The sequence below is a fragment of the Cinclus cinclus genome, chromosome 1 (genome assembly GCF_963662255.1).
Source record: "Cinclus cinclus chromosome 1, bCinCin1.1, whole genome shotgun sequence".
NCBI lineage: Eukaryota > Metazoa > Chordata > Aves > Passeriformes > Cinclidae > Cinclus > Cinclus cinclus.
This window is the reverse complement of record NC_085046.1, coordinates 41,588,967-41,714,070: the sequence shown is the minus strand read 5'-3', so window position 1 is coordinate 41,714,070 and position 125,104 is coordinate 41,588,967. Positions and strand designations below refer to the sequence as shown.

At 37.0% G+C, this 125,104-nt stretch overlaps 1 protein-coding gene across 1 annotated transcript; it reads right to left on the bottom strand.

The window, feature by feature from the left end:
* Positions 1-33,198: 33,198 nt before the first annotated feature.
* Positions 33,199-106,614, bottom strand: ANO10 (anoctamin 10). The gene is given in 13 exon segments (XM_062496609.1): positions 33,199-33,391; positions 33,394-33,489; positions 33,881-33,935; positions 88,645-88,773; positions 90,863-91,054; positions 94,409-94,591; positions 95,531-95,605; positions 97,065-97,120; positions 99,472-100,041; positions 102,013-102,132; positions 103,693-103,827; positions 105,242-105,424; positions 106,455-106,614. Coding segments are annotated over 13 exon segments (2,052 nt in total). The 3' UTR covers positions 33,199-33,293.
* Between the last annotated feature and the right edge of the window lie 18,490 nt (positions 106,615-125,104).

The window sequence follows — 125,104 nt, the reverse complement described above, 5'->3', positions numbered from 1 at the left end:
ACTAATTTAATTCTATCAGACCTCAAGGCTTGGCTTTGGAATGTTTGTTATACATTGCAAAGTGCTTTTACTGGATACCCTGGGTTACCAGTACCACCACACTCCTATTCCTCAACTTTATCACAACAAATATATTATCTAGCATGCAGCACAAATATTTAAAGTAATTTCTCTTCAACATATTAGCTGTAGCACATCAAAACTGCTGATTGCTATAGAAACACTGTACAACATAAACATTTGTGAGAAAACATGTTTTGTTATAAATTTTGTAGTAAAATCTTTATAAAAAAGGTTGTGACATCTGTCAAACCAATCATATTTTAACAAACATAGCACTGAGTGCTGTGAAAAGACTCTAAATAAATGCTGAAAACATCATATGATTTTGCATCAGTAAAGTGAGTCAGTATTATCCAGTGAGTCACCTAGCTAATTCACAGCAAATTTATGTGATGGTATATAAGATGGAAGGTGAACACACATTTCCACAGATCCTTCAGGGCAAATCAAATATGCAAGCTAGGGCAGGACAAATAATTGAAAAATATTACCAAGCTGCAGAAATCCATTCTCTGGACTTTGCACTTGATAATATGCCAGTGCTCATGTGCTCCTCCTTCCTTCTTGGCACTGGAAACAATCAAAAGTAAAGACACACCATTACAGGACCAACAGAACTGCAAGAACCATGGCCATTAGTTACATTCTTTTCTAAAATAGTAATATTTCACAACCACACCAAAAGATTTCTTCAATAAAGCAAGTATCTCTTACCTATTAAAATGACAGCACATTAATTTCCCCTACTAATAGGAAATTACAGTAATTATTAGTGGTGTAAGGAAACACAGCAAAGGCCATGGTTTAGAGTAAGCCAATGTAAGAATGCATCTACCAAGGACCTGAATAGAATCCACACCCCCAGATTCTCATTCTCTCTCTCTCTGTACCTGTATATTGCATCTATTTATCTATCTAAAAAATAAAGAAAATATATTCAATAAAGAAGACTTTAACAGTGTTTGTATTTAAAGGGGCATTATCCACAATATTAATGGGAGGCTGTTAGGTTTTGGTTTTCATGTGTTGGTTCTTGCTACCCTGAAAATTCTCCTCTTGATGCCTTCCTCATTTCTAAGTGTGAAATTTGGTAACTGGCCAATATTGCTACCACAATGTTACAGGGAATTCACATTTCAGTCCAGAAAAGCAATTTTTCAGCAGGCAATACATTCTAAAGACTAATTAGCACTGAGCACTAATCTAAAATGTGTATTTTATATGTTACTCTATATTACTTGGTATGAATCTTATATAAATAACCTTCAAGTAATTATATTAGAATTTTGCCTTTTATTAACATTTGATCAAAGAAACATATCCCACTGAAATTGCCATCTGCTGGACTTGCTTCTTGACTTTTTTTTATCTTTCTGTGACATGGGAATAATCACTAACACTATCAGGAAGAAAGTATATAAATACCACTTTAAATAACTTTTCTCTCTTCTGAAATCTGCAGGGGTTTGACTAAAAAGAAGAAAAGAGGGTTTTGTCCTGTGTTAGTGAATGGCTGAATTTCCTTTCATGATTTCTGCTGTTCAGTGAAAAAACAGAGAAAATAATACATCTCAGAATCACTACAATCCTTATAAATGTTCTTGGTATTACATGCTTATGCAACAAACTGAAAGATTCACAGTGGCATTAAAAATAATCTAATTTGTGAAGCAGATATGAAAATTCTCCCTATTAATGGGATAAACTTAAAACTAATTTATACAGCAAGTAAGCAACTGCTCCAATTAATTGCTGCTACTAAGTTTTAATTGTTTGCTACACTTTCATATACTTCTCATGGAAACAACAGGACAGACCACTCCCAGAAAAGTTACTGGATAAACTAATTAATGGTTTGGTCTGGTAATTTCAACATCACCGTGTTAAGAACAAGTAAGGGAAGTTCTGGGTGTGCTCCACCTGCAGAAGAAAGGCGTCTTCTTGCCACATGTGAGTCTAATTCAGCCAGTTAAGAGTTTCTCAACTGGCAGACCAGTTAAGTTCTGGGTTTATTCAACAGTACTTCCACAACCCAAACCCATCTGTCTTTCATTTCATTAAGAATTTACCTCACAACTGGTTACCAAACGTAAGCTAGAATGTGTTAAGAGCAGACCTTCTCATGTCCCCAGAGAGGAAAAAAGACGGGCTGATTAATTTGATAGAATTTCTCAAGTCAGAAATAGGAAGGACCAAGAGTCACAAGAATCTTATCTACTTAGCAGATTTACTACTCATATATAAAAGTAATCTTACCTTTCAAAAAATCCATCAGCTCAAGAAGATGCTGATAACAACCTCCACCCCTTTCACAGAAACAGACCTCCTTAGTTATTAAATTTATTATAAACTATTCAAACACACAACTTCTTTTCAACAAATACCCAGCAATCCCAGCTGCATTATGGGCAGTTCTGCTCTTTCAACAGCATGTAAAATTGTCCTTAAACATCTAAGTCTGTGTTGCCTAAACTTTTTCAAGTCTTTTTTTTTTTTTTCTTCTTAGGTAACCAAAAGCAATGCACAAGGCAGAATTATACAAAGCTTTTGAAACTTGGATGGGCAAGCAGATGGTGACCCGTATCTACAGCACAGACACCCAAAAACACCTCTGGGGCAGGAAGTTAACGCTTGTGCATTTTTACAGAGAGCTAAGGCAACAGAAGTCTTAAGGTGTTTAAGTCCTCTAAGTGCTGCAACTACACAAACACTGCAATATAAATAGTTCTCTAACACACAGTTCTTCTGTCTCAGAGTCTGACCTGAATATTAAAAACATGGATTTACATTCTGGCAGATATATCATATCCTACATGAAAATTACCAAAATAATTACAAAAAACTTTTAAAACTCTTCCACTTTTCCCTACTTATTTCCTATCAAAAGTTATGGTTGCCATGCCTGCACATGTCTGCTAAACCTGCAAAATATTTTCTCTGCTTTGAAATTTAAACTTTTAACAGGTCTTCGAAGGAACTCTAATTGGTCACATCCCTGAAAGTTTGATCAACCAATCTGGACAACATTAGAATAGTATTGCTCAAAATGGAAGGAGACTTAAAGATCACCTAGTTCCAGGGGAGGGACACCTTTCATTAGACCAGGTTGCTCACTACCCCATCCAACCTGGCCTTTACTTTCAGGGATGGGGCATCCACAGTTTCTCTGGGCAAACTGTTCCAGTGCCTCACCATCCTCACAGTACAGAATTTCTTCCTAATACCTAATTTAAACCTAATCTCTTTCAATGTGAAACTATTACCTCTTGCTCTATCACTACAAGTCCATCTTTGCTGTAGACTCCCTTCAGGTACTGGAAGGCCACAATTAGGTCATCCAGAGCCTTCTTTTTTTCCAGGATGAAAACAGCACTTGTTCTAGCATAAAAAAAAATGGGTTTCATCTTCGAAAAGTCATTGCTTTATCACATTGAACATATTTGTTCCTTTTTCCTGGGGTTTTAGAGTTGTTGGCTTTTTCCTCCTTTTTTTTTTCCCCCCCTAAAAAGAGATAATTACTTTCTTCACCTCTCCATCCTTTCTGCTCAACTGCCCCAGTAATTAATTCCAGAGTTTTATCTGGGAGATGGTCTTTTCTGGCTTGTATTTTTCTTTCATAATAAGCCAATACCCTACTAAACATTGAGTGTCTCACAAGATAACAATGTCTGGCCCAAGAAGACATGTTTTAAATATTGTGTCCTCTGTTCTGAGGAACCAAGGAGAGATAACAAAAAGGAAGCAGACTCTTCAGTTGAGACATGCACTATTGCAGAATATATTGCTCTGGGACAGTTTTGCTCTGAGATAGCAAGGTAGATAGACCAGGCTATGGCTCATTTCTCTACACACATTCCACATTCTTCTGACTTTTGGAAGCTTTGTAATTTATTCCACATGAAATTAAAATTGAGACAGTAGAGAAAAAAAAAACAACAAAAACCCTTGGAATATGAATAATACTATTTTCATCAGAGAAAACAAATAAAAAGAAAAAGAATTACTTTCCGAAGAAAAGAAGATAATCAGACCAAAAAATCATAGATTGGCTACACAGCCTTAACAAAGACTCAAGAACTAAAGCACTCTGAAAAAAAAAAAAAGAGAAAGGTCAGCAGCGTCTGTAAATGAGGAAGAAAAATCAACCAACCAATCCAAAACCAAACAGGGCAACTAAACTAATAAACTTCAGATTCTCCAAATGCTTCTCAGAAAAGCAAATCTTTCTGTTTTTAATCTATTTCAGAGGATATATTGCTATAAGTAGTGCACATTGCCCCTACTATTGGGTGAATAACCTAGCAAATGACAGAGGCACAATTGCTCTGAAATGATAGCTGAAGTTTTACTTGTTGTCAATAGAAAAGAAAGAAAAAAGAAGGAAAAAAAGTATTACAGTACTTTACTTATCGAATGTTCTATTTGATTCAATCATGCATTTCCATTTAATTTTCATTTATTTTACTAAAACTTTAAAGTACAATAAAGCTTTAAAAAGTATCTGTCTGAATTTAGTTCTTTTGGCAGATATTTTCCTCCTGGCTTCTCTAATCCATTTTATATGAGCTGGCATCTTACAAAGCATGCTTTAGTATGCAGAGCCTAATAGTACCATTGAAACCTCCCGACAGCCTGCTTCTCAGAAGCAAAGAAGACATTATCTCCCCAAAAGACCTGCTCTAAACAGTGTTCACTTTTGCACACGAGCTACCTGTGTCACCCCATGCCCTGTTACTTGTTATTCATAGAGCTGCACATCAAAAAGAACCAATCCTGAGAGCACATACAGGAAAACTTGCTCTTTTGGTTAAGCACACAGCTATTTATATAATAGTATATTGCTTTCCATGTACATAAATGAATTTGCTTTTTATGAAAATTCCTTTGGAACATTGGAGACTTCAGTTTCTTATTAAATAAACACAGAGCAACAACGTAATATTGCTTCTATAAAAAAGCAACACTGAGACTGATACACATGCAATGATGTATAGATGCTTGTATAGGAAGCTGCAGCATGTGCCCCACAATTTCAGAAAGTTCTTAGCAGAATGTTATCCTCAGCGAACAAAAATGCAAAATGTCACCTCAGTTTAATACTTATTTCAGGAAGAGAAGGTTAAAGGAACTCCACTGTTGTCCACTTGCTAAATTACCCCAGAATACATTTTAGTACTTTGTAATCTGTTACATACAACATTCAATATTGTACTCTCTGTATGAATAATAAAAAAATCTATTTTCAACTTGTCGAAAGACATATTTTAGTTTTTACAGCATACTGTATGATGAATTAATTACACACTAGGTAATTAGAATCTAAAATATTCACCATGCTAACTTAAAAGGAAGCTGAATACTAATTAAAGACTGACATGCTCTTTGACCCCAACCAGCTTTCTTTGAACACAAAACCTCTCCGATTTCTCAAATGCCAAGCCTTGCTACTTTTCCACAGAAGTGTATGAGCCTTCAAATGCAGCAGAAATCCTGTCTTTATGATGCTCTGCAGAGCAAGTAACAATGAAAGAACAGCCAATGCTTGTATGTTGGCTGTTGCAGACATTCAGGTTAAAAACTCCCTACATCCTTCATAAACACATCAAGCCTTATTTGCTCCATTTAAAATGCTCCCTATTTTGCTTGCATACTGAAAACCCCCTCATATTACTGAGACTTTCTTATATTAATTTTTCTTTGTTTAATCACTTCATAATTCAATCGTTTCATAGTTCAGCTGTTTCAATGGGATGGTCTCTAACAGATTTGTTGGCAGTCCGAACTACACGTAGGTTCTGGCCAGAATGGCATTTTCCACAATCTTGTGTGAGAAACAAATTTGATTCAAGGAGAAAATACAACTGTAATTAATCAATTTTCAGTGCTTTATGACGTACAATCCTACTCAGAGTTTCTCAGTTCTCTAAATATCTGCCTTCCCCTAAAGTTTTGTGCACACACTAAATCTCCTCTCCCAGGAAGACTAACACAAGCCATCCACACACAGTTTTCTACTGTGGGTGCATACTCACAACAAAGTGCAGAATTCATTATCCAAAGAGTTTATGTATGCTCTGTCCCCTTATGCTAAACTATAGGACTTAGGAGTAGGTAAATGGTAGATTTGCACACCAACAAAACACTTCTGACAATTCCAGTTATTAATGGGTAGCTTCCCTTCCTCCCTTCAATGCCTGTCCACATGATCATTCACACTGTCTCTGATTCAAAGCAATACCCTCCCACATATTCACATATTCAGTTGATTAGGAGTTAAGATTTGAGAGTCTTTCAGCTCCACAGCTGACACAGGACTGCCAAGAACAGCTTTGCTTCTGGATGTTTCTGGAAGGGCAGAGTTTGGTAATAGGGTAGCAAACAAGAGGGTTACTTTTCAGATGTCAGGACCACAGAATTTCCTGTGAACTCAGCACTAATTCAAACATTGATAGGTGTAGCTGGGTAAGTAAATGCAGGCAAGTATGTCCTGGCAAACTCTGATTACTTGTTACCCTGTTAGTCTCCTTAGTGACAGGCTTATACTGAATATAATTATCTTAAGTAACCAAAACACCAGAGTTAAATAAAAAAAAAACATTCTGAAGCTGAAATGTTCAAAGCATACGGTCATCCAAATTGTAACAAGCATGTGGACAAGCAAATAACATAACCACATACCTTGAACTGACAGCATGCATTACTACAGAATAATTATTAAATAACCCTAAAATTCAAGCAAGTCTCTGAATTTCAGTGGTGGTCAACAACTGTCTCCTAAAATCTGCAGTTTTCACAGGGACAGTATGTCTTCAAAATCACCTGAATCAGATGTCTAAAGGGCCAAGGCCATGGAACAATGGACCACAAAGTAACTCTCCAGCCACTAGACAATTTCAACAGAAGTCATAACTTTGCAGAGGTCTCAAGGATGCCAAGTGTCTTCTCACCTTATGAAAATCAGTAGCTGTGTATGAAGGGAAATTGAAACCTACAGCCTCTCACTGAAAACAGAACTGAAGCTCAGAGTAGCTGCCACTGGTTTAAAGAGGACATGTACACAGCTGCCTATAGGCTCAGGAAAGACAGGAAATAAATCCTAAGGAAATTGGGCTTCGTTTGTTCTGCTGCCTATAAGCATGTGGCACTGGCAGAACATATAAATGGAAAAGTTTATTGTGTAAGAAATCAGTCCAATCTCCTTCACAGTATCTGTCCCTGTACAGTATTCACAAAATACAGTCTTGATTTTTATTCCCTTCCCTGTTTATAACCCGCATTTATCAGAGTTCTGCCCTATTTTCATTACTCTCTCAGCATACAGGTACCAAATTTTTAAATTTCTTTTTACTTTTATCTAAAAGACTGTAAGACTCTATGTCCAAAACACCTTTTTGCCCTTTTTTGTCTCCAAATGGAAGCTATTGTTCTATTTGAGAGAGCAAGCCAGTAAGAAACTGTGTAAGATTTCTAAAGAATAAAATTAATGCAAGCATATGACAGAAGGAAACTGTCAACCACAACAAAAATCAGAATAACTACAACTTACTGCTTTGATAAATATGAGAACACTCATAGTTTATAGAAATGCAGCTCTCAAAGGAGCCAGGAGAATAATATCTGCCATGGCAACCAAACAGAGCAGTCTTCTGGCACTTTCTGAATGAGCATTTAGGAGGAGATTAATTCAATACCCTGCATGATGAAAGGGCTCTTGAGATCCATAACTGTCTCCCACAAATTACCCTTATTGTACAACTGGATGTTTAGAACAGCTTGCACATTATCTATATTGAACTAGAGCTTTCACAGCAAATTTATACGAAACAGATTAAGCCCACATGATGTGTCACACTATTTTTCACCCACTCATTTCAGGGCATTTATAAAAATGGGCATTTTATTAAATGGATCCTTGCAGTTTTGCAGGATTTATTTTGAAGCTTATTTATATTTAGAAGTACTGTGAAGCCTTTTTACTGTGAAACTTTGAAATTTCTGAAACACGTAAAAGCATAAAAAGATACTACAGAATGTACAGTGTAGTATGTAAACAGACAGCAGAAAGAATGCCATGTAAGTGAGCATTATCATCTTCACCATGCATTTCACACTACTTTGAACTTACAGTAAATTCAAGTGATGACATACCTCAATAAATAATTATGTCTTCCTATTTTTTTATATATTAAACGGTATTTTTCAGCAAATGCAGCACCTGACGAGCACCAGATAGCTCAGTGAAAGCAAGTGTTTTATAGAATTCATTTTAAAAGAGTGTGTTAAACCTCTACCTGTTTCATCAGAATCTAAATTACTATGAAATCTTGCCTCCCAGGACAAATGTGATTTGGCATTTTGTTTACTGATTTACTCATATTGCATCCAATAATGCTGTGCAACATAAAAAGCAGAAGAAATTTGGAGTAAAACAAGACCTACAGTGCAAGCACATTCAAAAATGATTGCAGGATAGAACAGCCAGTCAGTTACTCTTCAGGAAGAGGAAACACATCGTGTCTCTTCTGAGGGTAATGAAAGCTCTGCAGCCCAGCAATGCTCAAGATGAAATATTTCACCTGCTGGATTAAGTGAAGAGCTTTCCAGTTTTTTGCAGTTATGAGTAACACCTGGATTGCACAAACTGTTCTGGAGGATTCACACCCAAAAAGTAGTCTTAGCCAGTTTGATGAGAGTTACTTGAGGCTGAAGATTTATAAGTAGCTTTGATTCGGTTTCATATCTGGCAAATGCAATGAATGAAAGGTGAACTTCTCAAAAAATTTCTAAATGCCACACATAATTTGTAGTGATAGACAGTGGAAATTAGACACTATCCATCAGCATTTCTGAAAAATCTTACTATGGCTTTGATTACATTATCATACATTATTTCTGAAAACCCCTTATCTTATTTGCAAGTAGGAATACATTAGGCAGGCAACAAGAAGAACAAAAAAGTAGTGAATGTAATTACAAATTTGAAGATCCAAGACTTATGTAGAGCTACCATTTATTTGTAAATAAGACAATTCTGAATTTAATTTTTACACTGCTTGAGTATAGATTGTATTCTGTACTGTGTGTGGAGGAGCTGAATATCCTGGATGACAAACACCACGTGAATCAAGAACAGCAGTTAGGTTCTAAGCAGAGAAAAAAGAAGTCTTTACCTTGCCATTAAACAGTGAAAATAAAAACAAATCTAGGTAGAGCAACCTCACTCACTGAACATCCTGTAATTTAGACTGAGCTAAGAATATTGGGTGGTATAAAAATCCAGAGCACAAGGAGCAAAGCTGTGGTCAGCCAAGATCTCTTTAATTTACTATTTCTCACTTCAGTCCCATTTTACAATTATTATATAACTGAAAAACCTCCAGTCCTCAGTTTGGCACTGATAATTAGTGCTGCTATAAGTTTTAAAAGGTCTTTTAAAACATTAGGCATTTTAAGCATTCAAACATCACCAAAATAAAATCCCTCTGGGCCTGAGAGTGAGAGGCTCTCAAACCTAATGGAGTTGGGCTGATTATTCCAGGTAAAGACTTTCATGTTTCTTGACTCCTTTAAAAAGCAATGAAGTGAAACAGATTTGTACATTTCACCATTTAAACTCTACAGGAAAGCTACACAGGTTTTAGTACCTGTATTTTAGAAAACAGCTGTGGCTTTGCAAACCAGCATAATGATACCTCTCCCAGAAGTACATATATATATATGTTGATTGACAAACCTCCAGAACAAATCTTTCCTGTATAGAATTCAATGTGTTAAAATTTCAAGTCAATGCATTTCCAAGGAATGAGAAACAGTAATTTGAAAATTATCTCAAAGGATTTTCAGTAGTGCTTACATGATGAAGTAAATTACTTCTCCCCAATACTACTGCCTTAAGATCATTATTTTCCAAAGCTCCTCTTCACAAACAAGCTAGACAAATCTACAAAAAGTGGTAAGAATTTGAATCTGCAATTCATGAAAGAAAACATGTAACCAGAGAGCAAAGAAGCATTCACAGATATGAAACCTATCCCAACACCAAATTCCTTTGTCTCCATGTCAGCTGAATCTGAGGCTTTATGCCTGCACTCTTCCCTCCCTCTCTTTCATAAAAAACCCCAGCCACAAATGTCACAGTTAAAATTATCCTTCTGATCTGCACCTTTAAATTTTCACCATTCTCTTCAGCCTACTGTTCCTTCACATGAAACTAAATTCTTCCAACTTTTGGAAGTTTTGTAATCTATTCTGCATCTATTTGCTCCATTCTGACACAGAGAACTTAAATCTTCTCATGGCTTTGCCAAAAAGTTAATTCCTTGTTAGCATGCTTCTCCCTCAAAATCATTGTTGGTCCATGTTGCCACATAGGCATGGAAAAGCTCTCCATAAGCATTCAGAAAAAGCATCTTGAAAAAACTTTTAATGCATAAAGAACAGTTCATAACACTCTGATCAGGCATTTATTAGTCATTTATCATGAATATGTTTTCCTGGGGAGGCTAAGAGCTGTTCGTTAGATCTTATCAGGTCTGCCAAAATACCTGACTGGGATTTTTTACCATGTCTTCCAGAACCTTTTTTTTTGCTTTAGTTCTAATATTGTAGTTTAACATAATAGTATTATCTAATATCAGCTACAGACATCATTACTTGTCTCCCATAATAGTTGCAGTGAGAAACTGGAAATGCAGCATGACCTGTAACATATTTAGAGTATAGTACTGGGAAGGGAAGGTATTTTGTAGGAGTGAGCTCTTTTAATGATTGAGTAAAGACATAATGAGAGCTGTACTTCACATTAGAAAAGTTTTATAGTTCCAGATATTCTGAATGAATGTAAAATTTAAATTTAGTAAGATGTGTTCTGAAGGAAACCTTGTCATTGAAACACCTTTAAGTCCTTAGGAACAGGGCTGATTGTTGCCTTGGAAACAAAGACTGCTCTAAGTGTGTTCCTTTCAAGGGATTCAGTCAATCTGAAGTCAAATTTCCAACCGCTAATTTTATAGACAGTGCAGGTGCAAAAGTTTTTAACACCAGAACAGAAATGGTTTGAAATGCTGTTTCCTAACAAGTGTGCATTTATTTATTTATTTATTTATTTTGTACTGCCCTTGGGAAGTGATTATGCTCTTGCGCAACACTCTCCAGGAAACTCAATTGTATACTGTCCCTCTGCATAAGAGGGTAATTATGATAATGGAGGAAATAAACCTGAAAGTGAGAATGCAAAAACCTTCAGGCATAAACAAACTACGAATAATTTGGTCCTAGCATCTTTAAACTGATCTAGGATATTTATAAAAAAATAAACAGGATAACAAGCAAAGAACCACCCAATGCTCTACTTCTATGGATACATTCTTCTTTTCTATGTATCTATGTTTAGATAAAGTATTTGTAATAATGAGGACTAACATTTAAAAAGACGTTCCATTCATCATTTCAGTGAAGCCACTTTGTTTAAATGAAGTGCAAAAAAGGACAGGAAGAGACACTACCAAGCAGGACCTTTGATAGAGGATTACACTCATATTTTCTGAAGCTCAAATTCAGTCTTGTATTAATGAGCCCCATTATTTACTCTCAAGTAAATCATGACATATCTAATTTTGTCCCTTACTTGGTCAATGTATAAACATTTCCATTTTCAAACAGGATTTAAATTATGGGCCAAGTTCTTAGCTGGTTTCTACCCATGAAAATATTGACATTTCACCCAGAAGGAGACTTGTCCCAAGATGCTCCATGTACAGTTTACAGAGAGGGGTAGGTTCCTTCATAATTGCTCATAACTCAGAGTGAGAGTCCTGTTCTGAGGAACCTCTTTCTCGGCCTTTCTTCAAGGAATGGAGAAGACTGGCATATCTAAATCAAGTTTCCCCTGTATGTCTATATAATATTCAGTGCAGGTAATTTAACAGTCCTAGCTATGATAGCAAAATTGCAGTACTACATAAATACTTCCAATCAGCTATAGGAGTTTTATGCTGTTAGAAGTATTTTTTCTTCCTCACATATACAGAGCTCCTTAACTAACTTTTATTATCTCCCATTGTCAGAAAGTTACAAAGCACATCCCCAGAGCATTCATTCATCAATAGTTGCAGAAACTATTATTTCTACTCAGCTGTAAAACAATCACTCAGTTGCCCATCTTAAATCTGCCTTCTCCATTCCTGCTGGTGAAATTCAACCAGACTCTTCCTTCAGTCTGGATTTGATATACCTAAAAATTTCTCATGACTAGCCTTGCCTTTCTAATCAAACTGCAGAACTCCTATCTCAGAAGACTGATGAAAATGGAAGTTGTTTTACAAGAGAAGGAACAGTTCATACAGGAAAAAAATTATTTTCACACAAGCACATGCAGTATAGGGGCCACAGGCAGCACATATACCCCAAAATAGGGAAAAAGTCCCCAAACCTCTAAAAAACCCTTGAAATAATAAATAAAATTTAAATGAAGCAGCTACTGAATGATTCAGCATTTAAAAGTTGCAATGGACAAGTTGATTCAGTTTTATCAAAAATAGTTATAAGGATATATGGTTATGTATGTGTATATATGCACAGGAGTTAGTGTATTAGAAAAATAAAAATGTGCTCCAAACAGAATAAGAGAACTCACAGTTAACATACATTTCACCATGATAATGAAGGCAGGAATTGCTCATAATTTTTTCTTCTGTGAAGACAACAAAATTGTTTGATTTTGGTATCAATGCAAAGCTAAAAGGCAAATGAATGAACAAGATCCTCTAAATGTGCCATGTGCAACTACCTTTCCTGTAACTCCTCCACCTTCCTCAACTTTTAATTTCGGGTATCAGTTTTCAGTTGTTTTTGCACCAAGCTTTCTTTGGAAACCATCACATTCTGTTATCACTGAAATGAAGGCCTTCAAGAACTGAGCTTTTTGAGTGTTATAACAAAAATGTGTGCATAATGAGAATAAATTAAATGCAATTTAATCTATTCAAGAGGCTGGGAGATATTGTTCAAATACTGAATATTGTGATGAGTGAACTGAACATTTGAGAACAGATTCTTTTCCTCTGTAGTTCTTTGTTTGTGTCCTTATAAAATCAATGTAAACAAACTGCCTAGCAGAGCAAGACTGCCATGGGTACTTAAATTACTTTTTTCAGCTCGTTTCTTTTCCTGGATTAATTCCATTGTCACTTTGTGTAGAGCTGTGGAACATGTACAGTGGCAAATAAATGATGTTTACAAAATACTCACTGTACAGGGACTTTAAAATGCATAACAGCTGATTAGAGTCCAGGGTGAACTGCAATGAGGCAAGGAGTATAGTTATGAAATCAGGTTCAGGAAACTCACTGCATGACAACCTAACAACATCTCTCCCACAGAGACAAGAAATACTAAGATAAGTAAAACAGAGAAATGCTAAACTGGGAAGATTAGAAGAGTCTACACACCAAAATGAATAAAGACAAAAACCCTTCAGAACAAAACACAATGAACAGAATACAAAAAGCAGGTACAAAATTTAGGAGAATCAATTTGAGAGAGGAAGGGGAAGAGACTGTTTTTATACCATCAATTGTGTAAACCACATTTACTTCAAACTCAGGGAAACTTTGTCAGTAAAGGGTAACCATCTGGCCACAGACTGACATACAGAACTAACTCGTAAGAGCAATGAGCTAACTTGGTTGCCCCTTGTTTACCTCAAGGCCCAATGCTAAAGAAACACTATTTTACCATAACTGGTTCTTTAAGTTATATTGCATGGGTTTCCTGATGATACACTTAGCATTCATGACTGTTGTGGACTGCTGGTCCTGAAATCCCTACTAGAGAAGACACAACCAGCTCCTCATTTCTTTACAGAAAAGGAACCAGTAAGATATAACCTCTATTGAGGCAAAAAAAATTAGAGTGCAGCATGATGAACACAGGCTACACATACTTTATATACATATTTACCTCAACATGTAAACAATTGTATTATATAATTTTATTACATAAAAACTGCTTACAGAGACCTTGCTCCCAGTGATTAGTGAGAGACATGTGGACAGGATGTTTGTGTGAAATGTTCTACTTAAAAAGAACAGGAACTGCAGGATGGCTTCATGGGGCAAACTTCCTAGACATGGGAAATAAGGACAGAGATCTTCCTCAAGGAAAACACATGAAACTCAGTTTGCACTAAAAAAAGCAAAAATCATTTGCTCACAAACTAGACACTGAGATCCCAGCAACTGCGAGGTGACAAAACGTGTTTCATGGCACTGAAGAAGGAAAACAGGCTGCAGTAACTTCTGCCAAATGTCTCTTTGTAGAGCTCACAGAAAGCTGAGATTACTGTAGGACCAGCCAACAGACTGAAATAGTAGAAAGCTTTCTGCAGGAGGCTGGGGGCTAGGTCTGACAGACGGGCGAACTGCCCCTCACTCGGGCAGTGAATTGCATCAACAGCACTGTAACACACAATGAAGCAGTGAATTGCAATGAGGCAGTGAATTGCATCAACACACTGTAACACAAGGAAGCAATGCTGGGTATGAACACAGATGCCAACTGCAGTTCTGAGAAGCACCATCAGGCAGAAACCTAACTGGGCTATAGGCTGCACTCACGTATTAGCAGTCTCTAACAAAAAATGCGTTCAGCGTAGTTCAATGTTGGTCAGGTACAGAGGCTTCAGATTAACGGTGACTATCCCACAACCAAAGCAAACTGTTTCTGGACAGAGTGAAACTCCTGTTTTGTTAGAACAGTGACCATTATAGCACTCTGTTGGCATTTGGCCTCTGGACACGTGATCCATGTTCCACAACATCTGGACGAGAAGAAGCTCCTTGCAAACACTCCATGACATGTGCATGAAGGCATTGTGCTGCCTTTCTCACCTCCACGCTAGTTTTTTGAGACGAGACTGAGGGATGAAAAAGAATACTCCTGTGCAAAGCTGAATTCAATTTCTCAATAACTTAAGAAGAGAACGCCTTACAGAGCTCTCATCTGTTATCTGTTACAGTTACTACAGTGATTTCAACCATTTAACCTGTAATATAAATTAAAATCTGGCTCGCTGTCAGGAAGGAGCTGTAGCTATCTGACCGAAGCATGAAGAATTGAGCTCTTACTGCTACCATCAAAACGTGCTGAAGAGGGTGGAGAAGGTTCATCATCAAGCACCTTTTGATCTTGATCTTAAAGTGAAATGGATTAAAGAAGCCTCAGCAGATATTCCCCCATTAAAAATATCCATGCTTCTATTTGCAGGACAGCTGAAGTTAAATCTGTAGAAGATTTTACTAGCAAAAACAAAATAACCAGCAAAAGAATTGCTGAGCAGCAATTCTTTTCTGCAAATGCAAAGAAATGCTTATTCAGACTGTATATAAACAACAGGGCCTTCCTGCAGGGCCTACAAACTCCTCACCATTTCATAATATTGAAATACATTCCACTGCAACACAAGCTGCTGTATGTGATTAGCTCTTTTACACCGAATCTGTTTAAAAAAAAAATAATTTCTCATGGACACTTGATTCTGTTCTTCTTACAAATCATTGTATTACTTTTGAATATCTTAATATGTGTGTCTCATGCAATCATGCTGCCACTGCTGCAGAAATAACAGAGATGCCCATTTTCCAAGAGTGCTGTATGTGTTTCCAGGCTGGTTTCAGGCGGGTGGTGGTGAGTTTTGGAAGAGCAGCCGGTGACCTGGAGCATGGGGGAGCTCTTATGTAATATACTTATACACCTTACATAACTCTCATATACTGTGACAGCCAAACCATCTCCCAGATATTTGACTATCTGACAGCTCTCCTTCTCTAACTCTCTCACTATCCGGCTTTCAAGGAGATATTTTACAAAATTCCTAACAATCCTCCCTCACTTCCCCTGCCCGCTGAGCTCCCCAGATTACAGACACTAATGGCATCATGCTAGCTACCAGCAGGAACAGATGAGGTCTCTGCTTTTTGGACATTTTTACATACATCCCCTGCCAGTAAACCTAACTTTAGAAAAATCACATTTTGCACACTACAGCCATGATTTCACAGCAGGAGAAACCTGCATTTTTACAAGCGCTTTTTCTTCTCAGTCCCCAGTAATTTAATCTCTAGCTGAGTGGATGGCAAATATTAACCAAGGGCATTCACTGAGGAGGAAAGGAAAGAAAATTTGTTGTGCAGTAGTCAAGTATTCAACAAAGCTATAACTTTTGAACATATCCCGTGGAAAAGCCATTCTTACCAACTGATATCTGAGATCAAAAACCAAGACATTTTAAGAAAATTAACTCTATTCGGCTTTTCTAGGATAGTTACACAATACATGATGCTTTTTTTTTTACATGTTTGTTTACAATAATTTATAGCTTGCAGAAAATATTATTTGTAAAATAAATTCTTTCCAGAAACTCTAGGTATAAATAAAGAACTTATACATTCTTGGTCAACAAAAAACACAAACTTGATCAACAAACTCCTAGAACATTGCTGTAGCCTAACAGCCTCACCTTGGACCAGTATTATAATGACACTGGCAGAACAAAAGGCAGAGATACTATTGCAAGTATGAAACAACCAGCATAATTCTTAAGTGCCAGCTCTATGGAAGTAGAACTGCCCTGCTTTCTTTGCCATTGAAGCTGGGACCTTAATTGTGAGATAGCCTCTCTTGAACCTTGTCAACCAAAATGGAACATAGAATCTGAATTTTAAAAGTAGCATTTAGCAGTAGCATTCTTAGAAACACAGTCAGAGGATACAAGATAATTTGACCTAAAAAAACTAAGAGGCTTTGTGCATTTAAGCAGACTATCAAATGTTTATCTTAGTGCAACAGTTTAGCCCTCAAAGCTACCCAGCAGGATTAATGTTTGCTGGAAAACATTGTACACACACAATACCTAAGTAGAAAGACAGTAACTTTTAAATGTGTATCCTCCAGGAAAAGCAGCTGCCTATTGTCAGCTGAACTTTTCAAAACCTGCTTATTGTGACTATAAAGATGCCTTTAAAACTATAAATAAAGTAAATCAATAGTTACAAAGGAAAGAGTTAACTCAAGCAGCAGGCAGAAAGCAGGGGCTGCTGGAATTTGGCTACACACTACAGAGGTGCTGGCCAGAACTCTCTGAGTAAAATGTCTCCCTAGAACTACAGGAGATCACAAACAGCAGAAAGATTCAACCTCTTTGTATTTTTAAATACTCCTGGTATGAAACTAGAAATTCTAGACCCTTCTGCACATAAGTGCCTCTTATAAGAACGCTAATTACTAATGGAATGTTGGATTTATAAGTAAGCAAAAATTTCAGATGCACAATACAATTTTATGTAAGTCTCACACATACAAATAACCCAATATATTAATGAATAAATACCTCTTCCTCACCAGTGCAATATTTTCTTCTTCTTCCATAAAATTGACAAAGTTTGAAAGACTGGACTTTTAAGTGTCCCAGTTCAAATTGACAGAATGACCTTAGCTATTTTAAGAAAATAAACACCATCATGGCACTGTTATGTTGTGGTGTAACTGCCCAGCATACTTCAGGAAATACAACAGGCCATGAGATCAACCACCATGAAGCCATGGTCCCTTGTCTAACGTCAACTACCAATCTGGCAGTGTTCCAGACTTTTTGTGTTTTGGCAGATTAAGCAATTTTCTACGAAAAAAGAACAGGAAAGTACCCTTAGCACCTAATATCCCCATTATGGTGGCAAGAAACAGGTTAGGTAAATTAATTCAGGTACTGTAGTGGGGTGGAAGGAAAGAAACTAGAGGAATCTCGCCAACTTGAATTTTCCCAAATTTGGTAATTGGTCTGGCTTTCACTGTGTTAGCAAAATGTTAACCTGGCCTCCAAGAGAGAGGACTATTTGCAACAATGCACATTATTTGGCCATCTATACACAAACAGAGGAAAAAAGGAGTCAGCTAAAGCCCTGAAGCATGTGATTTGATTATACTAATTGTCTTTAACCAAATTTGCAAGCATCATTAACAAGCTAAATCAGACCATCATGTTTTCCACAAAGCCCATAAAATAAAGTTACAGAAACTCAGATTCATATATCACAGAAGCCAAAAGGACCTCCATGACAATTTAGTGAATTACCCCTTCTCATATGTAAAGGCTAAAGACTTTTTCCCACCAAAACAAATTAAAATACATTAAAGCATCTGCAAATAATCAACCTATATCCTTGGAACCAAGAATAATGAGCTGTTGAATAGTGGCACTTCTTGCTGAAGGATACTGTGGACCCTAAAGCCAAAAAATGGCTTAAAAGGCAACAAAACACTACCATGGAAGACAGAATAACTGCAGATTACTAAATACAAAGATACTGCATCTGTCTTAGAAAAATCAAGAGCAAAAAATTACTGGAAATTGAGAGTTTTAGGAGGAGGCACACCACCTAGTTGCCACACTTCCCCGCTCTTTTCTAGACACTTGTTTGTGGATGCTGGTAGAAATGACATACTATCTTTGATAAAAGTTACTTTTTGTCCCTTTTCTAGTCCAGACCAATATTCACCTATTTTCACAGATACAAAATCATGCCTCCTTTTTTTAATGTCTGATTTTAGACACTGGGCCACATGACATTTTTATGAAGAAGTCAAAAAAGTTCTCCCACTACACATTCCATGCACTGGAAATAAATACATAACTATACAACTTTAAAGAACAAGATCTCTCCCCCTTTTCTTGACAAGCTAAATAAATTGTCCCCAAATAATCTCCCCTGTATTATGGTAGCAAATGATACAAACTGCTGGTTCAGGCTGTCACAATTTATGAGAATCACTTGTACATGTATTAAAAAGAACTGCTGATTCTGGAACAAAAGGTTTATGAATGTCCCTGTGGTAAACAGAGACTTCTCACACATGCATCTTAAATGTGCATTAGTTGGAAAAAAGTATCAGAGCTCAATCTCTGCAGACTTTCTTATCATCATCTCCTCCATTCCTGTACAACATCATAGCTCCTTTCTGATTCCCTAATCATATAGGCCCATTAAGAAATGCCAAAACCAAGTTCCTTTGATAATACAAGTGCTACCAGTCTCCTCGTAAGGAAGCTAGCCGGTTGCAGGAAATGAAGAAAAAAGAAACTCAGAATTTCTTTCTGGATGATACCTCGCCTGCTTCTAGCGAAGTGACTCAACACATGGTCCTGGTTTTGTTAGCTGAGCTGGCACAGGGGGAAAAAGGGACTCTCAATCTCCCTCCCCCTTCACACACAGTCTCTGCATTTTCCTCAAACACTGAACATCCTGTCACACCCTGTTAAGGGATCAAACTTTCTGCAGTTCCTCATCATTTACCAGTTTTATTTCAATCAAGCAGTGTCCACCACTGAAAAGTGTATCTCCACCACAGTTACACAATCATTAGTGAAAATATTTCCTTACCATATCTGTGAATTTTGCTGGTGCTGTCCTGCCATGCATACGTACTCAACTTAGAGTTCTTACATCTCTAGTGAGATGTAAGCACTCTATTAAGATTACTAGTAACAGAGGTTGGGCTTTTTGTTTTGACACATGCCTGGCACGTTTTTCACAAAGCAAATCTCTCATACAGTTCAAAGTGTTCCAGGGAAAAAAAAAGATGGATTTTGTTTTAATTCCAAAGCAACTAGGAGAAAACTTCAAAAACCTCTCTGACAAAATGTCACTCTGCAGAAAGTATTGATTTTAAAAGTATGACCCTTCCTAGTCCACAAGGAGCTTCACTTATACCAACTACCTCAACATGGGGATGTGGCCTGGATGACTTCTAGCATCCCTTAAAAACTACACCAGTCTGTAATTCTGTGAAATCATAAACTCTTACAGAACATGTTTGAATATAGTCTAGGTGACAGTCTGGATACTGAAAAAAAGGGAAAAAATACTTAAGACATTATAGCAAAATTCCTTATATCATGTATACAACAAGTCAGAAAACAGATACTGACACAGAGCACATACTTGCTAATTATCTATGAGCAAGTGGGTGGTGTCTATTCTGATACAACAGAGATATAATTACAGATATAACTATATCAGACATGATTATTTTTCAGCTGATATGGATGACCATATGTAGACTTTACAGAAGCTTTCTAATACAATGGAGTTAAAACAAATAAAACCACCTTTGTTGGACCAAGCTTCTTCATATCCATCTGTTCACTTGGAAGGTTTTCCTCAGCACAAATTTGACTACATTCAAATTATTGAATTACCACAAATTTTGAGGAGCAGCAAAAAGGACAAGTACACAAAACTGGGTTGCCAAATAATATGCATAAATTACAAGACTATAAATGAAATATGAATTGATAATTTGTTCTAGAAAATTAAGAGTGGCAGAAAAACCCCAAGACAAAATTCAAATGTTGCCATATGTTGTCCAGCTTGTGGGAACTCAGTGCCCACTCAGGAATGGTAATTTGACTAAGAGTCAATCACTTGCACTGCCTGCCAGGCAGGTCTCCCCAGACAGACACCTCAAGAGACAGAAGCATTCAAAGACTGAAACCTCCTGCAATGCAGTCTTTGCCTAGTTTTGGAGAAAGAAGAGCAACTATTCCATCCATCCTGAACTCCAGCTGGATGAGAGGGTGAGGGAGAGGAAAGTTAATGCTTTAACAGAGGTTTGTAAGAAAAAAAAAATCATCTCATTACTGCTACAGAGAAGTAGTTGGGAGAGCTACTGCACAAATTGCCACTGCTTGTGTGACAGGAATCCAAGCCTTGTAGGATAGGGTTCTGTGACAGTCAAAAGAATGGCTTTGCACTAAGAGATCCCTGATGAGATTAAAGCTTAAGCTATAGTTGTAGAGAAACTATAAGGAAAGACGGTGCTGAGCATGGATTCAGGAATGGACAGATCAAAATGTCAGTGGTGTCTCCTTGCTTACTTTGCAACACAGTCCTTGACTGTACTAAGGGATTTTCCTGTTTCTTGTGAATTAAGTGAAAATGTTCTGTACTTATACACACTGGTGACACTGTTTATACCTGGTTTGCCTGTACATACCTCTGATTATAAAATAACCTGTGGCCTGTCCATTAAAATAATGCCTCTAACTTCCAGGTTCAGGTCAACGTCATAGATTGAAAAATAGAAAAAATACTACACAACAGAGACAAGTACCAATTTTTACGTTTTTTAAATCATCCTCTCAATATATTTTCAACTGTATCAGCTCTTTAGATGCTGGAAGAAGGTACAGAATTAGATATTTGAAAGTGCCAGAAGCAGCGGTCCATGAAACCACCTTTACAAAGTTCTCTGTGATCAAAGTGTGAAAAATATTTGCACAAGGACTATTTTAACCCACCAAAAACATGTGCTACAGTTATGTATTTGTAACACAATTAAGCAGTAATACACATTATTGAATTTAAATAAAATGTACACACATTAACTACGTATTTTTCTTTTTATGCTATCCAGACAAGCAATTAACATCTCATTTTGAAATAAAAATTAATCAACATGGAAAGAACCTGACTATTTGCCACGAGTTTTACTGAAATGGCAGATATATATCAGAGCGCTATTTCTCACACCACAGAAAGTGTAAGTATTCAAGGCTGCACCAGGAGGCGTAGAGATTTTTTTCAAAATAAAAAATTACCAAAAGCCAAGTGGCTGTGTAGGCAACACATCACACTGAAGACTTGTTCTTAGAATCACCATTATCAGGCTGTGCAGCATGGGCAAAGAGTCAGTCGTGGTACAAGTGTCATCACTAGCAACATGCAGACATGAACCTACTTTTAAATTTTTCCTCTTTTTCAGGAATTCTGTGGGTTCCTGCCCTTTGGTCTCCAGTTACATCCCAAAAAGAGCTCTTCCTGTAGACAGGATGGCAAGAGATCTCCTTGGGAGGAGGAGTGGTAGTAGTATAATCAGTAATAGTTAAACATCTAAAATTTGGCTGAAATCATCATCTCTGAAAAGTTGAGATGTATCCTACTTATTGCCTTCCTGCTCACAGAGAAAGCTTTCCAGAGTCAAGCTTAATTATTTCAAATAAACTAGCATTTCCTCTTAACCAGCATTGTTCCCACTGGGATCTTCTGAGGTGGCATAGGGAAAAGAATATTTAAAATGCAAGAGGTGTGTAGGACTCCACAGATGCTTGCAACAAATACTGTACTTTTTATCATCAAATTCTATTCAGTTCAATAAAGACAATCCCATTATCAAAGCATGGTAAGTGTAACCCCGCAGGATCCTTTTCTTTTGAAGGAATTTTAACATGAGAAGAGATTTAATTTGAACTTCTCACTCTAGTCCTTCACCTTCTCAGTAACAGGTACAACACACTTAGAGGTCTGTAGCTACAGACACATGAATGCCCTGTAAAAAGCTGTTACCAGAGCTCTTGAGATCAAATATCATGGTGCACTTTACCCTCACTTGTATGGGAAGTGGAATAGCCTCTTGTCTTGCATTCAAACTAGTACACACGTAATTGGGGTCCCCTCTGGGTTCTGAAACTATGAAAGCCTCATGTAGCTACAGCAATCTTACAGTAGGAACAATTTTAACCTAGTTTTTATCCTGTCCCCTTACTCCAGGTTTCCTTGTTGAGATCATATCTTGTCAGTGACCTGGGACATCAGGCAAAAAGAGACTACTGAACTGACTGATGTTCATTCCACCACCAGGCTCTAGGTCAAGATTTGAAAATAGGTAAAATGGATTATCTTTCCAGGGAGACTCAGCTGTTCTGGAAACATAACGTGATGCACAATTTTACCCCTAGCAACAGCCACAGAGAACAAATGTGTTGTTGAAAAAGAAAGCTACACCTGCTGGAAAGCTGATGCATTATTTGTTCCTGTTCCCATTAATGGCATGAAAAACTAGCATCTACCATCTCATTATACCTATTTAAAAGATCATATTTATACTATTAGCTCTCAAGGGTCCCACAGGTAAATGTTTATCTTATTCCCAACCAGACAGACTTGTCATCTCACCTTTAGCTGAAAAGCAGAAAATGGGGAGACACAAATCTCCTTCCCAAACTTCATTTTACTTATCTTAAAGGACCTGAATCTATTTTTGTTTTGCTAACATTTTTTCTACTGAAAGAAATTTTCATTAACATACTCTCAATCAAGCTCCAGGATTAAAGGAATTCATGTTTAAAATACCCTGTCAAAACTATGTTTGAGCACAGTCTGTTCTATGACTCGGTGCAAGTCTTTCTATGCTTAAAAAACTGTTATGAAAATTTAATGAATCTTAGTTGCTTTATATCCTGCTGCTACCAAACATATGCAAATGTTTTATTGACGTGTCTGAATGTGTTCTGCTTGTTCACCATGAAAAAAATTGCATTTGTGAAGTTGAAGTAACAAGTCTGCCCTCTTACAAAAACCTACAGCAACCAACAATGATTAGCAACGGTTAACATCAGCTGTGAGTTATACTTCATTACACAAAACTGTAGAGCCTATGAAAGAAAGCACAGCCATGTATTTCTTCAGGAAAAAAAAATGAGGCTTTGTTATTTTTTTTTCTTTAGAAACAATGCTATTTTTAAGAATTTTTTTGGGGGGAGGGTGGTGTCAAAACATAAAGCAAGTGGTTTATTTGCTCACATTCTGTTTTAACCTAAATTCAATGTCTGAGCTCAAGTTTCAGCTTTTCCTACAGGCTGCTTTGCAAATCTTAGATTATTTGAATGAAATCTTTTAATGTCAGCTACTTGCTGCTCCTCCTCTCTGTCTGCAGCCTTGTATTTGTTCAGCACTGCCAGCAAGCATGGAACAAGCTTCAGTGGTGTTTGAGAGCAGTCCTGAAACTACAGGTCCCTCTAAGTTCTGGTAAATATAGCATCAAATAAGGCAGAAATCTGAGCTTGCTTCAGACTCACAAAAAAACTGTCTTCAGTTCCCATTTTCCATGATAAATAAACAGGATATTAAGAACTAATAACTTATGCTATTCCAGTGTTAGTTAAAATCAAAGATCCTCTTCTCTTCCTTCCCCACCAAAAAAAAAAAAAAAAAAAAAAAAGGAAGGGTCATTTCTGAGGCTCACTGATAAGTCAAGAAGCTCTTGTCCTATCACATCCACAGTCATATTTTGAGACATGTGATATGCTAGTACCCAGAAAATCTCTGCAACAAAAACAGCTTGAAGAGGTGCAAGGAGAATGCACAAATGTCACACAGTACAGAATACCCTTAAGTTAGCAATACTGTTTTGATCTGAGCTAAAGAAAGCTGTTCTCAGAGAGGCTACACACTAACAGGCCAGCACAGTGTACTCCTCTGGAAAGGATGTGATTAGTGCTAGTGGGTACTATTCCCAGGGGAAATGGCAAGGTTCAGCAATTGCAGTCAGAAACCAGAAAGCTTTGCCATTATTAAAGCTGCAGTGTAGTGAATTGCAATGATAAGGCACTGAAATTACTTGAATCAGAAGGTTTTCACTGAGAGAACAGAAACTTTCACATACTAAAATACCTGCAGAAGGAGGGAGGAAAGCTTTAAACTTCCCATATGACTGCAGCTAGGTGAACAGACACCTGTCTCTTTCTGTCGCTGCCTCACTATCCTTTTCAAAAAGAAGCTTGTTAACACACTGTCATGTTTTGAAGAAGCCTGTGGTCAGTGATGATGACGATACAGAGATCAGTCACAATATTCCTGATTTCCTGCATTTCCTTGAGAAGGAGCTGAGACACAAGACCCAGGAAATGGCTGACATTTCTGGAGAAATCCCAGTGAATGTGGCACCTGCTGTTGCTTAAAAAAACTTTGTTATTCTGCTGGAAATCATTAGGAAGGAACAGTACTGACTTACAAACACCTGGACTTCACTCTAAAGCAACTGAAGCAATTGTTTATGGATATCTAGACTATACCACTGCCATTAAGCAACTGTATATGGATGGTACAGCTGCCAAGGGAGATACTGTATGAAAGAGCAAAAGGTCTTAACTGCATTGCTTTATCACTCTCTGAGCAGAAAAACACCAGGGAGGATAAAGGAAGCATTTTTTCATGGCTGGTGTTCACTAAGGCTGACCCTTTTCATTACTGCCAGTTGAGGAAGGGTGACAGCTGTCAATCAGCTGACTGGGCCCTTTACTCATGACCTTGTAATCTGTCTGAAGTGGCTTCCTGGTGGCATATTTACAGATGGACACCAGATACCAAACAGATGAACTCGCTACTTCAGAGGAAGCACTGAAAGGCTTCACATATCAGAAGAAAAAGGCATTCCTAGTAAAAGATACTGCCCACTGATGGCTAGAAGACTGAGGAAGGAATCGAGAGCACTGGGATGATAGGATATTTATAGATTAGGTCCCCTTGGAGGTAAGGGACAGGGATGAAACTGGGAAAGGATACACAGAGCAAAAAATCCTCCATATCTGCATTTCTGCTCCAGCTTAAGGACAGTTTTTGCCCTCTATAATTACTCTGAAAAAGCCACTTCATGCAAAAAAATGTATTTCTCTATTGTTGCCATCAGGGCTTTGTTTATCTTGCTCAGAGACTGGGGCAGGAGATGCCATTGAGGAAAAATATCTTTACCCAATTTATGTAATTCAGATGCTTTAAGTACCACAAAAAAACAACAAGCATTTTCGTATCAATGAGATTGTGTTTTCAGACCTAGTATTGATGCTGTAAAAGTAATTACTTGCACTTTGTGGATAGGCCATTCCCCATCATTTAGCACTCTCTCCTTCCTTGAAAAATATCTGTGAGTTATACATCATCTTGGAGTTGATACTACCTGTACTTCATGATCAGAAAATATTTACATGAATAATTATTTTTCCCCAATTTGGCTATCTTTTGCCTGGATCTAGTTTCAGTGCAGAAAAAGGGTATGTAATTAATGTTTGCCTCAGCAGGAAGAAGGTAATACTGGGGAGATCTCCTAACACCTGAAAACATGACTGTAATCTAGTCCATAAAATGAAAATTATGCTGTTTCATCTGTGGTTGTCCTGTGTTTCTGGAACTTAGACCTTTTATAAGGACATATGGCTGACCCAACTCCAACCATGAGGGCTTTTAGTCTATTAATAAGCTTTGATCTGTCCAGAAGCCAGGGTTTTCATTAGTGAAGCTTTTACTGTCACTGCCCTGAAAATGCTAGATAGTGACCTCACAAGTTTTACATCATTATTTCCATGTACAATGTCTGCAGTGGTAGTTCCTGAACTACTGGAGAATTGACTGTTCCCATGCTGCCTGCAGGCACATCTATACTTAGTCTTCCCTAAAATAGGAACTAGACCAAAGAACATGGCATGCTTCTGCACTTGTAGCATGTACATGGAATAGAGCAGAGTACTGCAAAAGATGCAAGGAGAATCTCAGGCACCTCACTCCACTTTAACAAGTGCCTCCTTCCCCAGGAAGGATCCTGATGCTCAGGAGAAAAGGGCCCAACACTCTGCCAGCAGACAATACCCACTTCTAGCTGCCCATTATCCAGGCTTCCTTCCAGGCAACAAAGAACCTGACAACACTTTAGGGAGTGTGAAAGGAGTCACTCCTGCTCTTCTTCCAAGAATGTATCCATAATCTCTTTAGTCCTCTATAATAAAGGTCACATTAATGTATTCTCTGCCCCAGTTCCCCCCCACCCCCCAAATAGTCTAACCAGCCTCCTCTATCATTCTTTACATTGAAGGATACTAGGGAAATCTGAAGCAAAATCTACAGCTGTAGCACATCCCCCAATTTGGATTCTGAAAGATTAACACACAGTCTTGAGTTACATTAAAAAACTTTGATACTAGGACTTTGATACTACAGTCCTTTGATACTAGAACAGTATCATAACAAAGTATTTTTCAAAATTAATCACATTATTCAACCTATTCAATAGTCTACCCCTGTTCAACACTCTTAACACAAATTGTGTAAAGAAATGTTTCAAAGGAACATTTCAGCAGCTCCTAAAAACCTTTTCTAAAATTTGAGAACTTCAAAACAAGACTGACATTCCAATATAGAATTACTTTTTCTTTTTTTTTTTTTTGTGGCATCTTTCACCATATAGAAGGGTTTTTTTAACAAGCTCTAATGATGACTATTCATGCCTATTAGAGAGCTGAGACACTCTATCCCCCAAAATCCCTTTCAAACAGACTCAAGCCTTCAGATTGATTTGAACACAGAATAGTTACAGTCCCACTGCACCACGTTAAAGAGCAATTAGCTTAGCATTAATGAAAATGTAAAGGTACTCCCACTGCATAAAGTTAAGGATCCCAAGCATAATCAATACAACTGTATAAAGCAGCTGTATTAGGAGATCTTCTCTTCATGCACTGTATACAAAGCCTAATAATCTGTTTTGGCATCTCAGAGGCTTACAGTGTGGCATTGTTAATGCCCTTCTAACAGTTACATCCCAACACAGCAGTACTCTAAAAAATTATATGGTAAAACACAATGGAATGCATGTCTGGAGAGCATCAAGAAAGGAATGTGATGCATACTGGCACAGAAGTATACAAACCAGTTTCTCCATAACATTTGATCCCACAACATATTTACCCCAGATATTAATGCCTGTTGTTTTAAATACATGTTTTGGGGGATTTTGGTTTTCTTATTTTTTGCTTGTAAGTAAGATATATAGCAAAAATTGACATGCTGACTCTGAGTAAGAAGAGGAAGAAACAGAAAATGTGCTTCTAAAAATAAATGTTTTGGTATCTTTTCGTAGTGCCAATGTACTACTTTTAGAAGCAGATATTTTTCACTCAGAAAAACACTAAAGAACAAGAAAAAAAACCCCAACATCTACATGTCTGTGGCATACATAGCACAATATCAATCAGAGGAAATCTAAAAAGGTGATGGCATATACTTGCATTTAAACTACTTATCAAGACACTTGAAACTAAGCCAATACTCTTCCTAGACCCTTTAGGAAGTCTGAAAGTGTAGGTGAGAACTAGGCCAGGCTTATGGGTTTTGCTGAAATTCAGACTAACTTTTTGCTACTGGATTAATGAAGCAACCCTGAAAAAACTGGGAATCAAGTATATAATACTGTAAGAATGCACAGATGCTAGGATAGGAGATGAAGACCTAACTGCTGACATGCACACTCATGCTGAAAGAGACTCTGTATGTATTCCACCTGGAACACTGTGACCAAAGGTGACTATGTTCACCTGACCTTAACGTTCTAGTGGGTGACCTGGTTTTGCCTGTCTACAAAATGCAAACAGAGAAAGAACAGCTGAAATAGAAAGGCAGTCCTGTTCCTTTTAATATTATCCAAAAACCCCATGAGATCCCTGGCCAGCTCCTGGTAACTTCACGTCGACTTACTAGAGAAAAGCAAAACAAAACTATTAGGCATTAGATATGACTGTAATTGGGATTTTGTTTGCTATGGATGATTAAGAAAGACAGCACTGACCTCAATTGTGATGTTCTAGTATCACACAGAACTGTGGGATTTTAGCTACAAAAGGCCATGCGTTGTTTACAGACTCAGTATTTTCAGAATCAAGAGATCATTTTGTCACAAGCAGCTACAGTAGATGCTCTAAAAAGTAATCTTCCATTTTACACACACAATAGTTAGTATAGAGGAGTTTACACATGTGCACAAGAACATGTTCATGTAAACCCACACTCTGCAGTGTGAAAATATCTGAAATAACAATAAATAGGGAAACCAGTCTCTGCAGCTCAATGTTGGAGTTTTTCTTCTTAGTTTAACTGTTTTCTAATATGTAAGATATCTTAGAAATCCCATCTAGTATTGTACAGTCAGAAACTCCTAAAAAATGCCACCACTGCAAAACCAGTTCTGTAGAATCTCTGTATCCTACTGAAGCTAATCCCATGTAACTCTTCATGCCTTGTGATCTCCATCACTGACTCTACAGAATCATTGGTTAGAATAGAAATTTTCAGTAAAACAATCCAGTTCCTTATTTTGCTAAATTACTTTGGAGTGTTTATTAAGTATATTGTAGAATATACCTTTTTACACAATAAAATGAGAATATGGTATGGACAGTAAAATAAGGCAACATTACTATTTCCCCACATGTATATACTTCTCAACACAATTATTTCAAACATGTTCAGACTGTTTACAGTTTCTGATTAATACTAGAGCCAAGTTAACTCTTTACATGTGATGGTATTTCAGAAACGAAAGAAATTCTGGTGTTGCGATAACAAACACCTCCAGGGAATGAAATGAGGTTTCATACAGCCCAATGTCCTTTAAAAGTGACAATATAAAGAAAGTATGTGTGCACATACAAGTACAGCAGACATTATAAGGTGCTACATTACCAGTCACACCAGGGATTTCAGGCTGTCTGAAAGGGCTGATAATTTTTCTGGTGTGGATTTGCATGCATTGGTGGGTTGAAAGGACAGACAAATAGGTTAAAACTCTCTGCTCCACTTCTTAAGCAATCATGGATTAAGAGAAAATGAAGCTGCATCTGAAATGCTCTTACCTGTTGTTTGAGAGCCTCTAAAGATTCAAATTCTAGTTTGGCGAGTTTCGTCTGGATATCTTTTGGTTTATCAGGAATTACAAATGCCATGATAAACTTTATTGCTAGTAGCAAGTGCTGTGAAAAAAAAAGGATAAAGAAAAATGTTGTTTTATAGAGTCTGAAGCATGGAGAGAACAGCATAATATTTCTAAATTTTAGTAATCGAGGTATAAACAATGATTTCTTGTGACATGTACAACAAAACTTGCTATAACCACATTAGGTCTCAGCTACTCCACATTTTTTTCTGTCTGCAGTCATTCCTAATTTGAATCTAAACACAGATAGTCTCCCTTATTTTCATAGTAATCCTATTCACTGTATACTGTAACATTCTAACTGAATTTTGTATTTGTGATTCCAGATAAAATAATAATAAATAAATTTAAAATAGCTTTTAACATGAATTATTGGTGTATAGGAATTAAATATACTATACACTGCACCCAGTATACACAATTTAAGAGTGAATTTTTTACATATACATAAATATATACATACACAAAAACACATCAGATGAAATTACAACATACATATGTACATGCACACATATATGTATGTTATGATACAAATTAAACAAGCTATTTGTAAAAGATATGAACAAACACAGAATTTCTGCATTAGAGAAGTTACTAAAATGCAAAAACATTCCTGAGAGCATCAGAAGAAAACAAAACTAAGGAAAATATAATCCCTGAGGAAGTGGCACATTCATGAACAGAAATATTTCAGGAAATGGAGAAACATTCCATGTGTTAAGATGTCAAATTAGTCATAATTTACTGCAAAACTTCATAATCTTATTTAAGAGAAAACAGTCTGTTGAACTGAAGATCTGTTGAATCTAGTCACTGAGCAGTCTTTGAATTTCACTTAAGTATGCACTATCTCATGAAAGTCAAATGCCAAACTGTCAAGTCAGTAGTTTTGTGTCTTCATTTATGTCAACTACAATCTAAATAATAAATCTTCTTCTATCAAGGCCTGAGCTGACAGTATGCTGCATATTTGTAAGCAGGAACTTGCTCCTAGCTGAGAAAACCCTGACCAAGATAAGGCAATACTCAAACTATGTGTGCTTAATTTCAATCACATGCTTACCCTGCCATGATGATACACACGGAGATGCTTAAATTTAGACAGCACATCCAAGCTACTTTCCAAATTCCCCTGATTTTTTTTTAATATAAAATGAAGCAGAGCAGTGCTCCTCTCTAAAATACCATTTTGCTGAACTGTATGATCTTGATGGACTTGGGCACACAAATAACAACATAACAGACCAAAAACTCATTAGATTCTGGTATTACACAAGCAAGAGGCTAACAAAAACACTACAGGAGCTGTGGTGAAATTCTAAACAAGCTAATATATAACAGTTGAAGTAAAAAGTCAGATTACAGTAACAAGAGAACAATGACGAAGAGCCATATGTTAAAGCATTTCTTAAAATGCATTGCAGAAACATAATAGGTCTATGAAACATTACAAGGAATAATACTTTCTTTAAAGAGGTGAAAGGACAGCTGAAAACTGATACAATGAAAACACAAATACTAAAAGGTTAATCAACTGGCATTGATTGCTGTGCAATGCAATGGTTAATACCACATTATTTAAAAAAAAAATTATGTCAACAGTACAACATTCTCTCACTCATTTAGATTTTCTTTTCCCCCTCTAGTTAATAGTGTCTGCCACTAAGAAACTTTTCTTCCAAAAAGAAAATTATAGCAAATAATGTTGGTTTATGCTAGAAACACACAGCAATAAAATGTGTATCAGAGTCAGCTTTGGAGGAATCTCTTAGATGGAAAAAGGTAAAATGTTGAAGACAATAATTGAACAAGAAAAACAATATTCCTATGCAGAATAGAAGACTGAAGGGGAGTAACTAATTCACAGATAGAATTTTGGTATGTAAATGTAAAAATAAAGAGATCAGATTGGGAATTCCTCACAATTAAATAATAGAATTGGGTTAAAATCTTATGCTTAAGACAGAATTAATGAAAAAATTGAGGCATTTGGGGGAGAAGGGTATTTATTTGAAAAGTTACAATGGACAGCTATAAAAAGACTCAGCATCACACAACATCACTTCTAGACGCCTAAAGTCCTTTGCACATGGGTTCATCTCACATTGCTCAACAAAAAAAAAATGTATTTTTAAAATTGTATTAAGGAGTGAAAATTAAAGTTTGCAACTGTAGTTATTCAAGCACTGCCTCTTGAGGAGTTTTAAAAACATAAGGCAAGTAAGTAACTTTACACAGAGACTTCAAAGTAGTTCCAAATTCAAACAGCTTTTAAGAATATGCAAGGAGTAATTTCAAGGAAATGTAAATAATATTATGGAGGATAGAGATTGCCTGAGTTTCTCCCATTTTTGATACAAGTGAGGAAGGAACAGAAGAGATATCTAGGGAAACCAGAACAAAATACAACAAAATAGTGCAGTTAATCCTGGAAAACATTGTTTCTTTTCAAACAAATTTAGAAGGGCAATGTGTTTTAATTGCTTCACTATTTGATGAGTTTTATTGCAGCATTAACTAACTAGCTGCTTGTCAGAAACTAGTTTTCATACTAGCACAACTCAGCCAACAAACACAAGGATAAACACAAAGGCACAATCTCTGACTGTCTTCAAGCCAGAGAGGGATCAAAAGTTGGAGTACAGATGTGGGCAGTCACTACTTTTGCCTGCCCCACTGTCAGTGTCTTTCCTAGGCATCCACTAAGGGCCATTGTTAAAAAAAAAAAATAAACAACGAAAGATTAAAAAATCACAGTGTTAGGTAGATCTTTGGTATACTCCCCTGCATGGTTTTTTAATGCTCTTTTCCCTTCAATGAAAACAAAGCTTTACTAGTCATAAAGTGTCCAGACTGTGGGGGATGTCCCTGTTTGCAAGACCTGTGACTTCAGAAAAGACATTGGGCATAACATAACAGACTCAAGCCCACCTCATAACTCCCATGAACCTGAAAAAAACAGCCTTCCTTGGATAACTTTTCCAGCCATTCTTATTTCCAAATTTGGAACAGTATTAATACAACTGTCAAGGCAAAAATTATGAATCTGGGTCATGTGATCCATGAAACCTCTTGAAATTAAATGGATATATTTTATTAACAGTTTATATTTCATTTTGAAAATGTTAACTTGACAAAGGAAATATAAGTAGTTATCTGAGAGAATCCGAAGGAAAAAGTAGGGAGTTGAATAGTTCATCGTATCAGTCACATTGCCATACTGGTTTTTTAAAAGAAAGAAATTTGAAAAAAGAAATGTAGTATAGTATATATCTTTAAGGAGTGTAGTATAAATCACCAGAAGACAACAAGATTTGCTTTCATTACATTAATGTTAATATGAGTGTGTTATAAAATTAAAATACTAAAGTTTATGCAAATTTTCTACACTAGTGTAAATGCATTTGCTCAATGCTAAAAATTTCTTCATAGAGCTGGTTTTTGGTTTGTTTTTTTGTTTAGATTTTTTTTTTTAATCAGGTTACAAACCCAACCATTATATCTAGCTGCAGCAATTAAAAAGCAGTGTTGTTTCCAAGAGCATGCCCTTCATTATTACAGTAGGACTATTCCACTGCAAGCAAAACCCAGGGTAACATTCCCACAAGCTGTAAGGTCTCCAGTGCCAACAGCAAAGTCCCCTCTTATTTTGCAATGTGCCAAGTGAGCACATAAGCAGCACTGAATCTCTCCCTCCTGATAAATGCAGTGCCATCAAACCCTTGTGGTCCCATGCCAGCTGTTGGCGAGCCAGAAGAACTATTCTGTTCTGCAAAGCCACCGACAAGAGCAGAAGCACCAGCTGTGTTTTGCAGCAGTGAGTCCCCAGCTTCACCTCTTCTAAAACAGAAATTGCAAATTAGGGTTAAATTCCTTAAATTACGAGCAGCTAATTTGATTTCTATAGTGGTTTTACCACAGCAATTCCTGACAAAATCTACTCAACTGAAGGAAAAAAAGAAAGCAAAAACAGAACACAGCAGTAGCTGTGTTGCTGGTTAGCTGATCAAGTGCATGCTGAACATCAGCATGGGGAGATATTAATAAAATTTTTCATCAAAAGCCTATTTTATAATCTACTATTTATAGAAACTTTCAATTAAAATCAGAAGTCTGGACCTAGTCCAGCCTAGAACCTAGTCCATACTCTGAAGCAAGCTGGTCTCTGCTTCTTAACTCTGCACAAGTGAGGAACCCTCACAAAAGTCAACACCTGAGAATGATACTTCACTTGGAACCTCCATCATCTGCTTTGCCAAGGAGATCATTACTGCAGAATCGTGTTGATGTCAGAGCAGAAGGCAGGGAGATCATTAGCTTCCTTGCTAGGACTCCAGATCACAGTATTCTGACATTAAAATAAGCTAAGTTCAAACACTAAGAACAGGGGGGGGAAAAAAACTAACAAAAAAAAAAAGAAAAAAAAACCACAAAAAAACCAAAAAAAAACCCCCAAAACATACAAATCAAATGCTTTCTTTTAGTAGCCATTGTTTTTAGCTTTCTGGGTTTTGTATCTTTCTCAGAGAAAGGAAAAAAGGCACAAGGAAAGTGAAAAATAATTCTGTCAAGGGACCAACACAGGCAAAGAATAATTTTCATAAAGCTCAGGATGTTCAATTAAATTAAACTGCCTTTAATAGACATCAACAGATTTATAAGCAAACATTTCTGCAATATACATAAGAGGAAAGCATAACCAAACCTTCCCTCCCTCCTGCAGACTGAACTGCTTCAATAGAGTCTTGCTAATGGGACAGAATTATCACAGGTGACTACTTTAAAAAGGGCCTTTCTTCTGCTACTTCAATAAATGCTGCTTTTAAAATCCCATATATTTTTATGGAATTCCAAAATCCTGAATGGGGGGGTGGAGGGGAAATGACAAAAAAGTTATTACATATTGGGTCTATTTCAGGGCTTCTTCCCCTCTCCCATTAATCTTCTCTTCCACAAATATCCACATGCACATACTCACAATCCTAACACCTGCCACAATATGTAAACCCCATCTACCCTATTTATTTATTCCCAGAGCAGCATAGCCCATTTCTCTCCCATTTCAGCCTCCTCCCTGCTGAAACTCCAGGGAAACAAACACTAGGACTCAAGTGCAGACTTCCTGCCTCAGATCCAATGCCACTTGCCACTCCAGCACAGTGAAATGTGTCTTAGTACTCAAATGGAGTATGCTCATTACAGGTGAAAAGCTCATGCTCTTACACCTGATGTGCTTCTTGAAGACACTACAAAGCACATAAACCAGAGACATTTCAACTTTTTAACAAGTTGGGACAGTTTTCTAAAAGGAGCATCCTAAAGCACATTCTTTAGATGAGAGTGAAACTTCTGTTATCCTGCGCACTGCTTCCTCAGAGCACAGATACAATGCCTCAACATAACAATAATCTAATTTTTATATATTTATAAATAGCCCATATTTATTTCTTTACTTATAGACCTTCAACTGTCACAAAAGGTGGAAGGCATTTATTTTAAATACAAAACCTCAAAACTCCAAACTTCAAAGAACCTGTCCAGCAGGGAGAGCTTCAGCCTGTCCCATTAAAATGTGGCTGAGGTAGATGCAAGTGAGCAGAAGCTTAGTACAAAACGTGTCGGGGAGCGTGAGCAGACGGCATTATCCAGTCCCTTTATCATCTGGAACAGAACATCCGCTTCCTCCTCTCAGATCCTGAGCACACACACACATATACACACACACACACACACATACACACACACACACACACACACACACATACACACACACACACACACACACACACACACACATACACACACACACATACACACACACACATACACACACACACACATACACACACACACACACACACATACACACACACACAAAGGCTGCCCAAGGAAACCTGGCAGCTCCATTTCTGCCAGAAACACACTGGCAGAAGGGCAGCAGCAGATCACCCATCTTCTATTGACCATGCCAGCACATTTGAGACCTAGACCTGCTCAACAAAGTACTTAAGCTTATGTTTAGTTTTAAGCATATTTATTAATGTATTTAGGTTCAGAAAAACATTTGAGCCTGAAAATGCCCAAGTCATTTGCTGAATCTGGATCTTAAAATTGAATGCCTGAATCACAATGCTTTCTTTTTTTCCTAGAGGTAGCTGAATGCAACATGTACTAAATTCATGAGTTTCAGAGGAAGACTGCCAGCTTGCACGGCATCTCCTTGCATTTACAATTCAGAAACTGTTTTAGGTAATGGAGAAATTGCAGTCTATATTTTTACAACCAATCTACTGTAAAATGTCACAAGTAGAAATCTATGCTGAAAAAGATACCAGGCTTTAATATACAGTTCTGAGGTATATTTCAACTGTAAGTATTAAGCTTCATCATGAGAATCTGGGTTCATTTTAAGCAGCTCTGGCGTCTGGAAGCACTGAAGTTCACCTCTTTCCAGGTAAGTCTTTGTCTTCTGCCTCTAGATTATTGAATTGGTTTCTCTTAGAAGAAGTAAATTTATTCTGAATACTACAGTTGCTTCATATACGATCAAAATGAAAACAAACAAACAAAAAAAGACATTTCCAGACCAGGACTCCTGACCAAGAGACTAACATGTAAGACAACAAGAAAGAATTTTTTTTTAAGTAAACAAAAAAAGAAAAAGTTAAGATAATCTCTAAAGAAACAGATTCTGTGCTCATGTTTCCAGGAAGCAACTAAAGAAGCAATGAGCTAAGCGAAGCAAAAAATAAAATACTGCAAACATCATCTTCTAGTGAGGAAGCTGGTCTCTTCTGCCCTTACATATTTTTGTACTCTCCTTCTGTTTTCAAAAAGATGGCTACAAGAGTGGCTGGAAAGCAAGCACAGGAAGACAGTCCTATTTCTGAAACTTAGTCCTGCTCTTGAAAAGCCCTAGAAAGTATTTAAACCAGATACAAATTTAAACATAAGTCACTCAAATAAACAAATATTTATTAAATCAGGAGAAGTCAATTTAATAAATAATAAATATTCCACCAGAAGATATACTAATAAACTCAGAAGCACAAGTAATCTGATCAGTTACATAATTGTGACCATTTTTCTGTCCTATGGAACCATTATGCTTTCTAGTAATTTAATATTCTTTTATATTTTTTTTCAAATTATTTATAACTTATTTTTACTACTGTTTAAATCACAGCTGTTACATATCATATTCAGCCAGTAATGAACTGAAGCATTATCTGATTTTATTAGACTTTTAAAAAAGATTTAGAAGCCAAACTGCTCTCTGTAATTTTCTCCAATAATAACAATCAAGATGTGAGGCAGCCCAAAATCTATAGAAATTTTGTCACCAACTTACCTGGAACTGAAAAAAAGCCACTAGTTCATTACTTCTCACCATTTATGTATCTATTCAAAGCTTTTTATAGTTTTTTTTTACACTGGAGTTTTAAGCCTACCTTCAGATTACTTCTTTGAGACTGAAATATGAAAAAGAGAGCCAAGTGCCAGTACAGAGGGTGTTTTACTTACATACCCAAGCAGCATTTCCCCCTCTCCAGGGAAATTGCAATTTTTGTATCTATCACTACAAATTAAGGATTCAGCATGTTCTAGAAACACCTGCTGAAAGAAAAAAATTCTGAATAAAACATCTTCTGGTATCAGTCTTCTACACACACTCTTAATTGACTGCAGCTTGGGAAAAAACAGTTGCCCAAATAATCTTGTTGCATAAACACAGCATATTCTGTGACCCAAAATATTTCATGATACAGCACACTTGCAGAACTGTCTGTATAAAAGCCTCTATAAAACGACAACATACACAACTGACTGTTTTAGGCATGTTACAGGAACAAGATTTTTCTCACATTTGTTTAATTCTGTAGTCAATTCAGGAGATATGAAAAAAATCACTGTAGGTGTAAATTTGTCTTGGAGGTTGTAAGTATCTGCTAATGGTTAATTCTGCAGTAACCCAACAGTCTTCCAACTAGCATGATAATACACCCATCTCTATGTTATCATTAAGTAATCCTGAAATGTTTTGGCACAATGCTTATCTCAATTTATGGCCAGTGTTTAATAGAAACTGAGATGAGAGTTGCCAAAAGCCAAATTAGCTAATGCTGAATGTAATGAACAGCAGAGCTTTGATCATGCTCTGAAATAAACTCTAAGTGAAAAGTGGAAAGAAGGATACCCATGGAATTAAAATTGACAGTATGATTAATACAAGCCACATGGAGGTGCCTCTTAGCTGATTGCTAACGTTGCATATTGGCTCCCATACGAAGAGGTAGAGTTCATTATCAAAATGTCCTAATGTTCCACATCAAAGAAGGGGGGGAGGGAGGGGAAATTGCCATTTTCTACTAATCTGCAAAATTTACACTTCTTTTCACATTTAAGTCATACATTTTTCTCTGTGAAAAAAGATACAAGGAAATTATGGCATGAGTCATTGTACTTATGCATTGTAAGGAGTTCTGTTTACCAGGATTCAGAAATTCCTCCTTGGTAACCCGACTAGATGACCTGTGTTTAATAAGGAAATATGAAGCAATATTTTCGCCAGGGTTTTAAAACCACTAGTAGTTCAGTGACAAACAGAATTTGTCACCCACTGCAAACATCACAGATTTTAGGAACTTTTTGTTCCTGCCTCACCCAAACCTCATTTGTCCTGCTCCAAGCCAAAGTGAACAGATACAAAACGTCCAACTGAGCTATGGACAGACTCAGCAAAGATACCAAAATGTACACATATGAAAGCAAGTCCACTATACTTCAACAAGCCTTACAGAACCCCTAAACTGTGGGGTGGTTCTGGAGACTGAAAGACAATTAGACTCATCCGACCTTTTTTTCCCCCAGCTTATGAACTGGTCATGGAAGAGGTGATGCTGCATCCACATTAGAATTCAAACTACTTTAAACATTTAAACTGATGTTCTGTCACCTTGACAGCAACAAAAAAAAGGTAATTAGTGTTTAGCTTTAAGAGCGAAGTCTCAGCCAGCCATTCTTCAAGATCATACACACTTTATCTTTTAACTTTAACTGTGAATAACAAGTTCTCCAACTAGATGCATTGTATTTACAGCTATTTGCTTATTTCTCTCACAACTCCCCAGCTTTACATGCAACAGTCTTGGGATGCTTTCAAAGATGACTCACAAGAACATTCATCCTAGTGAAAAATCTCTTTGCCTCACAACACCAAGATAAATAAAGAACCATAACAGAATAAACACGTTTTAAACAAAGCACAGTGCTTCACCACACTGCCAATGCATCTTCACTGAATGAGTCAAGATTTTAGTGTAATGAACAGCTTTCTTCCTGTTGCATTGCATTCAGCCTGTTCTAAGTGGTTTGCTTTGCTCTGCTTCTGTTTGAAGTTGTAAGTAAATACTGTAGGACAAGGCACATTTTTTTAAACTGGAGCAAAAGGTGAATCATGTAATGTTAAATAATAAACAAAATGTCACAGGCATGACTCATCAGAGAATAAACAAACGGTACTGCAATATATCACACTCTAAGCTTCAGATTAATTGTCATCTCTATTCCTGTGCAACTTTAATCAAAATTAATTAATTAAAATGGGTCCAATAAAACTAGCTAATCTGAAACAATTGTGGAGGAAAAAAATCACAACTGACTATTTTTCATATTGGGAACTCATCACCTGCATTTGTTCCTGTAAAAACTAAGGATTTTTTTTTTTGTCAAAACCATGTGAACTCAAATAATCCTTTGCTTTTCTATAAAGGTCAGGAGGAAAGCTTTCCATTCAGCTGGAGTATTTTAATTAAACATTGCAGCAGGTGTTCATATATGCTGCCAACTCCTAAAAAGCTTTCATTAAAACTGTATCTTAAAAAAAAATAAAGACCTATACATCCTCCTCAAGCCCTCTTTATCTGTCTTTTCTCCGGATGGGTATTCACAAAATTACATGCCATTTTCTCTGTTTTGGAACACCATTACCTGCCCTAGCTATAAAAAGAGTTCTTCATTAAAGCTGCTGGAAACTAGCCATGCAATTCTCACATCAGCTTTTATGGCCACGGCAGATCCCTGCAACAGAGCACAGCCCAGAGTTTAGCCTTAGCTGCTGACCTGCCTCAGCTTCTTGGGAACACAATCAGTTTGTTCAAGCTGAAAAAAAGAGAATCTTTAACTGTGAGCCAAATGCACTTTGGAGACAAAATCCTGCAAGTAATGCTGAACTCTTTGTGTCATATGCAAGTAATTGAGTTTGCAGCAGTAACACACCTCCTGACTTTATGCACTCATATAAAAGCAGCCTGAGAAACACTTCCAGAACTGCTTATGTCTTTAAGGAATGAAAAGCCTTTGGAAAGGTCTATTCTTCACAAGAGAGGAAGAAAAAGCCATGCTCTACACAGTGGCAGCACTCAGTGATTCTATCGAGTCCTTCTGTCAGCTAAGAATGCGAGTCAGAATGTGAATCCCAGCATGAAGATTACAAAGAAGTTAATTCCTATACACTGGGATACACATAGCTCCATCAGTGCAGTACTGTTCTCCAAAATTATCAGCATAACCCAATGCTTACAGCTTGGCGTATTCAGTGGGTATTTGTGACACTTCAAAAAAATCACACTTGAAACAGAAGAGTTTGTCAATTGAACTCTGATGTATAAGGAGAAAAGAACACCAGCAAGAATGATAATACATCAACAAATACCTTTACTTACCTACTCATTTAAGAGGTTTTTATCAGAGGCCTGGTAGTTTGGCCTTTAGAACTACAGTCAGAACAGAAAACCAACAGTTTAATCTCAGTTGTGTAATAGCTTTGACAACAGGTAGTGAGCACAACTTCTCATCTCCCTATAAATAGCAAGGCTGAGAGGAAAAAAAAGGCAAAAAAAAGAGCTCTATTTACAGATTAAACTAGAATTTTAAGACCATGTGAAGCAAGATTAACTTGCAGCAAGGGCTCAGCATCACTTTGTTGCTATGAAACATTATCACATAGGAATAATCAGCCATAAAAACCTGCAGCTGACTTGTTTCATGGCAGAAATGATCTCAGCTGAAAAGGACACTTTCAATTTAAAAGTCACAATTTTGAACATGGCTCTGAAATACACCTCAAGAATCTCAAACAGGTAACACTGAGATGTCAGACAAAATCCTGGACCTCAGTAACTAAATCGGAGCAGGTCCTTATGCAACATGCATACAAGCAGAGACAGGTGGAAAACTGAGACACTTCACACATGAATCTCAACAGAACTGACCCATGGTGCCTTGAGACTGTGAACAGTCCAGTAACTGATGGAAGAAATCACCTCTACCTGTGACTTTAGAAGGCCTGCTACTAAAAATTGAAAGAGGTAATGCAACACCAAAAAGAACATTATCTCAGCTTCAAAACTCATTCTGGGAATGAGAGAAACCTGTGAAGAGGCATTACCTCACCACAGCAGTAACTTCCAGCAGGGGTGACTTGGATTTGCTGTGAACCAGGATAATGATATTACAGAAGTATGTATGCCACAGACCAAGTTTTGAACCAGTACTGGATCTGCATACAGAGACTGATGAAAAGCAGATATTAATTTCCTGAATCTGGGGACCATTTGTCCTTACTGATTTGCCTTATGACAGACTGAAAAGTAATTCTCTTTCTTTTCTGAGTTAAGAAAATGCTCAAAGTGAAAGTATTCTACAGTGCCTTTCCTTCTGTTTGTAGATGAAGCAAGTTACTGCTTCTTTTCTGTGCTAAGTGTGGGTAAGGACAGTTCTTCAGGACAAATGAGAGAAGCATACAGAGAAAGGCAAAAGGATGTGAATGTACAGGACTGAGCAAAGCTGGTGCATAAGGGCAAGACTTGCTGCAAACAGAGCATGCCTTGGAATGGACTGTGCCCAGCATTCTGCCAGCTTCACTGCCCCCAGACAGCAATGTAAGCCAGTTTACTATCTCCACACCCTGCCGGCTCCAAAAGAGACAAGATGACTCCTGGGGTGCAGAGACAGGTGCTCACCTATAAAAACAGGCAGTCCTGGTAAATTAATGCAATTAATGTCTACAAAAGAAACACATTTATAAAAGCGAAAACACTGAAGGATCACATTTCAAATCTTTCATCCAAAGACTCCCTCAATAGTCACATGAATCTGAACTACAAACAAAACAACACCACTGTGAACAGGCAAAACACGAACAAAATTTTCTTTTGTTGAAAGCCCTGCCTGAGCTGTTACTTGAGAGTACAAATCTCTAAAACCCCCTGACCTATATTACATCCTTCTTACCCCCATTTTGTATATCCTTGACCAAGTGCTTGTTAATCTAAACACACACATCCTTGTGTACAAAAGAAGTTTTCCCCATATTCTCAAAAAGGTTAAAAAAATACAATGGGAGAACTTGTCCAGGAATGCTTGAGTGATCTGTCAGTACTTGATATATGGGGTTTTGTGGAACAACAGTTAAGGAGTTATGTTCTAACTTAGTAAACTGTTACATAAAGCAAAAGGTTAAAGTCATGTCAGACAACAAACAGCCTCATAAATCAGTTTTGCTATTTACATTTTTTTCTAATGTCTCATCCAGCATTTTTACTCAGAGAAGAAATATGTCTCAAATACAGGAAAATTTTTTCTAGTCAAGCAGTATTCAAAAGTAATACCTTTCAGCATGACAAAAAGCATTATGATAATAAAATTGAGTAATATTTCCATCAAACTGGGGGAACATTACCATTCTTTGATAATACTGAATGGTTTTAGGTTAGATAAAACAATTTTGCTGTATACAGCAATTTAAAATCCATTTTTATGATGAAGCATTTTAGCATCACAGATACCAACTCTCAAGCCAGAAATAGTATCTTTACTAGTCAGCAGACTAGTTCACTAGACCTTGTTTACTTTCAATGGGAGCAAGCATATTACCCTCAAATCTGAAAAGTATCTAGATTGTTTCCAGAATTCACAGGGATGTCAGATGTAAACTAGAAAAGTTCTAAACACTGTACTGCTTCTGCCTTTACTTTACATGATCACAAAAGCAATGTTTTTTGTTTGTTTGTTTGTTTTTACAGCATACCTGATCTTTTAAAATCAGTTAATATATTTCAAACACTGTATCTCTGAACATATGGCACATTTACAGCACCCTATTTTATCCTGACTCCAATTTTTAGAAATTTGAGTTTTCTATTGTTGTTTGGTGGGGAAGGGATTTTTTTGTTTTAAATTATTTTTGCATCTTCCACATTTCATTTACTAATTTTTGCCTAACTTCTCTCCCACAGACAAAAAGCATTAGGTAATAGAATACAAAACAAAAGCATTTGAGGATCATTAATGTCCAGGATGCTTCTGAAGATATAAGCCATTCTTCAGAATCATTACTCTTCCAAGATGAATACTTAGACTTTGAAACCATGTAAATAGCAAGAGCAGTTTTGTCAAATGGCGTTGCCTGAAGTGAATATAAAACATGCTTCAGAATTCTAAAATATAATTTCTAAAGGAAAGAATGCCATTACAGAAAAGGTTTACTTAATTATCCAATAACATTGAAAGAGAGACAACAAGATACAGTTGTATTGATTGGAGAGGTGCTTTGTTACCCTGTCAGAGGTTGAGTCCTTGATCTCATTAAGGACATGCTTGGTTGTTAGTAAGGGTAATTTTTCTGACAATACTTTGCATTTGAGGGACACAGATTGAATTTATTTTGGTTGGGTTAGAAGTTCACCTCTCCATTTCTTTTCCTTCTTTTTATTCCCCACCATGCCAGCAATCTTATCTTCACATGGCCATTTCATTTTTTTTGTCCTTTGATTATTTTTTTTAAAGCTTAAATATATACGGCTGACCTTTATTTTAATTTAAATTCTCCTTCATACTTTTAGAATGCTGTCGAACTTGTTATTTCCAAGTGAACTTGCTGCTGCACAGTAAAGGTAGTCTTTTTATGCCCCATCAGCAGCAGGATATGTTTAATAGGATGAATTTTTGGGCTTCTCTGCTCAATCTGTAATTCACACTGCCAGTTCTCAACACATTTCCTTTAGAAATGCACTCTAATAACTCTTCTTGTGGCAAAGCTCCTGAGGTTCTATGCCACAGGAGCCCACAGTTCTGTAACTGGTATTAACAGTGAGGAGATAGCCATTCACACAATTAAAATGCCACTCCTGTGTAATCTAAAAGACTGAAGCACAAGACCCATCGTTTGCATCCAACACAGCAATCCTGGCCCATTCCAAACAGGGTATGGTAACAGTTTAGCATCTAGGTTTACTGCAAGAATGGTAGAGATTCAAACATTAAGGAAGTGCTATAAATAGAAAACCTAGGGAGATGGCTCACATGCTGTTTTCAAGTGTTATGTATTTTCCCCTTCTAGATATTTGTATAGCATTTTTAAAAGCAATTAATTTAAAACCATACAGTTTTCTGAATATATATAGTGCTGCTTGTAACATTACACCTAGAGCTGTTTTTCAGAATGTACTTGTCTCTGTTAAATGCAGAGAAGCAACAGAGACAGACATTATTTGCTTCAAATATATTATTTGAATATATATTTTCTTGACATACAACATTTATATACAGTTTTTGAAAGTAAGTTTGGTTAGACTGTGTCACTGGGAAAAAAACCAGTATTAAGATCAGGGATCCCTTGCATTTTTCCAGAAGTCAATAAGGAGCTGCAAAATCCAATTCTGTCAATAAAAACAACTGAATATAAATGATTAAAAAGCACAGTGCTAATCAAAGATTTGGGCATATTTTAATGTTCTTTCTTTTCCCTTGCTATAAGACTTATGTTCAATAGCTCACAACTAACATGTTAGAAATGTCAACCAGGTCTGCTATCTAAAATGCACGTGCTATAACTCTCAGTCAATAATAGGTCTAGGAGAGATGACAGAACAGACGTGCACTCACTCTCTACTGCATCATATTTCTTCCTTGTATGCACTTAGATGCTTCCCAGTGGACAATCTATTCTTCAATAACCTGTATGAACTTCTGTTACAATCTTCTGAATAATAGATCTACTTTACACAAAGTAAAGTTACTTTATGACTTTTGCTTTTATATATTCACCTGCAAAGCAAAGCCTTGTATCTGAAAGTGCTTACCACTGAGCAACGCTCCATCATGAAAACAAGGTTTTTAAATTGACTAAAAGCATTTTCAAGAATACTAGCTTTGTTTTTATCTTGAATGATTGCCAGCACAGCTTCCAATCACGAGGGAGTAGACTTTCCCTTACTCACTTACTCTGCTTAAGCTTAAATAGTGCAAATAGCCTGTGCTATTTGTAGTCCACCAGCAAAGCATTCCCTCAGGGCAGAAGAAAGCCAGCTGGGAGCAGCAGCTTTCTCCCTAAGCACACACAGCAGGCAGGGGTGGGCCGTGCACTGCATGAATGTGGGTGGGACCATAAAGGCAGCATGACTGACATAAAATTCCTAATCAGGTTCTGGACAAGACCATTTTAATTGAGTCCAGCTAGATACCTGCATATTCCTCAGTCCCACACACTCCATGTACACTGATGATTCAGTCTGAGCTCCTGCTCGAAACACCACAGTTTTGATCAATGACAAGACAGGCAAGAAGGCACAGAGTTATGATTAAAAATGAAAGATGAGTGCTGAATGGTGAAGCACAAGCTCATCTCACCGGCTCTTTCTTAAAACTTTAACACTAATAGTAATTCCTCCTTTTTCCTGCAAAACTCATTTAACTATGAAGCTCGCATGACAAAATGCCCTGTATGCCTCATAGCAGAGAGGCAGAGCCAGACTAGAAGTGGAACAAATACGTCTTCCTCCACAGATTAGAGTAACAAATATTATCAAGCCAGACAATACTTCTGGAAATGGAAAATGAAAATCAATCCCCTATCACCACATACCTCACAGCACGAGTTTGGAGATCATATGCTGAAAACCAGTTTCTGAGAAAGTGTCAGCATGCTCTATTTTTGTTGGCACAACCAGCAGTGCTCTAGTTCTGAAAATCAGGTCAATGCTACTTTTGTACCTACATGCAGATGCTTGAAATCAGACACCTGTATTTTATAAGTTCTCACTATAGTCTTATTATAAGACTTAATATAAGACTTACTATAAGTCTTACTATACAATATTTATGCTTTGTCCAAGTACTTGAGCGACTGAAACAGACAAGCACTAATAATAATTACCCTGAAATTAAAGACTAGATGCAAAGTTAGATCAAGACTTTTCTGTTGAGAAAGAGTAAATTAAACTCATGTATGAGATACTCTTTCATCTAAGTTTAATTATCTAATAAATCAAGCGAAGCCAAAGCTAGCAGGTTCCACATCCCCAGATGGCATATTGTTCCATTCCAAATGAAGGCAGCAATGGCTCTCTGCAGGTGTCTATACATTCCCCTTGCCCAGACAGTAGTCAAGGCAACTGGCTTCAGACAGATACTAGCTTTCACATTGTTAAAGGTTAGGGGAGACTTTCCAATTTGTATGAGTTTAAGAGTAAATGCCGTAAAAACCTCACCAGTTGAACTCAGAGGGGAATAAGCAGAAGAGCGCTTGAATAGAAGAAATACTCCAAAACCTTTTTATGCAGAAAAGTCACTTTGAAACATTAAAAACAGTGTAACTTATGAAATATGAGGTACAGTTCCTAGTCTGTTGTGATTACTGAAGCTAACTACTGAAATAGTTATCTTGCTTAGGTTGTGAAGTGTGTACTTAATAGGTTCATTTACATGAATGAACCTGGCAGAGGTCTCACATTTTACAACGGCTGATCTCTGCAGGGCTTCCATACAGTGTTAATGGTAATAAGTTCAGTATTTTAATAAGAAAAAGAAAGACTTCAGAAAACCCTTAACCTGTATAAGAAATACAGAATATTAGAGAAAATTTTGTGAACTATTTTTTGCATAGGTAAAGGATGCTGAGACTACAATACCAGAGAATATTTTAGAAAATGTCTCTGATGTGTTCAGTCTCAACTATTTTAAAATTACTGTATTGTGCTTACATTGCATTATCATGAGATGAACATTCTTCTTAACTTCTGACTTCTGATGGGAAAAAAAAACCCAAACACACAAAGCAGCATCTTCACTAACTCATTATCTGGGACATCCCAAACACTTGTACATGCACATCAAAAGAAAATCAGAAAAGATGCATTGGTATCAAACTTCTGGAATGAAATTATAATACACTTCATGTACAACAAAATTACTGAATTAATTTCCTTTCCCAAAACGTGAAGATCACTTTGGCTTTCTGGGTCTCTCGCGTCATCATCTACCTGTGCAGCTTTCTCTAGTGCTGAGGAAATACACATAGAATTGTTTAGGTTGGAGAAGACCTCAAGATCATCAAGTCCAACTGTTACCCCAGCACAGCAAAGTTTGTCATTAAATTATGCCCCTACACATCACATCTACAGGTCTTTTAAATACCTCTGAGGATGGTGATTCAACCACTTCCCTGGGCAGCCTTTTCCAATGATTAGCAACCCTTTCAGTGAAGAAATGTTTCCTCATATCCAATCTAAACCTCCCCTGGAGCAAATTGAGGCCATTTCCTCTTGTTTTATTGCTTGTTACTGTGGAGAAGACACTCACTTCCATCTTGCTATGACCTCCTTTTAGGCAGCTGTAGAGAGCAAGAACGTTCCCTCTGAGCCTCCTTTTCTCCAGGCTAAACAATCCCAGCTCCACAGACACTTCTCACACAGTCTTCACTGAACTTGTGCTCCAGCATGAGCATTCACCAGCATTGTCACCCTTCCCTGTACTCACTCCAGCACCTCAATGATCCTTCTGTCCCAAAACTGAACACAGGATTTGAGGTCCAGCCTCACCAGTGCTGAGTACAGAGGAACAATCCCTGCCCTGGTCCTGCTGGCCACGCAATTACTGATACAGGCCAAGATGTCACTGGCCTTCTTGGCCACCTGGGCACACTGCAGGTTAATGTTCAGCTGCTGTTGACCACACCCCCAATAGTTTCTTTTCTTGCTGAAAAGTGAACTTTCATCACACCAGTGTGCCTCCCATCAGAAAACATTAGACCTTGGTTTTACTCATCCAGCAGCCCCTCATTTATATGGCTGAAGAAAATTCACTCAAATTACAGAGAAACGAACACAAAAAGAAAAGCCCACCTTCCAGGAACAAAACCCAGATAAGAAATTAATTCTAACTGGAAACAAAGAAGAAACAAAGGCAAATGGGGTAAATGCAGCATTCTGAAATTCCTAAGTAGGTGTTCAGAGATAATTTTATCAGATGTAGTCGAAGAATTCCACATCAAAATATGTAACTTGTAGTATACCCACACACTTCCAACTATTCTCCCTACTCCATGAATTCCCAGTGCAGATTAGTGCAGCCAAATGTGCTTTTACATGACACATTAAATTAAGAGTCTCATACCTTTTCATAAAACTTAGGTCAATTTACTGGTAAAGCCCTCTGGCCATCAGTATTTCCATTTCAGTATTTCCCATCAACAAGTCAAATGCAAACATTTTAAGCTTCATTAGATTTCTGCAATCCCAAATGCCAGTTTCTTGATTACCTACTGGGTTGTTGCATACTACTCCATCTCTTAAGCTGGAAGAGGGATTACAGTATTATAAAATCAATTAGAACTTGCATCATAAACTGAACTATTGGTACCATCTGTTACAAAAGAGAGAATTGTTCTCCCTGCTGAAGAAAAGATTGAGGTTAATCCGCTTCTCCAGTGCTGTGCAGCGAACTGGAAGAGCATGGTACACTAAAATGCTGAAATCTATAGTTGCCCATTTCATGACAATTCTTTATTATCTTTTCAACAACCTGGATGCACAGCTACCCCAGCACACCAGTCTCAGATCCTAAAAGTTCTAGGACTATTCTAGTTCTTGAGGCTGCAAATTAGTTTTTTCTTTTTTAACATTTGTATATTATTAGCTATAATATTATTACTTCATGGCCAGACAGTTCAGCTGGAGAATCCAGCCTCTGCATGAGATGTTTAAGACAGTTATTTCAAGTGCTTCAGGTCAATAAGCCAATAGTACTGCACTCCTGTAAATGAGGCCAGGATTTCTCATGAGGTTTTGCCAATAACTTCAGAAATATCAAATTATTCCTTTAATCCTTTGTCTTACCTAACACCACAGATCTCATTAAAAAAAGAAAAGTTCTTTGTGTTCTAGGAGACTTCATGCAGATAAAACTCTGAACACAGATTCAGCTGGAAAATGAAACTCCTACCTACACTGCCATCTTATTGTTTGCAGAATGGAACAATTACAATTTAGAAATAAATTCATTTTCACGGCAAAATTAAAACCAGAAAGCTCATTATACAAAGAGTAAAACAGCTTCAAATAGCTGTATTTTATTTTCTCATTTAATTATTTTCTTATGCAAGCATCTTGACTGTGTGTTTAGGCCAAATTTCACTCCCATCACAGCTCAGTTTCTGATAATGATGGCTGAGGTCATGAATGCTGGATTAGAAAGCAACAGCAGGACCATTCCTGCAAAAAAGTGTCCTATTTTAGCTCAAACAAAGTATCTAAAAATACAGTAAGAAATACAGGAGAACAGAATGAAAATAACAGGTGAAAATGTGTCCTACATTCAAGTGCAAGGCAGAGAAGAAATTCCTTTTGAGTAGTTCCAGACAGGTGCTCTGATGGCATATACTACGATGAAAGAGGAAAAGAGGCATCTTACAGACAACAGAGAAATAGTCTGGGCTCAGGCCCACTTACCCATTTCCACCAGATTTGGAATTACTACACATACTTGGCTTCCATAACAAGAACACTTAAGCTAGTTTGTATGATATGACAAAGTTATCTATCATTTGCAGTGTAAGATTCATTGGTGAAGAAAATTTGTAAATAAGAGGAAAAAATATAAAGATTTCATTGGTCAGAAGAGTTAAAGGAAAAAAATCTGCAATTCTGTATGAAATTATAAGAGAAAAAAAAGCTTCACAGTTTTTAACAAATTAAGAAATAAATTCTATTTAAGTTATTTTAAGATTTCAGTATGCATTTTTGGTATGATGGGGAAAAAAGAGCTAATGAAAAGATTTCATTTTTAATTACAGGCACAGGGGGGAAAATAATAAAGTAAAGCTTAGTGAAGTAAACCTCTCATTTTCTCATGTGTGCACTGTCCCCAACAGATACATTATTTAAAATCTGCATGCCCTACCATATGAAAACCAGATGTAACCTTACCCATGTCACAGACTCATACAAACAACTCCAAGACTCCAGTGCAAGCTTCAAGGATAGTACTATCCAGAAGGCATCACTTCTGAAAAAGTACAAAGCCACTTTAAAATCTTGCTCTTTACTGTGGCTACATATTCAGTTTGTCTCTCAGAGCACAAACCATCAGGTGATGATAAAATCTAGAGCTGTAATGCTGTTTACAGTGACTATACATGAATCGAACCATGGCTTTATCCAAGTGTGACAGAATTCCTATGAGACAGAAGGAGCTCAGTGAACCATCACACTCTTCTAACAAGTAAACACCTTTCTGTCTCTCCTAATCTCTACAATAAATAGCAATCAGTAATTCTAGGCTCTCCTCTTCACTCAGCATGACACCTAATTCTGAAAAGATAAATGTGATTATTTTGACAGAAAAACAGATGATGCAAAACAAATTACTAACATCAGCCTTCCTATAGAATCAAGCCAGAATGCTCCCATAAACAAAAGGTTTTTTTCCAGTCTAAACTCACAACTAGTTACATATCAAGTTTCTAACATATAAACCTTGAAAAATAATTTTGTTTTTATCCACCACACTGACCTAATTTTGAACAAACACTACTGAAAGCTAAAAAAAAAGTAAATCTGGGTATACACAAATACAGACTGAAACTGTGGAGATTGAAGACTCCTTCTGGTTTACCAGAATTATAGTAATGTGCAACATTCTGCCTTATTCACTGTGCTGCTTATGAAGTATTATAATATTGTGGTTTCATGAAGTTTTAAAAAACCAACAGAAAGTATTTTACTTTTACATTCAATGATGCTCACAAGATTTCAATACTGAACTGTTTGCTCTAAAAGGTCCTTTACTTATTAAACTTCTAAGATAATGTTGATGAGCAGATGAAGAACGTGTCTGTAACAAAATTTATCAGGTTTTTGCAATAATACACCAATCACATTATGACCATTTAAAAAAAAAAGTTTTCCCAGATTAAATTTACTGTAAAATTTGATAGAAACCAACTCTCTCCTAACTGCAGCAGTATAGCAAAAGTTTTGGAAAAAAAAAAAATCACACATGCCCAGAATACAGAAGTAGGCACTAACATTTCATTTCTTTGATTAACTCTTTTAAGCTCTCATTCACAAAACTTTGAAGCATTAACTTCACATTTGCATTCAGCTATAAAACTTAATTACATCCAAATTATTGAGATCTTGTCAGTGTTTGATGGTAAACTAGAAACTGGAAGATTTTGTTATGTGGCACCTCCCCTTAAATGATAAACATGTTCCCTCGGTAGTGACAATTGTTAATTAAAAAAAAAAAATCGGAGAATGAAACAACGTCTTAACCCAGCAATACAAGTCACTGTAACATGGTTACCACAGCACTTTTAAAACCTAAACTTTTTTTTCCCTTCCTTGGAAAAAAAAAAAAAAGAAAGATGTCCAGGGGTGGAAGAGTATATTTTACTCACGTTATTTGACTGTATATTACAGAATGAGTAATTTTGTCTATTGCTAATTTAAATGTTGAGTTATTCCTCCAGTGAAGTTGATACTTTTTGGTTAAAGGACTTTCCCTATTTAAATTCTGCCTATCTGTAGGGAATTCAGGAAGACTTTTCATCCTTCTCTAGGGGACCTGAGAACAGAGGTATTTTTCTTCCTACTTGTTTTAAAAATTGCAGGTGTTTATGATCTGATTTAGAAAAAAAAAAAAAACAAACTCTTTTAAAGAATGTTACACAAGTTAGAACTATATAACATAGCTGGAAGCTACTTCAATCCCTTTGACCTTGTGTTCACTGGAGTAAATAAAAACAAATAAAAATCCCTATGTGCTCAAGCAACTCAATCCAAGGTAACATCACATGGAAAACAAAGTAGCTTTTGATCATTTAGGATAAAATGAATGGGCTCATCTGAATTAAGTGAAGACCAGAGCTTCATCTTTACACCTTTTCAGGAGTTAGTTAGAAGCTATTACAGCACAAGCTCACAATGTACCAGTGGGGTACCTCCCCTCCACAGGTACTGATTCAACTGGTTTGCAACCATTATCTGTGCCTTTCAGTCCAAAGAATTGGGGCGGTGAGTGAATTCATACCAGTGACACTTTCCAGGAAATGGACAATCAGCAAGAAAGATGGCAATCCTGGACTCCAAAGGTTGTCTAATATGGCAAATCCACACAGGGCGTCTTCTGAACCAATGCTAGCACTTTTTCCTTCCTTGTGTTAGGTAATATGCCTTACCAACTTTGCCTCCTTTTCCTCTCAAAAAGTCACTGTTTTCCCTGGTCTGAAAGTTCACAAATGAATCACTGCTTGTCTCAGGCTATTTAAACTGTCAGTATTTCACTTCAGCAGAAACTGAAAGTATAATCTATACTAGGCACGATATGCATTATCATAATTTATTTGTTCTATCAAAAATCACAGGTTAGCAAAGCCAAACAAAAATTAATATTCCATCAATGGGGGGAATGAGGATTTAATGCTTTAAAATTTAACAACACTTATATTTTATGTTTTGGGTTTTTTTAAATCTTTAAAGAAGGGAAGCACTGATGAATCTGAAGTCAGGGACCAGGGACTCATTGCCAGCACTCAGGAGATCAGATGCTCTGGTTAAGTGTGCACTAGACGGGAAATGCTTAATTCATAGTCCAAACACCACTTACTGCTCATCAACCCTCTCAGGTAAAATACTGCCCTGCAGGACACATCCACTTTACAGTTCATTAACTAAGAAGTTCTGTATTTCGAAGATAGGAAAGAAGGTTAAAAAAACCCCAAAGAGACAGTTTTTCCAAGATATCTTTCCTAACCATAAAAATACCTCATGTTAATATACATATACTCATCCTTCCATTGTACTGTGTTTCAGATGTAGTCCCAAACTAAATCTGAAGCCTTTGCTTCACACTTGATCTTTGAAATTAGTAATATCTGCATGTATGCAGCAGTCCCCTGATATTTTTTGGTAGCAGAATGAAAACCTTTATCTTAAATGAAATCAATTTTGAATTCATAGATTTACACAGAAGTGAAACCATACAAATTAATTACTTGGGCCATAAGAGTATTACACTCTCTTTATAAAATATACTATTATTTCAAACCAGTTCAAAAGCTAATGTCACAATCTGCTGGAACAGCACTGGGTGAAAAGAGGGGCTGCGCTTTGTTCAGAGAAGACACAGGAATAGGAGCTTTTATTCCACTGGAGAATTACATTAGAATCATTACCATGTGCTTACCAGAAAACCAAAACACTCCTCACAAGAATTTGCATCTACAGTCACCTTTTACTTTATTTTGTTGTGGTGGAGAGGTAAATAAGTATACTAGGACTTTCTGAAAATAAATCCTTGACATGCTTTTAACAAAAAATACTCTTTATTAATTATGAGATGAAGTGTTATATACTAAGAGTTGCAGATGCTTCATGACACACATTTCAAAACATTAAAGAGGGAGGAACAAACCACTAGAGACATGCATGTATGGGATATAATCTAATGAGTTCTTTTGGAATTTATTTGGGCAAACAGGTGTCAGTCACCTGCAACTATTTCAATTTTAGAAGTTCATATTTCAAAACACTGTTTCAGTTTTAACTCCCCTCCCATGAACAGTATTAATGCTATGGGGACTTTTTTTTTCCCAAGGTGCTTTAGGCTGGCATCAGAAACTATTTTAAATTTTAAGAGTGCCTCCTGTGCATCCCTGTCTAGCATGTCTAAGAGGAAATATTGTCAATCAAGTCTGACTAGCAGCTGTACTGGTCATGAAAGCAGTTGCATAACCAAACAGTGGGGACAGCCTTTGTATTCAAAAGATAATGCAGTGCCACAGGTTTGAAAACAACAAAGCAAGGGAGGTGTGTTCAAAATCACAGCTGAAGGAGAACAGACACACCTACATACTTTAATCTTGGAAAAACATTTAGGATGCTGAATATCCCTCTCTACCTTCATAAAGACAAAAGAAGTCTGGTACAACTGGGAATGACTGCCTGTTTTGTTTTGCTGCTCTGGTAGTTATAAATGCCACATCTCAGGCACCGCTGCTGCTGCTTTGTTGCTGTGTAGTGACAGCTGAGAAAAATTATGATGCTAGAGATATGTGTTATGAATATACAAATAGGTGAGAGACAACTGATTCCTGCAGACAGGAGTCTAGACATTTCATTTAGTAAGTGCTTCTCCCTTTTCCCTTTCCTTAAATCCAGCAACCCACCAAATATACAGCCTTACCAAACACCACATGCAATGTGCTTCTGGAACTCTACTGGTAAATAATGGTGCAGACATTATTACAGCCTGAACACACTCAAAAGCTGCAGCAGCAGCATTGATCTCACTGTCATAAAAGATACTAGTCCAAGGTTCCTGAGCCTACTGGGATGCTGAATAGTGACCTCCAGACAGTCCTGCTTTGTGTGCACAGAATAAATCGAAGTATTGACAATGCGATATTTGTAATCTTTGTAACAAAAAATCTTAGTGAAAAAATGTAGTGAAAGAGAAAACATATAACTACCATACAATATATAAAGAGTAACTTTCTCAAGCAGTTGCACATTAGCTCTAAAATACTGTGTAAGAGCTTCTGAACAATGCTGAAATGTAACAGGCATTTGGACTTTGGTTATGTTGACATATACCTGCTATCCTGTCATGCAACAAAAGAAAAGGGTTTAAGCTATTTAAGAGAGAAAAAAGACTCTTTTTTTTTACTTTTTTTCTTATTTTAAACACAATTCAAAGCCAATCTCCAACTAAACCTATGTATTACCAACTCACTTACTTAATTCACCCCCAAAGGACATGGCTTCATATCGATAAAGAACATATTCTATTGTGTGGACTCTGAACTAAACTGAAAAAAATAAGCATGCAACTGAAATAGAAATAAGAGTATCAAAAGTATGTTTCCAGCATCAATGCACCATTCTAGCAGTTTGGTCTTTTTGATTCCTTTCTGGGGCCTCAGGATAAGTTCTCCCTGCCACACATCCCAGTACAATTGTTTCAATTGCTCTTAAGAAAATAAAAGCATTCCAGTGATGGATAAATTTAAGCTTACAATTTCCAGTCATTTCCATTTTTGTTGTATTTCTATAGACTTTCTAATAATCCGCTTCAATACCAATGTAGTATTCTTTTTAGCATCTTTCCAAATTAATAAAAAGAACAAAATTACAAAACTAAAAATGCAATAGCTTATACAATGGCATATTAGAGGAGGCTGAAGCATTTGAAGTTAAATCAAGGACTTGTCAACAGCACACCACATTCAGTAATGATACCAAGAGTTCTTAAGAGTCCTACATCCATTGGGGAGCACAGTTATATTATAATAGTAAACTTGGCATGGCTATCTCAATAATAAGTACCTCCAGAACAAAGAATCCCACCCAGTCTCAAAGCCCCCTCGCCTGCAAGCTCATGAATGCCAAAAGGAACAAGAAGACGACTGTTTATATTATGGTGTTCTCTATTATTAGGTCAGGTCTTGTTTCTGCAACAGAAACCTTCTTTTTAATGTATTTATAACCACAACTAAGTTTCCTGAATGTCTTCATTCCTGAGTAGCGTGATTGTTTTCATGACACACTGTGCTAACTAGGAAAGATCAGAAAGAATGCGTATACAGACGTACCCCAAGAATTTGATATACGGACAAAGAGCACAACACAGAAGATTTACACCATCACCACCTGATCCCTCAGTCAAAAGCTTTAGTCACCACGAACAACCAACAATTAATGCCAATCAACTTGCATCAGCATAAAGTTTTCTTGAGAACACTATAGAACTTGGTTGATAAACAATTTTGATGTAGAATACTTAGAGTATCTGAAAACACATGACTTGAATTTAACAGAAAGTTTTGATTAAACATCATATAAATTAAAAAGGCTTAAAATTGAGACATGATAGAGCTCAAGGATCCGTCTTAGTATGGTTGTACCTTTTCTGCAGCAGCACATGAAACATCTCCAAACACAGTACTTGCTGATCAGAATATTCAGATCTTGATGATTTGGAAGAAAAATAAAATCATTTCAGACAAAAAACCTGTGGTGCTTAAGGAACAATAAATTCTCAAGAAACCAAAGTGCTGATGCAGAGGTACCACATCTCTTCACTGACCACATACAAGCAAGACAAACTTTCAGAACAACCAAGTAAAAGGCTGTACCTACAAATGGTTACAAAGGATAAGTGACAGAATGGGGGAATCACTGTCCTCAGAAGCAGTAACTCAAAATCAGAGATCTGGAGACTGACTAATATTAATTTGGATATTATTCCTTGGACAGCATGGAAGTATTGTACTAAATGTGGTAAACAAAGAAACCTGGAGAAGACAGAAAACAAAATTACTTTGGCTCCGATGAGACTAGTAGTAGAAAAGCAAAGGAAATGTAGGATTCCCCACCTCAACAGCAATGCTGTAAAAATAGAAAATGCTCAAAGAAAAAACCCCAACGTATTGGGGTTTTTTTGACTGAAGAATCACAGTGACAGAGTAAAGTAGCCTTTATTCACCAAGAAGAAAATGGAAGTGTAATTTGATTGAAGTATACAAGCAAGACATCAAAGGGAATAGAAGGATCCTAAATTTAGGGAGGCAATGAAGGACAAGAAACTTAAGATGGTGAAATGTAAAATACATGCTTTTCCTTTTTTAAATGGCATGATTTACCCTTCAAAGAAGATACTAAAGGTCACCATTTTTGCAACTTATGTACATGAAAGCAAAACTTTCATTAATTGCTTTAAGGGTTTTGGGTTTGTTTTATTTTAAAGAGAATATACTACCAGCTTGAACTTTTAAGAACTGAAAACAATGGAATTCATGTCAGTGTTAAGAAAACTTGAGGGGTTTTCTGGCTTTAAAACCTGGCATGTTTAGAAACGTTCAATACAAATAAAGAACTACTACCTGAACAGTTGTTTTTTTTCTGTGCATAAAGTGTTCCATGCAAAATACCCATTTTCAAAACTTATGTGTAGTACTTTCACAAGTGCAAGTATCATTTGGCAATCTTTGTAGCTTTACTGTAATAGCAAAAGAACGTTCTTTCATTTGATGAGCTCAAAGTGCCTCAACAGATCAGCACATTGGTACTAACTAAAGAATTACCAAATGTATAAAGTCTGTGTTCTCTTTACTTCAGAGTGAAGAGCAAAAAAAAAGGCAAGATATAAGAATAATAACATAATAAACTCTTAGAAATCAGACTGCTTGTGTTTCAAAAGACATAAATCACCTAATTAACACTGAAATAAATTGTCTTTTCTATGACATGAGCAGTGAGAACAGACTGAAAATTATGGCAGCAGAAATGAACCACTAGGATAAGAGCAGAATGAACAATCAGGCCAAGAACTCAAAGGCTCTCCTTGTAAATTACTCCAAAATAAGTTTAGCATTTCACTTATGTTTTATATCAATTTTTCAGTAAGATACAGGATCTAGAAATCCTGTTGTCACAAAAGAAGCCTGAGGACACAGAATTTTATTTGTTGTTTAGAGAAGAAAAACAGCTGACCCTGTGCTGCATCAATTTGTGAAAAGTCAGTTCTTCACAAGAAGAGCATTTTCAGTCAAATCTCTGGAATTTTGTAGGGCCAAAACATTTATTTTGAAATAGGTCACTCCTGATTAATGGAAGTGGTGGGATTTTTTTTTTGTTGTTGTTGTCCATTCTTGCTTCTTCTTATCATCTTCTAAAAGGAACCAAGTTTTTCAATGTATTTGAAAGGAGAACTTCAAAGAAAGGACATCAAATCTGCAGAGAGCACTCAAACAGAAGATAAAACACTTCCTATAATGATCTGTGAACTGGAGTACAGGTATCCCACCTTCACTTCAAGGGCTCAATACAAAGACAAAGCAACAAAGGAAGACAAATTGATCAAACCATTCAAGATGATGTCAATCTCCAGCAGATATCATATAGCCCTTGTAAAATGCAGTTACCTTGGAGGGGCTTAGAAAACGGCCTAAATTAAAATTCTACTAGCTCAAATAACATTAATAAACATTTTAAAAAATCAACAGATGAAGGATTGCTTACATGGGATTTAACAAGAATCTAATTAATTTAACATATAGCTTTATGCTGTTAATAGGCTGCTGTATAATAAATATTTAGTTGTACCCTGAAGTAATTTTAACAAGCCAAGGGATTCAACACTTCTTAAAAGTCTTCTGAACTTCAGTTATGGAATAAAGGAACCTTGCATGGAAAAGGTAAATGTGAGTGGATAAGTACCTCTAATGTGGATATGCACCTGCGATGCTCTAAAAGACATGAGATTAACACAACATCCTTTCTTTTGTCAGTTTCTAAATTATGAGATATTTTATACTCTCATTCAAGGATTCACTGGAAAGCAGATCAAGCTAGCTGCCTAGGAAACCTGAGAAGCAATATAATTGAAATTTAACTACTTCCCTACTTTGGAATGAGAACAACTCATGAGACACACACAAACGCAATCAGAACAGAGAAAAACAAAAGTGGTATTCCAGCAGCTATGATTTGTGAAGATACTTTATTTTTAATTCTAGTAACCTAAATCTGTTTTCATAGTTGAGGGGAAGATTCTGATGGCAATCAAAAACAGGAAATAAAGCATATATGAATGAAAATGGTAATCTGCTGCTTCCATGAACAACTTATTTTGTAGAGAGAAATTTTTTATGAAAGACTTGGAATTTGCATAAAGCCATCAAGGAGCCTCCTTAAAATGCCTATGAGAAATTGAGGTATCTTTTCCTTTTGAAAGTGGGGGATAACTTTGAATAATTTATTCAGGTCTATATTGAAAATGGCATTTCACAACTCTAAAAGGATTGCCATATCTACTTTGAAAACAAGAAAGTAACTAGCAACAACCTTCATGTGAGTAAATAATTAACAAAAGAACAGTTTTAACTTTTCCTTTCCATTCTTCTTTTGCTTAGTGGAAGAAGAATAATTCAAACAGCATAGAAGTATTTGATACATGAAGTGTCACAGTATCCCTATGAGGTAAGTAAAGATAATTGCCCAGAGAATTAAACCACAGAGGTAAGTCTCTCACCCTGGGCACCACAGCCTGCTCCATCTTCAAGTTCATGGCACTCTCTGCTAGTCCTCATCCATACTTTCACTCAGAACTCAAGAATAGGAGTTCTTGAGTAAAAGGAAACACACACTAGATGATCTATGCATTAATATACTTAATTTATACATTAATATAATTAATAATTTCTAGATTTAACATCTGTAACTGTACAATCCTGGAAGACACTTTTATTACACAATTCCAGAGGCTGGCCCATGTAATCATCAGGCACTGTTTAAACAGACTGACAGCATTCCCTTTCCATATGGATTATAACTCAGTCTTCATTTTCTTATACAGCTATAAAAAGTTGCAGACACTCTAATTTTTTTCTTCCAAGTGTTTTCCATTAATTAATTAATTATATCCTTGAACAATTTTAGGCTGTATTATTACCATTTCATAAAATATAACTATTAGCAATGCAGGAAATTAATCTAATGCATGCATAAATTACTTGTTGCAGGTCTCAAACAGTTTACACAGGACTATCTGGATCATAAAGATGCACTGATGTCACAGAACCTAAACACTCTGGTATTTTCTGTTTTATTTCCTTTCAAGGAACCAGCAATCTGAAAATGTGGATATGGAATTGCTCTTGTTCAGATAAAAAATAACTTTTTATTAATTATTTTCTCTGGGCTAATTCAGCTTCTGTCTGCACTCTAGTGCATCTGTGGGCCATATAAAAATCTTGGTCTGGACCTGGGCTTTCTAGTAACCATTTATCCTTTCTTTTCAGCCACGAATTTATGTATGGGCTTCCTAAGATTTGACTTTAAGAAAAACAAAAAAGAATTAAGGAATTGAAGGAATTGTAGGAATTGTTGCCTTTCAGCTTCCCCTGCAACCAACATAACCTATTATATTCTACTACCTACCAAAGTCTAGGACAAAGGAGAGTACATGCAAGGGTATTTAATTTAGCTATTCACCCATACTTTAAATGCCACTTAGCACTGCAGAGTTGTACAGAAATTAAAACGCATACATCTCAACAGTCTAATCTGTATCTGTGAAATCAAACCAGGCTCTTTTTCTGTTGAAGGACCCTGTCTGTATGTAACCCATACATCTGTCCACACTCCCTATTCCTTTGTTAAAATTTCCCATAAAACTTTAGCTAAACCTTCCTAGAGATAACTTCCTTAAATTCATAGGTAACAATAAATAAATAGTAACACAATCAGAAGCCTGACGTAGATGATTCCGTATATAACCTTGATTTACGTATTTTCCTCTTCCAAACTTCTTACCTATTATCTACCTTTAAACATCCTGTTTAATGATAGCACAAACTTTTTTTAGATTGAAATACGTATGAACTCACTATAAGCAGCGCCACACAGAAATGCTGAGGATATGTAATTCTTACTGCACTGCTGGGTGATACAATGATTATCATCTCACAGACACAAGCCCTAGGTACAGTAACACATGAACAGGGATATCCATGCATGTTCACTCAGTACACTCATTTTATTCCCAGAAGTTGAAAAATGTAGAATGGGAAAAGCTACTCAAAAATTAATTTTTCAGCTGCCAAGGATAATAATCTATTTTAAAACTGCACTTGTGCGTGCATGGGACAGAGATACTTGGATCTTTGCAAAGACTGACAGGCTCAAGGCTGATCTACTTTTGCAAGCAGAGCACAATCCACTAAAAAAAACCCATTAAGCCCTTGTCACATCCATTAGTCACTTTTTCCTACCAAAATAAGACCCGTTTGTAAATTACCAATTTGGTAAAGGACTAATATTAAAGTAGGTAAATGCACTTGATTCTATTGACTTTTTATTAAAATCAACTAAATTTCTACTAAGCTCTCATGCAGCCTTACTACGTATAATCAGAAATTTAAATTGCCCTCCTTCTATCTTTAGCCATAAGAGGTGATAGAGTTTTAAAAACAAAAAGAAGATAATCTTCTTAAACAGGATGAAGCAATCATACTTAACTATAAAATAACCATCAGCTGTTAATAAGGAGCAAGTTAGCTCTTATGCCAAATTACTTTCTGTTTTAATAAGTACTGTAGCATATTTAGATAAGAACATTGAATTGTTTGACCTAAAGCTACAGATACACATCTCACAATATTTTTTTTTAATTAATGCATAGGCAGTTAAAGCAAACAGTGAAGACAAAACTCAGATGAAGTCCATCAAATCAGCATTCCAACACACAAAATGAAGTTTAAACTGCATTTGTTATACTGAGACTCAAGTTTTACTGCTGTTTCGGTAAAAAAGTTAAACTAAAAATTTCTCATCTGTCAGGTCAGCAGTTTCCTAGTAGTTTAAATCAACCAAATACATAATAAAGGTAGCAAAGTTCCAGCCTGACAGTGCAGGCTGTGTTACATAAAAAGCATATAAACACTTCTACAACTTAAAATAATCAAATATTTTTAGTATCATTCAACTTCCTCTCTGGTTAGTTCCTTTTTCAAAACAAAATCCCAAATACGGAAATGAAAATGTTACTGTTCTATTTAGAAAGGAAAGAAACAGCGAACTAATAAATTTACAGTTTTTCACTTCTGAAAACTACTACTATTTGACAGGTAACCTGCAGAGTAAGGGATTTAAAGGCCCCTCTGTTGTTCACAAAATAGACTTCAAACAATTAATTCTGTCCTCTCTTCCTCTAAATATCACATAAGAGTCTTGCCTGACTTCCTGCCCTTGTTTACTTCAGCAACAAATGTCATGAATGCATCATTCAGATCTTAATCTTTAGCTTCCAAAGGAAAAAGACAGTACAGATATGAAGAAAAAAAATTTAAAAAAAAAATTAAAATTCATCCAATAAAGCTCTGGACCAAAAATCATCTGAAAAAGTAATGCATATATAAAGTTGAGTTTTTAAGTACATACAAGTAGTCTGAATTATGTCATGCTTGTAAATATATCAGGTGGAAAGTTTGTACAATAGTGTATTTGCCAAAAAAATTAATTAATGCACTCTAAAGAATAGGTGATGCTGCACTGTAAGGCCTTACTTCTTTTCACTATTTGCCATGAACAGCATAAGCTACCTCTCCAAAAACACATTCTCCTTTCTTTTTCACTAGACACTCAGCCACATAACTGCCAGATCCCTCGTTGTAACACTCTTATGCAGAGTAGAGCAAGTGTAACCAGAAGAATCAAACACTAAGAAAATAGTATATAAAATCTGTCTCTATGGATTTAATGAAGGCAAGGGACTTTGGCCTTCCTGGACACTCAGAAGGAGCAGAAAAGCATGAAGCATTTATTCCAACAGCCTGGGAAAACACTGTTTAATCTGAAGGAGAGAGTTTTGTCTCTTTGAATAAATTCAGATAAGGTCTGAGGGCTAAGACATATAACCACTGTATAGAGAAACAGCCACAAAAACAAAGGCAGCAGTCACTTGGACAACCAGGTAGGAAGGGAAGTAACATAGGATTTGAAGTCCGACTCCACCATGAAAGGAAGAACAGAACAGAGAACTTCAGCAAAAATCATGAAACAACATTAGAGGAAGTAACTATTGTAAATAGAGTTTTGGTAAGAACAGAAGCATGAAATTAATTTAGTCTGTCTGCAAGGTAGGAAGCAATTTTTCAGTTTGAAATTTTCAGTTTATATATGAAAGCACTATTAATTAATATATGACATTTTTATCTACCCTAAAATAAAACGTACTTTAGGCAGCTAAAAAGAGGTTAAAGATTTCTTTTTGGAATTAATGTCTGTGTGTTCATATGAGTGCAAGTTTTAGCGGTATCAGTCAACTTTCCAGGCTTTGCAGAAGGTCATCATGTTTCTGGCTAAAGAATACTTTATAGCCTCTTCAGCCCGAGGACAAGCTCAGCATCACACCTCTCTCTTCACTGCATGCCCAAGAAAGCCATGTGTATTTACCAACCTGCACTATGCACTACAGGGACTGCAGGATCAGGCACAGGAGAAATGACCAAGCATTCTGAAAGGAAGTTCATTGTTTCTATTTACATGTGGATTTTTTCTCTCAAAACCAAATCAAGACACCTCATTAACTCATAAGTTGATGCTGCTACAAGTAGCAAGAGAAAATCACAGAAACATCATTTATTACAGAGTAATACCTGAAGAGGAGTAACTCCACTGTAGTATTTTTTAATCTCCTTTCATATCCTTTCAGACATAACTACCAAACATGGCCACAGTAATCACCTGTCCACTCTGTTTAGGTTAGGTTTTCTTAATCACTATCTACTATTTTTGGAAGTTTCGCCTTCCCCAAGATCATTGTCAAACCACAGGAAAAATATACACTGTGAGGTAGACATCTGACACTGTTCAGCATAATTTAATGCTTTCAAACATTTAGTTTGAAACACAAATACTAGTCACCTCTTTTTAAATAAAAACTTCAAGATATACAGGGAGTTATGTTACCACATATAACCATAAATTGTTTTTTCTGTTACTGAATATTCCTTCAGATAGACAAGTTGAGAGACCACCAGATGTTTTCCAAACAGCAATTTGTAATGTTCAAATCACTATTTGAATAATAATAAAAAAAAAAAGAAGTTAGCATCCATTCCCTTATGCACATAAACATACTAAAAGAAACAGTCAAAGCAAATAAAGTCCTATCCACATAATGATTTGAGCAACTGCTCTAAACATTTTGTGCAGCTTTTGTGACAACCTATTCTTGAATCAGCCCCTTTGACTTCATGAACATGATGGACAACAGCTGCCAAGTTTGTCAATGAGCCATGCCAACAAAGTCAAGAAGACACCAGAGACTGAGAAAATGGCTTGAAAGTGTGTTCTTTGAGATCTCACAAGGAACCTCACACATTTTGAGCAATTTAGAGCTAAATATAAGAAAATGCAAACTCCACAACTTCTCAAAGATTTCTTACCCAATGCTTCTGCACAGCATCCTACTCAGATCCTACCATCTCCAAGCAACCCCAGCATATCCCCAGAGAGCATAAATTCTCTTCTGTCCTCAGATGCATCTCACTGTGCACATTATGCTTCTTTCCTTGTCATCAGGTACTTTGCACCAGTGCTTAGGCTTTCTCAAACCCACAGTGCTCAGTTTGTGCTCAATGCAACTGTCTGGGGAAAGGCAGTTGCTCCTGCAGAAGCACAATGGTGATCCCCCTGGCTTCTTGTCCTTCCCTCCAAGTTTGTTCCTCTTTTGACTGTTTCTGCTCACTGAAACAGATGCGATTTTTTTGTTCTGTCTGCGTAACTCTCCATTAAAAAACCCCACCTGGCCCTGGCTAGGACAATACACACTGAAGAAGTCAGTGCTGACATCAGCATCAGACTGCAGATCATCCAAAAAATCTTGTTGTGGAGAAACTGTATCTTTGCCCTCATCTTCTGTGTCTCCTCAGACTAGCCCTTCTTCTCTTGCTCTACCCCTTTGATAGTGGTTTCAAAATTGAAAAATATGAAAACTGCTTTTAGAAGGTTATGAACATGAATGCTACTGCGTTACTGAAAACGGAGCTTAGAAACATCTGTCTCTGGAATGAGGTGCTGAAGAAAAAATGTGGATAATGATAATTTCCCATGGCATACCTCTAAGCAAACTGCTTCTTCAGCACCATTCATACCAGAGGTTGTACCTGTATCTTAGGCCTAGTCTTTCCATTCATTAAACATTTTGAAAAACATAATTGAAAACACATCAATTATTCCTTGCACCTGATCACTGTTCATCACTGCTAGAAGGAAACTGACCAAATAAACTGTTTACATCAAAATGGTTTTTTTACTCCACTATTTGCTCTACACATGAAGTGCATCACTGACTGTTGTATTCATCCTAACAGCATCTTAAAAACCCCCAAAACAGTAACAACTATTAACAACTATTTCAAAAGAGCTTTGACAGCACTGATTCAACCTAGCAACTCTCATTTCATCATTAGGTTCCTTTAAAAATAGATGGACTTGCATAATCATGATTTTGTTCTGAAAGTATCTTCTAGATGTTAAGAGAAAACCGTGCTTTAATAAATAAATACATTAAATCTGAACTGCAGAGGAAGCTAAATTAACCCCACTGGGGTTCCCATCCCTGTTTTGCCAGTTTTGTTTTTGTTTGCTTGGATGTGATATAAATATTGAAATATTTGGCTCAAAGTACTCCTGAGTATACACAGGAGACTTGCAGAGCCAGTTCAGAGTCAAGCAGAGGAAAAGGAGAGCAAATGACATCCTGTCTGCTTATGTAATTTTTTTCCAAAGTTTGCTTCTCACAGTTGGGATTTAAAATAGTATCTTAGCTGCATTATAAAAGCAGAGTGTTGTAAGTTTACAAGAACTCTATTGTTTGCCACAAGATGAGTATGTAATAGCTAATTAGAAGAAATAAATTAATTGCCCTGTACCAAATTCTAAACCCATCATTACACATTTTCCCATATACCTTAACTCAAAAGGAGAAAACATGCCTGCAAATGGAAAATGAAACAGAACACTGGTCCTTGTCAGACCATTTATTTGGGCTTAGGCAATCCCCCCAACTACTGACATAATACCGCAATGTGTGCAGGATCACTACATACTTCAACCCAAATTTAAAACATTTTTGTTTACTTAAAATGCACTACTGGTTCACAGGATCAGCAGCTTAGTTTTATTGTACTGCAAGCCAGTGTGCCTGTGTAACAGTGAAACGGGTCTTTTTCTGTGTGCAGTATTTAAAAAGTTGACAAAAAAAAAAACCTGTTTACTGAGTAAAAAACTGCTTAAGTTCTCAGATTACTCTTATTTAAAGTCATTACAGACTCATTCTTCTCCATCGAGAAAAATCATTATTTTGCTTATTCTGGCATCACACCTATGTTATCACTGATCATAAAGAGCTACTTGTTAAAGCTATTTTAAGTCAACTTTCATTGAGTTTATTTCCCACAGTCCAAACATCCTGTCACTGGGGAAACATCTGTGGGGAGGAATGCAAATTATCAATTATATCTAAGGAGGCACAAAAGAAAAAAGTGTAATAATCTGCCTTTGCGTATTTCAAAAATTCTATAAATAAAATATTTCTGAAAACTGATTTCACAGTTCTGATAGACTGAAACAGTTTGGGGTTGTTGTTTCATGCCATTATTTCCTCCTTTTAGTGTGGTCCAAAAGTTACCAGAATTCAAATACATTTAACAACTGAATGCTGATCTGGACTAAAATCCCCATCTCCCAAACAATATGAAGGAAATTCTAAAGCCTGTCAAGCTCCTGAATACTTTTAAAATGCTAATACAGACAGAATTTAAAGCTCTATGATAAACAAGCAGAAACTGTCTTGAGTTCTGAGTACCTTGGTAAATCAACAGGGAGAAAGGGCAACTTCCAAAATAATGGAATGCATATTATAAATGTTTAGAGCTTGCCTAATCCAGAAGTGACACCAATATGAGATAACATGTACATTCATTTTACTAGGGTTATTTCAGTATAATTCCTAGCCAATATTTTTATCTCTAGTACAAGAACAGATCAGGTTGCTTTGAAGGCCTGCTAGAACTTTAGTTCATGCAGCATTATGGTATAATTAGTGAAAAACAAAATGTACCATTTTAACTTCCTTTAGGCTGAAATTCAAACACACGCATACATATACACATAAAATCCTAAACAAAAACAAATAAACAACTAAAAAATAACCAACAACGCACCCAGAAACCCTCAGACCTCAAACAAAAGAACTCCCTCACAAAAAAACAAAAAAATTCCTGGGCAGGTCATCCAAACTAAAAATGAGACACTTATCTCAAGTTCTGAGGTAGCAGCAGCTCTCTAGTAAAACTTTCTCTCTCTCTCATTTCAGTATTCTTCTCTGAGGTACAGACACATGTAACATTTCAATTTATTCAAGCTATTTAAAAAGAAGCATTGCAACAAACTTAATCTTACAAGCTGCTTTCACTTAACTATATATTCTTACACATCCTACATTTCCAGGTTTTTTTGGAGAAAGAGCTATAAGATAGCCCTACCTGCAAGAAAAAATAACTCTCTACTGACCGAAGATTATGAACCATCCTGTGTAGTGCAACACCATAAGCAAAAATAATTATGTCGTATTCCTGGATGTACAAACTGTGTAACAATAAACCCAAGTCACTACCTTGTTGATACATATCCTAGCTATCTGATGTGGACCACAGTTACAAGTATAAACAGTTAATTAGGAATGTCCAAAAGTATTCCAGGAAGAAGTCAGAAATACTCATGCAAGAGAAACAGTTAAAGAACAACTGGTACAACAAATTAACATACATGAAAATACATTAAATAAAACAAGACTTTTTTTCATATTAGAACACATCAGAGATTAGTATATGAAATAACAGACAAAAGCTTTAAAAGCTTGCTAATTTCTTTTGAATTATCCTCTTTAGTAACCTCAAAAAGAACATGGTTCTATGACAATGCACTAACTTTTTCTTTCAACTCTATTGTTGAGAAGATGTTCTGTGTTTGTGGAGGCAACCACCACTCATAACAAGTGCAGTAATGGATGTGTATTGTACACTTGGAAAATTTTAAACACAAAAAAATATATTGAGTAAACATTCATAAAATTTTAAAAAATGAAAAATATAATTTTAAAAATGCTTCCAGTTAATATTTTAGGGAGGTATCTCACATATGGACTATAAAATTATCTTTCCCATTATAAACTCAATTTTCATAATTAGCTCTGTTCCATAAAGTGTCTCTTTAATCCCACTTGCTATATTTTCACTTTGCTAACAAGCTGTAAATGGACTTCCTTCTCCTTTTTATTAACCTGGCTAATTAACCATCAGCTTGGAAATATACATATCTGTCTTGAAGATTTTTTTTCCATTTTATTTAAACTAACATTAGTATGCTACTTGGGAATAATATCATAGTTATGCAGCCAAATTAATAGTTTTAGCATAACGCTTACAATTCTAAATGGGAAATGAATATCAGTTTGGGAAAAACAAGTTGAAAAACCATTCTTACACAGAACTGTACAAACTTTTTTTCCACCACAAACATGACCTATCTGCGTAAGACCTTACACTAACAGATTTCTACAGATCAATATCATCCTGATACTGAAAGTGGAACTGCAGAATGCTTTAGTGACTCTGTATTCATTTGACCCAATATTTCACGTATTTGCATTGAACACAAGGAAGTTTCAATTCAAAGCTATGATCAAACTGCATCTGTAATAAATACATTGTCAAAATGCCACATATGAAGATCTGAGTCAAAGTTACAAAATAACAGTATATACGAAAAGGCATTGTAATAAATTATTTCCATGTGACAGCAAACTTCAGCTCTGAGGATTAATCTAGAAGATGCATCAAATTCACTGTCCTGCTTATGTCCCACTACTTCCAGTCATTAATATAATGCAAATTACTTGGACCATGCACTGCATATACCCCACTTGATGGTAATTATACATTTTCTATACATTTAAGCGTTCTAGCTTTCTCCAACTTTTTCTTATAGCAACTTTCTAAGAATATATGGAAATATTTTTCAGTGAGTTATTCCAAGACAGCCTTTACAGAATTTGACAGTCACGGACTCCTCCCTGATCCATTTCATACTACATATGCAAGTATACATGATTTACAATGACTCCTTTTGACTGATATGGATATAGGAGTACTCTCACAACAGATAAGCAGGGATGTTGCCTCTGACAGAGGAGTGGAAAAACATGAGAGCAAATATGCAGCAAGATGCAGAAAAAGAGAAATCTGCCTACAGACTTACTGCTGGGGAAGTGAGCCAGAGCTTCAAGTCAATAGTGTCGATCACACTGGGCAGGGGTTCTGTACTACAGAAGAAGACAACTTTTAGGTGAAGAAAACTGACCACATCCCAAATAAGACATTTATACTTGTTCCATTATCTAACCTAGATAAATAAGGAATTTTCCTCATTTTCCTTCCACCAAGACATGGACTATTGCTTAGGTCTGGTAAAAACAACCCCATCCCTCAATGTCTGTTATCTAATTTGCAAATACTGAAATTTAATTTTTGTTTAAACTAATTTTAAGAATACATTATGATGTATCAATTGACTATTTTTGTGTAAAACACAGATGCCCTTACAGTGAACATTCTGCTCTGCATGCACACAAGGAAGAGTATTAAACTTTGTGATTATCCTATCACAAATGTTTATTTTTTTTCTCTTTCAGATACACTCTAGTAGATTTGAGGTATTTGCAGCTAATATTCTAAAATAAACCAGTTTCATCAAGCAACAGGGCAATTCACGAGGAAATAAAAACTTCATGCAGGGACCAGGCAAAACAGTACCTTCATTTACAATGTGTGAATCCTTCAAGCAGGAAAACCAATTATCAGGTAAAATAGATCTGCACACAGCCAGGATGGCTTCAAGCTCACTGGGGGCTTGAATGTGCATTGACCAAAAAAACCTCCAAAAAGCACACACGCACATAGAATGGCAGAAAAGTTTATATAAAGTTAGGAAAGCACACATTTAGAAATGGCTGCCAATGCTCTTTGGTAGGCAGCAGGAGGCAACACCACTGGGATGAAAAAGCACAAATACAAAAAAACCAACACTTTAAACAAAGGAACATCCCCCTCATATCTCAGACACAAGTGAAACTTTCAAAGAATGCCCAGCATTCACGGTACCCAATGGTAAAAAGACCTCTCCTGTGCAAAACAAAGGCAGTGTTCTGCTACATGTCTTCATAGACAGAGCTGAAGCCTAGATTCACATATACACCAACACAGAGATTCAAAACCTGAAACCACATTCAAAGATTTCCAGAAGGTAGAAGACGAAGTCTTAGGCTATTAAGGGAGCACCTCAGAACAGGAGGTATGTCTGGACAGAATTTTAATTTGTGAATGTATACTTATTTGGCTAACAGAAAGAAAACTGTCAGTGTGTTAAGTTTTAACACTCAAGGTCTTGCAGAACTTTATACTCATTAAGAGACACAAAACACTACCACTAAGTCAGCTCCAAATTACACTTAGAAAAAAATCTTGGCATTCACATTTACAATATTGAATTGATTCTAATTTTTTGTTACTTATGTTTACACTATAAGTACTAAAATATTAAAAACTACCTACAGCATGGAATTAATTTAGTTGTGCAAATTATAGTGTATATTTCTGGAGATATTTAGCAAGTTAATATATATTTTTGTAACCTCCATTTGTATTTGTCTCCTGCTCTGAAATACAACTGCAGGCATTGAGATAACCTCTCCATATGTTTATCTAGTTACAGAAGCTTTTCTTCAAACTCTGCACACCCTCTGCCAACATGCAATCATGTAATCCTCACTGAAGGGTTTATTTTGGTCCTACTTTTTAGTTTTTCTGAAGATATGGATAGCACTTCACCTCCCTTGTCAATGGTCATTTACTCATATTTTCTTACCCTAAGATGGACTTCAATGATACTAAATATAGGTAGTTTATTTGGGCATGAAGACTTCACTTTTTGCTGAGATTAAAAAAAAAAAGTTTCCTTTTCATAAATTCCAGTTTTCTAAAACAAGGTTTAGACATACCACCTGGCCCTGCACCCTGTACTGACACATTTGCTTCTCCTCTTCCCTCTAATAATCTTCCAATCCAGATTAGACACTCTTCATGCATAACCACTGATACTGAATCCAGGAATAGGTAACACACATTCAATATATTCTGGTCTTCAAATTATAAGAACATTCCTTTTAAGACATTTTAAACATGTCTCAGACAAACTTGCTCTTTACAAAGTCACTGAAATATTTCATACAATGAAAATACTGTCATTCTTTTATCCAGAAAGCTAGTGCCAACAAAAACACGGAGGGATGGAGGATTACTGTTCTTTATGCTTTGTACTAATATTCAGACTGTTCTTCCTTGTAAGAAAAGCAGAACTAAACTTTCTATTTACCATCAGAAAATTTTAAAAGTCAGCATTTGTAATCACAGTAATTTGAGGATTTTAAAAATTCTTGCTCTTGGAATATATTAAAAACGTAAACATAATTCTCCCTGAGCTAAGCCTAAGAGAAGTGGCATCAACAGCAATAAATCACATCTAAATGAGCCAGCCTTGCATCGATCGGCTCCAGAGACGATTCTGCAGCTGCCCCAGCAACAAGCAGAGGAGCGAGCCAGAAGACCAGAAAAGAAGCCCGAAAGCAGGTCAAGGCTTGCGAGCCAGAACTTGGCATCTGGGTCTTACAGCTGTCAGGGATACTTATGAGAGAAGTCACTGTTGTCTACAGATTTTGAAAACAGTTGGGAAACAGGAAGAGGAAAAAGCAAAAACAAATCTATCTACAACTCTTATGAGCCAAGCTAGAGCGGAAACGTCGTACATGCCACCGCTCATTCTGTCACAGCACTGTGATCCCAAACCACTACACCAATGAGAAAAGTATTATCTTCACAGAAATACAGTTTTGTAGTGATGTGGAATATTAGACTTCCAGAGATTTTTTTTTCTGGAAAAAGAAACATCAGTGAACAAGATGGACATAAAAACTAAACAACTACTCCTTTTTGTGTATCTGTTTCAAAATAAAAAATTTTGCCTTAATTTTTTTTTAAGGGGGATAACCTGTCAAATTTTCCTTTAAACTCTCCATTGCAAAACTATTTCCAGCACCAGCAAGAGCTCCAATATATCATCAACTTTTCTGTTGCAAAGTTGCATGTACTTTTTATTAAAAAAAAAACAAACAAAAAACCCCCAAACCACAGTTTATCTAGGGATTACTGAGAAAATATGAAGCTGCACTTTATTAGGGATTCCATGCTATCTAATGACAGACATAAAACCTAGAATGACAACTGCACGTTTCAAGAATCATTAAATACAATTTGCAGTATCTAAACAAAAGAAGAGACTCAGACCAAGAACTCCAGTTTTGCAAAAATTAATTTAAGTGCATATGCAGGCAAAAATCCAAAGCTAGTGGCAGTTTTTGGGAAAGCTGTCTCCACAGATTCTGTACTGACAAGCCAAGCAACTGCCAAGCAATGTTTCAAAACAAAAGAGAGACTCTTGGAAAGTGCCAAAAGAGATGTTATATTCTGCCATTACAACTCACGCTTTATGAAAAGGAAAGAGAGGACACTTGTACTTGGATTCTCATTGGCACTGTAAATCAGGCACATTCCGTACTAAGCAGATTTCCCAAGGAAATACACACACTAGCGTGGACTGCAAAATAAAGAAATGTTCAGCTGTGATGAAAATCAAAAGAAAAGTAGAAACAAAGACAATGTAACTGATGTCCAAAAAATGCATAGTTCTTTCAAAAAGGTGCTTTAAGCAGAAGTCAAATGAACAGCAAAATTCTTAAAAACACACAGTTTGGTAGAATATTGAATTTACTTTCTCAGATCTATTCTTCCTTCTAATCAGTCTCTATGTTTAGTTGTAGACTGAGATATCATCTCTTATTTCATTTTCTGAGTTTAGAAGAACTAGCTAGTTCATTATATTCTTGACTTTGTAGTCTGATATCCATTCCCTGAACGTCACACTTCCATCTGTTTTTCTTGGACTGTATGAAACATCAGAAAAGCTGTCTCAAGGCATCCTTCTCCAGCACACTCTTCACTGTTATACAAATAAGCCCTCTAGTGGTAAAACGTCTGTGAGACCCACCATATTCCAAGTTTCTGTGCACCCTCTCTACCGGATAAAAATCTTACTCTCATAATACCTCCTAACTAAAGGTGAGAGACCAATAGCCTATGACCTCTTTTGAAAGCTACTCACTGAAGGTGACAAACTTTATCTTGAGCATGAGTGGTGGCTTTGTTACTGAATCCAGAGATAGAAACATAATTATTAACACAGAATAGAACTGTCAAAGGTACAGAACAAATTTAGCATAAAGTCACAGAACTCTCCAGATTTTATGATTGTTTAAGAAGTATGCCAATACAGAGATAATGAGCTCCACCACACACTAGCACTTAATTAAGCCCTTTGATTACCAAAATCATGAGTGAACGCTTGTATTCTTTTCATTTTAAGATACTGCATTTCCTTTCCCTTCCCTAAGAATATTTATTCTCTAGTTCTAAATACTAGTCAGTGACCTGACAGAAATTGCCACCAACACTGACCTATGTTTGTGGCAGTGATTTGCATTATAACTGGCCAAGTATTGCCAATGCATCAGATACTTTATCCGAAGCAACTTAGCTTCACACACTGCCAGACTTAACTCTGTCAAAAATTCCTAAATATCATGCTAACATTTCATAATAGAAGACTAACATGCTATCTAGTTTAAAAATAAAACAGTTATATTTTATATTAGCAAGCATGAGCAAAGCCCTCCCATCCACACACTTCTCTAACACAGCAATGCAACAAATTTTTATTACATGAAAAGGGGTTCAAAGGGACGATTCTGCATTGGCACATATATATTTCCACATATTCAGCTGTACTAATGAACCAGAATTATCCGTTTGGCCAAATCAGAGCTTTCCTATGTTTTTAATGACTCAAGAGCTCAGTGACAGTATCATGGTGTGTTTGCAACCTCACTGCAGGGATAATGAAGGAGACTCTGCTGGGAGAGGTCACTAATCACCTTCCACAAAACACTGCCTGCTTAAGAACACCTCAGACTCCCTTTCTGTTCTGAGCAGAGGCGAGCTCAGGGAATCATGGTGCACCATCAGTTCACAGAACAGACATCTATCTTCTCTCACTTGACAAGCCTGCAGCCTACCAGGTAGAATTCAAATGGAATACTTCTTTGAAAGTTGAAGTGCCAACAACACTCTATTAAAACAACAACAAATTAATTTTGTGGGCCCCATTTAAGCCTTTCTTGTATGATTTCTGCCAATCATGCCCTGATATAACAGTAAATGGTGATAATTCAGAGAACGGTGGCAGAGGATGAATCACATGTTCTGTTGCAGTTTGACAGCTAGCAACTCAGTATTACTATATATTTCTGAAATTCCTTGCAAAAACATTTACAAATGAAACTATAGTGCAAAAACTTATAAACTTGAAATGCAGGCTCAGAAGCAACAATAAAAGTAAATGTAACTACTCTGACAAGTTTGATAGTAGTTCCATCACTTTCCAAACACTCTAAATCAAAAAACTGAATGGAAAGCACCCAGATGACTGGAAGAAAAAGCCCTCCAATAGTAACTGTTGGCAACTATCAGGCTGGAATGCCTATGCAGGGGCCTACAAAGACCTGCCATGGATGAGATTCCAGTTCAAGAGTTTCACTGACAAATTTAGCAACTGAAGAGGAAAATTTGCTTAAGAACTGCATATATGATATCAAGCAAAGAGAAATCCAAGTGCTCTGATGAGCATGATTACAATTCAGCAATCCTGAAAAACTGAAAAGACAGTCCCACTGAACAGAAAAACTGAAGAAATACTACCAGTGAACAAGACCACATAGCTACACATTAGAAGATGTGTAGTACTAATCCAGAAAAGAAGAAATATTCAGTACAAAGCCACTGCAAAAAGACAAAACATGCTAAAACATGCTAAAAAGTGCATCACATACAACATAGGATGTACCTGAAACTTTTTTATATACAGAAATATGTGCACCTGTAGCTTGTTTCAGGTATCATCATTTTAAAAGTAGAGACAACCCTGGTGAGAACAAAATGAACTATTTTGAAATAACGGACCTGTGAGCAAAAGTTTAAAGATATATGTTCATATGATTCAGAAAACAGCAGTTGGAAAGTGATCATTAAAGGAACAGTGACTAAATAATTTTCTACGCTAAAAGTATTGACCAGCCTAACTTGTAATTGGGAGACTTTAGTTAAAAGTTCATGAATCACAAGAAGAGAAAGCTCATAAATAGGTTACTCTGCAAGGCTCAGTGCCCTCATGTCCACAATATCACGCATTGAGGGTCCGGTCAAGATTGCATGATCTTGGTTCAGAGCAGCTGAAGAGAAGTTAGATAAACTGAACTTAAGGCAGGGCCATAAGAACACTTTGAATCTTCATTCCCCAATCAGCCAGACTGGCAGAGCTGTTACATGGTACTACAGCTCCTCTACCTTCAAACAGCCACCCTTGACTTCTCCTGATGAAAAATGGGGTAAACAGGAGCAGAGGGAGAATGATGCACACCTGAGCCCTGTCCTGCCAAAAGTGAAGCTTTTGCTGAGTTACACACCAAAATGCTAGGTAGCTCTCTTGGGCCCTGAATGGTTTTCATACTGGTTTTCCAAATATAGCTAAATTCTGTAATATAAAGCACATTAGAAATGCACCGATGGCAAAAGGGCAGTTTATAGTTACAGATGGCAGTAGGTCTAAGGAATCTAACATGAATGTATCTCTAAGTCTTGACTTTTTGACAAAATATTGAAGCTACTACTATTGTGTGTTACACAATGTATACACATTCATAAGGACACTTTTGTACCAGCAGAATCCATCAGTATAATTGTACAAGGGCAATGTCTTGAGGCAATGCAATAAGAGAAAAGATAGGAATCTTTTGTTTGAAACAGAGGAAACAAAGTTTTTAAGTCTTCCCCCAAACTTTAAAAAAAATCCATAATACAGCCCTTTCTTATTTTTTTTTTTACATATTAGCCACAATTAGTCTGTGGGATAAAAATAAGCATCTCTCTCTTTCTATGGCTTCTAAGACTGTATCCTATCACTTACTAGATCTCTGCAGCTCAGATGTCTTTAGAGGGAAGCTGAGCAAAGGAATATACAGAGGTCATTATTAATGCAAGGTGACATTGCAAAGGAAACTTGATTCCCTCCTCCTTTTTGCTCAGTTTCTGGTAGAAAGACAATTCTTACATTTAGCTTCCCTAGCTAAAATTTGAAAAATGTATCATACAGCTGTATATACTCCTACACTTCAGCTTCAGAACACATTTTACAACATCCACCTGTTGATCCCTTGCTGCAGAAATTATTTTGTATTTAAACTACATAACTACAGATACTATTGATCTCAAAGCTTAACCTACATAGAGGGTGGGAAGGAAGAGCAAGTTGCCAGCACTGTTATTCACCCCACCTTCAGGAACAGCTAGGAAGGGAGGGGAGGAGACATGAAAAACAGGCTTAAAACTCAGTGCATTTGGAACACCTCATTTTCAAGATTTATACGAGAATAAAATTTTTAAAATACTGTAGCAGAGCATCCATATGAAGAGGTGCACTCCTTATGTTTCTTCTTCAGCATTACTGTTAACTTTTCTGGCTAGTTGAGGTCCTAGTGTAACGATCACAGCACCCAAGGTTGCTTGGAAAGCCTGATCAATTTGCAAGACTCATAAAAACAGAACAACAAAATTATACAAGGCTCTACCCATACTCAGCAAATTCAGAACTTGCAATTCCAGCTACACCAATACAATATCCATGCAGTTGGCAAAAAACTGCAGTCTCACTACAACTGAGGAAATTACCAGTATATTTTGTGTTACTCGTAGCTGCCAGGATAAGCACCAAAATAACCAGAAATCCTGAAGAGGCAGATCCACTCATTCCTACTGACACAGCCAGAGTAAGTTTTATTTGGCTGTGACAGGACCTTCCAAGTTTATAGAAGACCAGTTCATGAAGCTATTAGCATAGTGGTACCTGTATCCCTTTTCCATCTGCTGTCTGCTTGGGGAGGAATATGGCTCCATCCCATTCTCACTACCATCTGTGCTCTTGACTCTTAAAGGACAGGTTGCAGTCAAAATTTAGAAGTCATTACAGTCCACTCTAATTACAGGGAGTGAAACAAAAAGAAGAGTCTATAATCTGTTTTGTGGGCTCCTTATTCACATGTAAGGAGTTAATCCTCAAATCATGCCTATATACATATTTTATGTTTTTTTAAAATAATGTAATGTACTTTCTACAGAATTATTTTGTAAAACTGACATCAAGACCACTGGACAGATGTCACACTAATGCCCATCACGATTCTCCTGCTTTGTCCTGCAATTCCTAAAATTACACAGGAAGTGAAGCTGGACTGCCAAATGGAACAAACATTAGTGTGGACTGATACTTCCAAGTGTTTTCAACATATTATAATTCAAGATGAATTAATAATTTTTCTGTTACAAACCACTCTTGGTATATCATCTTTTTTCTTAAACAAAGCCTTTTAGAAGCTAGAAGAACAAAAGAAGTATATTATTTGCTAAGATGTAGAGGTAAAAATCTACACATTTCCTGTAACAACCTGCTTATTTCCATTTCACTGCATTCCAAACCAAGTTTGTCTCAGACTTTTCAGTGGTTATGAACTTCTGAAAAAAATCCATAATACACTGAGATGCAGATTAACTGCAGTATTATAAACTATGATGCAGATTAACTGCAGTATCACAAACTATATTGCAAGTTTAATAAAAGATAGCCTAATATTTGACATTGGTTTATCTATAATCCCTATACTAGGCATATATACACACACTTTTCATCATACGACAAATCCTCTGACTAAAACTAACCTTGATCAAATATATTATGGTTTATGAATTCTCAGCAGCATCTATCTGTATATCCTTCATGTATTTCACTGTAGAGATTTAGCTGATTATAGGCAAGCATGAGGAATCTCCCTTGACTTCAAAAGAACTGTTCGAGGCATGAAGAAAGCAGGACACACCTCACAGCTTGCACAAGGCCATGATAAATGAAAAATCCTTTTGCAAATTACCTATCATTCCACTAATTTCTTCTGATTAGGAGAGTGAAAATCTAGATTGACACTTCCTTCCACTGTAAGATAAAAATTCAGTGCACAAATCAAGTAATTAAGCCCCAGTTCTTTTGACATTTACTTTCCAGCATGACTCATGATCATCTTCAGCCTGCATTTAATAAAATGCTTTCAGAAAGAACACGAAAAACTCACTGCTACAGACTTTCAATCCAGTACTGCATTTTCTTGCAGAATTCGAGTTCTAAAATAAGTTTTTATTTAAGTATGCCAGGTGGCATTTAAAAAACAAAACAAAGCAAATTTAAAAAAAAAAATCCGAAATCCAGATTTTACAAAAGATTTTACAGATTTTACAAAACACAGAGCTTTCACAAAGCTCTGCTTCAGAGCTTTTTTAAAAAAAGGTTTGGAAGGGTAACAACTACAGCAAAAAATTTCACTCATTTTTAAATAAAAGACTATAGAACTCATGCTGCAAGCTGGCAATAAATGACTACTAATTATGTTTACAACAATGAGCAGGTATATAAAAAAGTCAACAACATGAGTACCGAAGTTGATCCATAAGGTTTAATACTCCGAACCAGAATGTTAGAAGTTATTGCAAAGGATTCTAGTACAAGAAAGGTAAATTCTTCTGCAATTTTCTAACTAGGAAACATGAGCAACAATACTGCATTATTAAGATTTTTTTTTCTGTAAAGAGGTGTTTAATCTACAATACAGAGGCTCCAACATGTTTGAATGGCTTTCTCCTGCTTTTTATAGTCAGCTTTACTGATTTCCTGTTCTCCAACTCTTTTCCAGCTGCAGCTGCAAACCTCCTATTTTCTACCCTACCTGCTCAGAGCCACTCATTTTCACTCTTAATCACTGGAACATACAAATGACAAAGTGCATTTATTGTCCAATGCTGCACACATTTTAAAAACCAAACAAACCAACCAAAACATACCATGTTAGACAAAGAAATAATAAAAAAACTTTTCTTGGAAACAGGAAAAATATTACAGTCCCTAAAAAAGGAACACTCCTAATAAGAACAATACAAAGTAACACTGCTGCAAATTGCATCAGAGATAAATGGATATACAATGGAGCCCTAGAGCTCTACCTATTCACAGATTCCTTGGAAAAGACATTATTCAGGCTTGTGCTGGCAGCTACGGGTAGCGTATTTGCAGAGAATTATTTAAATAATTTAAGAGAATAAACTAATACATTATTTACAAAATAAAACAATTCAGCTTCATGAAATGCTAAGCCAGTCTTGAAATGGTTGTAAAGCAAGGTGGCTTTGAATGTTCATACTCTGTCTTGTCATTAAACAATTACTAATCTCAATCAAGTGGAAAGTAAACAATTAATATTAATAGGTATTAACTTGGCTTTTGTCTGGACGTTAAAGTTCCAACTGCCAGCAGGGAAGTGTATTCAGCATATTCAGGCTTGAGCTGGAAATATTTACACATTAAAGGAAACTTCTTTGAAGGAAATATTAAACTAAGTGGGTTTTAAAGAGATCTGAAAGTGTGATTCTTATAGAGTTCTTTAAAATGTCTTGTAATTGTCCACAAAGATCTGTTCTCTACTCACCCTCCCTTTTAAAGCTTTGTCATTCTGGCATCCTTGCACAATCCCAGAATAAACAGGAAAAAATTTCCTTACTCTGTCTTCTGCTGCTGTTCTTCCAGGCTGACACTTCTGAAGCATTTATTAGCACAGTTAAGAAATATGCTCTATTCCTAAAGTATCTCCCCCATCCAACCTTCCTAATAAGAATACAGCAGTATCTACCAGATAATTGTGATTCAAGAGGAATGGCACCATCTCAGACACATCCATTTCTGATTCCTACTGAAGGAACACAACCCTTCCAGAAAGTTCAGATCTTTTAGTTAACTAGAAGCTGATACCTTTGTGGCTCCCTGTTTCTACCACCAACCAGCTGAAAGCAAGAAGAGTATTCTCTTTTTGCTATCATTGTTTCTACTAAGACACCTCCAAGGTTTTCTCACAGTGAGAAGGCTTCCTCTGCTCTTACCCTTCACTTTAATGTCACAACCACACTGGCAGAATCCAACTTAAGAATTAAAAATGCTTCTCAGACAGAAAAGACAATTGAAAAAAAAGCACAGAGAAAACCTATGAAAATCCAGGGTAGAGATAATACATATGGTAATTACAAGAGTATATCAACATTAGTTGCTTAAGTAGCATTTTTCTAGAGCATAATACAAACTCTTTTGAAAAAGTAGATACACCATAGCATAAAAGCATTGCACACTTTCCCACGCAGCTCTGGCCAGATCATTTTCAGTTATTAGACAGGTTACACTGTAAATCTCCAGATTCTGGGAATTAATATTGAAAGAGTGTGACTACATAGTTGCCTATACCAATTTACTCTTCTCTTGGCCTCTGCTGCAGAAAGGATCCTGGCCTATAAAGACCTCGATCTGATCTAGCTCAGCCATCCTTTGCACACTGTCTTCTTTAAAGATAAAAATCAGATTGTGAATCGTGTCAGCAAGGAATGAACATCACTGCCAAAATGCTCCAGTTGGGGCAGATACGGCAGTAAAATACATCAACGCATTTCAGCTATCAGGGTTGAAAAAACTGATGCAGTACATCAGTTTCTTGCTGTCCTACACATTACAATATGTGCCGATATATTTAACACATTTCAGTGTTTGTACACAGTTAGACAATCTCAATTCATTCATCTGTGTGATTATTTTTCAATTTCTAACACAGCAAATTGAGAACCTGAAAATGGAAGGGTTTGAATAAAGAACAAATGAAAATTACTCACAAAAAGGAAAATGGGAAAATACTGTTTTAAGCTGAGACTTTCAAAAATCCATTAGACTATTCAAGCATAGATGGTAACATGCATTTTCATTTCTATACTAGCAGAAAGCTATGGAACACAACTTATTTAGATATTTGAATTTTTTTTAGCGTTTGTTCTCATTCTGACACACTTTTGGCATTAAGCTTTATTATACAAAGTGACCAAAAAAATCAACACTAAATCACAATTAATATCTCAAAAGAAACAGTAGATGGCAATAGAAAGACCTGTGATAAACTCTGATTTTGCAAATAAATATAGTCTGTAGTAATGTACAACCAGCAAAACTGGCATTCTTTTTAACCTCATTGATATAGCTCCAGGAGTTTTCTTGAAGCAGTTAACATTTGTAAAATTTTATACAGACAAATCCATGAACCTTTCCCCACATCTGAAAGGTGAGAAAAAAAACCCCTGAGAACAATCTGTTCCTGTAACTCAGAAGAATAACTTATCTAAAATATGTCTTCACTTTACATTAAAACTAAACATACGATTTCAAGAATCTTCTGCAAAGTAATATGAACATAAAATGCACTAATATTTGAGCTCATTTTTACTCTTAAGATGTTGCCAAACAGTAAAATAAAGAAGCAGTAGAATTTGTTAAGTCTTTAGACACAGACTTTATAGCTTTAGAAGTTTCCATTAAGTCGCACACCAATTCAATTCAGCAACTACTGGAAATTTTTGCCAGGGTTTCATCTTGAAGTTAAAATATCAACCTATTTTTATGGCTCACAATTTCAATTCTAGGAATAAAACAAACTTCAGTGTCTTACATGTCTAGCAGAGAATAAAAAAAAATCAAATTACTACTTTGTATTTAATTAAAAATAAAAGTATACATATTAGATTTTTAAAGGAGAACTTTTAGATATGATTTCTTATGTATATATGCATTAAGTAAATGTTCACAGCTGAAAGCAGAGGTATTCTAGAACAGAACAATATGCTAATTAAAATCACTAGTGCTCTGTATTAACCTTTTTAAATATTCAGCATCAGTAATGCTGCAGAATTATTTTATGTATGTATACAACAATGAACCAAATAATTACACAATTTGCAGAAAGTGCATTTTTCCATTTTCCTATGTTTTCCCATTTTTCACCACATGCAAGCATAGATAGGTCTTGGCTAGGATAGCTGTTTCACCAAAATAAAATACTTGATAAATAAAATTGCCAAGTATTTTCCAAAAATGAACCATAAAGCTGTCAGTAAGGTTTGCACCTTATCACAAAACATTTTTGAAAAACAGATTTATATTTAACCTCCTAATAAATATTTGCTCATTATAAGTAAATAATCAAATATTTTTTCATATACTTTTTAACTATTAGGAAGAAACTGAAACCACACATCAAATATTTACCACTAAGTATTCTACCTTATAGCTGAAATTTGACAAACTACTCAGGTTATAAACATAGTATATATGCATGCAAGTCAGTATGGAAGAAACACATTACCACAAAAAAGAATTAACACATGGAAAGAGAGATACCTCAAGACTGTTGCCAAAAAATATTTCAGCAGCTAAGAAAGCTAAGAGTTGCCTAACACTCCCAGAAATTATTTTCCCTGATTAAAAGGCAATACACTGAATACAAAGAAAGAATACACACCGCAATTTGCAGAAAGACATAAGGGGATAAGCATTAATTAAAAGCACTTTTTTAAAATTTTTTTTTACAGTGGGACTGACAACTTGGAAAGCAGAGAATGAAAATCTGGAGGAGCCATGCACAGGGTTTAAAATCCTGACACATGAACACAGGTTGAAGAAACTCAGTTTGTTACACGTAGATGAATGTTTGGGAAGCTGGGTAAGATCTAATCACATTCTTCCAGTGCCTAACAGGTAGTTTTCAAGAAGACAGAGATACACCCTTCACAAAGATGCACAACAGAAGAACAAGACATAAGATACCAAGCTGCACCAGAGCAATTTTTTTCTTCCCATAAAAAAGATATCCTATTATTCAGCACAAGAACAACTGAACAGTGGACCAGGTTGCCCAGAGAAGTGGTCGACTTTCCCTCACTGGTATTCTTCAAGTCTTATCTTATCTTGATAAGGACACTTAGAACTTAATCCAGGGTCCTGCTTTCAGCAGATGGTTTGGGCAAATAATGTCCAGGGGTCCCTTCCACCTACACTGCTCTTTAATTACATATGCTTCAACTTTTGCACTTCTGTAACTTCATCAGTATCAAAGGATTTATATCAGCAATGGAGAGCCAGGGACGTCCGAGTTTGGATCGGACACTGATTTTATTGAGTATACAAGGTTTTTATATAAGGTTTTACTTGTATGGCACTAATATAGAGTTCTATTTTGGTAACAATTTCCCATTGGTTACACATTCTTCGTGGCATCATGTCACCTGGTAATCTTACCACAAAGTTTGACAGCATGTTTCTCGGTCTCTTCTTGCTCAGGGAGCATTTATCTGTGTCTGTCTCTCCCATGGTTTCTGTTCAATCAGGCCTAAGATATCAGGCCCCTTTATCAGTTCCACTGTACTCTCGGTTTCATTCCCTATTTAGATTTATGTGTATGCTGATGCAGCCTATTCTTCTGCATTTTTTCCCAGTTCCTTTTCTACTAAAGTAGAATAAAGTAGTATAAAGGCCCATATATAAATCCATATTTAGCATATCTTCTAAGTCCCAAACTCATGAGCTCTACATGAACAAAGCTATTTGCTCCATACATGCAGCATGCTATACCATGCAGGACCATGCCTCACTTCCACCTGGCCAGAATGGAGTCGTGTACGTTATTGCCAGGAAATAATTCTGCTAGAACTGTTTTGTAAAATACAAAATTACCCAGTTTTATCAGGAGAAAACAGATTGCACTGAATCTATTGCAAAACATTTAAGACATTTTAAAGGGAAAAAAGGGGTAATACTTTAATTTTGACATAACAATCCACCTAAAATTGCTTTTGCTCAGAAAGTAGATTCAAAAGATCTTCAACTGCACACTGCATTCTCCACAAATTTGAAAATTAGTAAAGTATGATGATGCCTAGAACTAGATGATAAACATACCTTGTCATCTGCAAGAATTCAAATTGTTTGAGTCTGGTAGTTTTTCCCAATTTCTCTGGCACACCATTTCAAAAACAACTGTCAAGCTTACTATTGAGCTGACTGAGTCTTGGGACTATTACATCAAGATTGTTCAGCAGAAGCTCAAAGAGCTTCTAATCTATACAAAGAGGCCTTTGATAAAAAATTACCCTTAAAAAATGGAATTCTAAAGAAAAATTGTATATCGGGCAACTCTCAGTCACTTTGATTTTCCATCAGCTTTATTGACACTCTACGATTCCTACTTTCCAGACTTTTATGACTGGACCATCAGCTCCTTCTCACTCAGAAAAAAACAAAGTTTAAGAAAGGATTACTTTGTTTATTCCACTCAATGCTTCTTACAAAACTGACTTTTCAATACAGGTTTTTCTATGATGCTAATGAAGATCTATGTCCTTATGAGGACACCATGAAATTAAATCAACAGAGACCAACTCCTTAAGCCATGTTTACTACAAGTATACCAGCTGTGTCCCTGTGCAAAGGTCCTCATTTTCATCTATAGCAGAGCTGGTTACATTCTTCCCAAAAATCACACTTCATGTCAGATTTTATATTGCCATTATCAAGAAGGACCTTCATTCCTGCTTAGTATTTCCAAGCTAATTTCCAAATCCCTCATGTGATGTAGAACATCCAGACTAAGTGCATTTCTGAAAAAAGCTTTCTATTAGTTTACTACACTTCAGGGCTGGATACATGAGTTGCTTTTGGAGGCTAGGATATACTCATGAGGAGCTGTACTTCACAGCTACTGCTTCAAAACACCACTACTGATGTACTGTTACAAGCATAAATCACTGCTTAAGAGTTGTACATAGAGCTGATTTCTTGAACTCAACTCTTAGAGCAGTCCTGACACTGATTAAATTAGCATTCCTTAATCATTAGAGTCCACATTAAAAAGAAACAGCCATCAGGAACAAAACTCTTTTATCAACAATATTTGCAAGAAAAAGTTTTAAAAGCACTGCAGAACTAAGGTTACACTTGTTTTAACCTATTTCCCTAACTAGGCACCAAGTTTCTTCAGAGTTATTGCCTTTTTTTGTGGTTCAAATCAGCGTAGGCAGCCAGAAGAGATTTGGAACAAGCACAGACTCATGCTTGGAATGTCCTACTTTGCACCTGAATTCACACCAGAATTATGTGTTTATGGTGAAGTCTGAATAACTAAACACAGTGTGATACAACCGTTTTAAAATTATGTTAATAAGGATTTATTGTTTTCTGCTTCAAGGGCATTCAGCTACTTCTTTTTGTTTGAAAACTGCACTGGTTGCACTCAGTTAGCATCCAACCATAAGTAAAAGAGGGGAGTGTTATCATTCTGCTCCTGGTTCAACACATGTTGCCATGGAAGCAGATGTTGAATTGATGAAAATAGGTCAACTGTTTAAAAAAAATCACTGGTTTAATACTTTTAAAATATTATATTTTATTATTTTAATGCTTGCCATTATTTTGAAATTGGTAATATTTTATTCTGTGGTATTCTAATGAATACCTACTTCACTCACAGAATACATACTCCCATCAAAAATGTAGACAGAATCAGAGTTAAGAGCTGTTAATGGGGAAAAAATATTTTGCATAAATCGGTAGGGGCTGGGTACAGAATGCTTACAAGAACATCACACACAGTTCTTTGTTACTTCAGTAGTGGGTGGTGTTAAATGTTGCCTTATAAACTGCTTCCATTTGAATAGTATTATTATTAAAAAGCACTAGCATTTTTTGAAAAAAAAAAAAACCAAAACAAACTGAAAAAAAGTCAGGACATTGCTAATACCTATGCTTTGGAAGCAACAGTGCTTTTTTGTTTAGTTTTGCATCAAACAGATACATAAATATTCAACTGGAGTCTCAGTTACTAAAAACTGATTAAAATACTTAAAGACAGCTAAGATTTAAGTAGGCTACCCCATCAATAGAACATATGAAAATGCACATAGCCAACTCAAAGAAATTTCCAAACTGCCTGCCAAGATGCTGTCAAAATAGCGTAAATACATAGTAAAATGCTCATCTTCACCTGCAGCAAAGATCAGAAAATAAAATAACTCACCTGTATCATATTTTTCTGCATCTCTACTAGGTTATCTAAAACACTTTTCTGTCAGAACCCTGACACGTCTGAATTTTTTTTCTGCCTTGACATTGATGTACTTTAGATGCATCAGGTTTGTCCTAGAAGTTTAATGTAATATATTCTGTTCCTGAGTATTTCTTTACAACTGAAATGCAGAGTTTAATCATGAATAAGTAGAGTAAAGGTGCATGGGAATACTGCCAAGATGTGAGATTTGTGGTCCTTTCATAGTTCAGAGATCTTTCTGTAGATTAAGTTATACTTAAAGCAGAAAGGCTCAGTGGTGCAGAAGTCCTACAAATTTAATCCAGCACAAACCCACCACAGCAGTACTGCGTGTCTCCCACACACTGCTGCTTCTGCCCTGCTCCCTAGTGAACTGGGTCACACAGCTTCTCCCACATCAATTCCCTGACCTGTTTCATCATGCACCAGATAAAAGAAAGTCCCAGTGTAACAGATAAGATGGAAGTAAATACATAGGAAGCAAAAGCAAACGCATCCCCATCTCCTCATGGTGAAATAAATGTGTACTGCTGTTGTGCATAGCCCCACAGCATCCAGTAATCCTCCTCTCTGAACCTTTTGTAATCAGTGTTATAACCTGAAACATGTACAACAGAACCTCTGATAAAAAAAATCTGTAACTAAACACATGTTTAACTGTCAACACAATTAAAACCATTTTCAACAGAAATAAAACTCATGTTTACTGTGTTCATTTCAATATTTTTTAAATTGAAGTTCTGTATAAAATATGTTTCACTTAGGAGAACTCTTTTGGACTCTAGAAAGTTGAAAATTTGTGTTACAAAACCTTTTGCAATATTGCATGACCTGAGGTATTCTCCGTCTCTTTAAAAAACTAAAACAAACCAAAAAAACCCCTAGTCCCACACCTGTGAAGTTGTCAAATACTGTTTAAAATGTAGTGTAGGCTGCCAAAATCTTACATTTCACATTGAGTAGTTTTGGAACTGTTTATAACCAACCAACAACATTCCAAAAAAAAAAAAAAAAAAACAAACACATGGCTTGTTATACTCCAAAAACATACTCTAAGACTCACATGTTGGTTTTGTAGCCCTCTGTTTTCTCAGACAATAAATAGCTGGTAACAACAGAAACAACCACCAAAAAATCAGACTAGCATATTTAAAATCATCATCCATACTGGATACTTTTGATTAAAACCTTTTTTAAATAGACCTTTTCTGAACTAGTGCATTATGGCTTATTGTTTTATTGTTTGGTTGTTTAGGGTTTTTTTAATTAAGCAGAATAATTAGGGAATACTAGACTTTTCTTCAACCAAATAATTACCTTTCATTTCCTCTGGCTCATCCAGCATTAGCCTTCAACAGCCTTTTTGTACTATGTTATTTATAGACTGGTGGTCTTCAAAGTTGCTTCTCTATATAAGACAACATTTTTCCCCTCTCTTCCCCTTGTACTAATTTACCTTTTCCTGCCAAACTTTCTTCCCTTTGTTTTCTGAATTTCCCTTTCCACAGCATTTATAGATAATTTGAGATACAATGTTAAGGAATTCCAAAAGCTACCCTATTGTAATGCTGCAATTCCTGTTCCCTAAAGAGTTACATAAAAACAGAATTTAAATTTAGAGAAAAATGCTGGTATTCTCCTTTGGTCTACCAAGAAACAGAGAGATCAAATAGCCAGCTTCACATTTAAACACATAAAAGGATAACACACAGCAAGCAAAGGCAAAAATAGCCCTATATCTAAGCTGTCAGAAATCCATACTGCTTAAATCCATACTGGATTTACTCATGCGGTTTTCATGGTATCACCTCTCTAGATACATTGTCCAGTAATGAACTAAATCATTACATTTGATTTGCTAAATTAGTTTTATATTAAAAGACCTCACTCAGGTTAATGTAAATGTCCACACATGCATAATAGAAAGTGCATCAGGCTGCCTGTAGACACAAACTTCAGCAAACCAGTCGACATGATTCATTGCGCACAGCTAATTCTGCAAAGTTTAAGGCTTGGAAAATAAAACTCAAAGCAAGCTCATAATTCATTGTGTAACACTTAATACCTGTAAAATGAACAAAAAAGAAATATATGCTCCTGATGCACCTCTGTAATGTGATGCAATTCTCTAACTACACATGCATAATCCAGACCTTTTGCCATGACAGAAGTAATGCAGTTTCTAAAAGCTAAAATAGAACAATGGTGAAAATCAAGGCAATGCAATACAAGAAAGCCCTGAAGGAAAGATTTATAAGGGCAAAGTCCTGCAATATCTGTTCTGCAAAATACCCACAGTCTTCCCTCCATGTCTGAAAAGGAATGACACTGATGTGCTCACTACATGGAATCAGGAGAAGATTAAACCCAAAGGCTGTTACATTCACAAATATTTACAGACATGACACATAGCTATTTCAGATAAGCCCTACAGAATACATCCATAAAGATTATGTAGGAAGTCTTTTTACGATATCCTGGGGTCACAACCCAAGCAGAGAAATAAACAGTTCATAAAAATGTGATTATTTTGCTTCTTGAAATAGAACTACTAAATACTTGAAGTACATGAAGCAACAAATGCACGGCATCTTGGGAATGCTTGGGAAAGTATGGCAACAGCATTCACAGTAAATGAAAACAGAGAGGAGGAAGAAATCAAAAAGAAAGACTTTGAAACACTTCTTTGATAGGGAAATCCTAACGTCCACCTAATATAAGTTGTGAGGTAAAGTCTACCTCCTGCTATAAATTTCACTGGTGTTTGTGTTATATACTACAACATGCATTGTTTGAAGGCAGACTTACCTCTACGAATGCCACAGTCAGAACAAGGTCCATTTTTGAGTCTGGGAAAAGGGCATCTACTTCTGGAGACATTCCAATCAGTATACAATTAGTAACAACTGATATTACACTCATAGTTTCAAAGGCCAACTGAAAAAAAAACACACATATATTTACAGTTATGACCATTATCTCTAACTTACTAGTCCCCAGACTGCTCTGTGAGAACTCTCTCTTCATTAAAGTTGCAGAAGACTCATAAGTTGCACTTATTTTCTGTCATCTTTTGAATTCCATGGCTTAGGATTTGTTTGGCAAGCAGTCCAGACCTCATCAGCTTGACAAGACCAAAACAAGGTTCTAACCTGAATGTATGAAAGAGTAAGCACTTCTCTACAGTTGTACTCCTAAACAATTTTATTTCAGGATAAAGGAACATTGGCAGAATTTCAAAAGGAACTAATAGTGCTAACACTGTTTTTGGAGGTTCTGTCTGAATGTTAAGATGAAAAGGTAAGAATGGTTCAGAATGCCTTATTTAAATCACAACCACTTGAGATTTGTTGAAAGATTTACATTTAAACACATTCAATAGCACAAGTCTAAGAAGCTCTTGCCTACAGAGCTCCCACAAAGTGTCTGGAAATATTAATACAGCTTAACAATTACACTTGCAATATAATGGTTACTTATTGCAAGGTCCTGTCTGGAATAAGAAAGACTGACACAGAATTGTAGTGACTGTCACAATGAATTACCAGAAATAACTTTCCCTTTGACAAGAAGCTAGTGACTCAGCTCACCTGATAAAAATAATTCTAGTATTCCTTTAACAGAAATCTTTCAGCAAACACTCTTATTTCCCATATGAAATGGATGACTCAAAAATTTAGTTATTATTTTTAATTCACTAAAGCAAATTAATTTCTGCTATTAATTTAAAAATGACACCATAAAACAAAATTACTGTACTGTAGTAATGTTATAATTTTTCAGCCTACTCCCTTGATTGAAACAAACTATTCTAGCAGAAACAAATGCTATTAATACACCTGCAGCTATACTTGTGACTTATGACCACAGTCTGATTATTCTGGTGGTTACACAATTGGTCAATGCAGCTATGCCATCAAGATGTTGGCAGCATAGGTCTGGACTGAGAAAGTACATCCCATGTTAAATACAATTCACACATTTTTATAACACAATATTGAAAGACTTCACCTCTAAGTCCATTTCACCAATATCTATTTATGTGTCTAATGAACATTGGTCAAAATCCTTGGTTTGCATGTTTTTACTGTATGTTTTACTTGAGATTTCAGGATTTCATTCCTCACCTCTCACCTGCTTTATTTGATAACATTGACAACCCTCCAAACTGAATAATCCATTAGGCTCATTGTGCCCTTAATCTCCCTTACATAACATTGGAAAACCTGTTAAATAAAACTAGAATATTAATCATCCCCTAGAAAGGTCCCCCAACCTTATCACACACCCTTGCCAAGCCCTGCTATTATGGAATGCTAAAGTTTCTGGTTGCAATTTAGTCAATTCAGAAAACTCTGGTCAGGATCAGTTCACTGATGCAGCACACTCAACAGGCCCCAAAATAGCTGGTGGCAGCATGATTGCATGAACAAACAAACAACTAAGGACAGAAAATGCTTAACCTGATACTATTGCCATGAAATTGTTTAGATAGACTGCACAGTGTTCAGGCTGTGCAGAAAGTTCCAGCTCCTGTCCACAGATCCAGGTTATTTTCAAATTAGTCAGCTTGAGTACCAGTAACCACAGGTGCATAGGCCACAAGCCCATCTTAGGAATCTGACTACTTACATACTCCTCCATTTTTTCTGAAATCCCTGCTGAGCTCCACACTTCAGAGATTGCATCAGAAGTTATCATTTCTAAAATACACTGGATATAAAGAATACCGGGCAGTATCTGGAAGGTTTGCTTTGTTGAAGTTGCAACAGGAGTACAGTACATACACAAGAACTAAAGAAAAGATCTGCTTTCTTTTCCTAGGCAGCTGAAAGGCATGTGGTCAAAAACTCCACCAAAAATATCACTGGGACATATAGCTGGATAGATGATATTCCAAGGCATCAAAGAGAACAGAGTACCTGCTGAACTTTAAAGTGGGTCAATGGACAAACACAAAGCTTTCATGCTGTTGCTGAAATCTCCTTTAAACAAATTAATATTAAAAAAAAGACACAAAAATTACCTGCCAAACACCAATACTTGCTGTGGGTTCTGCAAATGGACGCTTGTAAACCCTGCACATCTTTAAGGCATCAGAGTATATCTCTGTGATGTTGTTTAACACTGCAAAAACAGCAGCCAGTGGATAAACACATGAGAAAAGACTCACATAGCCAAACTGTAGGAACAGCTCCAGATAATCATCAAAAGTACCCTGGAAAACAGAGGAAATATAAGAACAACTTTAACCTACCAAAAAAAATATGAAGAAACATAGATATAATACTACAGTTGTAAACATGTTTCCTCATCCAAATCAGTTGTTTGGAAATGACTGCTGATAGCAGACAAGAATAATTTTTTAAAATCTAATTAATTTGGAGTTATTCAGTCACTAAAAACTTCTTATAAGGGGAGGCCCACGTTTTTCCTTTTGCCTAATACATTTTCTGCAAGTCACACTTCCTATCCTTATTACATGAAGTAATTACATAAACACATTCAACTGATGCAGGTTCCTGAGCATCTCAGTTAAACAGTAACAGAAAGAACAGTGAGGAACAGAAAAATAGCACCATGCATTTAAACTGGCAGAACATTCTCCTGAGAGCACTGCAGCAATGAAAGTCCTAGCATTTCAGACTGTCCATGAAAGACCTAACCAATATGGCAGGCTGGTAGATAGGCAACTCTTTTCTGGTACTTCTACTTGTTTATTTCAAAAACGGGTAGGACAGAGTTAGTGGCCCACTTGAAGACTGAAATCTATAAAGCAGCACTGACACCGGAAAAGAACAATTAGTGCAAACAAAAAACTCTATTTAACAAATCCCAATAGGTCCATCAACTGATCTTTGAACCAAGAATGTGGGTACTTAAATGCTGATTAAGTATTCACAGGTGGTAATCGATATTTTTTTGCATATTAGTTTTGTAGTATTAGTAATAGTTTGCTATGATTGCAGCAATTTTGTTATGAAAGAACCACACCAACCACTTTTAAAGAAAAAGTGCTCATCAACAAAGGATGGTGAAATACCTAGATCTCATTTCAACTTCTTTGTGGTATCTTGTATTTACACAGACACATGCATTGCCCTTGCTCTCAAAACTGAAATCATGAAGACTTGACAGTAACTGAAATTACTGCAAGAGCCACATGAAAGTGGTTTTGACTCCATGCATCAAACACATGGTTATCTTTTTTTTTTTCGCCCATCACAGCTGTCAAACTGATTGCCCTCTCCAACACCTAATGCTTTTTTCTCCTAGGAAACAGAGAGAGAAGCAGTAGAAGTCTGCGAGCTCACAAATAAGCATGGGGTACTCATTAATTGCATTTCTCACTTGAGCTCATTTTGAAGTTCCACAGTATAGCTCAGTCTCACAAACCAATCTGCAGGACAGGCCATGAACAGGTACCTAACTTCTAAAGCCATTAAGATTTTTTCCTCGGAAACATTTTGTACAAACTCTAAATTTTACTAAGGTCTTCTTAATGGACATTTGCAGGAACACTCACTGGAATGGCAGTCACACATCTGCTACTGCTGTAATTTTCTCAGACAATCACTGCAGGCAGAGAGAGAGCTTTCCTCTGCATTCCTCCTTTTGCTAACTGCACAGTATTCCCACTGATTCCTCACACTTCTCATTTCCTTGCCCAATACCTACTGTCTTATAGAATAGCAGAGTATGAAGTAAATTAGTACTTATTTTTCTCCTACTTAATTTATGAAACTTTGTGTAGGACAACAGGAGTCTGAGACGATGTTAAAGAAATTTTTAACTGCCATCGGCAGTCATGAGATCAGCTACAGCATCAAGGAAACAAAAACAAGGAACAAATTAAGGGGGGAATTTAACTAGAGGAGTAAAGCAGAAATTAGAAAAAATAACAATTAAAAATTATTGCAGGATGTTTTTACATCTCGAACAGGGTTAAGGGCTGGATACTTGAAAAGTAGCGAGAATGAGGACAAAAAGAACAGAGAATTAAATGCTGAAGAGTGTGTGAAAGCAGGAATCAAAACAAAAGAACCTGAAACAGAATTCTGCCAAGACTCCTCAGTTACTAAGCAGTCAAATGCTTCCCCCTTGTGACAGTTTTAATTTTAGAAATATTCTTGCCTGCTGACAGCTCACTGCTTGCAAACAAATCAGAGGTCTAATATAATTTATTCACAAGCACAGCAAAACAATAATGTTTAGATTGAATGTAAAATTGAGGCTTTGAGTACACAGTATTTAGAACCGAAACTGAGGCTAGCAGTGAACACAACTAAGGCAAAGCCCTAACTCTCTCCAATTGACTTCTTGGGTCCCTGTGAAAAAAGCATTCAGGGCACAACAGTACAACAGGTGCAGATTCATTTGATCCAGCTCTGCACAAGAAGCACAGGCAATGTGACTCAGAGACACCACATTGGCTTTGTACATGACAGCTGAGAATCAGGAGTCAGCTCAGGTCTAAGAGGAAGAGCTTATTTGGTCAGGCCTGATGCTGACACACAACTCTGGGAGCTGTGCTGGCCGTTGTGCAGGTGTAGTGCTGGACTGTGCTGATTTACCAACTCAGACACAAACACAGGGACTTCTGCTGTGTTCTGCACTACAAGACAGGCTGTCTAATTCTATCTCCCTCCAACCTTCACACAGGAACCCATTTGTACGCTTTTTAAATAGGTAAAGGTGATAGCTCTTTCTCCTTTTCCCATTTCATAGCACTTCACGCAGAAGAGAGGACTCTGATATGGTGTTAATATCAAATTTCAAACTACTAATGTCAATCTTTTACTTGAAGGTAAAAGAATATACAAGGTATCTACACATACTTCTTATTCTGTAAAAGCAAAAATCATACAGTATTAAGACACCTGTGACTGTGCTTGCAGCATCTGATCAAGCTGTCAGTCTGCCTGTGAGGCCTTAACATATACATTGATGTCCACTGTGTAAATTCCTTTAGAATTTTAAGTAATGAATTGCATGAAATCCGCTAAATACAATTAAAAATTATACTGGGTAAGAGGTGGTCAAGAACAGAACCAGGAAGACAGTGAATACCAAACCTGTGGTTTTAAGAGGCAAGAGCATCCAGGAGGAGTACTGTTTTGAAGAGCTGGTTTCTTCTGTCCTCTGTTTCTGGCCCCATCTAGACTAAGTGCTCTCTCTCAGGCTCTACTTTAACTGACGATTTAAATTAGTACCACTGCAAAATCAAACCAAAACAGAAGTAATTTCCCTCTTCCCTGTGCTAGCCTACTCACCCTGGTATTCTTCGGGCATATTACACAAATAATTCTTTCCAGTGATATGGGGTTAAGGTAGCTCCAGACAGAGCTGTTTATTCCTTTCCCTTCATTCTAGTGTTACTAGGATGCTGCACTGTATCCACTTCCTGATCCAGGATAACCTACAGCTGCATAAACAACTACCAGCAAAGCTGATGAAGCTGGAAATAAGCAGCCACACCCAAAAGCCAAACATATTCTTGTTTATCTTGGCTGATGCCTCTGTCAACTACAGCCCAGAAAAGTTTTAACTCTTTTACAGTACTACAACGTACCAAATAGGTTCCCATTTCTTTCTCCATGTTGACCTGCTCAGATAATGACAGGTCTACATCAGTTTTCTTGGAACACATGGACTTCTTTATCCTCCTGTTGTATCTCTTCTGGAGCCAGTAAGGAAGCAAGGACTCTGCAAATTGGTTGAGGATCTGCGAAGTTATCAGCAAAGTGGCCAAGCTCTTAAGATTAAAAAAAAAAAAGAATACAACTGTGATGAACCTGTGATCATTTGCAATTCTGTGAGCTCCAGTAACACTAACTATCCTATGAAAAAAAGTCCAGCCTAGCAAACCTAGCAATAGCACATGAAAAGTATAGATGATCTAGTTCCCATCCTTTGCTGTGCACTGAAAAGGACTAATTAGGAGTTAGTAGTCTAAGTATTTTGTGTATCTGGTTGTATCTTGAAAACAATGCACCATATACAACAAAGGGTAAGGCATATTTAATATAGCCAATGACAATCACAGAGCTAAAGACTGACATTTTCTCCATGTTTTTCACATCTTGATTTCACCTGAAAGTAGAGGAAATGTCACAAATGTTACGTCTCGTATAGGTACAAGTGTTTTGCTAGAGATCACTTCAGAGTAACAGAGGTTTTGAGCTAAAGTTCTTGTTGTATTGCTCATTATGTTTAAAGCAAAAATATTTTCCTTACACCAAATTTTCATGCATTTGAGTGTCAAAGTTGATTTAAAATACCAACTACAAATTATTTTTGCTTTTATTTATTCTAAGATCTTCACTGTAGTCGAATTTAATCATGACCCTATCCTCAAGAGTCTTTCATTAAGAACACTACAGAGAAGAACATCTCCTAACATAAAAGGAAATAAAGAGGAAATGAAAATTTCCCAGTCTCATCTGTGTGAGAGAATAATCAAATTTATCTGAAAACAGTTCTTCATTTACACACAGAGAAAGAATTACTCTATTCTTATGACTCTGCAATAATGTTAGGGAAACTGAAACATGGAAGCTGGATTTCTAAGAAAACATGGGTGAAATATATTAGTTGCCAAGTTTATGTTTTAGAATAACCACTGAAGTCTGTTTCAATCAATTGTTTATTTCCCTAGATTCATCAACATTCTTTAGATGTTCTTGGAACTCACCTGCCTCAAAAGCTTCATATCAAACAACACAAAGGCAATGTAGAAGAGAGATGCAAAACAATTTAAGAAGTTGAACTGCAAATAAAAATATTTGATTTAGTACTTGAGCAAAAGTTCAGATGCAGAATATCATCTAACAGCTGCCTTGATTAAATAGCTTCCATGAAGATGCAAACTGCCCATCACAGTTTTCTTCACCAATTTTAAACCTTAGGTCAGAAAAAAAACATTTTCAATATTGGTCTTACTCAGTTTTTCACTTAACAAGCTTAAAGCTTTCCTAAAGCAAAGTGTACAAAGAGAGCTACAACTGAATTATGAAATGTGGACATTAAAAATACATCACCTTCTACTTAACTTTCTTTTTTTTTGGCAACTCCTCCAGAAAACATTAGAAAAGGGATACAGTGATCTTTATTTAGAGTAGTGACTTTTTTTAAAGAAACACTTTGTCAAAATATACGCATTGGGTGATATGTCTCTCAATCTCTAAAAATGTCCCTTTATATATGTTTGTTGCAGTTTATGTTTAAACACTTCAGAAGGGTTTATGGCCATGAGAAATATTTCCTGCTTCTACAATGAGACATAATTAAAGTATTTAATCAAACTCTGAAGTTTCCTACTTGCTGTAAGTGCTGCAGCTCCTGTTTTGGACTTTTGGCCAATACAGATTATATTAGGAATGCAGAGAGTCATTCACAGACTGAGAATGAAAACTGGGGGAAACTTACACTTGACAGTTCATAATTTTTTAAAATCATTTTGCATAAATACCCTATGGGGAAAAAGAAATGGTTCTAAATTTTATGAGAAAGGCTACAGGAGGAGACAAAGCTGACATCTACAAAGCTGAGGAGACAAAGTGATATCTACAGGAGTTTTACCTCTAGAGGCTACTAATAACAGATGGGTAAAACAGAAATTTAACACCAAAAAAAAAAAAAAATCCCTACACTAAACAAACCCCAAATAAACACACACACATACAAAAATATGGTGAAAGAAAGAAAGAACTCTAAGGAAATTGAGGAAATAAAAAAGGAAGAAACTGAAATTAGCTTTTCAAAAAGAAAACAAGAAGATTAGATAAATTAAATAGATCCCCATATGCTACTGATCCCCATACTGACAGACAGGTATTTTCAGGTTGTCTGAATGTCAGTATAGGTGGAAATTAATACATGAACTTTTCAAAATATTGTTTACCATAAAATCATGCAAAAATTGAATGGACTAGTTCTCAGCTGAAGACAGGACCACACCAATTAACAGAAACATAAATGCACCATCCTAATGAAAGAACAATTAGACACAAATAAAAAGCCAACTCTCCCCTATAAAAGAAGCATCTAAAATAGTCTAGCAGTTACTGCAACCGTAACAGAAACCTTGTTTACTCTGATATTTGTGCTACTATTTGGCCTTGAGCAAAACTGTAGGTCACTGTGGTAATGCCAGGAAAGCACTAATAAAACACAGCATAAGCTGTCCTTTTAAATAATTTTAAAAGCTGCTTATATTACATACTTACCACTAAAACCTTCAGAATTAAATGATTCTGATATGAAGATTCCAGCCTGTGATTTTCTAAAACAGCAATAAAATAATTAATTAGTAAACAGCAGAAGCTCCTACCATATACTACACATTGCTATCCGAAGACTGAACAGGTACTTTTATTCCACATGAAAACTATTTATCTAATAGTTTATATTAGTCCAACACTTCAGTGATGGAAATAACTTATACTGTATCAATACCTCAATTTATGAAGCTAATCTGATCAACAGTATTATCATACATACTTTTGACTAGTATTTTTCCTGCTGCAAAATTTTCTTCTTTTATATATTTCTTACTCTGAACAGTTATTTTATAAAAGAAAAAACATCCACCGCTATTAAGACTTAATAAAACGTGTCTAGTTATTGACTGCTCTTTGGCTGAAAACCAATGCAAGACTAATGGGAATACATAATGAAAAGTAACAATACCAAATTTGATTCAAAACCAGTGAACGCTCCCAGAAATATTCTCATCTCTCTCCAAGGAATTTAGATAAGGCCCTACACTCTAAAGCAAGACTAGAGAATGTGAAGTTCAACAGATACATTACTCCTTGTAAACTGAGAATTTCAGTTCATTCAAGATAAACTGTCAGAACCTGATATTTCAGGAAGGCTGATTTACCAGAGAGGAGGAAAGGGAAGTAGATGAGAGATTTTCAATTTCTTTCTGCTGTTTTGTTCAATTGTAACTTTAAAGCCCTGGGTAAGCAGTAACTGGGAAGGCAGCACACTAGCACGTGTTGTGTCAACAAAGATGAAAGGAGACACGATCACCTGTGGACCTTGCTCAGGACAAAACAGCGGAGCTCTACTGTGACAGGAGCATCAAGTTAGGCATGACATGTGAAAACGCACTCAAGTGACTGCAATTTTTACTTTTAGCTTTTGATACAAAAACAGCTTTCATGATAAATGGGTGCAAGAGGGGTGCTTAAAATACCCCAGATTGTTTCCCATGTTTTGTCACTTTAGCTGTTCAAGTTAGATATTTTCTGAAACTATGCCAGGTGGGAGAGAAAATAGGACAACCAGATGAGCTTTTCAGCCTATTCAGAGCACGACAGCAGAAACAAACTGGATTCCACAGAAAAGGCACAAGCTGTCAAGTGTAGCAGGTTACATAAACACTGCCTCTGCTTAATATGAAACATCAGCTTAAGTCTGGATTAAAAAAACCCCATTGAGTTGCCTGTTAAAGACATTTTAGTCTATCAGGTCAACATAATTGGGTACTTCACAGAAATGCCTTTTCTTTCAGTATAGTAAAAACAGTTAAAATAGCCAACTGAGTCCTAGATACAAATTTTAAAATTTTTATTTAAATAAAAATCTTTAACAGTCATAAATGATGAAATTGCCTGTTTTTACTATCATGGATGTCAGTTGAATTTGTTGAGCAAATCATTTTGGCAAGCATAACCAACCTCTACTTCAACACCTCTTTTTAGTCTGTCTTCTGCATCAATCTCCCTTTTGCTTTATCTTTCTTCTCTTAATTTTCTGAAACTCCAGCTTTAGTAATCTGGATTCTGTCCTGCAAATCAATGCCATATGGAGCTACACAAAGCAGTTAATTCGCCATTAGTTTAATCTATTAACTTTATCTGAAAGTGACTTCACATGTCTGTAGAAGTGTTAAAATTCAAAATAAACACCAGCATTTCACTGTCCTTATTAGGACACAAAACACAAGGCCCAATCTGTTAAATAAATCACACACACACGAGGGGGGGAAAAAAGGTAATCTATTATAACATTCCTCCTCTTCTGAGAGTGCCCAGAGAAATACATTTTTACTGGGATGTGGAACCCCAGTTTTTATTATGTATGTTGTATACATAAACACTCTCATGTGACATTTAGAATGGGCTTAGATTTGGTTCTATTATCTCAGTGCCTCTGCCCTCTGCACTGATGTACATTAGACTAAAGCATAGTAAGCAAACCCAGGTTGTAAGTGCAACTTGCCAGGACAATCCTTCCTGCCATCCAGGCACCTCTGAGCTCTTATGCTCTCCCCCCACCCCTTTTGTCAGCACTATGCTGAGACAGCCAGACAGAGCTAAATCAGGGCGGGGGAGCTTCTGCACCAAAGGCAGAGAGAGGCTGAGGAGGAAGGCAGGATCACCCCTTCTGATGGCATGTCAGACTCAGACCAAATTAAACCAAATATGAAACTGCAATCTCAAAACACTCAAAATATAAGAAGTTAAAATAGCCATCTGTTTTATCCCTCAGCAAGAACCTACTCTGGGAAACCACTTTAGCATTCTGTTGAACAAGAGCTCACTGTAATATGTTCTACAAAGAAAGAAATTCTAAGTATGTGGGATTCTAACTTGAAAGAAGAAGAAGGAACAACTTTCTTACCCCACGATGTTAAAAATTCAGCAGCATACCGATAGATACGGTTCATAATTTCAATCACAATGGCATAGATGATACTGGGCACGTACAGCATCAAGCTGCTGAAGTTAGACTCGTTCTCTTTGTGATAATCCAGAGCCCACTGCTCCAAGTCAAAGTAAATCATCATCACATACAATGAGAAGTAGAGGCAAAGGCACACAAATGGTAAGGACACCAGGTAAATCCGTAACTGTCTCTTAATACTTGAGTACACTGGCTCCTCCCTCCCTGTGACAGGATTGATCCCCAGCACACCATGGAAGCCTGGTCTTGGTTCTTCAAACTGTCGTTTCATCAGCAGCGTGCCCCAGCGGTACGTCAGGATGGCGCACATCCGCTTCCAAACCTCCAGTATCACAGTGGACCACAGCAGATTGAATGTGGCAAACATCACGTATTTGTCGTAGTCTTCCCACGCAAACATGTAATAAGGAATCCCAATGACAGCCATTGGGATCAAAGCAAATGTGAAGTATTCTAAGAAGCCAAAGTAAAGAGCAATGGTTTCGCCAAAGTAGCAGCGTATGTCATCTGCAGAAAGAAATTAATCAATTAAGACTACACTTAACAGAGATGCCAGTACAGTTCCAAACTTGACCTTACATGAACTTAAAACTTTCCATTGGCCAGAATTTTTTTCTTCTAGATAGCACAATGACTATCATTGCTTTTTCTTTCTTTCTTCACCATTATTACAGAATGTCAGATGGTTATCTGAATTATTTATTTGAATGTTACATATATACCCGCATAAATATAGCATTCAAATGACAAGGAAGTCAAACAGATATCCAGAGAAAGGGGGGAAAAAAAGAAAAAACCCAACCAAAGAGAAAACATTATCTTTCTTGAAAACAGAATTGATCAATGGATGGCATGGAGGACACCTGATGTAATAAAAACTACATTTTAATAGCAAGTGACACCCAGCTTCTGAAAATTCCCACTGGCGTATGTACTCCCAGGAAACAAATTTATTTCAGCTTGTTCGGAGACAAAAAGCCCTAGTTGTGCTTTGAAAACCCTCAAGGAACTGAAGGAATAGATGGACAGGTGCATCAAAATCTTAAACATACCAGATAGAGGAGTCAGGTTGAGATACTCTCTTCATCAGAGAACTGATACATTAAATACATACTTGCTGTACCTACTAGATTTGCCTGCTCTGGTGCTACAGAAACTTAAAAGTACACTAGTAATGGGTATATTTCATAACAGATGTATTAACTCCAAGACATATCACTTCTATTACTAATTTTAAAAATAGGATTATTACTCATATAATCTAGCAGCGATTTGATACAGAAAGGCCTATCAAAAAGTTTAGAATGCTGAAATCTCTTTTTTTTTCCTGCTTGGATGACCAGATTGCTTGTATGCCACTGTTTTGTATTTACCAGCCTAAAGAAACAGCCATAGAAGCAACCTCTCAGTTGACTCTAAATACACTACCATGGTGTATTACCTCTGTAATACATTCCCACAAAAAAAACCTCACATGCAATACCAGAATATTATGGCTTACAAAACACTACAGCAGAAGTTCACAACTGCCAAACAGATAAAAATCTCTGAAAACAAGCAGGAAATGTAAACAGACAGAAGGATCAGCATTCCAACATCCCTGTCAATCAAAAGTTCATTAAGAAATATATTCAAGTGCAGGTCATTAGCATCATTTCACACTCCAACATGAAACACATCCCTAAATTAATAGATACTTAACAGGCTTCTGTGATTTACCTCAAAACTTTGTATGGCTTCAGTGTCAGTCAAAAACAAAAAAAAACCAAAACAAAACAAAAAAAAAAAAAAAAAAAACACACGCCTTTCTCACATAAACAAAAGACCAGCACACAATAAGGCTCCTAACACAATACTCTGGAGGCAGGCATTATTGAGCCAGATCTTTAACTTCCTGCAGCTCAGGAAAGAACCTCAAGCAATTGCAACACCCAGGGATTTATAATCAGGCAAGGTACCAAATGCTTATTTTCTTATTTTTATAAAGTTTACAGGTTTAGAGCTTAGAATTAACTTTCCACAACGTCAGACTAAAAATAAAATTCATTTTAAGATTATTCAGTGTCTACAATATACTCAAGTAGTGCTGGCATGCAACAGCATCCAGTCTTCATTCAGACAACGAATTTAAAACAGTTGTAAATACACTTTTGACACACCTACAACACGAAAAAGCTTTGGGAGTTCCAGACACATGGGAGTTCGTCAAGTCATTTTGAAAAAAACATTATTGGCTTGAACCATTCCTGCTTTACTGATGGCTGGGGAGAACTCATGATGTGCAGACTGCTGTTACATGGAAACTCACAGACACTGAATCTGCAGACTCTGGAACCACCAATTTTGCAAGTCTAGAACCATTTCAGTAGGTCACACAGGAAACATTAAAAGAGGAAAAACTTGCCCAAATGGTAAAAGACCAGTGGTCTAATTTCACTACTCCGGTGCATGACCACAATGCAAAGGCTGTTCACATACCTAAGGGTTGATAACCAACTTTCACTCGGCCATACCAGCTGTGACTAAGCTTTTTCAACTCTTCTCTATCATGCAGAGGGAAAATTTGAACAAGAATACCACTGGTCAATAATCTTCTCACTAGAAGAGAAAAGAAAAAAAGAGATACCTAGCATTCCTTCAAAGGACAGTGAAGTTGACAGAAGTAAACAGGTTATGTTGTGTACTTAGCAAGCCTAAAGTTCCTTTGAAATAGGTCTAGCACTCAAATCCTAAAAACATTGCCTCATGGAAATTAAAAAATTATAGACAGCAGTTATACCTATTCCTGCAAATACTGTGCTGTCCACTGGAAGACAAAGAGCAACCTTTTTACATACAATAACTACTCCACAGCTTGGCAATATAACCAGATGCAGCTTCAATAGCAAAAAATGCTGCAGGTCAGGACTGAAATGCCACGTGTAGCTTTGTGGGGATAGCCACAAAGCCATTGTTGTATTAATTACAGGAAAGATACAGAAAACCCTGAATTACAGAAAACCCTGAACCTCTGAATTATCTGTCCATACTAATTCATACATTACATCACATCTTCATTGCAAACAAACTACATATTCCACAATTTGTATTTAGCTTTGTTATGGAAAGCAATAGTACTTGTGTGGACAAAAAATTAAGAAACTGCTCTGAAGTTACAGCCATAGAAAAAAGAAAATAAATTAAAAAACAGGGAGGCACTGGACATGTGACAGTATCTTACTATTTCCCATCATCTTCTGCTTGATGTAACTAGAAAAATACCTTGGCTATATAAAATAAAATAATGTAAATAACATCTGCATTTATTTACATTTTTTGAACGACTAAGATGCAGAGATCTCCTTCTCTGATGACCAACACTAATGAATAAAGATACTGTTAATAAAAGGACATAAAATTATTAAGGTACCTTTTCCTATGACTCTGCAGCATCTCTGCCAACAAGCTACTTTCAGGTACCATAAAAATAGCACCAGCTCTCATTGCTTCTTTCTCCCATGAAAAGGAAAGGCTCTTGAAGCAAAGGGGAAGATCAGTGAAACCAAATAAATTAACTAAAACTTCCTTTCTATTATGAAATGTTTAGCTCTGGAGCACTGGTACTAATGTCAGTATTTTTGGACAGAGAGAATCCAAGTATATAATCATGTAACTTAAATAATAAATACTTCTGATGCTTATTAAAAATAATGGATAACATCAACATGTGCAAAAACTACCAAGATGAAAAGAACCTAAGGCCAGAGCTTCAGCCTCACAGAATGACTCAGGATGGAAGGCCCTCTGGAAGTAATCTGGTCCACCTTCCTGCTCAAGGTAGGTGTGGCTTAAACTGAGCTGCTCAGGGCCATGTCTAGTGAGGATTTAGAAGGCTCCCAACAGTTAACCAAAAATCTCTTTAAACCCCTGATCAAATGTTTGATTATCCTGTTGAAAAAGATACTTTGTTGATACCTATTCAGAATTTCTCGTGTTATATTGTGCATCCATTGCCTTTTGTCCTATTACTGAAGCAGTGAAAAAACAAAGTTGGTTAAAATAGTAGGACTTGAACATCTGAAGGATTTCTCTTCATTACAGGAAATTATTATTTTTTTTCACCATGAACACCATCCTACATCAACACAGTGAGTTAAAGCAACAAACTTCATTACTTACCAATTGATTTTCCTGGGTACAGCTTTGCCTGAGGATATCCAGGGATAATTTTCTCATTTTTGGCTCTCAAATTTTCAAGTTCATGTTTGATGATGTACTGACATTCTGCCATTGTAAGGAAATTATGATTGTCATCTAAATAAAAAGGAAGGTTGTATGAAATGGTGCAGCACAAGAATATAATCCTGGAAGCAAACAACTACAAAAAATTACCAGAATCAGGGAAAAAAAAATAATTGCAGCAACAAACCTGTGTCAACCCCATCAATTTACCATCATGGAAACAAGAGTCAGATTTCCTTGAGATAAAACCAATTTTTTCCCCCTTATGAATAAGAAACTATAGGAATTTCTCTAAACACACTAAGTAAGAAGCGAAAATATCAACAAGACTCTAACGTAAAGAATAAGTATAGTATTAGTTTAAGTGGGAAACCAGGAATGCTGTCAAGACAATATAGACAGCCAGGTTTCTTTTCTGGGGGACTATTTCTCTGATTGCACCTGGACAAAACTAAAATTACATTTGTGTTTTTAAAAAGAAAAAATACCAGGAAATATAGCCAAAAATAAAAATATTTGCAGCAGTTGGAAATCCAGCTAATCCTAGAGATTCTGTTAGCAGTGGAATTTGTGTCAGATTTGCATTACGAATGTAAAGGCATGAAAGAAACAGAAGTGGCACTTCTGCAACTGACAGCTCTTCCGAAGCCTTCCTAATTTCAGGAAAGCAAGGTCACAAAACTAAAGACACTGCAAGAGTTATTGCACAGCAGTGGTGTTGAGCAAAACCTCCACTGAACAACAAAACTCAAAAATTGTTTCAGATGGACCCAAGAACCTTTATATTGAAAATGTGGTGAAAGGCATCACTCAAACATGCACGTTAGAAGTATTAGCAAAACTAAACTGTGACTCTAATATTTACCTAAAGAGCAAAAGAACTGGTTCTTCCACTGCAGGGGTGTTAAATACTACTAAAAACAAGCAGCACACTTAAAAGGAAATGTTCCTTGCTTGGCGCCCCCACAAAATAAGAGGAAAAGGAACGATTCCACTAATCATGCCCAAATCCCACTGAATGAATCTGTAGTGTTAATTATTGTTTGTTTGATGTGCACATGCTACAGAGAAAAATGTTTCCATTTTTTTCAGCTAATTTTAAAATAATAAGCCTCAAAACTGGCTCACAGAAATTAAATGGCTACATTAATTCATAACACGGATTGTTAATCATAAAATCATGTTTATCAACTCTTTTTCTTGTCTTATTTTCCAAGAAAATCTTTCACACAAGAGACTACTTGTAGCATAGAAAAGCATGAAAGAAAAGACAAGTAAACAAAGCCATGTGAAAGAAACCAAAATTCATTATATGACCTGGATTTCCATAGTAAAAAAAAAGTATTGTTTTCATGGCTTGGTCTTCCACTTGCTGTTCATTGCTAGCACTCCAAGGAATAGAAAGACCACAAAAGATTTTGCAGCATAATTGCTTATAATCCTTAATCACCACTTTGCAATGACAAAGATTCCTACAATTGCTTACCTGCAAAATGTTTGAAAGTCTTTCTACTGCTGTATGTAAAAGTTCTCATGGAGTTATCACTGCATTCCTTCACCAAACCTACAGTTTCAGCTCCCAGCAACAGCCTTAAGTGGGAAGCTCCAACTAGATAAGTATTTTCAACTCCGCTTTCCGTAACCAGTGGTTTAATCAGTAGTTGTGCACCTTTAAAGTAAAGGGGGGTAAAATAAGCAAGAAAATACATTAAAATTACATCTAAAACCCCTAGCATTTTAGTGTCCAATATACTGGCCCTAGCTAACAGGAGTGCGGAAAATATCTCTTTTTAAGAGCACAAAGAGTTAAGGTTTCAACAGCACTTGACATAGGGTGTTCAGCATCTTGCAGGGTCACCTCTGATTTAGCCCTGTTTCTGTTCAAGCACTCTCAACAATGAAATGGAACAATGGGGACTGTTTGGATCTATACCCCTAAGGTTCACACCATAAAAGCAAGAAGTGCTTCTGCAAACAGTCCCACTGGTTTTAAGGAGACCAGATTTTTGAAGCTGAAACATCCCTAACTTACCTAACAGAGGCCTGAAAGCAAGTTTGTAGTCATAAATCCATCAGCAGAGAAATATTACTGACCATAAGCTATAAGCTACAACAGCCACAAATAATGATTTTTTTAAAAAAGTTTTTTTAAAAGTCCAAGGAATTTCAAATCAATTAGCCTAACTTCAATTCCCAGAAGCATACCAAAATGAGTAATGAAATACTGTCTTTGTAAGACCCTACATACTACCAAAAATATAAATAAAATCCAACATGAAGTTGTCAAGATTAAATTGCTTTCTGCTAACTTAATTTTGTTCTACAACATGGTATGAAGGCTTGGACAGGATGTGAAGTGCCTTGATTTAGGCAAGGCTTACCATGTTTCTATAAGCAACAGGAGAAACATGTCCAGACAACTGCTATCAAAACTGACATCAAAATCACATTGAAGCAAAGATTATCAGGGCTTCAGTGCAAAAAATTGAAGAATTCTAGAGTTCAACTGGCATTTGACCTTAAGCCAATGTTTTCATTAATAACAGGGTTAAGTGGGTTTAAGAAATGAAAAATGAAATTAGATTGGCAAACAATCATTATACCACAAATTCCCTGAAAACTAATTTTCTGTATGTCTTCATATTATGGTGACAGTCAATCAGATTTCAAAGTGTTACAGAAAATCATACTGTACTCACCTCCATCTGCCTTTTTGTCCACAATTCGTTTAGTGAACCATTCTATGGTTTCTTCTTTGGTGCCTTTTGCAAGTTCAATTACTACCAGGGGCCTGAAGTTGGACTCAGCAGTATCCAAAAAAGACCAGCTTTCCACCATCTCTTTCGTTTTTTCTGCCATCTCTTGAGATCTTGCTAAGCACAAAACCCAAATAAAATGCAATTCCCAAAAAACATCTGGTACAAATTTAAAAAACCACAAAACTTTACTGTAGTGAGTTACACAAATCTGTGCTTACTAAAGGCATAGGTGTGCACTTTTATGCACTTAATACTACCAGGTTGAGCAACCTCTGCAGTTGTCAAAATGCTACTGATCTCCCATGGCATTTAAGTCCTACTCTCTAGGTAGGAAAACTGTTGTAGCTATGTATAGCAAAGCAGTAATGAGAGGAAAGCAAATAAATAAAAACAAATCAATAAGGTGAAACCATCCTCAAAAACAACAGCTTGCAACTTCCACCAGTGTATCTGTCAGCAAATGAAAACATTAACAGAAACTTAGTCAAACAGGTATTTAAAAATCAATAAGCTTCTCATGGTATGAGTATGCAAACACATAATAAGGAAGAACCTTCTCAGTTAATCTTGTGAAGCTTTAACCATACCAAGGAAATTTATACCATCTTGGGTAGATGAGTAAGGCACCTGATAGGCAAATTAAACTCAAAGAACTTAAATGACTTTTTGGAACCTATAAACCAAATGTTCTGTGACAAAGTCCAGCTCTAAAGCACTGACAGCACAACTTGATGTGTAAATAATCCAAATTATTTAAGCAGGCCTTTATAGACTCGCAGACACATTTAGGCTGGAAAATGCCTTCAAGATTGATTCCAGTGCAGAACTTCCAAGTCCACCACTAAACAATGTCCCCAAGAGTCACATCTACAGAGCTTCTAAATATATTCAAGGATGGTGACTCAACTCTGGACAGCTTGTTTCAATGCCTGGCAACTCTTTCCATGATGAAATTTTTTACAGAATTTTAAATGCACAACTTGAAGCCATTTTCTCTTTGTTTCTTGGCAGACCACCCACCTTGCAACAACCTCTTTTGAGGTAGCTGCAGAGAGTGATTAGGACTCCTCTAAATGTTCTTTTCTTCAGGTTGAACAACCCTAAGCAATATTCTTTTATCTGGTTTACAAATTTTATATTAATTATTCTACAGAGATCACTGTACCATGCTTCATAAAGCAACTTAAAAATGCTGATATAAAACAATAAATCTGGTAACTAACCCACTCCATTAAAAAGAAAGTAAAGAAACCCCAACAAAATAACCTATGACAGATTTAATTTACTAAATTTGTAAGTGAGGGGAAGGTTTGGTGATTTTGGTTTGGGGGTTTTGGTATTTGGTGGGGTTTTTTTGCTATTAACTTGACTGAAGAAAGGAATTTACCCACTGCCCTTACGCAGATTCCCCACTCCTGCTAAAATACTTTATTCTAAGGAAGTTGCTCTAAGGATGCAGCTTTTATGACCATTATACTTCTGTGATTCAAGGACAAATCAGTCACCAGTATTTTATATAAATTATCCTACAAAACACAGTGATACTGTAAACATATGCATATCACAATAAGTCTATTCAATTTGTCAATTTCAACTTGCAGAAAAAAGCTTTCAAGACAAATTTCAATGGGGTTTTTGGTTCGTTTCACTTGCCTTTTCACACACACACAATTCTGCAACATACAGATTTACAGCTGTGAACCCAACTATTCACCTCTTTAAAAAATGCACTGCATTAATAAAGTATTTTTTTAAATTTCAGATGTTTATCTGCACAAACAGAATGCACCAGACAGAGAAAACCACAATCAGGGATGAGGCACTGTAACTGAGCTTGTCATCAACTAACTACACTGTCTTGACAAGTCACTGCACCCTAATGAATCAATATCCATAAATCAGGGGGTTGCTAAAATTATGCCTGGCACATTGCGTATATTGCCATTTCTAAAGAAGCCAAAGAATGAAAAGCACTAGATAACTATTAAATATTACCTACTGGATAAGAATATTGCTTTGCAGAACAGTTATCTCTCGAAAACAGCCTTTTTTAATAAACAGTGTGCTAGCTACACAGCGAACTTGGCTGGTATCATTTATTCAAAATCATTGACCTTGGCATGGTGACTGTGTAAGAATCACAGAATCATCACAGAATGAAAGAATGGTTTGGTCTGGAGGTACTTTAAAGATCAGCGAGGTCCAATTCCCCTGCCACGGGTAGGAAAACCTTTCACTAGACCAGGTTGCTCAGAGCCACATCCAACCTGGCCTTGAACACTGCCAGGGATGGGGCATCCACAACTTCTCTGGACATCCTGTTCCAGTGCCTCACCAACCTCACAGTAAAAGAATTTCTTCCCAGTATCTAATCCAAAACTACTCTCTTTCAGTTTGTTATTTTCAGCCTTATCACTACTGAAAACTACAAGAGTTGGGGCAATATTCCAAATCGTGCCTGCTTGATTTCCAAATGTATTTTCCTAACAGGTTGTCCAATGCCCAGCACAGACCCTTTGCGAGGTAACTTGGCCTCTTCTTTCATCCTACACTCCGTATGATTAGTGACAGAAGCAGAAGCACGGGGAACAACTCAAAAAGGCCCTCAAACCCCGGAGCTCCTGATCTCACGGAGAGGCTGGGTGTCGGTCACAATTAATTAGGTTGGAAAAGACCTCTGGGACCATCGACTCCAACCCATGACCAAGAACCAGCGCGTCAGCTCAGGGCAGAGGTAGCTGCAGCCCTTTTCCAGGCGTGTCGGCGCAGAGCGGGTCGGGGCCAGGCTCACCGCCCGGCCTCCACCCCTCGCCGGCCCCGGGAGCCGCCACGTCCGGGCCGTGCCCGCTCTGAGGCCCATCGCGGCTCCTTCCCACTGCCAGGCTGCGCCTCGCTCTCCTTTTTTAGGAACTCAAACACGGGGGAGGAGAGCAGCCCGGCCGGTCCCGCCGCCAGCACGGCCGGCGACTCGCTCCCTGCTCCCGGCCCGACCGCGCTCCCGGCGGCCGCCGCCCCGCGCCGCTCCGCCCGCCGCGGGCACCGCTCCGAACGCTACCGGGGCGGCGGGAGAACCGCTGCGGCTATCGCGGCCGCCCAGGCTCGGCACCGGCTCCGCGCCGAGGCGGGGTGGGCGGGAAGGGCGGACGCTCCTCCCCCGGCGGCGGCGCAGGCAGCGAGAGCCCCTCACCGCTGCGTGCCGACCGCCCACTCCCCACTCACCGCCGGTGCCGGCTCCACATCCGCAGGGCAGGGCGGGCCGGAGGCGGGCGGCGGCCGCAGGGACCGGGAGCTGCCAGGGCGGGCGGCGGGCCGGCCCGGCCCAGCGTGGCACCGCCTGCCGCTGGTCACGCCCCTCGCCGTGGCCCGGCCCGGCCCGGCCCGGCCCGGCCCGGCCCGTGTGTGCCCACCCGCCGCTTCTGCGGCCTTTCAAAATGCTCCCGTGGTTTAGAAATGCTCCCGAGTAAGTGTTTCAGCAGCGGTCGTGTGGACCGCGAGCTCTCGTTTAATCCTCTTGTTTATTTCCACCTTTTGCTGCCTGTGCTGCCTCCTGTTACAGAATCACAGAATCAACTGGGTTGGAAAAGACCATGGAGTCCAACCTATGTGTCAACCAGACCATGGCACTGAGTGCCACCTTCAGTCTATCCTTAAACACCTTCAGGGATGGGACCCCACCACCTCCATGGACAGTCCATTCCCATATTTATTCATGCATTCCATGAAGAAATTCCTCCCGGTGTCCAACCTAAACATCCCCTGTCGCAGCTTGAGACTACCTCCTCTTGTCCTGCGTTGGTTTCCTGGGACAAGAAACCAGCCCTCCCCTGGCTGCCCCCTCCTTTCAGGTGGTTATAGAGAGTGATAAGGTCACCCCTGAGCCTCCTCTTGTCCAGGCTAAACACCCCTAGCTCCCTCAGCTGCTCCTCATAGGACTTATGCTTAGATCCTTCGCCAACTCCATTGTTCTTCTCTGGACTCACTCCAGCACCTCAATGTCCTTTCTGAATTGAGGGGTCCAGAACTGGGCACAGCACTCGAGGTGTGGCCTCGCTTGTGTTAACTATAGGGGGACAATCAGTTCCCCAGTCCTGCTGGCCACACTATTCCTGATAGATGTCAGGATGCCATTGGCCTTCCTCGCCACCTGGGCACACTGCTGGCTCGTGTCCTTCTCTGGACATGGCCCAAACCTCCTCCTCGAACTTGAGTTATAAAAATTCTGCACTTCAGTTGGATCAGTCACTTTTCCAAACATTGTTTTGTACAACAAAAGAGAACATTTTTGTATTTTGATAACAAACTTTTTATAGAGAATATAGTTCCAAGAATCCATTTGTAGCTAGGAAGTGAGAAGTATGATTGTAAAGGAGTGGTGGCAGGCAAAGGATGTGGTCAGCAAAGTGTACTCCCCTGCAGGGCTTGGGGAAGACTTTTAAACATATTTTGAAATAAAATTTTGTGATTAAATTTTGATTTGTGTTTGGTAGCGAGTATAAAAAACTAGCTTTTCTATTATTTATAGCCAGTGAAGCAGTGAGAGTCTAGGGCACCATGGAAAATGGGGATATGTGAATACTTGACATTTGGATACTAGAGACTGCAGTGGAGACTAGAAGACAGACACCATCTGTATCAGATAGTTTGGGCAGAATGTCAGACTTCTTAAACTGTGTTTCAGTCTTGTCCAGCTTCCAGTGGCTTCACCATATATTATTCACCTCTGAGCATCACCTGCTGTGAAAACTCTCACTTCCTGGAGTAGCATGGCAGTAACAGAGAAGGGGGTTTAACAAAAAGGTGGGTTTAGACCTTATTTCTTGTGTTTTGCGTGTTGGATGTCTCCAGTTATGATGCATCTTACAAATATCCATAATGTCTTCATGGGCTTTGGGCCTCTGGCCTTCATGGCCTGACATCTTCAGTCTTCTAGCAGTTTACAAACAATTCTTTTAGAACTACCTTTGGCACTTCCTACATTTATGAGTTTTCAGTGGGGACTTGACATTATCTAATTACTTTAGCCCATGCAAATAGTCATTCAAAATCAATTATTTTTTGCTATCAAAATAATTTTTCTATTGGACAGGATCATCTTATGGGAATAGTGCTTGATCAGACTGTCACATTTCCTTAATGTTGTGTATCCACTAGGTGTCATATTCTTGCTATGCAATGAATGCAATGAATTATTTACTGTTAGACTCTCAGTTTCTCTCTAGAAAGTTCACATTTAGCTAGCCATGCAGTTGACACACAATGCTGTATTCACAGAAGAAAAATAGGATTGATAAGTAGATGGTGGATGTGTCTAGAAAGTAATCTACACACACATACATTGCTGGCACAGCGGAAACACTCTCACCATGATGGCAAAAAGTAAATTACTTTGAGCCAATCACAGTGTTGTACAGGCTAGAAATTTGCTCTTAAGAGGATTAGCTAATTTAAAGATGAATCAGGTATGCCCATCGTAAATTTCAAACTTCACTAGCAGTATAGCTAAATATAAGTCCCAAGCTTGTATCTGTTAGTGATTGTAGTCCAGCCTTGTGATTTTGCTAGCTGATTTAGCATTTTCTTGGTCTGACTCTGACAGGCACCATGCAGACTGCAGACATAGTAGAATGGATGAGCTGTGGTAAGGCAGGAAGAGAAAGGGGAGAAAAAGAGAGACAAAAGAAGAATCCATTAAAATTTCAAGAGTAGAGGATTTATTTCATTCTGTGGTTAACTCTCTTCTCCCTGGATTAATGACTACCACAGTACTTAACTAAATTAAGAAACCATTAACTTACTGTGAAGTGAAACTGGCTTTTACACTTGGTTGAAACTTCGACCATATTTTGTGTATAGTTCAATGGCTGGCTGAGCCCATCCAGCATCTCACTGCCACTAAAAGGATGAGATCTCATTCCCAGTCCACCATTATAATTTCCTTCTCCCCGTACCCGCATTGTCAGATCTAAGGCTCTGCCCCACACTTAAGCCAACTCCAACATTCACCAGATCCATCTCTGAGTCCATTCAGTTTACCAGCTCCATAGAAAAGCACCCACTTTTGGTTTGTTTTGTTTTGTTCCCTTTCAGTGATTTAAATAAACTCAGATAAAGGTTAAACAGCTGGCTGGCACAAGGAAAGTATCTATCCATACAGCAATGCTCATTCATTCAAATGCATAAGAGATGTATGTACAGTATGACAACCATACTTCACCAAGTCACATAATGAGATTAATATTGAATCTTATCTGAAGTAATATATCATAGCAGTCATTCTCATAAGATTTACCTTTGCCTATGTTTTGAACCATGCTGAAACACTGTGTTATCATAAAAGTAAGGAGCAACTAACAACAAAGTATCCTTTTAATTCACAAGCTAATGACATATTAGTTTGAGTGCAAAATGGATTATGAGATACCTAAAATTTAATGCTAACATTAAATTACCTTATGTTCTTAATAACAATTACATTAAAATTTTAGCAATTTAATTTTAATCAATGTGTTTCTCAGAGTAAGATACAGTGACATTTTCCCAATTTTCAGTCACATTTTTTGTCAGATTATGAAAGATCTTTCCAAAAGTGCAGTAAACATTGTGAAACTGCACTCCTGCAAATGGACAGTAAGTTATTTTTTGAGTCACACTTGGCACAATTTTTACGTTCTGACAGGAATTTTCACCTAAGTGTGTTCAGGCAGTATAAGTAGTGTTTGTGTCTAAGTATGAAAGCTTTGATTCATAAACACTGAGCAACAAAGCTGATTGATTGTAATCTGTAAGGTACAAGGGAGACACATCTCTTCCATTTCACATTGTGTCCATCTTATTAGAAACATTTAGTTTTAACTTAGGTTTCTATTTCCAAATAAGATCACTGGGGAACAAAAAGCCCTGTCCTGTCAAACAAAATGGAAACAACTTAAAAAAAGGAGGATCAGCCTGCCTAAGACAGGAAGAAGTGAGAGAAACCATTCTTAAATTATTACCCAGGAGGAGCAAGTAAAAGATAAAACATGCATAAGATGTTATTCATCATTTATATGTGAAGAAAAAAATCTAAAGTTATCGAGGCAAACAGCATCCTAGGCTGTATCAGAAATACTGCAGGATATACAGCAGTGATCTCCCCCTGAACTTTGCACTTGTCAGGCTGCACCTCAAGTCCTGTGTCCAGTTCTAAAGCCCTCATTCCAAGGAAGACATTGAGATGCTGGAGCAAGTCCAGAGAATGGCAATGAAGCTGGTGCAAGGAAGAGATCACAAGTCCTATGAGGAGCAGCTGAGGGATCAGGGATTGTTTAGCCTGGAGAAAAGGAGACTCAGAGGAGACCTTATCACTCTGCAACCACATGAAAGTAGTGTATAGCAAGGTGGCCTTTTCTCCCAGGCAACCAGTAGGACAAGAGGAAATGGCCTCAAGTTGCACCAGGGAATGTTTAGATTGGGTATGAGAAAAAATCTCTTCACTGAAAGGATTGTCAAGGCTTGGAACAGAGTGCCCAGGGAAGTGGTTGAGTCACCATGCCCAGAGGTATTTAAAAGCTGTGTAGATGTAGCACTTGGAGACATGGCTTAGTGATGGACTTTGCATTTCTGGGTAACAGTTGGACTCAATAATCTTAGAGGTCCTTTCCAACCTAAATGATTCTATATTTATTTCCTCAGTATTAGAGTAGCCTGCACAGCTGGACAATGATGAGGAAGATACATCAAGCCAAGTCATATTTATGTTTTGGGAAAGTGAACAGTCAGAAATTTTACTGTACATGAAGAAGTGTTTCAAAATTTTATCTCAGAACTTTGAAAACAGTGCATCTCTTCTGATTTTCTTTTGAGATGCATGTGTCAATGTTTAGGATGCCCCAAATGGTGAGCTAGAATCTTGGCTTACAGAACCTCCCTGATTTTGTGAAAATAACATGAATACATGTAAAAACTTCTCAGTTAGCCACTGGGGCCCAGTTAACATCATCACGATAGTGCCAGGAGCAAAAAGGCTGAATCTTACTGCATTTAGACAAAGGGAGCTATGAGGTTACTGAGGTTAAAGTGCTTCTGATTAATCTATATGTCCTTCTGTTTCTATTAGCTATCCCTTCATTGCTAAAATAATATAGTTTACTGGACTTCATCATCCACCTGCTGTGGAACAGCACCCTATATCCTATGATCACTGGTCTATTCAGAAGTAACTCATCACTAAAATTTTCAGTACATTCAGATGGACTGCCTCCATTCAGTGACTGGCATACACCACATTCTTCTCTCTCATATGGAGACTTCATCAATTATAAAGGCTGCATTTAGCATGTCCTGCAAAAACAGCAACAAACAAACAAACAAACAAAAACCCAAAAATCTGTACATTTTGTATATTTCAATTTTTAGGCAATTTTCTTTCTTTGCATATTTTCTATTATAGAGAACAGTGCCTGTAATTCCACCTACACAGAGCATACTTGGTTTATCTTTTAGTCCATGGCTAGAAAAAAATACTGCACAGTTAGTTGGTTAATTACTATGATTTACTGGATAACATATTTAACACATTCCAATAAAATGTGCAGTCTGGATTCATCAGTAGCCACGATGCCATAACTGAGGCTGTGCCTCACAGAGGCAGTCCCTGACTATACTATGTGATGCAGCCTTTCAGCCTTTTGTGTTTCTCAAACACCTGTTTTAATAATATCTCTGCCTGGATTTAGGAACTGAATGGAAATTATTCCAAAAAGCTGAAAGAGCTTGAACAAGGTTTGGGCACGTCAAGTTCAGGGATTTGTTATTCAGTAAAAGTCCTTCCAGCCACTACCTTCAAAGTGACACTCACTGAAGATAACGACACAATAAATCCCCTTACAGTCCTATGCTAAGGACTCTGAATTATGAATGGGAATTGCTGCAGGAGGGCTGAAGAAGTCAATGATTCCAGTTGTCTTTCACCTTTTGTGCCTGCATTCAGCTGTTGGACAACCACAGAATGAGGCTTTAAGGCAAACCAAAATCAGAGAGAAGGAACACTACAAGCCATTCCAAATTACATCAGATATGTACATAGTGGTTTTTATCATGATTTGTGAACTATATAATGTGTTCTTAAAGACAACTTCACAAGGGTATCTATATTTATTGTAAGTGCCACACCTCTATACAATCCTTTTTACTCTAATTTTTAAGTAACTTGAAGCATAGCTTGGGAACTGGTCTCTTATGGAGCTCTTGATTATGAAAAGTTGAGTTCTGTAGTTTTTCTAGTTGATTCTTCTCAGTGTCATAAACTGATTTCTCTAGAGAAATACATTCACTTACATAGTTAGGCAAGGGCTGTAGCACTGGCATACTGCTGGCAAAGCGATCATAGATTTGTCAGCTGTCCAACAGTTTTAAGTCTAAAGATACTGAGATCTGTTTTCCTTTCATGCAATATGCATGTTGTACTGTAAGATACATTTCCAAGTCTGCATATAATTTCTTTGTTTAACTGCTATCCCCTAGGATGAATTGTATACCTGTTTCTTTGACTGTTCTCACCATTGTTTGGAAAATGACAAAACTATAAAACTACAAAACTACAGATATTCTACTGCTATTAATTGCTATTTCTAAGGGCCCAAACTTGTCATTATTACTTATGTCAGTCTAGTTCTACATGCTACATCTAAATATTCAGATTAATATCTTCACCTTCATTTTCAGATGGCCCCAATTTCATGTAAACAGATGTTCACTCATCAGAGACTTCAAAACAGAAACAAAATTGCAGACCTTGAATAAATAACTCTTAATTTTTTATCAAAATATAAATGTGATCATTGGACTTCATAAAATTATGGCACTTGCCCCCTTAAAAACCAACAACACCAAGAAAAGAAATTAATAAACTAATGAAAATACCACCATTTGAAATATTCAGTGAAATATTTCAGCAGTCACTGAAGTAAGACTAGCTATTAAACAAAAATGGGATGAGTCAAGAGAGAAAGCCTTTTGCTGTGATCTCTTCTACAGCATACTGATGAGAAAAGTACTGACAGAACTAGGAGGTGAGCATATGCTATTGTTAAAAGACTGCATGTGCTGATCTAGTTCAGCATGTACTTTTGGAATCCAGCTAGTTCCTTGAATGCAAAGTCAGGTACAGTTTTTCAACATCTGAGTTCACGTGGGTCCCAATGCTGTCATCAAATGTTCAGAGCACAGGGTAATAAAGAGATACGATATCTTCTGGCAGTTCAGGGGAACACAAGGCACTCAAAGTGAATCTGAAAAAAATGTTTAACCTGACTTGTCTGCTATAGTCATACATTCAAAAACACCAGATACAAAATATTTGTAAAAGATATTTTATAAAATTCCAACTAATTAGAGGCTAGTGTACTATCTTTCTTAGTATCAAGTGTTTCACTTAAAACCTAGTCCTATGATTCTGTACAGAAAAACCTTGATTTTATCAAGGTCTTTGAATTTCTTTTTTATTTCTGTAGTCTATAATTCTGTAATCTGATTTGAAGCACACTCAGATATAGCAAACCTAATTTTAGGAAGAATTTATTTTAGTAAAAATCATCTCCAATCAGCAATTGGAAATGCAATGTGGTAGAAAACATAAATTCTATTTCTGTTCTCAGTTCCTTCTGAAGCAGATGTCTAGTGTTTGTCAAGAGGGAATGGCAGAGGAGTGTAGTATTTGCCCTGTTTTAAGTTGCAGAAGGGAGTGCTCCCCTGTGCTGGTACTACAGTGAAATAATCGAAGCAAAACATTAAAGAATTCTCCATTAATAATGTCAAATGTCAAGCACGAGTCAAAAAGAGATTAACAATTAATGTTGCCCTTAAAAATCTTTTGCCTGGGGAATCTGAAGTCATGTACTAAAAACAGAGAATGAAATGCAAGTTCCATTTGGAGTTTCTTCCCTTTTCAGGAAAAATGATGTTTTATTAGGCAATACATTATGTAACCAGGAGTCTGTGTTCACTTCAGATTTAATGAGGGTGTCAGGTGTCTGGGTACAGACAATCTCAGTCAGTCCAGCCTAGGTGTGAGTGGGTGTATTTAAAGCTGTATGTGAGCCACAGTGAGTCTCACTAGTACTGCATGTAAGGCTCTAGAACTCATGAGAGCATAAAGCTTTACATGTTACTGCAGTACCGGAGTGCATGGAGGCTCCAACAAAGTCAGCAGGTGAAGGCTTCTCTCTTCTGTGCAGAGCCATGCACTGCCAGCCTGGCTCTACTGAGCTGTGTGGCAAGAACACACTGCCCTGGAGGCACATAAGGTAGGCAGGCCCCAGGGGCAGGCACACACAACAGCATGAACGTGCAGTGCAGGCACAGATGTACTTTTCTTAGAGACAGCCACAGCTTCTTCTCAGGTGCCTGGGACTGGTGGCTCTGAGAGAAGCTGCAGTGCTACACTAATAGCACCAGTTCCCTGGACTACAGCAGGGAATGACCTGGTGAAGGCCAGTGTGGAGGTGTGGGAGTATTCATCCTTTGCTTTATAAAAACCACACCTGCAACAGCATGATTCTTTCTCACTTAACTGTAAGAGAACTTGACTGCTCTTCCAGACACTCTGGAAATACTGGGAAATACTGAGCGACTGTCAGCACCCATTTATGCTGTCACTCTGAAGCTGACATCTCGCTAAGAGGAGTTAGAAGTAGGGCTGGTTCTGTCCCCCAGCTGAACCAGCTTGTCTGAACTGAAATACCACCTCCAGACTAAGTGAGGTGGTTTCAGGTGTCCACAAGCAGTCCCCATGCCAGTGTAAGTGCACAGTAATGCATGCAATCGCTCAGACACCCCCCCCATGCACTTGTAAAGGACTGGTGGTGAGGGTTGAAAAGCTGCCCTTAGTGGTATTGAACAATATGTTCAGAGAGATGGTTTTCCACATGTCAGATAGGCAGGACCTGCAGAATTGAGGATCTCTGTATGTCTGGAAATATGGATCTGTGCAACAACTGGTAGAACAGGCTGTTCGGGGCCAGTTCCAACTTAATATGGTTGTGTACTCTGAAATGGCTGAGAATGTGTACTGCTGCAGAGCTTTACCAATTCAGAGAAGCTGGAAACACACTAACCTAGGTTTGAAACACCCTAAAATATGTGACCTAAAACATTCTGGGCATTAAACATTCTTAGAAGCAGGGAGATTGGTAGATGGCAGAATTAAGATGGGTACTGGCAATATTAGATGGTGTCAGTAACAGTATCCCATGCTGAAGGTGATGATCCACTTGGCAGCACTGAACTAGTATGCTGGGATACTACAGATATCAGCATCAACTAGCCAGAAGAAAGACATGTTGGGCATATATTTGGATTTTGCCTATCCTTTGTATAGGCACCTGTTAATAAGCAATACTGAGTTACCAGATACATTGGATTTTTTCCTTGATCATTAGCAAAGAAATCAAATATACATCCCTCTCTGACTTTTTAAAGGAGGACCTTAAATTCAAAGGTGAAAGGTGTTTTCCCTTCAGTGGATAGTATTTGTGCTCCATTTAGTTACATGGTCTTTCAGGAGACCTCAAAATACTCATAAGACATTGTAGTATGACCAAAGTAATGCTGTATGATAAATATGAAGAAAAACTGTATGCTTAAGTTTCCCAAAAATGTTAACATTGATTTAAAAATACAGAGCTCTTACAGTAAGATGTAATATTATTTGCACAATATAATTTAAATTATTTTTGCGGACATTTTGCAGCTTACTTTTTACATTACTATCTTCCTTGATTATGTTATGTAGATCTGCAATTGTTGTTTTATTAATTCTTTTATTTGTTTGTCATGGGATGATTACATTTAATTATTGTTTTATTCACTGTGACATCATTCAGTTTTCTGAGGGATAGAGAGGGTAATAAAGGTACTTCACAAAATTGGGGTATTTAATTTCAAAAGCCATATATTTGTTATTTTAAATGTACGTGTTTGGTATAGGACAAATTCAACATCATTTGGACATATTTGAATGAGGAATAAAAAAAAAAAAAATGATAGTTCCTTAACAGACCAGAAGCCTTTAACTGACCTTTACTAAAGCTTCTTCCATACTAGATACCAAAATCAAATAAAAATCGAATCCCAGTAATGTATCCAGTACTGTACTCTATACAGTGTGGAGTCCTTTTTTTACATAACTGACTCATACATAATTTTTTAATACAATTTATTGGTCTTGACTCCACGAAGTCCAGCCCATGTAACTGAAGTATAAATGTTGATATTTTCAGGGCTGCACATCAGTGCTCTGAGACATCTAGGTGAAGAATTGGTTCTCCAGATAGGTTCCTCCACACTGCTGTTACCTGCAGGAGTGTCAGCTGAAGCTCCGCAGGCGACCTTTCAACTGCAGCTCACAGAGATTATCAGCATGATCTAGTGCCACTTGACACACCCTTGGGTATCAAAGACATCTGCAGAGGGCTGGCAGAGACTCCACAGGACTGAAGACAGCCCTGCACTGTTCTGAAGCACCAGCAGGAGTACAGCAGAGATACACCACACAGCAGTGAAAATGGTACTAGACAGGTATGTTTCAGCAGCTTATTTAGGTTTTTGCTTCTCTAGCTAGGTGGGCATTTTATCTGTCTTCTCAAAAGAAGAGTATTCTGCATCAGCCTCAAAAGCCAACAGTTCTCTACACAAATTACCCATGAAGGACATGTTTGCATACATTTTTCTCATTTTGGTTAGCAAGCATAATAATTATTTTTTTCTTTCACACAGACTACAGTAACACCTTCCTACATACAGCTTTCTATTATTTCTCCAGCAGTACAAACCATAATGAAAGTTTGGGTGTGCCTACAAAGAAAATACATAATATTAAATAAACACATCAGTATGATTACTTAGCTACACACCAGTAAGTATGTGGAATGTTTTGACAAAAGTAAACTAAAAGTTTCCCCTTTCTCCTCAGAATTCTCTACATGACCAAACACCCTACACAACAAAATGCTCCCTGTAGCATATGGAGGTAAATGTGTGCTGTGTTTAATCCAATTAGCATAGTTACAAGTAGCAGCATAGATGCAGCAGCTTAGGCCAGACATGATATACATTTATACATTATATAAATCAGAATACAGGCCATACAAAAATCTAGCAACATGCTCTGAACCTTCTTGTTTTCTTAGGCTTCTGGCAATCAAGAGGCACCTCCCATTGCCTATTCCTTTATCTACAGTTCTGTCTCCTCAGTCTTCAACAGCACCACATTCCACTATTTCTGTCACATGAAAAAGTACTTCCTGATGATTTTTTTCATCTATACCATGATTCACAGGATGCTCCTAATTCTTGTATTAGGTTTTGTGAATGCTTGCTTCTTGTTTACCTTTCCACACCATCCACTGCTTTAAAGATTTTTGTTGTACTGCTTTCCACCATCACTGTTCTAGGCCAAGGATTCTAAACTATTTAACTTCTCCACACATGAGAATAACATAGTAGTTTAACTCTGAAAGTCTCTGCCACCCTTCCTTTAACATCTTCTTTTTCTAGGCTACTATACCTTTTTCAAAATGGCATAAGCAAAACTCTGTACTGGAGTAAGAATACTTCAGTCCCAATTAAAATGCTTGATTTATTCCTTCTGTGTACTTACTTTCCCTATACCATGACTAAAACAGAAGAATTCATGTAAGGTGTTCCAGGAAATAACCTGCAGCCACAGCACAAGAAAAATTAAATCAAATCTCTATCTCTAAATATTCGTATTCTCATAAGTTGCACAGTGATTGCCCTTCCCTGGGCATAATTGTGCCATTTTTATAACTGACTGTAAAGAAATGCAATAGTAAGCTGTTTGATGTTACACAGGGTATACTATGCCTAAACACACAGATCTGCAAAGACAAAACTTCTGCTGAAACCAAGGTGCCAGGCAAACCAACTACTACATTTAAAAACCAAAAAAGTATTCAGTAACAATCTATTTGTATTGCCCAAAGAAAAGAAAAAGTAGGATGAAACCAAGTGTATCATGGAGAAAAGTGTATCCAAGCAACAATTTTAAGACTCAAAAGAAACAGGTCATATGAAGAGAAGCACTAAATTTAGTAAATTTAGTAATGTACATTCAGCAGAAAAGATAAAGAAGCTTTAGTGAAATAATGTAAAGAAAAAAGCAATGAAGAGATTTCTGAAGCTGGGAGACACGTAAGACAAAAGACGTGCACTTGATGCAACTGTGCAACTGAAAAGAAATTCCATGATAGTTAGCTGAGTTAAATTTATATGAAACATGAGATAACTCAGAGCAGATTTTGGTACAGTATTTTATTTCTTGTCAGTTTTACCCCAGAAGCTTGATAAGAGCTCTAGTTCATTGGGTCTCTGCACAAGCAGACTGAAGTCATGATATGTTAAGCTGGTCCAAAAGTACAATGGTAAAACTTTTGCTGACATCACAGGGTCTTGCAGGCAGCCACTACAATTTGCTTTTCAGTATAATTAGGTCGGTGACAGAGTTCTCCTCCATTAGACAGAATTGCACACATGACTTAATGAAAAGGTGTGACCACAGCTGCTGTTGGCATCCCATCTGAGCCTAGTCAGTTCAGCTGAAGAACTTGCTCACCAAGGAGCTTACCGGGAGGTGTGACAGCTAGCTGTCTTGAGCCACTGATGTGGTAACACTGAGAGAATCACTCTATTCCACAACTTGTTAAAAAAAAAAAATTGTACTCTCTTCCTCTCTGAAGGATTTTTACTCCATTTCAGAGACTTGTTAAATCCTTGAACACTCATGGATGGCATTTTTTGTAACAGGGGAGTTTCTGCCACTTCAGATGCACCAGCTTTGCCTCTCACAAGAGCTTTTCTTCCACTGTTAAATTGCAGGTTTTCTCACCTTTGGATAAGGTCTGAACTCCATGGGCACTCCCTGCCTGACACAAAAGTAGATCATGCAGCTTTGATAGTGGCTGCAGGACAGCTAAATTAGGAAGAACTCAGAAACTCACAGCATCCAGGAAAGGGTTGACTCGTGAGCAACAGAGACACTTGTCCTTTCCTCCTACTTAGCTCAAGACTCAGAAGCTGTGCTCTCGGGGTGCTTGCTTCCCACAGCAATAGCTCAGCAACATTCTGCTGCTTTGGGAAGCAGCAGTTTCAAAGCCAGCCCTCTCTTGAGGTCCTGTGGGAAATACCAGGGGGAGAAAGTATGCTTCTCTCAGAAATGACAGCATATTTTAATTCAGAAGGTTAAAAAACTGACAAACAAATACAGTATATATGCTGCTATATACTGCAGCAATTTGAACATTATGATTACAGAAATGCAATTTCATGTTTAATATAAATTCATCCTGTAGATTTGCTGTCTCTAGGAGTAGCCATTGACTTTGCTCTGTGGGCACTGCTGAAAATAGTGGGCAGAAATTAGAAGAAATTAGTAGAATTAATTAGGAATTAGTAGAACAGGATTATCTAATGATGCTAAATTTGCCTTTATTTATCAGAAACTGATATAGCAAAAAATACTGGCTGAAACCCAGACAAACATGGCAAGTCTGTGGTGGGAATTAAGGTACCTGGTATAAAGAGTAGCACTGTGGTTTGAATGTGAATGCAAAGGTTGAGTATATTTAGGAAGGACAGTGCATATCTGTCTGTCACCAGCACCCAGTAAACAAACAGAAAAAAAGCCATGGAGCAAGAGAAGCAGCAGTTACATGCTTCGAAGAGAAAGCTGAAAGAAACTATAAACAGACATTATGCTTTGTGAAGTTTGATTCTTTCTCTTTCCAAGGAAATAGGACTTTGTGAACCCCTTTTGTAAATTAAAACAGTTCACCACAGACATAACTGGGTTCTCTGTCATTGCATTCCTAATTTAAAAATAAATAAATAATAAAACCTCATAAGGCTGAGTCTGCCAGCAACAGAGGCTACAAAATGGGGGGGGGGGGAAGAAGTACTTTAAACTGAGCTTAAGAAGCAGTTACTCATCTTGACATTGCCTTACAAAAGTGATCTTTATGTTGAAAAGGCCAAACTCCAAGGAGGAAAGTATTTTCCACTCTACTACTACTTACTACTGGCATTTTCTACAAGCTAGAAGGAGTACATATAACAATTATTTCTTTTTTTGCCATATTGAGTCCCAATGCTTTATTATCAAAAGAGAATAATAAAAAAGGGACATTTTTCTCTCAAAAGAAGAAACAACAATTATAACATGTTGACTAACTGTTGCTTTCAGTGTTCTCTTCACACACACAGAAGCAGAAGATTTCACTAGTAAAGGTAATTAATCTTTACTCATGTTGTACACATGAATAACTGGGACCTAACAGGGATGAAAAACTCTGAACTATTTTAATTAATCCAGTTGAAAACACTTCTTATATTTCAAATGCAGAGGTATCAAAATAATATTTTTAACAAAAAAAGCCTGCAATAAGAACTTATTTCACAAGAGAAACAACTGGAAATTCTCAAGTTCAGAGTTTACCGGATACCAAGTACAATACCCCTAGGAGGCTTCCTGTATTTACTCATGGCAAATACTTAGAGATTGTTGACCAGTTGAGTATTGCAACATATACTTTAGGGATTAAAAAAAAAAAAAAAAAAAAAAAGTGGTTTTATGTACAAAGAAACATTGAGAAACATTGCACAAGTTTTTATTTACAACCAACAGGGTGAAGATGAGATCAAGATTACACCAGAGAAATTGCACTGTGTTTCATAGGTAAATTAATTTAATTAGGAGCAGGATTGTGAGGAGGATTTTTTGGTTTGAAACCTTCAACTAGTATCAAATGGAGTGGCATGGGCTCCAGGCCATGAGACAGGACAATGGGTGTAGTGGTGCACAGGATCCACTTTTTAGCAAAGCCTGTAGTGATAGGAAAAGGGGCAACATTTTAAAACTGTGAAATGGAAGATTTATATTTGATACAAGCATGAACTCGCTTGTGATGAGCGTAGTGAGATACTGAACAGGTTGCTGAGATAAACTGAGGATGCCCCATCCCTAGGGGTGCTCACGTTTAAGGTGATAGGGCTTTGAGTAACCTGGTCTAGTGGAAGGGGTCCCTCCTCACTGCAGTGGTGTTGGACTAGACAACCTTTAAAGCTCCCTTCCAACCCGCACCCTTCTGTGATTCTATGATTCTGTGACATTAAAAACTATCAAAACAGAGGGCTGAAGGGTCCTCAGAAAGTCATACTAACAGCCTCACTTATATCTACTAAATTTCTGATTATGAAAGAGATGCACACAGCCTGTTCTTAAAGTGACAATGACAGACTACGATCATACTACTGGCAACTTTTTTCCAGTACTCTACCCTTCAAAAACATTTTTCCTAATGTCTAACCTAAAATATCCTGGTTCCAATTTCTGCTCCTGTGGACATAGAAAAGGAGTTATTCCCATCTCATCAGTAACTTCTCGTATACTTGCAGACTGTTGTCATTCTCCTATTCTTACTCTTCACTAATTAACTAATCTGAAATAATATACTATTTCCTCTAGGTCCCTTGACATACTGGTTGCTCTTTAGGTGGTCCACATAATTTTTCACATGCAGCACTCAAAACTAGCTCTA